The 106,995-nt window shown below is 48.1% G+C and overlaps 4 protein-coding genes across 8 annotated transcripts; 2 read left to right on the plus strand and 2 right to left on the minus strand.

Annotated features, from left to right (window-relative positions):
- Nucleotides 1-7,112: 7,112 nt before the first annotated feature.
- Nucleotides 7,113-39,376, minus strand: LOC140117164 (ecto-ADP-ribosyltransferase 5-like). Of its 3 annotated transcripts, none has more exons than XM_072133649.1 (5): nucleotides 39,319-39,376; nucleotides 18,727-18,791; nucleotides 15,018-15,723; nucleotides 14,102-14,134; nucleotides 7,113-8,775 (listed from the first exon to the last, which is right to left on the minus strand). In XM_072133649.1, exons 2-5 carry the CDS (start codon nucleotides 18,775-18,777, stop codon nucleotides 8,678-8,680), a joined length of 888 nt encoding a protein of 295 aa, XP_071989750.1. In that variant the 5' UTR covers nucleotides 18,778-18,791; nucleotides 39,319-39,376; the 3' UTR covers nucleotides 7,113-8,677. The 3 variants fall into 3 exon arrangements, with proteins under 3 accessions (XP_071989750.1, XP_071989749.1, XP_071989751.1); XM_072133648.1 differs by lacking the exon at nucleotides 39,319-39,376 and adding an exon at nucleotides 23,010-23,149; XM_072133650.1 differs by lacking the exon at nucleotides 39,319-39,376 and adding an exon at nucleotides 18,457-18,603 and having other exon boundaries at nucleotides 18,727-18,793.
- On the plus strand, nucleotides 25,418-35,083 carry LOC140116398 (uncharacterized). The gene is made up of 3 exons (XM_072132926.1): nucleotides 25,418-25,494; nucleotides 30,201-31,265; nucleotides 34,110-35,083. The coding sequence occupies exons 2-3, from the start codon at nucleotides 30,372-30,374 to the stop codon at nucleotides 34,701-34,703; spliced, it is 1,488 nt and encodes a 495-aa protein (XP_071989027.1). The 5' UTR covers nucleotides 25,418-25,494; nucleotides 30,201-30,371; the 3' UTR covers nucleotides 34,704-35,083.
- Nucleotides 39,377-39,442: 66 nt separating the features above from the next.
- LOC140117163 (ligand-dependent nuclear receptor-interacting factor 1-like) lies at nucleotides 39,443-46,986 on the plus strand. The gene is made up of 4 exons (XM_072133646.1): nucleotides 39,443-39,706; nucleotides 41,820-43,131; nucleotides 43,816-44,013; nucleotides 44,131-46,986. The coding sequence occupies exons 1-4, from the start codon at nucleotides 39,648-39,650 to the stop codon at nucleotides 44,572-44,574; spliced, it is 2,013 nt and encodes a 670-aa protein (XP_071989747.1). The 5' UTR covers nucleotides 39,443-39,647; the 3' UTR covers nucleotides 44,575-46,986.
- A 1,150-nt stretch (nucleotides 46,987-48,136) lies between these two features.
- On the minus strand, nucleotides 48,137-77,186 carry LOC140117162 (short transient receptor potential channel 2-like). 3 transcript variants are annotated; one of them, XR_011852994.1, is made up of 14 exons: nucleotides 76,994-77,186; nucleotides 57,492-58,184; nucleotides 56,345-56,548; nucleotides 55,837-56,001; nucleotides 55,082-55,256; nucleotides 54,754-54,954; nucleotides 54,382-54,544; nucleotides 52,908-53,000; nucleotides 52,555-52,747; nucleotides 52,325-52,452; nucleotides 51,975-52,047; nucleotides 51,745-51,874; nucleotides 50,414-51,529; nucleotides 48,137-49,316 (listed from the first exon to the last, which is right to left on the minus strand). XR_011852994.1 is itself a non-coding variant. In XM_072133645.1 (13 exons), the coding sequence occupies exons 1-13, from the start codon at nucleotides 77,006-77,008 to the stop codon at nucleotides 51,192-51,194; spliced, it is 2,571 nt and encodes an 856-aa protein (XP_071989746.1). In that variant the 5' UTR covers nucleotides 77,009-77,186; the 3' UTR covers nucleotides 49,914-51,191. The 3 variants fall into 3 exon arrangements, 1 of the variants encoding a protein (XP_071989746.1); XR_011852995.1 differs by lacking the exon at nucleotides 76,994-77,186 and adding an exon at nucleotides 76,806-76,851; XM_072133645.1 differs by lacking the exon at nucleotides 48,137-49,316 and having other exon boundaries at nucleotides 49,914-51,529.
- Nucleotides 77,187-106,995: the final 29,809 nt, after the last annotated feature.

The following is a 106,995-nucleotide window of genomic DNA, read 5'->3' on the forward strand; positions in this document are numbered from 1 at the left end:
GAGAGTTATCGGGGGTCATATACTTAGGTTCCGAATCACGTTTTTACGGCGGGTTACTCAAATTTTTCCGTTATGCGACGATTTTCCCTGAATTGCCCCGGGATTTTGGCGCACGCGATTGGATAGTGGCGCATCGGCGCCGGCATGCACGCAACGGAAATCGGGGGTGTGGCCTACGAAAACCTGACGGATTCGGAGATGCCGCCGCATTTTAAAAAAAAAGTGTCTCTTGACACGTGCTTACCTGCACCCGGCCCGGATTGGTGAAGTTCAGTGCACTCCGACGAACTTCAGCGCAGCAGCAACACCTGGTGGACGTCGGAGGAACTGGCTTAGTGAATCGCCGGAAGACCCAAATCCTCCACACAGAACGCACCGCTGGATCGCGACAGGACTGGGTAAGTAAATCTGCCCCATCCTCTTTACTGTGATGAATGAGAATAGCCACGGCAAAGGCTCACCACTGACCCCCCTCCTCTGCTAGTGGCAGCACCTAGGACTAGGGATGGATGGACACGATTAGGTTGGGTACAGTTTCTGCCCAGAAAATACAACCAGCCGAACAGCCAATCCGGCAAATTCATGCCAGGACCAGAATAGATCAGGACTGCCGGGAGTACCTAATATAATATACTGCTGTCAGGTGGGAGGTCCCGGGCTGATGGTGAAAGCAGGAAGATGCTACTGTAGTCTGGTGGATGGTGGATGGAGGAAGATGCTACTCTAGACTGGTGGATAGTGCATGGAGGAAGATGCTACTGTAGACTGGAGGATGGAAGATGGAGGAAGATGCTACTATAGACTGCTGGATGGAGGATGGAGGAAGATGCTACTGTAGACTGGTGGATGGAGGAAGATGCTACTGTAGACTGGTGGATGGAGGAAGATGCTACTGTACTCTGGTGGATGGAGGATGGAGGAAGATGCTACTGTAGACTGGAGGATGGAGGATGGAGGAAGATGCTACTGTTGACTGGTGGATGGAGGATGGAGGAAGATGCTACTGTAGACTGGTGGATGGAGGATGGCGGAAGATGCTACTGTAGTCTGGTGGATGGTGGATGGAGGAAGATGCTACTCTAGACTGGTGGATAGTGCATGGAGGAAGATGCTACTGTAGACTGGAGGATGGAAGATGGAGGAAGATGCTACTATAGACTGCTGGATGGAGGATGGAGGAAGATGCTACTGTAGACTTGTGGATGGAGAATGATGCTACTGTAGACTGGAGGATGGAGGAAGATGCTACTGTAGACTGGTGGATGGACGAAGATGCTACTGTAGACTGGAGGATAGAGGAAGATGTTACTGTAGACTGGAGGATGGAGGAAGATGCTACTGCAGACTGGTGGATGGAGGAAGATGCTCCTGTAGACTGGAGGATGGTGGATGGAGGAAGATGCTACTGTAGACTGGAGGATGGAGGAATATGCTACTCTAGACTGGTGGATGGAGGATGAAGGAAGATGCTACTGTAGACTATTGGATGGAGGATGGAGGAAGATGCTACTGTAGACTAGAGGATGGAGGAAGATGCTACTGTAGACTGGAGGATGGAGGATGGAGGAAGATGCTACTTTAGACTAGAGGATGGAGGAAGATGCTACTTTAGACTAGAGGATGGAGGAAGATGCTACTGTAGACTGGTGGATGGTAGAAGATGCTACTGTAGACTGATGGATGGAGGAAGATGCTACTGTAGACTGGAGGATGGAGGATGGAGGAAGATGCTACTGTAGACTGGAGGATGGTGTAAGATGCTACTGTAGACTGGAGGATGGAGGAAGATGCTACTGTAGACTGGTGGATGGAGGAAGATGCTACTGTAGACTGGTGGATGGAGGATGGAGGAAGATGATACTGTAGACTGGTGGATGGTGGATGGAGGAAGATGATACTGTAGACTGGTGGATGGAGGAAGATGCTACTGTAGACTGGAGGATGGAGATAGACATATAATGGAGTCTATTATTTGGGGTAAGGGACCGTCCCTTTATATTTTAATTGCCAAGTGGCATCCAAAACACGGATAGATTGTAAATACCCCTAATAATGTATGCACCAATTCGGCTCAAAACCTAATTACACGTAACCGATTGTGTTTCCAAGGGGAGATCGGGCCAAACTATACACGACTAAGTTGAATAACAAAAATGATAATCTTTATTAATCTTAGTTAAAAACATAGACAAAACATGTTTCAAAAGTTAATGGCAGCGGTGGATGGGATACACAGAAGAGGAACTATATCTGGAAAGTCACGACTTAAAATTACACATCTATATGAGTAAACAGGTCATGCCTATAACCTGAAGGAAGATGTCTTATTGAGATATATATGAAGTAAAGTGCTTACCCATGTGGATAATCTAAGCTTGCGTGACCCGGGTAGTTCCTGCCCCGACGCGCGTTTCGGCTTATCCAGCCTTCGCCTGGAGGATGGAGGAAGATGCTACTGTAGACTGGAGGATGAAGGAAGATGCTACTGCAGACTGGTGGATGGAGGACGATGCTACTGTAGACTGGAGGATGGTGGATGGAGGAAGATGCTACTGTAGACTGGAGGATGGAGGAAGATGCTACTGTAGACTGGTGGATGGAGGATGAAGGAAGATGCTATTGTAGACTAGAGGATGGAGGAAGATGCTACTGTAGACTAGAGGATGGAGGAAGATGCTAATGTAGACTGGTGGATGGTAGAAGATGCTACTGTAGACTGGTGGATGGAGGAAGATGCTACTGTAGACTGGAGGATGGAGGAAGATGCTACTGTAGACTGGAGGATGATGGATGGAGGAAGATGCTACTGTAGACCGGAGGATGATGGATGGAGGAAGATGCTACTGTAGACTGGTAGATGGAGGAAGATGCTACTGTAGACTGGTGGATGATGGATGGAGGAAGATGCTACTGTAGACTGGTAGATGGAGGAAGATGCTACCTTTTGACAATCCATGACTGTGTGGTATCAGATGATGTCCCTGGTGGGATGACCCCACTGGTGAGGTGAGTCCTGGCCTTCGGACATGTCAAGGGGTATAGATAGATACTTATTTGTATGACCCTCTATGGATGAAAGAAGGGGAGGGGTGGTCCTGAGGACACTACAGCCCATGTTTCTCCCCTTAGATACTTTTGTACTGTTATTGAGGACGTTATCCTCCATGATGGACATTGCTCTGGTTCAGTTGTGATACTCGCCCTGCATCAGGACGGCCTCTAGACACTACACCCGAAACTACATTTTCCAGTGTTCAATATTTTTCTCTGCGTTGATAAAATTTTTATATTGGAAAAGCAGAATGTTCTAGAACAAGACACTCCCACACCTGTATTCAGTTAAATTAAAGGGTTCACTTACTTTTCCTCCCCGCGCTGCGGATGATATAGGGTAACGCTGTCTCTATGATATTGTGTTTGGCTATAATTGTGACTTGGATAAGATTAGACCTCAGCTGGTATTTTGCAGATGTATGAAGCAATCAGAACCAGTAGAAGGTTCTATCCCGGAATTCTGAGCCTCACACCTCAATTACTTACCCCCAAGGGGGCACTTTCTATGTATCAATGAGTGAGGTTTTTAATTTCCCTTCCATTGCCTGGGGGCAGGATGTGACAGTGGTGATGGCTATCTGGTTATCTGCTACAGGCAGGAATTTCTAGTATTTTGAAGAAGAATTATGGGAGGTGGGGGATGGGGCATCATGGAGAGTTATCGGGGGTCATATACTTAGGTTCCGAATCACGTTTTTACGGCGGGTTACTCAAATTTTTCCGTTATGCGACGATTTTCCCTGAATTGCACCGGGATTTTGGCGCACGCGATTGGATAGTGGCGCATCGGCGCCGGCATGCACGCAACGGAAATCGGGGGTGTGGCCTACGAAAACCTGACGGATTCGGAGATGCCGCCGCATTTTAAAAAAAAAGTGTCTCTTGACACGTGCTTACCTGCACCGGCCCGGATTGGTGAAGTTCAGTGCACTCCGACGAACTTCAGCGCAGCAGCAACACCTGGTGGACGTCGGAGGAACTGGCTTAGTGAATCGCCGGAAGACCCAAATCCTCCACACAGAACGCACCGCTGGATCGCGACAGGACTGGGTAAGTAAATCTGCCCCATCCTCTTTACTGTGATGAATGAGAATAGCCACGGCAAAGGCTCACCACTGACCCCCCTCCTCTGCTAGTGGCAGCACCTAGGACTAGGGATGGATGGACACGATTAGGTTGGGTACAGTTTCTGCCCAGAAAATACAACCAGCCGAACAGCCAATCCGGCAAATTCATGCCAGGACCAGAATAGATCAGGACTGCCGGGAGTACCTAATATAATATACTGCTGTCAGGTGGGAGGTCCCGGGCTGATGGTGAAAGCTTGGCTCCACCCATCTGACAATACGGATTCAAACATAATGACATTCATTTCTCATGGATAGTAGAGGCTGTGATGCCCCCGACCCTGCGCTGACATTCGCAGCCATAGACCTACTCTATGGTCCCCGGTTTGGCTACAATTAGACGTCTGAGCTTTGCTCCAGGCAGGATTACAGTTTGTGAGGCGGAGTTCTGCAGAGACACTTCCCCCCCCCCAAGGGACCTGGTACCTCATTGGCCCATGTTAAAAGCAGATGTAACAATGTAAGAACCTAGGGTGGTCAAATCCTGCTGGTAGATTCCATCATGGTACGTGCCATATAGGAATGTATCCTGTGAAGTCATCGGAGGGTGACGCTCTATTCCTATTGAAGCCAGAGGTCTCTCTGAGACTCCCAGGACTGTCACGTAACAAAATCTGTAACACCTGTCCCCATCCCTTTAAGAGTATCAGGGTGCTCCAGGCTTCTCTGCTACATTTTAGACTGTAACTTCTCAACTGTCGTGACAGGTAATGATAGCTACCGGATGATCAAGTCGTTCCTAATCTCAGTGCCGTTTCCAAACCTAATTTGAGAGGATATGTAAGGAGGTGACCTCCACAGCAGGACTCATTTCTGCGATCTACAGACACATATACAAACAACCCCCCCCCCCCCCCCTCCAACGAGAGTATATGACCAAGTGGAAGACCTTCCTGGGCAGAAAACTGAGCCCATCGACATGGCCTACAATATGCGAGAGGACATCCGAAACTTTCCAATGCATCGAATACAAGGAAAATCAATCCAATCATTCCTGTACCGTATAGTACAGCTAGAGACCACAGCACAGATTATCTCACGATTTAAGAGAAAAAATGTAAAATTGTACAGGTCAGTTTCTTGTAATCACCTGTACTTTTACATTTTATGCAATGTTTGCCGACATCAAATAGTGAGACGCATTCAGGTGCCGGAGACATTAGGGAGCGAGACGCAGTCAGGTGCCCGAGACATTAGGGAGCGAGACGCAGTCAGGTGCCTGAGACATTAGGAAGAGAGACGCATTCAGGTGCCTGAGACATTAGGGAGAGAGACACATTCAACTTCCTGAGACATTAGGGAGCGAAACACAATCAGGTGCCCGAGACATTAGGGAGAGAAACCCATTCGGCTTCCTGAGACATTAGGGAGCGAGACGCATTCAGGTGCCCGAGACATTAGGGAGCGAGACGCATTCAGGTGCCCGAGACATTAGGGAGCGAGACGCATTCAGGTGCCCGAGACATTAGGGAGCGAGACGCATTCAGGTGCCCGAGACATTAGGGAGCGAGACGCATTCAGGTGCCCGAGACATTAGGGAGCGAGACGCAGTCAGGTGCCCGAGACATTAGGGAGCGAGACGCAGTCAGGTGCCCGAGACATTAGGGAGCGAGACGCATTCAGGTGCCCGAGACATTGGGGAGCGAGACGCAGTCGGGTGCCCGAGACATTAGGGAGCGAGACGCAGTCGGGTGCCCGGGACATTGGGGAGCGAGACGCAGTCAGGTGCCCGAGACATTAGGGAGCGAGACGCAGTCAGGTGCCCGAGACATTAGGGAGCGAGACGCAGTCAGGTGCCCGAGACATTAGGGAGAGAGACACATTCAGGTGCCTGAGACATTAGGGAGCGAGACACATTCAGGTGCACGAGACATTAGGGAGCGAGACGCATTCAGGTGCCGGAGACATTAGGGAGCGAGACACAATCAGGTGCCCGGGACATTAGGGAGAGAGACGCAGTCAGGTGCCCGAGACATTAGGGAGCGAGACGCAGTCAGGTGCCTGAGACATTAGGGAGAGAAACCCATTCGGCTTCCTGAGACATTGGGGAGCGAGACGCATTCAGGTGCCTGAGACATTAGGGAGCAAGACGCATTCAGGTGCCCGAGACATTAGGGAGCGAGACACATTCAGGTGCCCGAGACATTAGGGAGCGAGACGCATTCAGGTGCCCGAGACATTAGGGAGCGAGATGCAGTCAGGTGCCTGAGACATTAGGGAGCGAGACATTAGGGAGTGAGAAACATTCAGGTGCCTTAGACATAAGGGAGCAAGAAGCATTCAGGGTGCGTTCACACAAGGTGTTAACACCTGATTACATTGCTGTTAACATTGGGGCACATTTACTAAGGGCCTTGTGCCAGTTTTCTGAATTTGCTTGTTCAGATCATACATTTTGTGACTCGGTGATATCTAACCTGTATATGATTTTATTTGTTTATTTATACTTACATCAGTTATTTATTTCTATATCATTTTTTTTCTATTTTGCTATTTTTCAGGCCACTGGCACATTGTAACAGATCTTCTGAAAACATACAGGATCGGTCTTATAAAGACCAGACATTGTCATGACGATGACATCACAGAGAGCGATGACCTAAACCAATATGGCGGCTTTGTCAGTGGCAATCAGAAGTTTTACACCTGCGATCAATCCTAGCATCAATAGCAGGTAATACTAGCAGGTGTTTGTTGCAGTATGCAGCAAACACCCAGCCTGTATGGAGAGGACCCCCAACATACTCCCTTAACGGATGTTTGATGTATTAATAAGTCACATTGCTGAGTGAGACACAGAGGAATGATCCGTAAGATATATCAGTGTGTGTTTCACACGTTATGTCATGGCACAACAGCGAGTCGCCTCCTGATCTCGCAAATCCACAGTCAATACAAACAATTAGTACCACTGACTCAATACTTTATCTCTGCTTTCCACAGGTAAATACTTTAATTTTGTGGAATTTTTATCCATAAAACATTTTCATCTTGCGATCAGCAAATACATGTTAAAAAACTTTAGGGTACTCATCTTAATCCATACGTCCATAAACGTTAAAGAGCAATACCAGACACAATAGCAGGAACGAGACACATTCAGGTGCCTGAGACATTGGGAAATAGACACAGTCAGGTACCTGAGACAATGGGGATCAAGACACATTCAGGTACCTGAGACATTGGGGAACAAGACACAGTCAGGTGCCTGAGACATTAGGGAGAGAAACACAGTCAGGTATCTGAGACATTGGGATCGAAACACAGTCATTTGCCTGAGACATTGAAGAACGAGACATAGTCAGGTGCCTGAGACATTGGTAAAGAGACACAGTCAGGGACCTTAGACATTGGGAACAAGACACAGTCAGGTACCTGAGACATTGGGAACAAGACACAGTCAGGTACCTGAGACATTGGGAACAAGACACAGTCAGGTACCTGAGACATTCGGAACAAGACACAGTCAGGTACCTGAGACATTGGGAACAAGACACAGTCAGGTACCTGAGACATTCGGAACAAGACACAGTCAGGTACCTGAGACATTGGGAACAAGACACAAACAGGTAGCTGACATATAGGGGAATGAGACACAGTCAGGTACCTGAGACATTGAAGAACAAGACACAGTCAGGTGTCTGAAACATTGGGGAACTAGACACAGTCAGGTACCTTAGACATTGGGAACAAGACACAGAGAGGTAGCTGTGACATAGGGGAACGAAACACATTCAGGTACCTAAAACATTGGGAATGAGACACAGTCAGGTACCTGAGACATTGGGAACAAGACACAGTCAGGTACCTGAGACATTGGGAACGAGACACAGCCATGTATCTGAGACTTTGGGAACAAGACACAGTCAGGTACCTGAGACATTGGGAACAAGACACAGTCAGGTACCTGAGACATTGGGAACAAGACACAGTCAGGTACCTGAGACATAGGTAAGAGACACAGTCAGGTGCCTGAGACATTGGGAATGAGACACAGACAGGTAGCTGAGACGCTGGGAATGAGACACAGTCAGGTGCCTGAGACATTGGGATCGAAACACAGTCAGGTGCCTGAGACATTGAAGAACAAGACACAGTCAGGTGTCTGAAATATTGGGGAACGAGACACATTCAGTTTCCTGAGACGTTGGGAATGAGACACAGTCAGGTGCCTGAGACATTGGGATCGAAACATAGTCAGGTGCCTGAGACATGGGGATCGAAACACAGTCAGGTGCCTGAGACATTGAAGAACAAGACACAGTCAGGTGTCTGAAATATTGGGGAACTAGACGTAAGGTGCCTGAGACATTAAAAAATGTCTCAGAGACCCTTTCAGGGACTGGAGACATCAGAGAACTAAATATACAAAAAGTAAAGAGACATAAAGTACAATAACATTCATGTGCCAACATTGTCAAATCTTTGTATACTGAATGTCCAGGTGGGAATACTTCTTCCACTTCGGATCTCACATCTTCCTTCTGATTGAGGCTTCAGCTTATCACAAACCTCATAGCTTGAAGGACTGCGAGACTCGTAGCGACCAGTAGGGGCACAAGCACGGATTCTCCCATCTTCACAATTGGTGGAGCTGTAAGGTACAGTATGAAGAACATGATTTACATATCCTGAACATTTCTGTTAGCCTTGTCCTAAACATATTCTGTTAAACACTCTATTGTACAGGATAACACTGTATGCTATGGAATAAACACTCTATGGTACGGGGATAACACTTTATGGTACGGGGATAACACTCTATGGTACGGGGATAACACTGTATGGTACGGGGATAACACTCTATGGTACGGGGATAACACTCTATGGTACGGGGATAACACTCTATGGTACGGGGATAACACTCCATGGTACGGGGATAACACTCCATGGCACGGGGATAACACTGTATGCTATGGAATAAACACTCTATGGTACGGGGATAACACTTTATGGTACGGGGATAACACTCTATGGTACGGGGATAACACTGTATGGTACGGGGATAACACTCTATGGTACGGGGATAACACTCTATGGTACGGGGATAACACTGTATGGTACGGGGATAACACTCTATGGTACGGGGATAACACTCTATGGTACGGGGATAACACTCTATGGTACGGGGATAACACTGTATGGTACGGGGATAACACTCCATGGTACGGGGATAACACTCTATGGTACGGGGATAACACTCTATGGTACGGGGATAACACTCTATGGTACGGGGATAACACTCTATGGTACGGGGATAACACTGTATGGTACGGGGATAACACTCTATGGTACGGGGATAACACTCTATGGTACGGGGATAACACTCCATGGTACGGGGATAACACTCCATGGCACGGGGATAACACTGTATGGTACGGGATAACACTCTATGGTACGGGGATAACACTCTATGGTACGGGGATAACACTGTATGGTACGGGGATAACACTCTATGGTACGGGGATAACACTCTATGGTACGGGGATAACACTCTATGGTACGGGGATAACACTCCATGGTACGGGGATAACACTCCATGGCACGGGGATAACACTGTATGGTACGGGGATAACACTCTATGGTACGGGGATAACACTCTATGGTACGGAGATAACACTCTATGGTACGGAGATAACACTCTATGGTACGGAGATAACACTCTATGGTACGGGGATAACACTCCATGGTACGGGGATAACACTCCATGGCACGGGGATAACACTGTATGGTATGGGATAACACTCTATGGTACGGGGATAACACTCTATGGTACGGGGATAACACTGTATGGTACGGGGATAACACTCTATGGTACGGGGATAACACTGTATGGTACGGGGATAACACTCTATGGTACGGGGATAACACTCTATGGTACGGGGATAACACTCCATGGTACGGGGATAACACTCTATGGTACGGAGATAACACTCTATGGTACGGAGATAACACTCTATGGTACGGGGATAACACTCCATGGTACGGGATAACACTCTATGGCACGGGGATAACACTCTATGGTACGGGGATAACACTCCATGGTACGGGATAACACTCTATGGCACTGGGATAACACTCTATGGTACGGGGATAACACTCTATGGTACGGAGATAACACTCTATGGTACGGGGATAACACTCTATGGTACGGGGATAACACTCTATGGTACGGGGATAACACTCTATGGTACGGGGATAACACTCTATGGTATGGAATAACATTTTGTGGTACGGGGATAACTCTCTATTGTACAAAGATAACACTCTACGGTATGGGGATAACAGATAGCAGACCCGATGGTTGGGATCGGCATTTGAGTATGATTATCCGGATATATTGGCAAATTGTCTGCTGAACAGCCAATCCATCGAATAAATGCCCCTAGCAACTAGTCCTGGCTATGATTGGCCAGGGGCACCAACTTCTACACCACTAAACTACCTGCCCGCCTCATATAGGGTATGAATTATCCCTTCTAGCATCCCCTCTTTTATGTTAAAAGCCATTTATCTGCAAAAATATAAATCAAATGAGCTGAGAAGAATGATTTTTTCCTCAGCATTCTGGTAAGGACGGGAAGTGGCTGAAGAGATTTGAAGAGATATTGAGGTGTAATTCAGCCTGGAAAAATCATGTGCAACCAGGAACTCAGGATCGATAACGGCAGCAGGCTCAGGAGCGGAGGCACCCTCTAGGGGTAACAGCACGGGTGTCTGCTGTAGAGATGGCAGCCTCTCGGGCACGATCTCGCTGGTGATGAAACAAGCACACAGAACTGAGGCACAGTCACAAGGGCAACAAAACTGGGGGTTGGTGAACAAAGAGGACTGGATGCTGAAGGCCAAGATTGTGTTACTGGTAGGATGGTTGTTCCACAGCCACACATGATCCCCAAGGTCAAGAGGCTCTGCACAGGCATTTCGGTTAAAGTCCTGCTATTCTTAGGTCCACGATCTCCCTGGTGTCTGCCAGGCATTTCTGGTGTTCTTGGAGCCAGTCAGCCTGTGAGTCAGGGGCTTCCAAGCAGATGACCATGTCTCCAGAACATTACGTAGCAGGGGGTGTATCCCGTGAAGCAGTGAGTGGTGTTGTTGTACAGGTACACCACTCAGGGAGGAGTTTCGGCAAATCAGCCATTTTGGCAGGAGTCCTCAGCATGTTGATGAGGGTTTGGTTCATTTTCTTACAGAGCCCGTTTCCCTGTGGGTGATATGCTGTGGTCATTAGCTTCTTACAGCCGTAAAGAGTACACAATTTTTGGAACACTTGAGACACGAACGCTGTCCCTTGGTCCGTGAGAATCGTATCCGGACAGCCGTAAGGGAGGATGAAGCTTTTCCACAGGGCAGCCACAGTGGTTCTGGCAGTCATATTCTTGACTGGCACTGCCACCACAAACTTGGTGTAGTTGACAATAATGGTCATAGCGTACACATGGCAGGACCTACTGGACTCCAGCTTCATGTGGTCTAGGGCACAATCTCCAGGGGGTGGTGGCTCACGATGGGGTGTAAGGAAGCTCTTTGACTATGTCATTTTCCACGAGCGATGGCACAGGACGGGAGCTCCCGACACCAGGCTTCTATGTCTGGTTTCATGTTCAGTCTTCTGAGTGCCAAAGTGTCTGATACAGTTGGTCATAGGTAATAGGATCCAGAGTTCTTCTTTTCAATAGGTCCTGATGCATGCTTAGAGTCTTCCCCTGGCGCCACAGTTGAGACAAATCTCCATTAGCCCAGCATCAACAGATCCATTCCAGGTCTCAACCACTGGAAAGGTAGCTCATTACTTCCCTGATTGCTCGGCTTTTGGCCTGGAGACTATACCAGAGGTCAAGGAGAACACTCTCTGGGAATTTTGCCATACAAAACAGGCATAAAAGGCAGGCATCTCAACGTCTTCGCACTGGACCTCTTCCCTGGTCAGGGAGAGGGGAAAAGACATCCACATTGTCATTTATCCTGCCGGCCCGGTACTTGATAATAAAGTTAAAATTGGCCAGTCTGGAGGTCCACCGTTGCTTCAGTGCCCATGGCCAGGCGGTATTCAGATGCGCCAAGGGGTTGTTGTCAGTGAAGACAGTGAAGAGGGAAGCAGCCAAATAGCCTTTGAACTTTTCGTCACTACCCAAACTAACACCAAGAACTCGAACTTGAACAAGCTTTAATTTTGGTCGTTCTGTTCTGGCTCTCTTAGGATAAAGTAGTAGCTGGCAAATCCTAAGAAGCTGTTGACATCCCAGATGGTAGATGGGGTTGGCCATTCATGGACAGCTGTCATCTTCTCAGGGTCTGGCTCAATTCCATCAGCACTCACCAAGGGTATTTCACACTAGGCTGTAGCCTAGTTGTTGGAGGTGATTCTTATAGGTTTTGGAGTAGATGATGATGTCGTCCAGGTATAGTAGAACGGTCTCAAAGTTCTTGTGTCCCAAACATCTCTCTATTAACCGCTGAAAACTGCCCAGTGCTTTGCACAAGCCAGAGGGAAAGTTGTTGAATTCGGATAAGTCCAGGCTGCGAGGGATTCCTTGATTCAAGGCAGCGGATAGGCATCCTTGTGGATGATATTGTTTAGTTTTCTATAATCAACGCAGAGGCAAAGGGTTCCATCCTTCTTATTCACAAGGACCAGAGGGGCAGCACATGGACTGTGGCTCTCTCGGATGACATTGGCTGTCTTCATCTCTTGCACCAGCTTCTTCACCTCTTCGTAGAGAGCAGGAGGAATCGGCCGGTATCTCTCCTTGATAGGTGGGTGAGAGCCAGTGGGGATAGTATGCTGAATCAAGGTTGGTCTTCCCAAATTCCAACGGGTGTTTGCTGAAAGCCTGGTGATGTGCATGACAACTTCCAGGACACCTTCCATCTGGTCCGCAGGGGTGATATCATCACCCCCAATATTGAGCTCAAGCCACCAGGATTGCACAACAGGCTCGCCTTCAGCACCTTGGTTGACTTTCAGTTGTTGTGAGGCGGACAGAGAGGTTTCCACCAAGTCTTCGGGGTGAAATTATTCACAACAACTACCTACCCTATGCATCGGCAGGGTTGTTGCACATAACTCTTATTTTCAGAAGTTGACTCATTTGCATGTCATAAAACGCCTGTAATTTAGGTACATTTCCTCAGTGGCAGAGGGGGAAGACTTTTACCTTTTATCTCCGGGTATTTCAGGTGAGAGCTGTAAAATTCTGGTTTTCTTGAAATTAAATCTACCATCACAATCCATCGTGATAAACCAGAGCACTTACTCATAAATCCAGGGACTTTGACGGTGATACTTCTTCTTTAATTTTTTATACATATGCAGGAGCACTTCCCCCTTCCCACGGTGTGAGATCACATCAGGCAGAGGGAGGGGGAGGGCTGGGGGAGCAGAGGGGAGACAGTGTAACAGCCTGTGAAGAACGCAGAACAAAGGGGCTCTAGTAACACCCCCCAGAGCCCTTTAGGCTCTTTAGAATAATTTTAAAAGTAGATTTTAGAAGGAAGGAGGCCAGGCATAATAAATAGAAGAAGATACCACAGTCCTGGTGGCTGAATCTATAAGTAATGTCATAATTTTAAAATCGGATGGGTGGAGTTTGCTCCAGTGCAGGACCTCCCATCTAACAGTATAGAGCCTATGGTAAGAACTATGCTAATGAGGCTTTTGGTATTTATTGATGACTTGGGGGACTGATCGCCTTCATGTCCAGTTTAGGGTCAATGACAGAGTTTAATGCTGACCCTTAGTATGGGGATACGACTACAATGTGTGACAGCGCCATCCAGAGGTGAAAGGTCCAGGCGACTTATATAATTACATGGTGATACATAGGACACGTAGGGATAAGCTGCAAAAGCCCCAAATCCTGGACAAGACTAACATTCTATTCTATAGGATATACAATGTACATAAACCGTCTCCTCACCTGAGTTATAGACACAGCTTTGTCTTTTATCACCTGAAATCAGAAACACAATCAATTCAGAGAAGAAGACGCCATGTGACAGGTGTGAATAACGCCATGTGACAGGCCGGGGAATAACTGACACTAAACATGAAAGTGAAGATGGAAATTAGTAGAATAATAATGGACTTTACTGATTGACAGGACTCAGAGCAAATCCTCATACCCCTCTGCTGTCCCTAGGGCATCACGGAGCCCGGCCACTCATTGTGGTCCCATTCAGCCATGGCATATAAGGGGTTAACATATGCCGTCGGCCCTGGCATAGGCTGCAGATATCACCGTCTACGGTACAATTTTGTGTGATTGTGCCCAGTCATTTTTATATTACACACCTCTCAATTTTTTAGTAAATGGCTGACAGAAGCAGAAGAACGGAGGAGCAGGGAGCCGCCCGGGGCTCCACCATTCTGATAAAATTTTGGGGCAACACATCCCACAAGCTTGCCTGAAGCCGCGGAGACCAGGAGAGTCCACAGACCTGGACCAGTTGTTAAAATATGTTTTAGGAACCAGTGAGGAGCAGGATGAAGACCTACATGCTCCTTCTCTACTCCTTGGCCGGATATGGTGCGCTCCAGGCCCACTCACTTCCGTTTCCTAATGCTCTTGCTCCTTTCCTCTACCACTCACACTAAAGTAAGTAGAAGTAAAATGAGTGAAGGAGGAAGATGAGGAGAGTGTTGTGTTGTGTCCTAGCATTCAGATGCCTCCAAAATGCCAAAACTCCCCTTGTCCCTCCCGTGAAAGCAGATAGAGTTGAGTTGGGACATCCCACCCAAGACCGTGGGCAGAACCCACGCAGAAGTCGGAGATTGTGACGTGAGTATTCATTTCGACCATCAGGTCCCTTAGGTCACACATGTTGGCTACTTACCCCCCAGGTAGGCACAATTATAAAAGCTGCATCTCCTACTGGTGGTTCCCAGGACGAGTTGGTTCCCCTCCTCGATGTACTTGGTGACATAAAACACTTCATCCACGGGTATGAGCACCTCCTTCTGGGCAGGGTAGTGTGAGAACCTCTCAATGTCGGCCCCGTAGCAGGTGGAGATATTGAAGAATGAAGTGTTGCCAAATTTCTGCGCCTGCGCGATGTCCATAGAGGTGGAGGTAAACTGGCTCAGTCTAATGGGGTCCTGGGGGTCGGAGGGCGGCTCAAAGTGCACCTTACTGGTCCCTCTGTATGTGGACCAAGGCTTCCCGTCACATCTGGATCGGAGCAGACTCAGAGCCCTGGTCAGGTAGAAGTGCCATGAATGGAAGCGGAAGGAGTCGGGATGTTGCCCGTATTCCCTCACGGCCCAGTTTAACTCTTTGTAGAGGGGCGAGTCCATATAGGTATATAATAATAACGCGATGCCGTATTCATCCCGAAATCCATCAGGGAGACGGCCCAGTGAGGGCTTTGTCTGGTTCCATGTGACAGATGAATTATTCCAAGCCTTGTCCAGCTCCGGACTCTGCTCCCGCTCCTTCTTCAGTAATTCCGGAGCCACTGACTCCATCGTGTCCAGACATCCCATGTACTGATCATCAAATGCGTCCTCGTACATTCCCAGCTGGACCTGCAGACAAGACACCTGAGAGGAGAACATTACCGGGTCATCGGGGTCACCTCCATACATAGAGCTAGAGGGGGTCACACCTGCACAGGGGTAGATTAAGAAGGCCTTGGGCCATGGAACAAGAATCGAGCGACTTGGGAAAGGAGGGGGGGGTCTATTCTGTCCTTTAGTTCTGCAGCTTTTAAAGAGCCTTCAATGGTCCCAGTAGGACCATGCATATGTGTTGAGAGCTTGAGGATTTCATGGCTAGAAGTCCTCCTCTGTATTATCTCTACAGGGCAGTATCAATCTTGGTGATTGGCTAAGGAGGCCCCTAGAAGTCTTGGCCCCCGGATGGCCACCCACACCGTCTATCTTATAACCCGCTACTGCCCAGGAGTCTCAACAATCTCTGGAGATAGTTGTGGTTACTACATCAAAAGGAACTGTCACCAGTATTGACAATTAGAGATAAGTGGACCTGATGTACATTTTCGGGGTTTGGGTTCAGCCGTGCCAATCCGGCAAATTGACTCCCCTTACTACTAGCAATGGCCACCGTGCTGAACCTAAACCCTCTGCTCATCTCCATTGACAATACACAATGCAGACACATATTAGCACTGGGGAGATTTGTAATTAGACCGTTGTGTTTAGTGTTAGTAGCAGCAGGACTGTGAAATATGGATCTGTATTCCAGGATTGTAGTTTCTCCAAATGTACTGGCATGGTGTCCTCACACTGCTGTGCTCTGTGTGTGGTATTGTCCCTGTCCCTGATTACGAGGGGGTGGATGATCTCCTAGGAGCATATATTACACCTTACTACTTCTCCGCCTCTTGATACAATGAGATCTTTCACTATAAAACAATAGGGAAAGGTCACTGGACTCTAATACTGGCCCGAACAAAGGCCTCAGTGTGATGGCGCCGGGATCTTGTGATGGATGTGAAGCTGCTGAGTGTAATACTAAGCAATGTATAGAGAGCAGTCACATACAGAAGAGGGGGAGGAGAGGGATCAGTCCTACCCCAACTCTGGGCATCAGAGGGGTCAACATAGGAGAAACCAGAAAGAAAGCATGTGTATATATATATATATATTATATTTACAGCTGATCATTGCAGTCTGGGACTAAAGTACAGCATCCAGAGAGGTCACCAGAGGTCAAAGTGGGCAGAGGGGTCCGTCTGTAACTAGGGGTCGTCTGTAAGTCGGGTGTCCTTAAGTAGGGGACTGCCTGTATATATATTATATGTGTGTATATGTGTATATATTTTTATGTGTGTATATATGTGTATATACCTGTATGTATGTCTATATGTGTATGTTTCTTATGTACAAATGTGTGTATATGTCTTTGTCTGTACATACATCTATGAGTGCGTATGTGTGTATCTGTATGTATATATATGTGAATATGTATGAATTTGTGTACATGTGAATGTACATACTGTATGTGTATATATATATATATACAGGTTTTGACCACCTGGTGTCCACTCAGAGCAGGTAAGGGGCATTTCTGCCTCCTCCCTCCTCCAAATTATAAAGGATTCAGCAGCCTCTGCAAGACGTCTTCCCGATCTGTGCCACAGGAGCCTCAATGGGGGTCATTTACTACTGGGCCCGATTCACGTTTTCAAGACGTGTTACGCGAGTATTTCCGATTTGCGCCGATTTTCCCTATATTGCCCCGGGTTTTGGCGCACGCGATCGGATTGTGGCGGATCGGCGCTGGCATGCATGCAACGGAAATCGGGGGCGTGGCCGAACGAAAACCCAACGGATTCGGAAAAACCGCCGCATTTTTTAAAACCTGGTGGTCGTCGGAGGAACTGCCTTAGTGAATCGCCGGAAGACCCGAATCCACAGCAGAGAACGCGCCGCAGTATCGCGAATGGACCAGGTAAGTAAATCTGCCACAATGTGTCATCACAGGAGGAGCTCAGAAAAGGAGCCGGAGCGGTTATACATACAAAGTGCCCATGGTGTGTACTCATTATGGGGGCGCCGTAGTTATTTATTTAATCATATGGGATAGTATATATGTGTATGTAGGGAGCCTGTTCTAGAGCTGTATACATAGCTTGGTTTTGGTGCTGTATTTCCATACGGAGCTTAATTGTTGTGCTGTATTTCTGTACTGAGATTGTTTCTGGTGCTGTATTTCTGTATAGAGAGTAGTTATGGTACTGAGCTTGGTTCAGGTACTTTATGTTTTTTTGTACTGAGCTTGGTTCTTGTGCTCCATTTCCATATGTAGTTCAGTTGTGTTGCTTTATGTTTGTACTGAGATTGGTTCTGATACTGTATTTCTATATGGAGCTTAGTTGTGGAGCTTTATTTTTGTACTGAATTTGGTTCTGCTACTGTATTTCTGAATGGGGCTCAGTTATGGTACTGTTTTGTTTTGACCTTGGTTCTGTTGCTGTATTTCTTTATGGAGCTTGGTTTTGGTGCTGTATTTTTGTCCAGAACTGAGGTGTGTTGATGTATTTCTGTACGGAGCTTGGTTCTGGTGCTGTATTTCTGTGCATAGCTGATGTGTGTTGCTGTATTTCTGTACGGAGCATGGTTCTGGTGCTCTATTTCTGTCAAGAGCTGAGGTGTGTTGATGTATTTCTGTACGGAGCTTGGTTCTGGTGCTGTATTTTTGTGCAGAGCTGATGTGTGTTGCTGTATTTCTGTACTGAGCTTGGTTCTAGTGCTGTGTGTAGACACACGGATTGGTTTAGGTGATGTACTAAGCTATAATCAAGAACTCACCATGGAGCCACGGCCCTTTAAACCCTTACAACCCAATATATTATATCAAGAGATCATATGTGTTTACTATTTAGTATTCGGCAGAGGAGATAATGAGGCCCCAGGTGTCTGGCGCTGGGATCCTGGAGAAGCTGAACATGGTGTCACCTAACAACGGGGAGACAAAGGGGACAAGAGAATCACACAGGGGAGTCTGGGGACGGGGACCCTAATAGACCAGACAGTCACATGTAAGAAATCCTACAGGTTATAGGGTTATCGTCATTGTACCTGTCCAGTCATCAGGAAGATCAACCAGAGGAAGAAGCTGAGGGGAGACATCGCCGGAGGAGACCCTACAAGATGAAAAAGGGGGTCACCAAATATAATCAGGAGAGGGATAGAGAGACTGACAGGAGGGGAGAATGAGGGACAGACATGGGGACAGACTGACAGGAGGGGAGAGTGAGGGACAGTGAGAGACAGACATGGGGACAGACTGACAGGAGGGGAGAGTGAGGGACAGTGAGAGACAGACATGGGGACAGACTGACAGGAGGGGAGAGTGAGGGACAGTGAGAGACAGACATGGGGACAGACTGACAGGAGGGGAGAGTGAGGGACAGTGAGAGACAGACATGGGGACAGACTGACAGGAGGGGAGAATGAGGTACAGTGAGAGACAGACATGGGGACAGATTGCAGGAGGGGAGAGTGAGGGACAGTGAGAGACAGACATGGGGACAGACTGACAGGAGGGGAGAATGAGGGACAGTGAGAGACAGACATGGGGACAGACTGACAGGAGGGGAGAATGAGGGACAGTAAGAGACAGACATGGGGACAGACTGACAGGAGGGGAGAATGAGGGACAGACATGGGGACAGACTGACAGGAGGTGAGAGTGAGGGACAGTGAGAGACAGACATGGGGACAGACTGACAGGAGGGGAGAGTGAGTGACAGTGAGAGACAGACATGGGGACAGACTGACAGGAGGTGAGAGTGAGGGACAGTGAGAGACAGACATGTGGACAGACTGACAGGAGGGGAGAGTGAGGGACAGTGAGAGACAGACATGGGGACAGACTGACAGGAGGGGAGAGTGAGGGACAGTGAGAGACAGACATGGGGACAGACTGACAGGAGGGGAGAGTGAGGGACAGTGAGAGACAGACATGGGGACAGACTGACAGGAGGGGAGAGTGAGGGACAGTGAGAGACAGACATGGGGACAGACTGACAGGAGGGGAGAGTGAGGGACAGTGAGAGACAGACATGGGGACAGACTGACAGGAGGGGAGAATGAGGTACAGTGAGAGACAGACATGGGGACAGATTGCAGGAGGGGAGAGTGAGGGACAGTGAGAGACAGACATGGGGAAAGACTGACAGGAGGGGAGAATGAGGGACAGTGAGAGACAGACATGGGGACAGACTGACAGGAGGGGAGAATGAGGGACAGTAAGAGACAGACATGGGGACAGACTGACAGGAGGGGAGAATGAGGGACAGAGAGACAGACATGGGGACAGACTGACAGGAGGGGAGAATGAGGGACAGTGAGAGACAGACATGGGGACAGACTGACAGGAGGGGAGAATGAGGGACATTGAGAGACAGACATGGGGACAGATTGCAGGAGGGGAGAATAAGGGACATTGAGAGACAGACATGGGGACAGACTGACAGGAGGGGAGAATGAGGGACAGTGAGAGACAGACATGGGGACAGACTGACAGGAGGGGAGAATGAGGGACAGTGAGAGACAGACATGGCGACAGACTGACAGGAGGGGAGAATGAGGGACAGTGTGAGACAGACATGGGGAGAGACTGACAGGAGGGGAGAGTGAGGGACAGTGAGAGACAGACATGGGGACAGACTGACAGGAGGGGAGAATGAGGGACAGTGTGAGACAGACATGGGGACAGACTGACAGGAGGGGAGAATGAGGGACAGTGTGAGACAGACATGGGGCCAGACTGACAGGAGGGGAGAATGAGGGACAGTGTGAGACAGACATGGGGACAGACTGACAGGAGGGGAGAATGAGGGACAGTGAGAGACAGACATGGGGACAGACTGACAGGAGGGGAGAATGAGCGACAGAGAGAGACAGACATGGGAACAGACTGACAGGATGGGAGAATGAGGGACGGTAAGAGACAGACATGGGGACAGACTGACAGGAGGGGAGAATGAGGGACAGTAAGAGACAGACATGGGGACAGACTGACAGGAGGGGAGAATGAGGGACAGTGAGAGACAGACATGGGGAGAGACTGACAGGAGGGGAGAATGAGGGACCGTGTGAGACAGACATGGGGACAGACTGACAGGAGGGGGGAATGAGGGACAGAGAAAGACAGACATGGGGACAGACTGACAGGATGGGAGAATGAGGGACAGTAAGAGACAGACATGGGGACAGACTGACAGGAGGGGAGAATGAGGGACAGTGTGAGACAGACATGGGGACAGACTGACAGGAGGGGGGAATGAGGGACAGAGAAAGACAGACATGGGGACAGACTGAATGGAGGGCAGAATGAGGGAAAGAGAAAGACAGACATGGGGACAGACTGACAGGAGGGGAGAATGAGGGACAGTGAGAGACAGACATGGGGACAGACTGACAAGAGGGGAGACAGTAAGAGACAGACATGGGGATAGACTGGCAGGAGGGGAGAATGAGGGACAGTAAGAGACAGACATGGGGACAGACTGACAGGAGGGGAGAATGAGGGACAGTGAGAGACAGACATGGGGACAGACTGACAGGAGGGGAGAGTGAGGGACAGTGAGAGACAGACATGGGGACAGAGTGACAGGAGGGGAGAATGAGGGACAGTAAGAGACAGACATGGGGACAGACTGACAGGAGGGGAGAATGAGGGACAGTGAGAGACAGACATGGGGACAGACTGACAGGAGGGAAGAATGAGGAACAGTAAGAGACAGACATGGGGACAGACTGACAGGAGGGGAGAATGAGGGACAGAGAGAGACAGACATGGGGACGGACTGACAGGTGGGGAGAATGAGGGACAGTGAGAGACAGACATGGGGACAGAGTGACAGGAGGGGAGAATGAGGGACAGTAAGAGACAGACATGGGGACAGACTGACAGGAGGGGAGAATGAGGGACAGAGAGACAGACATGGGGACAGACTGACAGGAGGGGAGAATGAGGGACAGAGAGAGACAGACATGGGGACAGACTGACAGGAGGGGAGAATGAGGAACAGTAAGAGACAGACATGGGGACAGACTGACAGGAGGGGAGAATGAGGGACAGAGAGAAACAGACATGGGGACGGACTGACAGGTGGGGAGAATGAGGGACAGTAAGAGACAGACATGGGGACAGACTGACAGGAGGGGAGAATGAGGGACAGACATGGGGACAGACTGACAGGAGGTGAGAGTGAGGGACAGTGAGAGACAGACATGGGGACAGACTGACAGGAGGGGAGAGTGAGTGACAGAGAGACAGACATGGGGACAGACTGACAGGAGGGGAGAATGAGGGACATTGAGAGACAGACATGGGGACAGATTGCAGGAGGGGAGAATAAGGGACAGTGAGAGACAGACATGGGGACAGACTGACAGGAGGGGAGAATGAGGGACAGTGAGAGACAGACATGGGGACAGACTGACAGGAGGGGAGAATGAGGGACAGTGAGAGACAGACATGGCGACAGACTGACAGGAGGGGAGAATGAGAGACAGTGTGAGACAGACATGGGGAGAGACTGACAGGAGGGGAGAGTGAGGGACAGTGAGAGACAGACATGGGGACAGACTGACAGGAGGGGAGAATGAGGGACAGTGTGAGACAGACATGGGGACAGACTGACAGGAGGGGAGAATGAGGGACAGTGTGAGACAGACATGGGGACAGACTGACAGGAGGGGAGAATGAGGGACAGTGTGAGACAGACATGGGGACAGACTGACAGGAGGGGAGAATGAGGGACAGTGAGAGACAGACATGGGGACAGACTGACAGGAGGGGAGAATGAGCGACAGAGAGAGACAGACATGGGGACAGACTGACAGGATGGGAGAATGAGGGACGGTAAGAGACAGACATGGGGACAGACTGACAGGAGGGGAGAATGAGGGACAGTGAGAGACAGACATGGGGAGAGACTGACAGGAGGGGAGAATGAGGGACCGTGTGAGACAGACATGGGGACAGACTGACAGGAGGGGGGAATGAGGGACAGAGAAAGACAGACATGGGGACAGACTGACAGGATGGGAGAATGAGGGACAGTTAGAGACAGACATGGGGACAGACTGACAGGAGGGGAGAATGAGGGACAGAGAGAGACAGACATGAGGACGGACTGACAGGTGGGGAGAATGAGGGACAGTGAGAGACAGACATGGGGTTGGGTCGGTAGGAGAGAAACAGGAGGAGATTTAGAGAACAAACAGATACAGGGAAAGTCATGCGGACAGCAGAGAGAGATTGAGAGAAACACCCCAGAGGTAAGTGACAGTCATGACAGTTGATAGGAAGAGACAGAGGAGGTGTCTGCGGGTAGGTTGCCACTTACCCCTGACCTCGGGTCCTCAATGTCTCTTCTTCCTTTTGATTACTAGTTTTCTGGTGACAGTGACTCTATATTTAGCCTGTATGTGACAGGCGGTGTTGTTACAATGTGTCAGTGTGAGGTTACATGGTGACATCCGGGACCCTTTTCCTACTACACAGAAGAATCTCCAAACAGAAACAGGAACTGGAGGAGTGAAAAGTCACAGAATATAATAACCAGACATGAGGGTCCGGGGTGGTGGCCGGAGCTGGGGGTCCGCACCATGTCACTAGGGGTCAGCGCCATGTCACTAGGGGTCAGCACCATGTCACTAGGGGTCAGCACCATGTAACTAGGGGTCAGCACCATGTAACTAGGGGTCAGCACCATGTAACTAGGGGTCAGCACCATGTAACTAGGCCTTTGTCCCCTCTAGAAGAAGTGTTACCTCTAGACCCGGCGCTTGGGTTTATCCTCTAGAAACCTCTGGTTCATCAAGTTCAAACTATAATCCTACAGTCTCCGGGGAAAGACACCGGGATCTTCGTCGTGTGTGAACAGCCTTCTATTATTCAAGAAGGACTGAGCCACTTCAGTTCTTCTTTTGGCTTCTGAGATTTTTATTTATGTTGTGATTCTGTAATAGATTGTATCCCCCCCTGTACAGTCTCCTCTCCCCGGGGTGTAATGGCTGATAACAGAGAGTAATAGATTGTATCCCCCCTGTACAGTCTCCTCTCCCCGGGATGTAATGGCTGATAACAGAGAGTAATAGATTGTATCCCCCCTGTACAGTCTCCTCTCCCCGGGGTGTAATGGCTGATAACAGAGAGTAATAGATTGTATCCCCCCTGTACAGTCTCCTCACCCTGGGGTGTAATGGCTGATAACAGAGAGTAATAGATTGTATCCCCCCTGTACAGTCTCCTCTCCCCGGGGTGTAATAGCTGATAACAGAGAGTAATAGATTGTATCCCCCCTGTACAGTCTCCTCTCCCCGGGGTGTAATGGCTGATAACAGAGAGTAATAGATTGTATCCCCCCCTGTACAGTCTCCTCTCCCCGGGGTGTAATGGCTGATAACAGAGAGTAATAGATTGTATCCCCCTGTACAGTCTCCTCTCCCCGGGGTGTAATGGCTGATAACAGAGAGTAATAGATTGTATCCCCCCTGTACAGTCTCCTCTCCCCGGGGTGTAATGGCTGATAACAGAGAGTAATAGATTGTATCCCCCTGTACAGTCTCCTCTCCCTGGGGTGTAATGGCTGATATCAGAGAGTAATAGATTGTATCCCCCCTGTGCAGTCTCCTCTCCCCGGGGTGTAATGGCTGATAACAGAGAGTAATAGATTGTATCCCCCCTGTACAGTCTCCTCTCCCCGGGGTGTAATGGCTGATAACAGAGAGTAATAGATTGTATCCCCCCTGTACAGTCTCCTCCCCCCGGGGTGTAATGGCTGATAACAGAGAGTAATAGATTGTATCCCCCCTGTACAGTCTCCTCTCCCCGGGGTGTAATGGCTGATAACAGAGAGTAATAGATTGTATCCCCCTGTACAGTCTCCTCTCCCCGGGATGTAATGGCTGATAACAGAGAGTAATAGATTGTATCCCCCCTGTACAGTCTCCTCTCCCCGGGATGTAATGGCTGATAACAGAGAGTAATAGATTGTATCCCCCCCCTGTACAGTCTCCTCTCCCCGGGATGTAATGGCTGATAACAGAGAGTAATAGATTGTATCCCCCCCTGTACAGTCTCCTCTCCCTGGGGTGTAATGGCTGATATCAGAGAGTAATAGATTGTATCCCCCCTGTACAGTCTCCTCTCCCCGGGATGTAATGGCTGATAACAGAGAGTAATAGATTGTATCCCCCCTGTGCAGTCTCCTCTCCCCGGGGTGTAATGGCTGATAACAGAGAGTAATAGATTGTATCCCCCCTGTACAGTCTCCTCTCCCCGGGGTGTAATGGCTGATAACAGAGAGTAATAGATTGTATCCCCCTGTACAGTCTCCTCTCCCCGGGGTGTAATGGCTGATAACAGAGAGTAATAGATTGTATCTGCCTGTACAGTCTCCTCTCCCCGGGATGTAATGGCTGATAACAGAGAGTAATAGATTGTATCTGCCTGTACAGTCTCCTCTCCCCGGGGTGTAATGGCTGATAACAGAGAGTAATAGATTGTATCCCCCCTGTACAGTCTCCTCTCCCCGGGATGTAATGGCTGATAACAGAGAGTAATAGATTGTATCCCCCCCTGTACAGTCTCCTCTCCCCGGGATGTAATGGCTGATAACAGAGAGTAATAGCTCTGTGTGGCTGATACCAGGGAGCAGTAGATACGTGGGGCGTTGCTGGGCTGCGGTTGCCTGGTTCGGTATCAGGGGAGCTCGGTGTCGGGGGAAGCAGCTGTTTTCCTGGCTGTGGTTGCGGTTATACTGGTTTCCTGCAGCGCTGGGGGTGTGATCAGTCCGGGAGATATGGCGGAGGACAGAGGACTGTACTGTAAGTACTTACCTCACACTTTGATGGCAGGAGCTTGTGGGGACATTACAGTCATTTAAAGGGATCTATCAGTTGGTGACCGAACACACAGCAGTCAGTGTTATGTATTGTACCCGGGGAGATGTGTAATCAGATCCGAGAATGAGGACAGAGGAGCCTGGAGGGAGGAGGACAGAGGAGCCTGGAGGGAGGACGACAGAGGAGCCTGGAGGGAGGAGGACAGAGGAGCCTGGAGGGAGGAGGACAGAGGAGCCTGGAGGGAGGAGGACAGAGGAGCCTGGAGGGAGGAGGACAGAGGAGCCTGGAGGGAGGAGGACAGAGGAGCCTGGAGGGAGGAGGACAGAGGAGTCTGGAGGAGGAGGAGGGAGGACAGAGGAGATTGGGGGAGGAGGGAGGACAGAGGAGCCTGGAGGGAGGAGGAGGACAGAGGAGTCCGGAGGGAGGAGGACAGAGGAGTCTGGAGGAGGAGGACAGAGGAGTCCGGAGGGAGGAGGAGGACAGAGGAGTCTGGAGGGAGGATGACAGAGAAGCCTGGAGGGAGGAGGACAGAGAAGCCTGGAGGAGGAGGAGGACAGAGGAGTCTGGAGGGAGGAGGACAGAGAAGCCTGGAGGGAGGAGGACAGAGGAGTCTGGAGGGAGGAGGACAAAGAAGCCTGGAGGAGGAGGACAGACGAGTCTGGAGGAGGAGGACAGAGGAGCCTGGATGAAGGAAGACAGAGGAGTCTGGAGGAGGAGGAGGACAGTGGAGCCTGGAGAGAGGAGGACAGAGGAGCCTGGAGGGAGGAGGACAGAGGAGCCTGGAGGGAGGAGGACAGAGGAGCCTGGAAGGAGGAGGACAGAGGAGCCTGGAGGGAGGAGGACAGAGAAGCCTGGAGGAGGGGGACAGGGGAGCCTTGGAGAATGGGGACAGAAGAGACCGGAGGAGGAGGACAGAGGAGTCTGGAGGGAGGAGGACAGAGGAGCCTGGAGGGAGGAGGACAGAGGAGCCTGGAGGGAGAAGGACAGAGAAGCCTGGAGGGAGGAGGACAGAGAAGCCTGGAGGAGGGGGGCAGGGGATCCTGGAGAAGGGGACAGAGGAGTCTGGAGGAGGAGGACAGAGGAGCCTGGAGGGAGGAAGACAGAGGAGCCTGGAGGAGGGGGACAGGCGAGCCTGGAGAAGGGGGACAGAGGAGTCTGGAGAGAGGGCAGAGGAGTCTGGAGGGAGGAGGACAGAGGAGTCTGGAGGGAGGAGGACAGAGGAGTCTGGAGAGAGGAGGACAGAGGAGTCTGGAGAGAGGAGGACAGAGGAGTCTGGAGGGAGGAGGACAGAGGGGTCTGGGGGTGGAGGAGGAGAAAGGAGTCTGGAAGAGAAGGAGGACAAAGGAGTCTGGAGGAGGAGGACAAAGGAGTCTGGAGGAGGAGGATAGAGGAGTCTGGAGTAGGAGGACAGAGGAGTCTGGAGGAGGACAGAGAAGGAGGAGAAGGACAGAGGAGTCTGGAGTAGGAGGACAGAGGAGTCTGGAGGAGGAGGACAGAGGAGACTAGAGGAGGACAGAGGAGACTAGAGGAGGACAGAGGAGTCTAGGGGAGAGAGGAGTCGAGAGGAGAGAGGAGTCTGGAGGAGAGAGGAGTCTGAAGGAGGAGGACAGGGGGGTCTGGAGGAGGAGAAGAGCGGGGTCTGGAAGAGGAGAACAGAGAGATATGGAGGGGTGAACATAGGAGTCTGGAGGAGGAGGACAGAGGAGTCTGGAGGAGGACGGAGGATTTTGGAGTAGAGAGGACAGAGGAGTCTGAAGAAGGGGGAGGACAGAGGATTCTGGAGGAGAACGAGGACAAAGGAGTCTGGAGGAGGAGGACAAAGGAGTCTGGAGGAGGAGGGCAGAGGAGTCTAGAGTAGGAGGACAGAGGAGTCTGGAGGAGGACAGAGGAGTCTGGAGGAGGAGGACAGAGGAGTCTGGAGGAGGAGGACAGAGAAGTCTGGAGGAGGAGGACAGAGGAGTCTGGAGGAGGACAGAGGAGTCTGGAGGAGGAGGAGGACAGAGGAGTCTGGAGGGAGGATGACAGAGAAGCCTGGAGGGAGGAGGACAGAGAAGCCTGGAGGAGGAGGAGGACAGAGGAGTCTGGAGGGAGGAGGACAGAGAAGCCTGGAGGGAGGAGGACAGATGAGTCTGGAGGGAGGAGGACAAAGAAGCCTGGAGGAGGAGGACAGACGAGTCTGGAGGCGGAGGACAGAGGAGCCTGGATGAAGGAAGACAGAGGAGTCTGGAGGAGGAGGAGGACAGTGGAGCCTGGAGAGAGGAGGACAGAGGAGCCTGGAGGGAGGAGGACAGAGGAGCCTGGAGGGAGGAGGACAGAGGAGCCTGGAAGGAGGAGGACAGAGGAGCCTGGAGGGAGGAGGACAGAGAAGCCTGGAGGAGGGGGACAGGGGAACCTTGGAGAATGGGGACAGAAGAGACCGGAGGAGGAGGACAGAGGAGTCTGGAGGGAGGAGGACAGAGGAGCCTGGAGGGAGGAGGACAGAGGAGCCTGGAGGGAGGAGGACAGAGGAGTCTGGAGGAGGAGGACAGAGGAGTCTGGAGGAGGAGGACAGAGGAGTCTGGAGGAGGAGGACAGAGAAGTCTGGAGGAGGAGGACAGAGAAGTCTGGAGGAGGAGGACAGAGGAGTCTGGAGGAGGACAGAGGAGTCTGGAGGAGGAGGACAGAGGAGACTAGAGGAGGAGGAGGACAGAGGAATCTGGAGGAGAGAGGAATCTGGAGGAGAGAGGAGTCGGGAGGAGAGAGGAGTCTGGAGGAGAGGGGAGTCGGGAGGAGGAGATCAGAGGAGTCTGGAGAAAAGGGGAGACTGGAGGAGGAGGACAGGGGGGTCTGGAGGAGGAGAACAGAGAGATATGGAGGGGTGAACATAGGAGTCTGGAGGAGGAGGACAGAGGATTTTGGAGTAGAGAGGATAGAGGAGTCTGAAGAAGGGGGAGGACAGAGGATTCTGGAGGAGAAAGGACAGAGGAGTCTGGAGAAGGAGGAGGAGGACAGAGGCGTCTGGAGGAGGAGGACAGAGGAGTCTGGAGGAGGATAGAGGAATCTGGAGGAGGATAGAGGAGTCTGGAGGAGAGAGGAGTCTGGAGGAGAAAGGAGTCTGGAGGAGGACAGATGAGTCTGGAGGAGAGAGGAGTCTGAAAGAGGAGAGAGGAGGAGTCTTGAGGAGAGAGGAGACTGGAGGAGGAGGACAGAAAGACCAGGAGGGGTGGACAAAGGAGTCTGGTGGAGGAGGACAGTGAAGTCTGGAGGAGGAGGACAGAGGGGCCTGAAGGAGGAGGAGAGAGTAGTCTGGAGGAGGAGAGAGGAGTCTGGTAGAGAACAGAGTAGTCTGGAGGAGGAGAAGAGAGAGGTCTGGAAGAGGAGGACACAGGAGTCTGGAGGAGGGCAGACGAGTCTGGAGAAGGAGTACAAAGGGGTCAAGAGGAGGGAGGACAGAGGAGTCTGGAGGAGGAGGAGGACAGAGGAGTCTGGAGGAGGACAGAGGAGTCTGGAGGAGGAGGAGGATAGAGGAGTCTGGAGGAGGAGGACTCTGGAGTCTGGAGGAGGAGGGCACTGGAGTCTGGAGGAGGAGGACAGACAAGTCTGGAGGAGGAGAACAGAGGAGTCTGGAGGAGGAGGAGGACAGAGGAGTCTAGAGGAGGAGGAGGACAGAGGAGTCTAGAGGAGGAGGAGGACAGAGGAGTCTAAAGGAGGAGGACAGAGGCGTCTGGAGGAGGAGGACAGAGGAGTCTGGAGGAGGAGAGAGGAGTCTGGGGGAAAGAGGAGTTTGAAGGAGGAGATCAGAAGAGTCTGAAGGAGGAGATCAGAGGAGGAGGAGGAGAGAAGGGTCTGGAGGAGGAGGAGAGAGGGGTCTGTAGGAGGAGAACAGAGAGATCTGAAAGGGGTGGACAGAGGCGTCTGGATGAGGAGAACAGAGGGGTCTGGAGGAGCTGGAGGAGTAGGACAAAGGAGTCTAAAGGAGGAGGACAGAGGGATCTGAAGGAGGATGAGAGAGGAGTCTGGAGGAGGAGGAGAAGAGAGGAGTCTGAAGGAGGAGTACAAAGGGGTCAAGAGGAGGGAGAACATCTGAGTCTGAAGGTGGATGATAAAAGAGTTAGGAGGAGGAGGACAGAGGAGTCTGAAAGAGGAGAAGAGACATATGAGTCTGGTTGAGGAGAAAAGAAATGTCTGGAGGACTGAGGAGTTTGGAGGATGAGAACAGTGGTGTCCGGAAGGAGGACAGAGGAGTCGAGAGGAGGAGGACAGAGGGCTCTGGAGGAGTATAGAGAGAGCTAATTATGGGCAAATAACATAGTAATGTACGGAAGATCCTGCGGAGATGGAGGGGGTCTGGAATCTAAAGGGGACAGAGGAGTTTGAGTAAAACCAAAGAGTCTGGAGGACTCACGGGAATCCAAGTCTGAAGAAAGAAGAGTAGTCATGAAATGAGTCTAAAGAAGTAGTAGAGTCTGGAGAAGTCAAAGAAGTTTGAGGTCTCTTTAAAGTCCTCTACAGGTCATTAAACTTCAGAACTGAAAGCCAACAAAGGTTACCCCTCCTTCCTTTCCAAGTAACTTGGTTCTGTCAGGGTCAATGTCAGTATAGGAGGAGTTCACATCCAGTTCATCTGGGAGGTTTGAGATTTGTAGCTCGTAGACCCACCACATTGTACACGTTGTGATGCCATTCCTTGCATTTTCTCAATGTTTCAGGTGTAGTAATGGCCGGTCCTGTGTAGATCTAACCATCGATGACAGGACCATTGTTGGATCCTAGAAACCCAATACTGGTTGTTTGTTTGAATATCGGAGAACGCCTACCTAGTGCTGCCATGTGACGTCTCAAAAAGATCTGATCTGACCGGAATTTTAGCACAGAACCAAATGGACCCCTACATGAATATGGCAGACACATTGCACACAACAGGTCCTGAGGAGCCTGACATTTTTGGTTATTACTTTCAGATACCAGAAAAGGCAGAAGTGAAAAGAGTCCCAATCTCCATGTTGTCCTCTTTAGCTCAACAGAGAATAACAAGACTTGGAGATTCCACTGACTTCATCGAGACTCCCAATGTCATCGTTGTATCACCAATCACTATTCAAAAGTTACCAAATAGCCACAAAGCAAGGACCACTGTGTCTGAACCTTCTAAGGTGACACTTACGGACACATCTCAATCATCTGATGGAAGATCATCCGAAAGAAGAACAGAAAAATGGTCAAGAGAAGACCATGGGACATACTTGGTTCCTGTGAAGTGCCCCAAGAACATTGCATTGACCATATTACAATTGTCCCGAAAGAGCGATGCAGAGAAGACATTACTTGAGAGTGAACTCCAAACCATAAGTGACTCTCTCATCCTTAGCCTAGAGGTGATGAAGATGAAAGCCACCGCTCTGTGCATGTATAAAAATATCATGTATTTACTGCCCGAGAGCAACAAAACAAACATAAGCAATGACTACGGTGAAGCCCTGGAAAGACTCGAGAACTTCTGTGAACCCCAACCAGAGGAGGCTCAAAACTGCAGAGCTGGAAAAAGTAAACAAGAAATTGTCCCCATAAATTCACCGTCAACGATAAAAGAACTGAGGACAAGTAGTGAACGGAGGCACAATAGCTTTGGATGTGTGACACGTCTGCCCCAGGAATGTGTCAGACTAGAGGTTTGTCCAGGAGGGGTGGATGGAGACATACAAGATCTACCAGCAAAAGGAAAGTCTGATAATAGAAGCTCATCTTCAAAACCTTCTACTGAGAACAACCTACAGGTAAGTTACCACATTAGGCTACTCTTATCTTTTTTTTTCTCTTCTCATTACCCAAATTGTCACAGAGTTAACGGACGTAAGAGACCTTGAACTCCTCCTTTTGAGGTTTTGGGTGTGAGGACCTGCTTGGCCAGTCTTACAAGGCAGTGGTGGTTCTGGATAAGTTTTTATTGGGGTCATGTTTATGATGAATACTGCCCTGCAACCCAGTTTCTGAACTGAGGGAATCATGTTTTGCTTCAGCATGTGCAATATTACCCCACTGGGGCCTGACCACAGTGCGGGGCAGCTGGATTCCCAGGGACTGGAGTGGCTGGCTGTAATGGGCTCTAGCACCAGAATGTGTCATGTTGGCTTAGTCTACAGGTACAGACCCGTCCACACCCATCAGGGCCAGCAGTAGATACAAGAAGAGGGGGAGGCTGCAATGTAGTGGAAGCATCTCCCTGGCGTACTCCCAGTGTGTGAGGTAACAGATCCCAAGGCAGATGGTGAAGGTGAGGCCTATGGTGTTAGCAGCAGCCAGGGATTACACTATACAACGGGAATCTTGAAATAACTCTCAGTTTCTATAGTGGCAGACATGGTCCAAACAACAACAGGCAAGAAGCTGTAAAGGATCCTTCCTGCAGGCACACTCAAGGCAGTGGATTGGATGGCTGCGGCAATGATTCCATTGTGGAGTAAAAATGTAAAATTACCTCAGCCCTAGTCCAGTGGGTCTCCTGGTGACAGGGGAAGAAAGTTTAAAGCTGGTATTAGAGAGCTGGCCATACCCTCTCCAGCTGACTAGGAAACTGGAGTTAAATTTAGTGATGACCCATCCAGCGGGACATTACATGTCACAGAACATATTGGCAAAACACACTTATAGCCTTAAGGGATTGGGGGAAAAAAAGAGGGAAAAAACCCATACAAACAATCCGCTTAAAAATTGCACAAATATTGCAACACTAAATAGACAAATCTACATGGAATGTGCATGAAAAATGCACATAAAAACTGTGTGTATGGGATGCGGATCTTCTACGTGAAAATCGGCAACATGAGCAAATAGCCTTAGTCTGAGGGGTTTCTGCATTAAAACCTCCTTGTTGATCCAGATTTGATGCAGTTTTTTACTCTTCCATAAACTTAAAATGCAAAAAATGCATGGAAAAATCTGTGGGAAAGCACAAGAAAAGTCACATGATCTTTATTTTATTTATCACGTCAAACAATTTCTGCGCAGAAAATAAATGCATCGACTTTTTCCAAATCCCATTCACTACTAAAATCTGCACAGAATCCACAACGTGTGCGGATAGCCTAAAGGGATGGTAAAAAAGAGGAAAAATCAGAATAAAAAACGCAAAGACGCAAAACAAAATAGACAGTTTCACATGAAATCCGCATGAAAACCGCGTCTAAAAACCGCTTGTTTTGGAGTTCAGATTTTCATGCAGGTCACAAGACACCATGGCGGAGGTGGGGGAGCTAATTGGGCACAATTTGATGTCACATTTGTAGTCAGTTGTGTCGTCATTAGAGGGGTTTTCCCATGAAGACGAGATTCTTATGCAACATAAAAACATGACATAAAAGTGATGCAGGGTGTGAATGAGCATCGGTACGCCCACTTATGTGCACAGTATTGTGGCGCGGCATGTGTAGTACATAGTACGGCTGCGGAAATGCATCATAAATACATGTACGACAGATCAGTAAATCTGGGCCAAGGTCCTTATCCGGGAGGGAGACATATAGCATAGCTCTGTGTGTTTTATGGGTGAGATAGCAGAGCTCTGTGTGTTATGGGTAAGTTAGCAGAGCTGGAGTGTCATTATGTGTAATATCCATCTCACGGCTCTCTCATATGTCTCATCTCTCTCTTTCTATGTGTCAGATACTAGTAAAATGTTCAGAAGCTAAATAAAAGTGTAGATAAACCCTGCACCCTGATAATCTAAGCACATTGTCACCACACAGCATCTCACAGCACAGAGGGATCATGAAGCGTCTGCTTAGTATCTTAAACCGACCATCACTGAGTGATAGGAGCTAAAACATCAATGAAACTGAGTAACATTGTAAAGTAAGGTGTTAAAATGGTCTTTACTATGTAAACATCACTAGTGGGTTGAAATTTGAGAACTCTCTTTCATGGGCAAACCCCTTTGAATAAATAAAAAAGTAAGGGGGCGCTAAGCAAATATAGTTAGGGTGCACAGTAGGTCCACACGCCCAATTGTCCATCACACAGTCCTTCCTGCTGCTCCTTTCATACCTCTCGGCTCTTCCACTACTCTGTATTCTTGATGTCTGTTGGCTTTGGCTGTTGCCCAAAAATAAATATGTCAACAGGTTTGGTCAGCATCCCAAAAAATCACTAACTCTAGTGGTCGAGTAAAAAAAGTCAACAGTCCAGTTATAATCATAATGAGGCACATTTACTAAGAACAGTGTAATGTGCAATGTCCTGCGTAGTGTGCAGGGGGCGCCAGATTCAGGATTTCTGGCACACATTCTGCATGAATCTGGTGCCCCCTGAACTGCCCCAACAGAGGGCACCACTTTTTTTGGTGCACCTTTAACATGGGGCGTGCAACACATTTCTGTTGTATGATATATCTGGCGCACGGCCCAACTGAGAACCGGAGCGCCCCCATCAGTGCAGAAACTTGTGTCGCATGAAGAATAGTGCAGCTGCGACACAAAAGGGTCACGTGTGACACAGATGTGGCGCTTCCTCCTGTGAAAGCAGTGCAAGAACGTGCAAAGCCTGACAGAAAACTGACGCGCAGCCCTTAGTGAATGCCCCCCAATTCATGATTTTTGTACACTTGATGTCTACTGTCTCTCCAGATCTCTTTTTGGGAACACTCAAGAAGAAGAAGAAGCAAAAGAAAACTTTCTTCTTTGGGCAGGAATGAAAATTTCTTGAAAAAAATTCATTTGAGTGGTGGTGACACAAAGCAAAACTCAACGGACGTAAAAGTGGTGGTCAACCGATCTCCTCGGGAACACGACCGATCTACATCTTCACCACATCCTCAAGAAACATCCCCCTCAGACCCTTCAGCAGATCCATCGAGAGGACACAGTGCAGATCTTGAAGGAACCTTTTCTCCTCCTTCTTCCAGTCTTCGGTCTCCATGTGCGGCTCCGATATTTCCAGAACCCGACCAATCTTTAGAAGATAAAATGAGTCCTCATCTTCTCGGAGTCCAGCCTTGTCCATTGTGGTCAGATATCAGTTGGGAGACCAGTAATGGTCCAGAATCTTCTCGTGAAGTCTCTCCGATATTTCACACTTTCAGGTCGGAGCACGATATGTTCTGCGATATAGATGAAACGACCAGAGATGAGAAAACTCAAAGACTTCTCGCCCGTGTGAGGGAGTGTGACCAGATAGTGGAGGACATGCGTCGAAGGGAGAAGATGAGCTCGAGCCCATGACTAAGGTCAACATATCACCATAGAGACCTTGAACTGCTCATCCCTGGAAATAAACATAGAAGCTTTCTATACAATGACAGCAAGCAGAGATCTAGAAAACCGTGAGGAATTGATACAAAGTATATTGGAAAATTGTAGAAATTTTTCTTACACAAACCAGATCAATTATTTTAGATTAAGGTTTCACTGCGACCTCTAGTGGCCAAAGCCGAAGAACAAAAAAATACTGATTGCTGTGAAACAGGAACAAACTAAGGCTACATTCACACAGCGGTATGCCTGCCGTGCGGACATACCGCCGTGTGCTGGAGAGGAGGAGGAGGTGACCCCTCCTCCATCCATGGAGAATAGCGGCGCACGGCCGCACACACGCCGAAAGATAGAGCATGCTATTGCCGTCTATAGGGATGTACATGCGGCCGCAAATTTGAGCCCGCATGGACGTCCCCGCAGACGGCCATGTGAATGTGCCCTAAGGCTACATTCCCACTGCCGTATGGGGGACGTATATACGGCCGACGTATATACAGCCGATATACGTCCCCATAGACGGCAATGGGCGCACGGCACCGTACCCCTCCGTACCCGGGAAACAGATAGGACATGTCCTATCTTTTCCCGTAATATGGCGCCGTGCGCCATATCTTCCTATGGAGGGGCGGGGTGATCTGCGCTCACCTCCTCCTCCTCTCCCCGTGCACTGCCGTTGCCCGCTATGGTACGGTACGGGCGGGCAACGGCAGTGTGAATGTAGCCTAAAGGTGGTTTTTAAGCAGTCCTTCAAAAATAAGGCTGCTTTTTTGACCGTTTTGCCGATTTGTCTTGATTAAAACGGACAAAAGCGTTTTTTAAAGGACTGAAAATGCATGACTAAAAACGGACTAAAAACGTGATCAAAACGCCACGTGTGACATCACACTAAAGCACGCGTTTTCAGTCCGTTTTGAATGATTACCATGGGTTTGGCCGGTTTTAATCTGTTTCACAGCCGCCAACATTTCTAGAAAAAAAGATAAACAGGTTCAAAACAACCAAAAGCATAGAGAACATACAAAAAACACATGCCATTTTAGTCCATTTAAAAACGGTCCAGGCGTTTTTATCCCGTTTGTATTGCATTTTGAAATACAGCCCAAAGGCTGAGAGGGCGGGGCTTGCCCGATCACAGATGTGTTTCTAGTGAAACGCTTGCGACTGGGAACAAGATCCACTTGTAGCTGCATATTTCAACTGCGCCCACGTGTTCCACCTGGATGGTGTTTCAAAAGGTAAATGCATTGTTAACTTATGCGTTAACATCGCGTTTACACTGCAAATGTTAACAGTAATGTAATAAGGCAAATCACCTCTCCTCAGCAATTGTAATGCGTTTCAAAATGCAATAAAAACGCAACCAAAACGCACCGTGTGACCGCGCCCTATGTGTTTCAACAGAATTGCATTTTATCGGTGATGAGTGCCCGATGTTTACATGCAAAACACTGGCCGCTCATTACCCATCCTGTGAGTTTCGGTTCCATTAGACTGGTCTCTGCATGTATATGTTCACACAATGGGGCAGATTTACTTACCTGATTCACTAAGCTCGTGCGTTCAAGTTCCTGCAGGTGTCGCTTCTGCGCCGAGGTCCGCCGGAGTTCACCTGCTTCTTTCCGGTGCATGTGAGTGCTGATCGTGCGACACATTTCCTTTTTTAAATTCCGCGGTTTGACCGAATCTGTGGGGTTGTCCGATGGCCACCCCCCCCATTTCTGTCGCATGCAAGCCGGCGCCGATGCGCCACAATCCGATCGCGTGCGCCAAAAACCCGGGGCAATTCAGGGCAAAAGATAAATATTTGGGAAACCCGACGAAAGTGCGGCGTTCGGACCCTTAGTAAATGAGCCCCAATGTGCTGCGTCACGTTTTTTGATGCAGTTTTTTAATGCGTTTTTTACGCATTCCAAAGGCTTCAGCCTTGATCACGCGCTGAGGTTACATTGTGTTTAAGTAGATGCAGTGGAAACACAATGTAACACTAGAATGATATCCGGGCTGAAGCCTTTGGACGATTTCCCACGTGGCGTTTTTAAACGCATCCAAAACAAAATTGGGAGGGGAGTCTGCCTGAAACGCATGTGTTTCATTGCAAAGATATGCATTTTGGCCAAACCCCCTCCCACTTTCGTTTTGGATGTGTTTAAAAACGCGACATTACATGTCTGAGCTGTGATGAACTGGAGGAGCTGCAGCGGGATATTACATGTCTGAGCTGTGATGAACTGGAGGAGCTGCAGCGGGAGATTACATGTCTGAGCTCTGATGAACAGGAGGAGCTGCAGCGGGAGATTACATGTCTGAGCTCTGATTAACTGGAGGAGCTGCAGCGGGAGATTACATGTCTGAGCTCTGATGAACAGGAGGAGCTGCAGCAGGAGATTACATGTCTGAGCTCTGATGAACAGGAGGAGCTGCAGCGGGAGATTACATGTCTGAGCTCTGATTAACTGGAGGAGCTGTGGCGGGAGATTACATGTCTGAGCTCTGATGAACTGGAGGAGCTGCGGCGGGAGATTACATGTCTGAGCTCTGATGAACTGGAGGAGCTGCGGCGGGAGATTACATGTCTGAGCTCTGATTAACTGGAGGAGCTGCAGCGGGAGATTACATGTCTGAGCTCTGATGAACAGGAGGAGCTGCAGCGGGAGATTACATGCCTGAGCTCTGATGAATTGGAGGAGCTGCAGCGGGAGATTACATGTCTGAGCTCTGATGAACAGGAGGAGCTGCAGCGAGAGATTACATGTCTGAGCTCTGATGAACTGGAGGAGCTGCAGCGGGAGATTACATGTCTGAGCTCTGATGAACAGAAGGAGCTGCAGCAGATTACATGTCTGAGCTCTGATGAACAGGAGGAGCTGCAGCGGGAGATTACATGCCTGAGCTCTGATGAATTGGAGGAGCTGCAGCGGGAGATTACATGTCTGAGCTCTGATGAACAGGAGGAGCTGCAGCGAGAGATTACATGTCTGAGCTCTGATGAACTGGAGGAGCTGCAGCGGGAGATTACATGTCTGAGCTCTGATGAACAGAAGGAGCTGCAGCAGATTACATGTCTGAGCTCTGATGAACTGGAGGAGCTGCAGCGAGAGATTACATGTCTGAGCTCTGATGAACTGGAGGAGCTGCAGCAGGAGATTACATGTCTGAGCTGTGATGAACTGGAGGAGCTGCAGCAGGAGATTACATGTCTGTGCTCTGATGAACTGGAGGAGCTGCAGCGAGAGATTACATGTCTGAGCTCTGATAAACTGGAGGAGCTGCAGCGGGAGATTACATGCCTGAGCTCTGATGAATTGGAGGAGCTGCAGCGGGAGATTACATGTCTGAGCTCTGATGAACTGGAGCAGCTGCAGCGGAAGATTACATGTCTGAGCTCTGATAAACTGGAGGAGCTGCAGCGGGATATTACATGTCTGAGCTCTGATGAACAGGAGGAGCTGCAGCGGGAGATTACATGTCTGAGCTCTGATGAACAGGTGGAGCTGCAGCGGGAGATTACATGCCTGAGCTCTGATGAATTGGAGGAGCTGCAGCGGGAGATTACATGTCTGAGCTCTGATGAACAGGAGGAGCTGCAGCGAGAGATTACATGTCTGAGCTCTGATGAACTGGAGGAGCTGCAGCGGGAGATTACATGTCTGAGCTCTGATGAACAGAAGGAGCTGCAGCAGATTACATGTCTGAGCTCTGATGAACTGGAGGAGCTGCAGCGAGAGATTACATGTCTGAGCTCTGATGAACTGGAGGAGCTGCAGCAGGAGATTACATGTCTGAGCTGTGATGAACTGGAGGAGCTGCAGCAGGAGATTACATGTCTGTGCTCTGATGAACTGGAGGAGCTGCAGCGAGAGATTACATGTCTGAGCTCTGATAAACTGGAGGAGCTGCAGCGGGAGATTACATGTCTGAGCTCTGATGGACTGGAGGAGCTGCAGCCGGAGATTACATGCCTGAGCTCTGATGAATTGGAGGAGCTGCAGCGGGAGATTACATGTCTGAGCTCTGATGAACTGGAGCAGCTGCAGCGGAAGATTACATGTCTGAGCTCTGATAAACTGGAGGAGCTGCAGCGGGAGATTACTTGTCTGAGCTCTGATGAACTGGAGGAGCTGCAGCGGGATATTACATGTCTGAGCTGTGATGAACTGGAGGAGCTGCAGCGGGAGATTACATGCCTGTGCTCTGATGAACTGGAGGAGCTGCAGCAGGAGATTACATGTCTGTGCTCTGATGAACTGGAGGAGCTGCAGCAGGAGATTACATGTCTGAGCTCTGATGAACTGGAGGAGCTGCAGCAGGAGATTACATGTCTGTGCTCTGATGAACTGGAGGAGCTGCAGCGGGAGATTACATGTCTGTGCTCTGATGAACTGGAGGAGCTGCAGCGGGAGGATCCCCCCCCAACCCTTTCCTACACACATTCACTACTTCCAAATTTCTAAAGCTGATCACAGAAAAAAAGGTGCCAGCGTTGGGCAGACTCCTAGGACAGTCCGGCTCCATAACTTCTGTAATGTTGGTCACTATACATACATTAGGTGATCTGTTAATCATAGAGATAACGTATAATAACCTGTAGTTACACAGCTCCACCACACACAATACACTGCGCTGTAGCTTCAAAATACTGACAACCGGAAGCGGCGTTTGGCCACGCCCATGTCAATGGAATTGACCGGAAGTCCGCCCTAACGGAAGACGATTCCTATTGGTAGACGAAGGCTCGTCACCGGAGGAGCAGCTAATGAGGCGCCAGTAGGCGGGGCTGTACGCTGTGAGCGCTCCCGGTTGGCGGTTCTGTCAGGACTGAGCGGCCGCCGTGTTGCTGTGAAGGGGCCGCGGTCACGCGCAGGAGGCGGCGGGGGCGCGCGCGGTGTGTGTGAGGAGAAGAGAGGCCGCTCCATGTCTCACCCCCAGAGGCCGCCACATACCCCGGTGCAGGCGGCGCCCGCCAATCAGTGGTGAGTGCCCACAGCAGCACAGAGGAAGTTATGTCCCCTCCTCCAGCCATTCACTGTAGTGTCATCAGCAGCAGCACCTCCCCCCACCCCATGCTGCCCCCTCTGTCCGTAGCGGCGTTGTCTGCGCTGCCCCCTCTGTCCGTAGCGGCGTTGTCTGCGCTGCCCCCTCTGTCCGTAGCGGCGTTGTCTGCGCTGCCCCCTCTGTCCGTAGCGGCGTTGTCTGCGCTGCCCCCTCTGTCCGTAGCGGCGTTGTCTGCGCTGCCCCCTCTGTCCGTAGCGGCGTTGTCTGCGCTGCCCCCTCTGTCCGTAGTGGCGTGTCTGCGCTGCCCCCTCTGTCCGTAGCGGCGTTGTCTGCGCTGCCCCCTCTGTCTGTAGCACCGTTGTCTGCGCTGCCCCCTCTGTCCGTAGCGGCGTTGTCTGCGCTGCCCCCTCTGTCCGTAGCGGCGTTGTCTGCGCTGCCCCCTCTGTCCGTAGCGCCGTTGTCTGCGCTGCCCCCTCTGTCCGTAGTGGCGTGTCTGCGCTGCCCCCTCTGTCCGTAGCGGCGTTGTCTGCGCTGCCCCCTCTGTCTGTAGCGCCGTTGTCTGCGCTGCCCCCTCTGTCCGTAGCGGGGTGTCTGCGCTGCCCCCTCTGTCCGTAGCGGGGTGTCTGCGCTGCCCCCTCTGTCCGTAGCGGCGTTGTCTGCGCTGCCCCCTCTGTCCGTAGCGGCGTTGTCTGCGCTGCCCCCTCTGTCCGTAGCGGCGTTGTCTGCGCTGCCCCCTCTGTCCGTAGCGGCGTTGTCTGCGCTGCCCCCTCTGTCCGTAGCGGCGTTGTCTGCGCTGCCCCCTCTGTCCGTAGCGGCGTTGTCTGCGCTGCCCCCTCTGTCCGTAGCGGCGTTGTCTGCGCTGCCCCCTCTGTCCGTAGCGGCGTTGTCTGCGCTGCCCCCTCTGTCCGTAGCGGCGTTGTCTGCGCTGCCCCCTCTGTCCGTAGCGGCGTTGTCTGCGCTGCCCCCTCTGTCCGTAGCGGCGTTGTCTGCGCTGCCCCCTCTGTCCGTAGCGACGTTGTCTGCGCTGCCCCCTCTGTCCGTAGCGCCGTTGTCTGCGCTGCCCCCTCTGTCCGTAGCGCCGTTGTCTGCGCTGCCCCCTCTGTCCGTAGCGCCGTTGTCTGCGCTGCCCCCTCTGTCCGTAGCGCCGTTGTCTGCGCTGCCCCCTCTGTCCGTAGCGCCGTTGTCTGCGCTGCCCCCTCTGTCCGTAGCGCCGTTGTCTGCGCTGCCCCCTCTGTCCGTAGCGCCGTTGTCTGCGCTGCCCCCTCTGTCCGTAGCGGCGTTGTCTGCGCTGCCCCCTTTGTCCGTAGCGGCGTTGTCTGCGCTGCCCCCTCTGTCCGTAGCGGGGTTGTCTGCGCTGCCCCCTCTGTCCGTAGCGGGGTTGTCTGCGCTGCCCCCTCTGTCCGTAGCGGGGTTGTCTGCGCTGCCCCCTCTGTCCGTAGCGGGGTTGTCTGCGCTGCCCCCTCTGTCCGTAGCGGCGTGTCTGCGCTGCCCCCTCTGTCCGTAGCGCCGTTGTCTGCGCTGCCCCCTCTGTCCGTAGCGGGGTGTCTGCGCTGCCCCCTCTGTCCGTAGGGACGATGTCTGCGCTGCCCCCTCTGTCCGTAGCGGCGTTTTCGGCATCCCTCACACACTGTATGTAGCGGAGTCTTCATCAGCGCTTCCCCCTCCTTTCATTCAGCCGCTGATGACACGACCCCCGGTATGTGATGATGCCGGTGCGCGCTCAGTAATGTGATCATGTGACATATAACACAGACAGTTAATACTTGATGATACAATCCCCAATACACATGATTGCTCCGTGATGCCTTGATCCCCGGCTGAGTACCTGATGATGCATTGCTCGTCACGTGCGCGCGTTACATGGAGAATGCGAAACTCTCCAAATCCCCCCGGTGCACCCCCCCCCACCCGTCACGTCTGCGCTCAGTACGTGGAGGATGCAACCCCCGTAACCATCCCTCCCCCATTCACCTGTGCACTCAGCATTTGTAGGAGGTGAACCCCTCGTCACGTGTGCTCTCAGTAATGACGCTTCCCCTGATGCTCTATGCTGCTCTATTTCCTAATCCTCCTCCTTCGCTTGTCTTCCAGTCTTACCGGCTGCTTCTATCAAGTTATCCAGGGCACTGGGCTGCCAGGATCCAATGTGCTGAAACTTCTGCCGATCCTAAAACCGAAGGCCAATCACCTTCTTACAGCCCCTCCCCCAGTAACCCCCAGCGCGGCGACGCTCAATGTACCTCCAGCAGTTATATCCTCACCACCACCACCAGTCTCCATCATATCTAAACCTAGTCCTGTGAGCGTGCCTCTGGTGCAGACCCCCGCCCTAGGGAACTACATCATCACAACACAGAATCATCTCCCCAGCGCCCTCCATGCCGAAAATCCATTTCAGGAAGCCACTTTATTTTTGGATAATAGTCCGTTGTCTCTTCCGGCAAATTCTGTCCCGGGAAATCCAACAATCTTCATGATGAATACAAAAACGAGCAGCAACGTAAAACCGATGCCCATGTTACCCTCGGGACACTCCCTGCAAATACCGGCCCATGCCGAAGTCATCTCCCTTCCAGTTTCTTCCCTGCCGGTCTCCATCCAGCAGAAGATACTGCCCCAGGCTCGCGGCACAGACCTCGGCAAGGTGCCCTCGGTTATCTACGTGTCACCGGTAAATACAATTAAATCCAATAACAACCAGAGCGCCCTGCAGTGTCCCAGTCCCACCACCCCGACCATAACTCCTGTAACATCTCCACAACAAAAACCAAACCCCACCGGGAGCGACGCCCTGAAAGGACCCATGAAATGGGTGGTCCAGGAGAGCCAGGAATCTGCTGCTTGTCTGGTTCCCGTCAAGTCCTCCAATGACACCGCTTCCAAAATCTTACAGATGATGTCAAAAACAAAGATGGAAGAAGTCAACCTGACCAGCGCCGATCACTCCAAGGTTGTGCAAATCAAGGACAACGCCCTGGTCATGTGTAACAACAAAATTTTCTTTTTGACCAAAAAAGGGACCGAGCTCATCGACGCGGGGAGTAAAGATCTAGAACCGTCGGAATTTTCCTCGGCAGAAAAAACGGCCGCAAAGGTCGAACCGATCAAAGACCTGTCCAATAAAGTGGTACAAGTGGTACTTTCCAAAAACAAGGCACCGCCGCCAGTCGCTCAACAGACGGTTCAGTCCAACGTGGTCAGCACTGCAAAACCCAAAAGAAAAAGCTCCACCCCTCGCCCTGCTAGGAGTGACCCCAGTGTCATCTACATCCCTGATGATGATGAGGAGGAGGGATGCAGTAATGTCTCTGCTAAGCCTCGGGACACACTGCCTAGTCTGTCCAATCTTTCCAGCACCTCCGGGGCGAAAACCGCCCCCCAAGTAGTGATGAAAAAAGAGCAGGTGGGTGCAGGATTGCGTCTGATTTTACCCCCTTAAAGGGGAGTTCCCATTATAATATATTATATAATGCAAACAATAGCATTAATTTTCTGGAATGTGAACACCCCTTTAAGTCTTTATACTGGTGGTAGTTAAATTACAGCACCCATAGTTGGAAAGAACTTCTTGAACCGTTGGAGGGTGAATCCCTCAGATGCCTTGGTCAGTAGGATTTGGGTGGTCCCAGCCTCCTTGTGTAGGACACCGGTGAATCGTTCAAGACAGAAGATCTTGCGCCTGCACTAGAATATCAGACAGGTGATGTCACCGGCTGTCTGGCCACGGAGGGGCATAAGAGCGGGGAATAACAGTGAGGCCGGGGGCGTGCATAAATTAGGTCTCAGAGGAACCAGGAGGCGCTCGTCGGACGGGATCTTGAGCGCCTCCAGCTTATTTGAATATCTTTAAAAGTCTCTTTTCTCGATGTAACGGAGGACCCGAAGGAAGCAAAAAGTGGATCCATTGTGCCCTACAGGTAACGAGGGTGCGTTATGGGACAGTCTACCACCGAGAAAATGGGGTTCACTCTCAATCATGGTAAAAGTTCTCTCCAACTATGGGTGTTGAGTCTGCTATAAAAAAAAAAATTAATTGTACCGCTATTTTATAAATGTAATTCTTCATTGCCGTTCTACTTTCTCGCAGACGCTTCTCAAGTCCCACGACAGAGATAATAAGATGCCAATAAAGGCTCCGGAGGAGACGGGAATGGATGACAGAAGCTGGAGGAAGACGTTTGGTTTGGTGAAGAGAGAAAAGATCATCCTGAAGAGGATCCCTGTGATCCCGGAGCCGGTCACATCGCAGTCTGACCCCGGGTCTCCTGTCCGGAACTATGTGACGGTAAGTGGTGGCTCACCCGGGTGTAGAACCCACTCTCCCAATCAGACATGTGGTTACTGGCAGTGACTTTGCTATTTAAGGCGGTAGGATTCACATGTGTCTTTCTTATCCCATTAGGGTCCTGAAGAGGAAGAAGAGACTCATCAACTAAAGCGAAAGTCATCCAGCAAACAGACTGTGAAAGCCTCAAAGAGGCAGAAGAACGCAGAGGACGAGGATCTGAACCCTCCCCCTGCAAATTCCCCTTTGCCTGTATCTAGGAGCGATCCTGTGTCCGGGGGAAGGAGTCCTTCTCTAGAGACCACAGAGAGGTCCAGCTCCACCTGGTCTCCCTCCTACCAGGAGGATGAGGTCTCGTATTCACTAGACGCTGTGGATTTCCAGGGCACTCGGGATGTGGCAGGACACTTCAGTGACGTTACACTGCCAAGTCCCAGGTTTCACATTGACTCCATGTATCCTGATGAAACCACCAAAGACGAGAAGATCCAGAGACTGAAGGAGGTGTTAAAGGAGCGGGAGAAGGCGCTGGAAGCTCTGCGGCGCCAGAAAAAGGCTTAGCCGTAATTAGCATTCAGTAGAGCGCTGACAATTCACATCGGGTTATATCTACGTCACATGAGACCTTCAGTTACATGTTTTCTAGGAGTTATACTATTACTGTACCATCGTGTGACTCTGAGGAAGCCGTGAGATGAGAAACCCCATCAGCCGAGCGCTCGATGGTTTATCGTTGGTTCATACATGGTCTCTAATGGTCTCCACCAAGGACCTTCCAAGCGAGTGCTCCGCAACTTTGTTATACTGTATTTTAAGTCATTTTACTCTAAAAATACCTCCGCTTGCTGTCATAAAAGGAGTAGTCGTATAACAGACACTTATCCCATGTATAGGAAATCAGAGTATGATCATTGGGGGTTCAACCACTGGGACCTACCCCTAAAGAGCCCCATTATGAATACAGCACACGTGTGCAAATTCACGACCTTATGTATGTACGGGAATGTTACTTGACGTCCCATGGAAGCAATTAGAGTGCAGGTCGCTCGTGTGCACTTACAGTCTATCCCATATTTGGTACCTGAAGGTGCCCTCAGTCCCCCTGTCTCCAAATTCAACTACCTGTGATCACCTATCCTGTGTCTATTACAGGAACATAGTTGCTTCAGTACCGAGGCCTAGCCGCTATACAGGGAACTTGGGTCCTAGCCTTGGCTGTGTCTGATGTATAGTGGTAGAGCCCGACCTTGTCCCCCGGCCAATCGGCATCAGACGTAGCCTCCAGCCCAAACTAAACCCTTGGTTCTATGTACGAGGTTACATGCAGGCTTGTCATGGACATTGCACTTGTGTCCTGAGGGTATAGGGGGAGCCATAACTCAATAGTCCAGACCTAATACAATGGTAAGAGAACCTCAGCGTCACCCGGACGTGCACAAGTGGAGACCTGGGGAAGTTCTGAATTCTAACCGATTCATCTAAAAATCGGAAAAGTTGCATTGTTGGAATTTTTTGTTACATGTTACTGTGTTCATCTCCTTCCGTTATCATTGTAGATCTGGGTTGTATTTATTTTGCTAACCGCTAGTTTTTAGTTACTGTTACTGTGAAAGTTAGACATTATTTGCACTGGGGGCTTGTCTTCACACTGCTGTGTTCTGTGCAGGCCTCTATTTTTGAAACAAATGCTTTTTACCTTCTCATAGTGACAAAAGCACAGCAGTGTAGGGGATATGTCCCGGGTGCCAACCTGGCACATTTCACCAGAGGGACAATATCAATGTTGCTAGTAGCAGCAGGACGGTGGAATTATATTCCAGGATGGCTGGGTCTCCAAGTGCACTGGGGGCGGGACCTCACACTGTTGTGCTCTTGGCACCCTGCACTGAACATCCCACTCAGAGCAGGGGAAATAACCCAGCAGTGGAGCCCGGAGAAGCTACAAACCTCCGGATCTCACAGTCCTGTTGCAACTTGCGACATCCACAACGATCTGATGACCCATCTCTAGGTACATCTCTGTATGGTCACACCACCTGACCGATCCCTTTACTCTAGGGGGACACCACAGTAAGTGCTTGATGCTTATAACGTGTTTTTTCATGTTGATCTACGAGGGTCCATGTCTCTATACTGTACTTTTATGTGATGGAGCTTGTACATTACACTCTTCCCCCGGTCTCTCCAACTTTTTGAGGTTATCCTTCGTTATAGGGATTCTTCAGCATTTTAAAAACTTCAAGCGGGAGAAACCTCTGTAATCGCCAAATCCCGACCTCAGATGTGGTTGGAGCGTTGTCACTGCAGAGGCCGGTGATTGGCTGTGGGGGGTCTCCACAGATAACGGGGGACGGCAGGGGAGTTGGGGGCGTTACCTGGATTTATATCATATTTTAATAGGCCTCGTCTTCATGGCCGTTTTTATGTTGGAAAACTTTTAGGAGTAGTTGGCGCCTCCTCCTCGTGTTTTACTTTCTCCAGGTTTTTATTCTCTTGTAAATAATTTCCAGGTTTGTGGCTTTAAAAGATTAAAAAGCCGAGTGACTTTAGGTTTTTTTTTTTTTCAAATTCGGCAAGTAGTCGGGCAGACACGGACGTTATCTTTTGTTAGGGGACGTTTGGCTTCATTGAAGGTTTCTTCATGGTTACACATAGGAGACCCATGGGTCTATTTGGGACTAGATATGGGCCTACCCCGTTGTGGCGCTGCTTCGGAGTGGATCCTTCTCGATCGGTTACGAGCTTCTATTAGAAAGTAGGGTAGAAATGTAAAGATATAATGGTGTCCAATAAGTATTTCGGGGACAATCCCTGATTGGCACCAGTCTCTTTCCTTTATAATCTCTAGTCCTGATACTTCAGTATTTGATCCATGTGATCCTGTGACCATACACTGTACAGAATTGTGTGTCTCCTGCGTTGTATCCTGGCACAGACACCCACATTTACTCATTAAACCTGTTTACTTCACGACCCACTCGCAGGTGCATGTCTCTGTATAGACGCCCCCGGCACGTCGCCCCTGGAGTATCTGTCTGTCTGCCACCAATCAAGACCCGGCTAGACAAAACCCCAACGTCTCATACAGCTGGACCGTTGTAATACATCCGTTTCTATCGTAGATACATTTATGTGTGGGCACGTCACAGAACAAGACCACCCAAGTATAAATATATATGGGGTACACTACTCAAAAAAGATAGGGATATTTGGTTTTCGCGTGAAATTTATGGGAGAAGTTATAAAATTACTTTTCTTTTTTAATTTAATTTCAAGCAATGGTGAATTCCTCTGCCCTTTGTTGAAACATAAGCCAAAACCGGTCGTGGGTGCACCCCCAGACGTGTTACCATCTCCATAAGTAGCACTGGGTACCCCCTACCCTACAAATCAGTGTCTCAACATGGCCTACAGCATCAATTACAGCTGACAATGATGTCAACTCATGAGGCATTCGTTGGCCTTGAAGAGAGACTCTCAGATTATTGAGGTTCTGGGGTTCAGAGTTATGAATCTCTGCACGTCGACTCGTTCCGGCCCCTCTGTGGGGTTCCCCAGTCTCTAACAGCCATTTCCTAATTATGAGAATTCGATGAGATGGAGCATTGACCTCCATATGAGGTCCCCAGTCTGCTGTATTTTCCTTCGTTAGGCCATTATTGTTCCTGCAGCCGCACAATGACTTGATAATGATGTTATATAAGTAGAATGGGCTGTCATTGTACCATTCACAAAGTGTAGGGAAGTTCTGCATGGACACCTTCCAATTTACCACCAAAGGCTCGGCTGATGAACACCACCCTCCTTTATGTCTTCAACATTATTGGTAGCCATAATTTCTGCTCAGCGTAAATTGAGCACTGTGGCCATGCTTCCTGACCGATGGAAGATGCCCAACTCGCACCCACCTGCTCATCAGTTATCTTGGTCTTGTGATGTCAAAATATGAACAGCATGATGAGGAGGACTGTTTAAATACCAAATTCTAATCAAACCAGGAAATTAATTGGGCGATTCTTGGATCAAAAACCCCGATGTGAATTTTTTAAGCTGCTTCTTAAAAAACAAAAAGTTGTACAAAAAGTAATGACACTTTTTTTTTTTTTTTTTAGTGCATCTTTATTTTTCCACCAAAAAAAAAGGAAAAAAAAACATAAATACATAAAAGATCCTTTACACTTCATGTCTTCTAGTGGTTTACCAGAGTTTACATATTTTGTAACCATTTTTTATACTATCTAGACAAAAAGCATCCTCACTTTCTCTATCATTTCCACACATTAACAGGTGACAACTATTTCTATCTAACCCGTTTATTTTGTACAGTAAGGCCTGCCATTGAGTGGGGGTCGGAGGGTGAGATTTTATCCGATTTCTTGCAGTCAATACTTTAGCCACGAGCGACAATCTACAAATAATTGACTTTTTGTATTTTTTCGATAACCCAGTCATCTGCACCATCTGTAGGTCATTTAAGATTAACGTCTCAATAGAAAAGCCGATTTTTAAACCCCAAACGGGCCTCGATTTTTTTTTTCGTGTACTTCTTGCCAGAAGGTTTTAATTCTCGGACGCGCCCAGCAGAGCGGGGACATCTTGATTCCTCATATATGCTCATTTTCTGGTGTATAATATAACCTATGGGTGAAGTTGAATTGTATCATCCTGTGTCTCGGTAGACCCCATTCCATTGACTTTTTGGGAGGTGAATATCATCTAAAACCCATTGCCAAACATCCTAAAAAAACTATTTCCTGTGTGTATTCTCTAAACAGAAATGTACATATCCTTGAAATTGTCATTTTCCGAGTCCAGTTAAAGGAAAACTGGTCTATCGACGTCTTTCTGTGATCTAGTGTCTCATTAAATGCATCTCTTAATTGTAAATAGTGAAAGTAAATGTTTCTCCCCACCCCGAAAATAGTTTCCATATCCCTATAAGATATAATACGCCATCTTTAAAAATTTGACTAACTTTAGTCATACCCAATGCCGGACATATTTTAACATAAACATTTCCCAGAATTCCTTCAACCTCCAGTGCACCCATCCCTACCCCAATCCTCCTGAGGAATTTCCAACTCTTGTGGATTAATCTACATATCGGAAAGTGTTTTGCCATATTCCCTGCCAGTTGACCTGATTCACAGACCTGAAAAAAAGGACATAATGGGGCACATTTACTTCCCCGGTCACAGGAGTTCCCGAGTGTCCGACGATCATGCACTCCGGCGCGATTCACAAAGATCATGCGTCCGATATCCTGCATGTGTCGCTTCCCCGCTCATTTCCCCGGAGTTCACCTTCTTCTTCCTGGTGCATGTAAGTGCATTGTCCATGTATAATGCGCTGTGCGGGGAGTCACTAAGATCCTGCGCCCGATACCCTGCATGTGTCGCTTCCCCGCTCAGGTCCCCAGAGTTCACCTTCTTCTTCCTGGTGCATGTAAGTGCATTGTCCGTGTATAAAGCGCTGTGCGGGGAGTCACTAAGATTGTGCCCCGATATCCTGCATGTGTCACTTCCCCGCTCAGGTCCCCGGAGTTCACCTTCTTCCTGGTGCATGTAAGTGCATTGTCCATGTATAATGCGCTGTGCGGGGAGTCACTAAGATCCTGCACCCGATATCCTGCATGTGTCCCTTCCCCGCTCAGGTCCCCGGAGTTCACCTTCTTCTTCCTGGTGCATGTAAGTGCATTGTCCGTGTATAATGCGCTGTGCGGGGAGTCACTAAGATCCTGCACCCGATATCCTGCATGTGTCCCTTCCCCGCTCAGGTCCCCGGAGTTCACCTTCTTCTTCCTGGTGGATGTAAGTGCATTGTCCATGTATAATGCGCTGTGCGGGGAGTCACTAAGATCCTGCGCCCGATACCCTGCATGTGTCGCTTCCCCGCTCAGGTCCCCAGAGTTCACCTTCTTCTTCCTGGTGCATGTAAGTGCATTGTCCGTGTATAATGCGCTGTGCGGGGAGTCACTAAGATTGTGCCCCGATATCCTGCATGTGTCACTTCCCCGCTCAGGTCCCCGGAGTTCACCTTCTTCCTGTTGCATGTAAGTGCATTGTCCATGTATAATGCGCTGTGCGGGGAGTCACTAAGATCCTGCGCCCGATACCCTGCATGTGTCGCTTCCCCGCTCAGGTCCCCAGAGTTCACCTTCCTCTTCCTGGTGCATGTAAGTGCATTGCCGTGTATAATGCGCTGTGCGGGGAGTCACTAAGATCGTGCGCCCGATATCCTGCATGTGTCACTTCCCCGCTCAGGTCCCTGGAGTTCACCTTCTTCTTCCTGGTACATGCAAGTGCATTGTCCGTGTATAATGCGCTGTGCGAGGAGTCACTAAGATTGTGCCCCGATATCCTGCATGTGTCACTTCCCCGCTCAGGTCCCCGGAGTTCACCATCTTCCTCTCGGTGTATGTAAGTGCTTGGCTTGCGACACAATTTTTAAGTTAAATCCCGCGGTTTGTCCGAATCCGTTGTATCGTCCGATGGCTTGCCCCCCAATTTGTGTCACATGAGCGCCAGTGCGCCAAATTCCGATCGAGTGCGACACAATCCCCTTTTAAATGCATGTCCCGGCGGCTCGATCTCCGAAAAGGTGGTAAACCCGGCCGTGGGACCCTTTGTAAATAAGACCCTTAGCCTTTGGTTTTGTGCTGCGCCTGGGCAAAGACTTCCGAGTTACGCAATTTTGACAAAAAACACACTTTGGCTGCCAGAAAGTATAGCTTAAAATTGGGGATCGCTTAACCTCCTTCGCTGTGGCCCTATAGAAATAATTTTAATTCGCACATGCTGTCAATGAAACATTGAACAGTTGGACATTCAGAAAAAGGTTTAGGACATTTAGGTTCATCCTGAAATTTTATCCATAAGCCAAATATCCCTAACTTTTTGCTAGTAGTTTATATGGATACAACTGACCACAAAGCTCGTATATCTATATTCCAGGACACAGGACAGTGTGATCTTTTGCTTCCTGTTATCAGCCATTTCATCTTGGGGAGAGGCTGTAGGAGAAGTAGTTTCAATCTATTGCTCCCTGGTGTCACCACATGAGGGAATGACTTGGAGAACATTTAACTATATTGAGATTACTTTTGTAGTATTTTTTGGTATAGTCTATATTTTTGGTACAGTTTTATCTACGACACATGACACAGATTATCTCCTCAGTCACATGTCCACTCCGACCTCGGAATTATCCCCAGTTTGGTCTAGGTCATCAGCGAGAGACCCGTCTGGGTAGGGGGGGCAGTCATCCTCCGGGAGAATGTTCTTAAAGCTATCTTGGTGCACAGTGACTTCAGAGGAATCCTTCCCGGAGCTGAGCGACTCCTGGTCATAGTTTTGGAAGCTGTTCTTGACCTTCATTATATAGCGGCTCAGTACATTCTCATTCTCCTTTGGGACAATGGGTGCGCCAGTGTCTGCCAGCGAACGCCTAAAGTGCTTTACGTCAGACTGGAGGCGGATGACGTTCTTGTTAAGCTCTGTGATGCGGTTCCCAAGATCTGCAGAGACAAGAAACACTGCCGTTATTGGATGGGTCCACAATTATGGAACCTTCCTCACAGTTGCCTGAGATGGGAGAACATCAAAGGTCAAGTGCCCAGCCAAATTTGCTTTAAAAAGAAGGGTCTTTTATGGGGCTGGTACCTCCGGACATAACTAGAGGTAAACCATGGGGCTACATCACCACGTGATGACTGATGTAATATCTAGTTACCTTTACGTTTGGCCTCTTCAAATTCCCTCCTAGCCGTATCTATGTATCTCTGGACCAGAGCCTTGATCACCTGAAGACGGTACGAGGTACGACTCTCACCGAAAGAATCTCCGCCAACGCCCCTGTTGGACTGGGCCAAGGTAGAGACAATGAAACAGATGAAATGTGGGTTACAGGAGGTAAATGTAAAAGTCAATGACCATGAGATGAAGGAGGACTCCAACACTTACGATGGTAGCGATAGGAGGATAGTCCTGCTTTTGCTTCTTGGGTTTATAGCAGCAGATGAGTCGGAAAACCCCCCTGTAAGTATAACCAGTTTTATGGATTTTGTTTTATTCATCTTCATTTTTAATTATTTGGTAAATGTAGACTGACTGCTGTCCTAAAACGATTTTTTGGAAAAGTGGGACTGCAATGGGCACCCGTTTTACCCCATATACCATCAGATAAGAATACAACAAAATAGCCAAGGATTTCCAATAAAAGACTGATGCAAACTGATATTTAAGAATAATTAACCACACTTGACAATGAAGTGATATGAAGTGAAGTGATATCATTGCGGTGGAGTTCTTACCTGACTACATAGAAGAGAGCTTTAGGGGTAGGGATGATATTAAATGGAACTGGCAGGGTCAGACCCTCTCGGAAATAGGACAGATACAGCTTTGAGCGAGCAAACTTCCATTCAACGTCAGCGTCATCCTGTAAATACAACCAACCTATGTGTCATATGAAGAAGGCACAGTCCCGCCCCCTGTTGGTGACATCAATAATATAATATTATAAGACGAAGAAATATCTCACCTCGATCTTCTGGAATGAGTTAGTGATCATAGCTATAAGCATGTTAAGCAAGACAATGACCATGACGATGGTAAAGAGACCATACAAGGCCCGACCCACAAACTCTGCCACCACATAGTGATTCATGTCCACCGATGTCCTCTCCACCATCTGAAACATGGTCCAGAACAGAAACTGGAAGGTCTCATTGAAGCTGCAAGAGCATAAACGAGAACGAATATTGCTATGTCAACTAACATTGAACTCCATGTGTCCCCTCCATGACTGATCAATGTCAGACCAATGTCAGGTCTCTCTGAAGACTCAGCTGAGAGTACAAAGTACAATCACTAGCATTGTGGTCGGATACATACTTCCCCAGTTTGTCTGCGTCGCTGTAGTTGACATAGATGTTGTTGAGACCACAGAGGAAGGCAGTGAGGATGATCATCAGGATGAACATGAACCTGACCACAAGAGACAGAGGCATATCAGTAATTGTAGAAGTATACAACTATGCACTATAGCCATATACATGTCATAAGATGACGTTAGTGGGTCTGCAGGACCATAATGGTACAAGGAAACTTCCATGGCTCAGATCCCTTCTTGGATTTCATGGTCCACCAGATACAATTATTCTGCCCAACCTTCACTGACCTCTAGGAAAGAAACCCTAGTAGTCTTCAAATTGGACTTGGGTTAGACTCCTGGACAACACTATTTGTATAGAGTTTGGGCCCATTGAAGGATTCACTGATATTGTAGTGGGATAGTCCAACATATGTTTTATTGTTGGCCAATTATGTCTGATAATCGTACATTATTCATAATGACATTGGAATAGAGAAGAAATTGCACCCCAGATATCTTCTGATGAACTTCTGGACTAGCCCTGTCATGATGATGGCGGAAGACTATCCATGTGATAATAGTGGAAGACTATTCATGTGATAATAGTGGAAGACTATTCATGTGATAATAGTGGAAGACTATCCATGTGATAATAGTGTAAGACTATTCATGTGATGATGGTGGAAGACTATCCACGTCATGATGGCGCAAGACTATCCACGTCGTGATGGCGCAAGACTATCCACGTCGTGATGGCGCAAGACTGTCCACGTCGTGATGGCGCAAGACTGTCCACGTCGTGATGGCGCAAGACTGTCCACGTCGTGATGGCGCAAGACTGTCCACGTCGTGATGGCGCAAGACTGTCCACGTCGTGATGGCGCAAGACTGTCCACGTCGTGATGGCGCAAGACTGTCCACGTCGTGATGGCGCAAGACTGTCCACGTCGTGATGGCGCAAGACTGTCCACGTCGTGATGGCGCAAGACTGTCCACGTCGTGATGGCGCAAGACTGTCCACGTCGTGATGGCGCAAGACTGTCCACGTCGTGATGGCGCAAGACTGTCCACGTCGTGATGGCGCAAGACTGTCCAAATCGTGATGGCGCAAGACTGTCCACGTCGTGATGGCGCAAGACTGTCCACGTCGTGATGGCGCAAGACTATCCACGTCGTGATGGCGCAAGACTATCCATGTGTTGATGGAGAGAGACTTTTCATGTCATTGGACTAGAAGGGTAATTGCGACCCAAATTACTTTCACAATTACCCACAGATTTCCATGTATTTCTTCACTAAACCAGCCAGCAATCTCAGAAGAGATCATTTAATAAACTTCCCTGGGAGGTTCCCAAAAAACAAAATAAGGCCAAGACTGTCTACAGGATTAAATTGGAGGGAGATCAAATGTCAACTCAATGCAAAGGTTTAATATAAAAGAAGCGTCTTCTGGTGACCCAATGTCTTAGACTTCAGTTGAGTGAAGCTCCTCACCGTATCATGTCGTCAATCATTTTGCCTATAGATATCTGTAGGGTCCCAAGGGTCTCATGGGCAGGAAGGATATAAGCCAGTCTGGTGAAGCTAAGCATACTGGTCACAGCAAACAAGACCTCAGCAATGAACTGTGGGTCCTCCGTGTTCCAGTCCGGTCGTTCTAAAAAATAGTCCAAGCATTTTAGTTATTACCAATTCTAGAAACTTCATGAGATTCTTTAGTCAAAGGTAAGTCCTTAAGTACAAACAGCATGACACCAATAACCACAATAGGGTTCAAGGGAGTAAAGGAGGAGGGAACATTGACTGAAGTTTTGAGTTGTCTTTAACCAACTCGAGATCCCATTCATTGATAATATGACGTCTCACCTGCTTTTGTGAAATAGAAGCACATATCTGACGTTGGATCATCGCTACAGGTGAGGTAACCTTTCACATACACCAGGATCCTCAGAGAGAACGACGCCAAGTACATACTGATAGTGACTATGTCCAGGAAGTTCCACCAGTCAAGGAAATAACTTCTCAGACCCTCGATCCAGACCTCCTTACACTCGTGCCATAAGAAACCTGCATAGTAAAGTTATAAGAATGTATATAGGGGGCTGTATTATAGTAGTTACATTCTTGTACATAGGGGGCAGTATAAGGGATAGTGAAGGAACCACAGAATATTGGAGTTTCAATGTAGACTAACCTGCCACCCAGATCATATGTAGAGAGTTCTGCCATATGGCCTGGTCTCTACCTTCATATATATCGTGTCTTCTCTCCATGATCAGAGACTCCACCAGAAGAAATACCAAGAACCACAAGTAGGAAGCTGAGTGTAGAAGGAATTTTATGACCGGGATCTTAAGGATTTTTCCAACCTGAATGACAAAATATTTTTGTGACTAGGCTTTGAGGTTTAAAAGGCGATTTAAAGTGTGTCTATATAATGTAACTAGCAATTCCCTTTAGGCCTCATTGATCTCTCTCTCTCAGGTGTCCTAGACTGTATCCCACCACCGAGGTGTCCTAGACTGTATCCCACCACCGAGGTGTCCTAGACTGTATCCCACCACCGAGGTGTCCTAGACTGTATACCACCACGAGGTGTCCTAGACTGTATCCCACCACCGAGGTGTCCTAGACTGTATCCCACCACCGAGGTATCCTAGACTGTATCCCACCACTGAGATGTCCTAGACTGTATCCCACCACTGAGGTGTCCTAGACTGTATCCCACCACTGAGGTGTCCTAGACTGTATCCACCGCTGAGGTGTCCTAGACTGTATCCCACCACTGAGATGTCCTAGACTGTATCCCACCACTGAGGTGTCCTACACTGTATCCCACCACCGAGGTGTCCTAGACTGTATCCCACCACTGAGGCGTCCTACACTGTATCCCACCACTGAGGTGTCCTACACTGTATCCCACTACTTATACATAAGTTCTTCTACTACCTTGGACTTCGGGGCCAGCCAGTAGATGAGGCACAGCAGAGGCATAGACAGGAAGATGGCGCAAGCGATGAAGAGCTTCCAAATGGTGTTACTCCCCCTCCAGCCTGACAACTTCCCGCTCCAGATAGAGGACAGGACTTGCTGGCAAATAGGATGAGCCACAAACTGGTGAAGAAGCATAAAGAAGACCACAATCAATCCTACTCAACCCCCCGATGCCTGATGTGTTCAGGTTTGAGTTAATAGATTTTATGAGGTGACCACAAGAGGGCAGAATGGAGCCTGGAGGTAGATTCTTAAACGTTTGGATCGGTCTTGGGAAAGTAAAGATGACTAATAGGACCACCTTATATACTACATACGCTATAGTACCACAATGCACAGCAGCAGAGTAAGGTCATCTCAAGGTTAAGGAAGAAGAGCAGCTTTGGATGTGACTGGAGTATAACTAGTGAGTAATAAACATATACTAGTAAGGGTTGTTATTAGAATATTAGATATAACTTACCCGCTTCTGGTTGTGGTGCACAGCGAGCCGCAGGCGGGCCAGGTTGGGGATACCCTCCTCGAAGGCCTGGTTGTCCATCTCTTCTTCGTCACTGTCATCTCCACAGTCGTTGAGCACGGCGGTGACTTCACTCTGGTTACGGCACATTCCTAGTAGCTCCACTGCAAACTCCTGGCAGAGGTCCTCCAAGCTCAGGTACTCGGGCTGCGGAGATCATACAGCAGAGAGGTCACTGGAAGCCACTTGGCACGATGAGTTTGACAGGAAACCACTGGACCAGAAGGATTGGGATATTAAACCACTGGGCACGAGTGGCTAAGACAGTAAAACACTGGACATCAGGGACTGGGACACTAAAACACTGGACACCTGAGACTGGAACAGTAAACCACTGGAGAAGAGGGACTGGACAGTAAACCATTGGACACCAGAGACTCGGATAGTAAGCCAATGGACACCAGGGACAAGGATGGTAAGCCAATGGACACCAGGGACTGGGATACTAAACCACTAGACACCAGGGACTCGGATGATAAGCCAATGGACACCAGTAATTGGGATACTAAACCAATGGACACCAGGGACTGGGATAGTAAGCCAATGGACACCAGGGACTGGGATAGTAAGCCAATGGACACCAGGGACTGGGATAGTAAGCCACTGGACACCAATGACTGGGATAGTAAGCCACTGGACACCAGGGACCAGGATAGTTATCCAATGGACACCAGAGACTGGAACAATCAATCACAGGACACCAGAGATTGGGACACTAAAACACTGGACAAGAGGGACTGGGGCACAAAACCACTGGACACATGGGACTGGAACATTAAACCACTGGACACCAGGGAAACAAAACCACATGGATACCAGGGACTGGGCCCCGCAATCCCTGGACACTAGGGAATGGAACACAAAACCATTGGACACCAGGGACTAGGGGCATGAAATTACTGGACACCACGGACTAGGGGAACTAAACCACCGGACACTAGGGACAGGGACAGTAAACCACTGGAAACCAGGGACTAGGATGCAAATTCACTGAAACTAGAAAGTGAAAGAACACTTTACTTGTAACCAAATTCCATAACAATACACGGATGAGGACTTCAAAGTGGTGTGCATTAAAGAAATTACTAACCTTAAACTCGGGCTCTTTCCTTGAGAGTCTCTTGAGTTCCCGGCTCAGCTTGAAGGCCCTCAGCATGGCGTCCTCGCTGGCGATGGACAGGTAGGCCCTGCTGGCGATGCCTTTGTAGGTGTTGATTCGTGACAGTGAGAACTTAAGGAGGTCATACTTGCGGCCATTGCTGCACTCCAGACACGCGCAGGAGATCTTGTGTGGGGTGGTGATCACGTGGCCTTTTTTCATGAGCATCTCTACAATTTCATAGAGGTCCTTCTCACAGGCCAAGGTGAGTGGAGTCACTCCAGGGGCAAAGCGGGAGTTGTCAATAGAGTTGTCGAAGAAAGCCAGTGAGAATGACTTGATGTCCATCTTCAGTCCCTTCTCCTGGTCCAGGCGATCCAGTAACATCTTCACCACATGAGGTTGGTTGGTGTCCACAGCCACGAGGAGAGCTTCATGTATCTGCCGGAAGTCAAACTTCACACAGTGCAGCAAGGTCTTCATGATCTCCTCATTTCCTGTACGGATGGCCAGATTGAGGGCTTCCCGCCAGGATCGGTCTTCACTATCGTCCAGCTGCCGCAGGATCCCATCACTGACCTGTAGGAGCTGCTGCACCTGGGGAAGGTTCCCATCGTGTATGGCGTTTATAAGACTCACTGGAAACTTCAGCTTCTTATTTACAATTTCTCTCCAATTAGCTTGCTACAGAAAGATACAGAACATGAAACTATAATACTGCCCCCTATGTACAATAATATAACTACTATGATACTGCCCCCTATGTACAATAATATAACTACTATGATACTGCCCCCTATGTACAAGAATATAACTACTATAATACTGCCCCTATGTACAGGAATATAACTACTATAATACTGCCCCCTATGTACAGGAATATAACTACTATAATACTGCCCCCTAAGTATAAGAATATAACTACTATAATACCGCCCCCTATGTACAGGGATATAACTACTATAATACCGCTCCCTATGTACAGGAATATAACTACTATAATACCGCCCCCTATGTACAGGAATATAACTACTATAATACTGCCCCCTATGTACAAGAATATACCTACTATAATACTGCCCCCTATGTACAAGAATATAACTCCTGCAATACTGCCCCCTATGTACAAGAATATAACTACTATAATACTGCCCCCTATGTACAAGAATATAACTACTATAATACTGCCCCCTATGTACAAGAATATAACTACTATAATACTGCTCCCTATGTACAAGAATATAACTACTATAATACTGCCTCCTATGTACAAGAATATAACTACTATAATACTGCCCCCTATGTACAAGAATATAACTACTATAATACTGCCCCCTATGTACAAGAATATAACTACTATAATACTGCCCCCTATGTACAAGAATATAACTACTATAATACTGCTCCCTATGTACAGGAATATAACTACTATAATACTGCCCCCTAAGTACAGGAATATAAATAACTACTATAATACTGCCCCTATGTACAAGAATATAACTACTATAATACTGCCCCCTATGTACAGGAATATAACTACTATAATACTGCCCCCTATGTACAAGAATATAACTACTATAATACTGCACCCTATGTACAAGAATATAACTACTATAATAGTGCCCCCTATGTACAAGAATATAACTACTATAATACTGCCCCCTATGTACAGGAATATAACTACTATAATACTGCCCCCTATGTACAAGAATATAACTACTATAATACTGCTTCCTATGTACAAGAATATAACTACTATAATACTGCCCCCTATGTACAAGAATATAACTACTATAATACTGCCCCCTATGTACAAGAATATAACTACTATAATACTGCCCCCTATGTACAAGAATATAACTACTATAATACTGCTCCCTATGTACAGGAATATAACTACTATAATACTGCCCCCTAAGTACAGGAATATAAATAACTACTATAATACTGCCCCTATGTACAAGAATATAACTACTATAATACTGCCCCCTATGTACAGGAATATAACTACTATAATACTGCCCCCTATGTACAAGAATATAACTACTATAATACTGCACCCTATGTACAAGAATATAACTACTATAATAGTGCCCCCTATGTACAAGAATATAACTACTATAATACTGCCCCCTATGTACAGGAATATAACTACTATAATACTGCCCCCTATGTACAAGAATATAACTACTATAATACTGCTTCCTATGTACAAGAATATAACTACTATAATACTGCCCCCTATGTACAGGAATATAACTACTATAATACTGCCCCCTATGTACAAGAATATAACTACTATAATACTGCCCCCTATGTACAAGAATATAACTACTATAATACTTCCCCCTATGTACAGGAATATTACTACTATAATACTGCCCCTATGTACAGGAATATAACTACTATAATACTGCCCCCTATGTACAAGAATATAACTACTATAATACTGCCCCCTATGTACAAGAATATAACTACTATAATACTGCCCCCTATGTACAAGAATATAACTACTATAATACTGCTCCCTATGTACAGGAATATAACTACTATAATACTGCACCCTAAGTACAGGAATATAAATAACTACTATAATACTGCCCCTATGTACAAGTATATAACTACTATAATACTGCCCCCTATGTACAGGAATATAACTACTATAATACTGCCCCCTATGTACAAGAATATAACTACTATAATACTGCCCCCTATGTACAAGAATATAACTACTATAATACTGCCCCCTATGTACAAGAATATAACTACTATAATACTGCCCCCTATGTACAAGAATATAACTACTATAATACTGCCCCCTATGTAAAGGAATATTACTACTATAATACTGCCCCTATGTACAGGAATATAACTACTATAATACTGCCCCCTATGTACAGGAATATAACTACTATAATACTGCCCCCTATGTACAAGAATATAACTACTATAATACTGCCCCCTATGTACAGGAATATAACTACTATAATACTGCCCCCTATGTACAAGAATATAACTACTATAATACTGCCCCCTATGTACAGGAATATAACTACTATAATACTGCCCCCCTATGTACAAGAATATAACTACTATAATACTGCTCCCTATGTACAAGAATATAACTACTATAACACTGCCCCTATGTACAGGAATATAACTACTATAATACTGCCCCCTATGTACAGGAATATAACTACTATAATACTGCCCCCTATGTACAAGAATATAACTACTATAATATTGCCCCCTATGTACAGGAATATAACTACTATAATACTGCCCCCTATGTACAGGAATATAACTACTATAATACTGCCCCCATGTACAGGAATATAACTACTATAATACTGCCCCCTATGTACAGGAATATAACTACTATAATACTGCCCCCTATGTACAGGAATATAACTACTATAATACTGCCCCCTATGTACAAGAATATAACTACTATAATACTGCCCCCTATGTACAGGAATATAACTACTATAATACTGCCTCCTATGTACAAGAATATAACTACTATAATACTGCCCCCTATGTACAAGAATATAACTACTATAATACTGCCCCCTATGTACAAGAATATAACTACTATAATACTGCCCCCTATGTACAGGAATATAACTACTATAATACTTCCCCCTATGTACAGGAATATAACTACTATAATACTGCCCCCTATGTACAGGAATATAACTACTATAATACTGCCCCCTATGTACAGGAATATAACTACTATAATACTGCCCCCTATGTACAGGAATATAACTACTATAATACTGCCCCCTATGTACAGGAATATAACTACTATAATACTGCCCCCTATGTACAAGAATATAACTACTATAATACTGCCCCCTATGTACAAGAATATAACTACTATAATACTGCCCCCTATGTACAGGAATATAACTACTATAATACTGCCCCCTATGTACAAGAATATAACTACTATAATCCTGCCTCCTAGAGGTGAGGTTGTGTGCTAGTTGAGCTCCTGATCTCTCTGGATGTCTGGAGATAGCCCAGGGCGGGGCCACCCTGGGTGGGGAAGCTCCCCATGCAAGGCCCAGGCTCCAAGGCCTAATCTGGGAAACAATACCCAGAAAACTACAGCAAGGGATGAAAATTCCATTGTTTCTAAGAATGAAACCAGTGACTGCAGTAATGTCCAGAAAGTTGGCATCTATAAAGAAGCAGTGAAAAGCAGAAACCTGGAGAAACCTGCCTGTGCGAGTGTTGTATCATCTGTGAGCAAAAGTAAAGTGATGGAAAGTTCTAAGGCAAGTTACACCCAGAGTGAGAAGCAAACTCCATTGCAAGCCTCAGGTGGACAATCCACCTCCACCCCGGGCAGGCAGAGGAGGACATCGCTGGAGAGACAGACAATCCACCTCCACCACGGGCAGGCAGAGGAGGACATCACTGGAGAGACAGACCATCCACCTCCACCCCGGGCAGGCAGAGGAGGACATCACTGGAGAGACAGACCATCCAGGAGAACCTGCAGCAGAGTGTTGTGTTACCTTCTGAGCGCACCAGGTCTGGGGGCCTGCAGGCTGTGAAGGAGACCAAAAGCAGCCAAGAAGGAAAAACCAAAGGTGCTACCACTGTTGTGTCTGCAAGACCTCCGGACCCTAAGTTTCAGGACTCTGCACCAAAATCTCAGGGTCCGGTCCCAGGAAAGATCATTCATGGTGTGCCTACAGGACCCAGGCCTGCAAGCAAGCAACAGTCCAGCAGCAAACTGCAGCCCCCATCACCGGAGCTCCAGCCCCCATCACCGGAGCTCCAGCCCCCATCACCTGAGCTCCAGTCCCCATCACCTGAGCTCCAGCCCCCATCACCGGAGCTCCAGCCCCCATCACCTGAGCTCCAGCCCCCATCACCTGAGCTCCAGCCCCCATCACCTGAGCTCCAGCCCCCATCACCGGAGCTCCAGCCCCCATCACCTGAGCTCCAGTCCCCATCACCTGAGCTCCAGCCCCCATCACCGGAACTCCAGCCCCCATCACCTGAGCTCCAGCCCCCATCACCGGAGCTCCAGCCCCCCATCACCGGAGCTCCAGCCCCCATCACCTGAGCTCCAGCCCCCATCACCGGAGCTCCAGCCCCCATCACATGAGCTCCAGCCCCCATCACCTGAGCTCCAGCCCCCATCACCGGAGCTCCAGCCCCCATCACCGGAGCTCCAGCCCCCATCACCGGAGCTCCAGCCCCCATCACCTGAGCTCCAGCCCCCATCACCGGAGCTCCAGCCCCCATCACCTGAGCTCCAGCCCCCATCACCGGAGCTCCAGCTGGCCGCTCAGATCCCAGCACTGGTGAGGAAAATGGAGACACTCAAAAAGCAAAAACTTCTCCTGCAAAAACAAATTGAATCCACTAACAAACTGAAGGCAGCGAACCCGGGGAAGCAGAACCTGCTGGATAACAAGCTGGACTCCCTGGCCAAACAACTATCTGACATTGTGAGGGAGATGGAGTCTGTTATTGACCAAATGGGACCAGTTGGAGAGACCTACAGGAACCAGCAGAGGTTTGACAAGATATCTGCGTCAACATCCAGGTTTGAGACCCAGCAGTCCCATGTAAGGCCAGTACTGCAGCCGGCAACTCCTCTTTTTGAGGAGGGAGATGTATACAAAAGAAGACAACATCAACACGGTGAGGTACTACAGGTCCCAGCAACCCTTGGTGAGGTACCACAAGTCCCAGCAACCCTTGGTGAGGCACCACAAGTCCCAGCAGTAAGCGGACCCGATGACAGCAGTGAAGTTGTGCAAACACCACAAGGCAAACTGCAGGAGGACTCAGGACTCGCACCTGAAGGTAACACCATGGCACCTCAGGGTGTTTCTCCACAGGACTTTGCTGTGCAGGATGTTTCTGGGGAGGACATTCAGGACTGTGATCTGCAAGGGGTTAATGCTGATGCTAATTATGCTGCTGATGTGTCTTTTTTTTATTTTATTTTTTTATATTAAATTTTTTTTATTAATGATTCAGCACAACATAACAATAAATGTACAATTCGTCCTCTGTCAAATACAAAACTTTATACATTTCCAATATACACTTATTGTAGAGATCCTTAACAGCTTAATTATGAATATACATTAGTGATCTTTCACAGATAAATATAAATATACATTTTTTTATTATATTCCCTTTACAACTCCCCGCCCACCCCCCCCCCCCCACCCCCCAACGACTGGTGAATCCTAGCTAACCAATGTCTATACTCTCTTTTCCTAATTCCACTACTCCCATAAACAATTCATCTTACTCCTCAAGAGCTTCATCAGCATCCATTATTCTCATATGGTCCATTCTAGTTCGCCACACTTGAAACCTAGGTGGATCTTTGTTTTTCCAATTATACAATATCATTTTACGTGCCATTAACAGACCTTCCATAGCCTCTCGTTTACCTTTTCTTGTACCAATTAGCCCAATTTCTGTTCCCAAGATACAGTTTTTAGCACTATATGGGACATTACAACCACTGAGCACTCTGATGCCCTCTATTATGGCTTCCCAATATCGCACTAATTTTGGGCACCTCCATATCATATGTATTAAATCCGCATCTACAAGCTCGCACCTCGGGCACTTCTCTTTTCCCGATTGACCGAATTTATTTAACATTTTTGGTGTGTAGTGCACCCTATGCACCAAAAATATTTGAGATATCCTATATGATAGGTTCTTAGTGGAGCGCTGCTGATGTGTCTAATATTGTTTTTTCTGATATGTCTGATGTCTCTGTGTGTGATAATGTCCCAGCTGAGGAGTCATCCCAGGGACAATGTATGGCAGCTGGTGACACAGATAGCGCTGATGTTGTTGTGGAGGGTGCGGGACAGTCAACAGCTGAGGAGTTCCCCCCACTAGTCACACCACAGGCAGCAGTGCCCCATGGTCCGGGTGGTCAGCAGCCCCATGGTCAGGGTGGTCAGCAGCCCCATGGTCAGGGTGGTCAGCAGCCCCATGGTCAGGGTGGTCAGCAGCCCCATGGTCAGGGTGGTCAGCAGCCCCATGGTCAGGGTGGTCAGCAGCCCCATGGTCCGGGTGGTCAGCAGCCCCATGGTCAGGGTGGTCAGCAGCCCCATGGTCCGGGTGGTCAGCAGGGCCCTAGTACAGACAGTGCACAGCCCACACATCCCCCACAGCAGGACAGGGGTCAGTCATCAGGCAATGCTTGGAGTCGCGGTTCCCCATTTTTCTCCTCTAATACCAGCTATACTGGTCAGGCCTTCAAGAGGAGGAATGTTGTCAGGTTTAGGCATAGAGGGGCTAAAGAGGATCTACCTGACAGGAGGCATGTGGTCAGGGACATGTTGTGCGCCCAGATGGGTTTCCAGCCAGCCGACATCCTGGCCGTAATAAATCTGCCTGACAGACAGGGGTATGACATTAGCTTCAAGCTGATGTCTAATCTGGACCGGTTCTGGGCTCAATGTCCCCGATACAGAGATACTGAGGGGTGGAACAAGTTTAGCTTTATTCCCATCTCCAAGCCAGATACAGCGATTGTCACCATCATGTTCTGGAACGAGTCTGTCCCCCCTCAGGATATCATTACCTGGCTTAGGAGACATTGCACCCTCATGTCAGACATGACCAAGACCAGGGATAAGGATGGGATCTGGACCGGGGGGTGGAGGGTCCTGGTTAAATTACATCAACACCAGAACATCACCCATCACCTCCCCAACTCCTTCTTTATCGGCAGAGAGAAGGGTGTGTGCTTTTATGTCGGTCAGCCCAGGCTATGCTTTAGGTGTGGGAGATCAGGTCACGTGGCGAGTAACTGCACCACAGTGAAGTGCACCCTGTGCGGGGACCTCGGCCATGTGAGCGCCAACTGCAAGACCATCAGATGCAACCTTTGTGGTCAGATCGGTCACCCCCACAGGGACTGTCCTGATGCCTGGCACAACATCTGTAGGGACCTCCCCGATGAAGACCTGATGGAAGGGGCAGATTTACCAGAGGAGGAGCAGGAGGAGGAGGCCCTATTGTCAGGGTCAGTGTGTACTGTGCAAGAAACTCCTGATATAAGGGGTGCTGCCCCGGACCATCCAGGGACAGGTCACACAGAGGGGGACATGGAGGTAGTGGAGCAGCCTGTAGTGCCGCCAGCGCCCGTCTCTTCCCCTGACTTGACACCCACCAGTGGGGGAAATCATAGTGTTAAAAAGAGGAAAAAGGATAAGAGCACCAGAAAACCTGAGACTGCGTGGACCACTGTCCAAAAACCCCAAAAATGAAAGTGCAGAGTCAGGCTGATGTTACCGTAACCACTAATAGGTACAGCGTACTGTCCGAGTCAGATGGAGAAGAGGAGATAGATCGAGAGCTGAAACGTATGATGGAGGAGTATGATAACGACCCAGGGGGAGATCCTCCCACAAAAAGGAAACCCCTTAATGCCGAATCTCAGTCTGTATGGGATATGGAAGCCGGTAGTCAGGAAGACAACTCTGACTCTGACTTATGATGATGGGGATGGTCTTTCTATTTCTTCTCATGATGGCAGACTTCCATCTTACTATGGTCACCAGTAACGTGAATAGCATTAGAGCTAGAAGGACCAGACATGTTGTGTACGAACATCTAAGATATCTCAATGCTGATGTATATTTCTTACAGGAGACAAGATTAAACACCTTGGGTCTCCTACGAGAGGCGGAGAGAGATTGGCAGTCTGGTCCGTCCTTTTGGTCGCTGGCTGTGGAGCCTTATGCCGGAATCTCCATCTTGTTCAACACCCACAATGTCACCGTCCACAGACTCATCGAGGTATCGATGGGACGGTGCCTGCTGCTAGAGGTCACCATCAGAGGCAGAAGACTCCGGCTCATTAACATCTATGGCCCACAGACAGTGACCGAAAGAACTCAGCTTTTTAATGATGTGAAGCCATATCTATTCACGTCTATTCCTGTCATGGCTGGGGACTTTAATGCCACCAATACCACCAGGGACAGGAACAGTAGGCCCCTTACCAGGGACTGTAAGGTCCTTAACAGTATAATTCAGCAGTCTGAATGTCCGATGTTTTTTGTACAGGGTGGTAGGAGTCCTAAGTTCACCTACACATGTGCAGGACGCAGCAGTAGGATAGATCTCGCTCTGGTGAGTCCTACTGAAGCCATCGGAGAAAGAAGGGAAAGAACTGTCCCATACTCTGATCACTCGGCCTTATACTTTTTATTTGGGTGCCTCTAAGTATCCTGATGTTGGTAGAGGGCTATGGAGACTAAATTCTAGCCTACTAGATGACAATTGTGTACAGGAATACGTTCACTCTTTTTTCCAGAACCAACTTGACAGAGTGGATTTTTACAACAACATGGCCGACTGGTGGGAGGACGTCAAGGAGGAGATCCGATCCCTCTTACAGAGACTGTCAATTAAGAAGGGGAGAAGTAAGTACAGCCAGTATCTGAGACTGCGGAAAGAATTGGAGTCACTCTATTCGGCGGGTGGGGATGACCAACAAAGGATTGACCGGCTGAAATCTGAGATAAGGCAGTATCAGTACAGTAGGTACACCTCCCTGGTAGTGGAAAGGGACTATGGCACCCGAGGGGCACCGGATCCATTTGAGAATTGCCGGGAGCGTGTGGAGAAGAAACTGATCGCAGGTCTCACTGACTCCCAGGGTGTTTTACAAGAGTCTCGGGAGGGAATCCTGGGGGTGGTGAGATCTTACTATACTGACTTGTTTCAGAAGAAAGCTTTGGATAAGGAAAAAGTGACCCAATTCTTGGAGGCAACTCCAGGCCCTGATACTAGAGAATTGGACTTTTCTCCTTTGACAGCAGAAATAACGATGGAGGAGATAAAAGAGGCAATTGATAAGTTAAATCTGAAGAAGGCACCAGGTCCTGATGGTATTACAGCAGAATTTTATAAGAAGTTCAGGGACCTCTTGGCTCCAGTCCTCATGGATGTTTACAGAAATTGTCTAGAAAATCACCTGATGCCTCCATCCATGAGGGTCTCATCGCTAATTCTACTGTCCAAAGGGAAAGAGCCTAGTGACATCAAGAACTGGACTAGGTTAGTCTGTTTGTCCCCGGCACTGTTGGCAGGCTCTCAGTACGGCACAGTAAGAGGGCGGAACATCTCGGGAGCAGTCCTCTCGATAAGAGAGATGTTTGAGAGATGTAAAGCTCTGAGGTGTGGGAGATATGTTGTAGGTCTGGACCAGGCTAAAGCCTTTGACAGGGTTGATCACGATTATCTATGGGCAACTTTGTCAAAGTACGGTATTCCGGGACAATTTATAGATTGGCTCAGGACTTTGTATAGAGAGGCTGAGAGCTTTCCTCTGATCAATGGTTGGCAGGGGGGCACTTTCAGGGTAGAGGCTGGGGTGCGACAAGGTTGTCCCCTGAGTCCACTGCTGTATGTGTTTGCCATAGACTTGTTTCTGCGATCACTGCAGAGGTGCGATTTTCAGGGGGTGCCGGTCCCCCGTTGCTTGCCTTTGAAGGTAGTCGCCTACGCGGATGATGTGACTGTGGTGATATCTGAACCTCGTGAGGTGGAGATGTTGTCTGCAGCCATCAGAAGTTACTCAGAGGCCTCCGGGTCTCTGGTCAACCTTGAGAAGAGTCAAGCTTTCTGGACATTGGATACTGCTCCTGGCTTTGATCTACCACAATTCGCCAAGGCCTCCACCCATATTAAGATCCTTGGGGTTAAATTCGGGAGAGAAGACAATTCCACACTAAATTGGGAGGAGAAGTTGGAAACCGGAAATGCAAAGGTTCAGCGATGGAAGAACTGGAGGCTGACCTATAGAGAAAGGGTTACTCTGATGAAGACTTACCTGGTCCCTGTCTTCCTCTACGTCTCTGTCGTCTTTCCTTTGCCAGAATCTTTCTCCGCTAGGCTCTTTAGCCTGTTCTTCCAGCTTTTATGGAGGAACAGGTTGAACCCAGTAAAAAGAGGGATCACCTACCTGCAGAGGAGAGAGGGTGGGCTGGATATGTTAAATCCAAGGGTTTTCTTTGATTCCATGTTTCTGAAAGTAAATTTTGGAAGCTTGGACTCAAATAATGGTCTCCTGTGGGTAAGTAGTGTCAGGGACTGGATATTGCCTTTTGCAGAGTGTTGGGTGCGAGGCGGCAGTCTCAAGAGGGGCCGGTGGACTCCTGGCTTCCTCCCCCAGTATCTGGAGTATGGGATACGGTGTTTAAGGAAATGGGAGATAGACAAGGGTTTTATTGAGAGTAAGACCAGGAAAGATCTGTACTCCAGAGTCTGTAGGACCTTCTACTCTCTACAGCTGGCGATTCCAGACTGTCCAACCACCACCCTAAAGGACAGTCTGAGGTTCTTGAATGGTCGGAGGCTGCCCCATAAGTTCAGTGACATTGCCTGGCTCTCATTACAGGGGAAGCTCTTTGTCAGGGGAAATCTTAAGTTCCTGAGTGTGGCAGATCGTATGTGTCCCCTCGGGTGTCAGCAGGAGGAGACTATGGTCCATTTTATCTCTCAGTGCTGGGGTGGACAGAACGTCTGGCGTGAAATATCTACCAAGCTAAGAATCCCATCACTGCAGTCCCTCAGGTACCCAGAGATCCTGTATGGCGTGACACCTAATGTACATAACATTAACCAGGAGACCATGTACATAGTGATCCAGGTCATCAAGTACTACCACTGGCACATGAGAACCAGAGTGTCCATACATAGCGAGGACTTCCACCATAATAAAGCCATAAGCCTCATCATGTCCGAGCTCAGGTGGATCCGGTCATTAGAGGTCAGGAAAAAGGGGGAGAATATAAGTCTCTGGAGGAACATCCATCTAGGCTGAAATCTGTCTGATTATATAATGTGGATGCATTTGTTTTCTTATGTTTTCTTTGTTTCCCTTTTACCCAAAATGGTCTCTTAAGTTTCATTTAATATAAATTTTATTTTTTATGAACATCTATGATTTATACTGATGGAAAAAGTATTTCTGTATTTATGTTTGTTTTATACTAATAAAAATTGCCCCCTATGTACAAGAATATAACTACTATAATACTGCCCCCTATGTACAAGAATATAACTACTATAATACTGCCCCCTATGTACAAGAATATAACTACTATAATACTGCCCCCTATGTACAAGAATATAACTACTATAATACTGCCCCCTATGTACAGGAATATAACTACTATAATACTGCCCCCTATGTACAAGAATATAACTACTATAATACTGCCCCCTATGTACAAGAATATAACTACTATAATACTGCCCCCTATGTACAAGAATATAACTACTATAATACTGCCCCCTATGTACAAGAATATAACTACTATAATACTGCCCCCTATGTACAAGAATATAACTACTATAATACTGCCCCCTATGTACAGGAATATAACTACTATAATACTGCCCCCTATGTACAAGAATATAACTACTATAATACTGCCCCCTATGTACAAGAATATAACTACTATAATACTGCCCCCTATGTACAAGAATATAACTACTATAATACTGCCCCCTATGTACAAGAATATAACTACTATAATACTGCCCCCTATGTACAAGAATATAACTACTATAATACTGCCCCCTATGTACAAGAATATAACTACTGTAATACTATCCCCTATGTACAAGAATATAACTACTATAATACTGCCCCCTATGTACAGGAATATAACTACTATAATACTGCCCCCTATGTACAAGAATATAACTACTATAATACTGCCCCCTATGTACAAGAATATAACTACTATAATACTGCCCCCTATGTACAAGAATATAACTACTGTAATACTATCCCCTATGTACAAGAATATAACTACTATAATACTGCCCCTATGTACAAGAATATAACTACTATAATACCTCCCCCTATGTACAAGAATATAACTACTATAATACTGCCCCCTATGTACAAGAATATAACTACTATAATACTGCCCCCTATGTACAGGAATATAACTACTATAATACTGCCCCCTATGTACAGGAATATAACTACTATAATACTGCCCCCTATGTACAAGAATATAACTACTATAATACTGCCCCCTATGTACAGGAATATAACTACAATAATACTGCTCCCTATGTAAAGGAATATAACTACTATAATACTGCCCCCTATGTACAGGAATATAACTACAATAATACTGCTCCCTATGTACAGGAATATAACTACTATAATACTGCCCCCTATGTACAGGAATATAACTACTATAATACTGCCCCCTATGTACAAGAATATAACTACTATAATACTGCCCCCTATGTACAGGAATATAACTACTATATTACTGCCCCCTATGTACAAGAATATAACTACTATAATACTGCCCCCTATGTACCGGGATATAACTACCATAATACTGCCCCCTATGTACAGGGATATAACTACTATAATACTGCCCCCTATGTACAGGAATATAACTACTATAATACTGCCCCCTATGTACAGGAATATAACTACTATAATACTGCCCCCTATGTACAGGAATATAACTACTATAATACTGCCCCCTGTGTACAGGAATATAACTACTATAATACTGCCCCCTATGTACAGGAATATAACTACTATAATACTGCCCCCTATGTACAGGAATATAACTACTATAATACTGCCCCCTATGTACAAGAATATAACTACTATAATACTGCCCCCTAAGTACAGGAATATAACTACTATAATACTGCCCCCTATGTACAAGAATATAACTACTATAATACTGCCCCTATGTACAAGAATATAACTACTATAATACTGCCCCCTATGTACAAGAATATAACTACTATAATACTGCCCCCTATGTACAAGAATATAACTACTATAATACTATCCCCTATGTACAAGAATATAACTACTATAATACTGCCCCCTATGTACAGGAATATAACTACTATAATACTGCCCCTATGTACAAGAATATAACTACTATAATACCTCCCCCTATGTACAAGAATATAACTACTATAATACTGCCCCCTATGTACAAGAATATAACTACTATAATACTGCCCCCTATGTACAGGAATATAACTACTATAATACTGCCCCCTATGTACAGGAATATAACTACTATAATACTGCCCCCTATGTACAAGAATATAACTACTATAATACTGCCCCCTATGTACAGGAATATAACTACAATAATACTGCTCCCTATGTAAAGGAATATAACTACTATAATACTGCCCCCTATGTACAGGAATATAACTACAATAATACTGCTCCCTATGTACAGGAATATAACTACTATAATACTGCCCCCTATGTACAGGAATATAACTACTATAATACTGCCCCCTATGTACAAGAATATAACTACTATAATACTGCCCCCTATGTACAGGAATATAACTACTATATTACTGCCCCCTATGTACAAGAATATAACTACTATAATACTGCCCCCTATGTACAGGAATATAACTACTATAATACTGCCCCCTGTGTACAGGAATATAACTACTATAATACTGCCCCCTATGTACAGGAATATAACTACTATAATACTGCCCCCTATGTACAGGAATATAACTACTATAATACTGCCCCCTATGTACAAGAATATAACTACTATAATACTGGCCCCTATGTACAAGAATATAACTACTATAATACTGCCCCCTAAGTACAGGAATATAACTACTATAATACTGCCCCCTATGTACAAGAATATAACTACTATAATACTGCCCCTATGTACAAGAATATAACTACTATAATACTGCCCCCTATGTACAGGAATATAACTACTATAATACTGACCCCTGTGTACAGGAATATAACTACTATAATACTGTCCCCTATGTACAGGGATATAGCTACTATAATACTGCCCCCTATGTACAAGAATATAACTACTATAATACTGCTCCCTATGTACAGGAATATAACTACTATAATACTGTCCCCTATGTACAGGAATATAACTACTATAATACTGCCCCCTATGTACAGGAATATAACTACTATAATACTGCCCCCTATGTACAGGAATATATCTACTATAATACTGCCCCCTATGTACAGGAATATAACTACTATAATACTGCCCCCTATGTACAAGAATATAACTACTATAATACTGCCCCCTATGTACAGGAATATAACTACTATAATACTGCCCCCTAAGTACAGGAATATAAATAACTACTATAATACTGCCCCCTATGTACAGGAATATAACTACTATAATACTGCCCCTATGTACAGGAATATAACTACTATAATACTGCCCCCTATGTACAGGAATATAACTACTATAATACTGCCCCCTATGTACAGGAATATAACTACTATAATACTGCCCCCTATGTACAGGAATATATCTACTATAATACTGCCCCCTATGTACAAGAATATAACTACTATAATACTGCCCCCTAAGTACAGGAATATAAATAACTACTATAATACTGCCCCTATGTACAGGAATATAACTACTATAATACTGCCCCCTATGTACAAGAATATAACTACTTTAATACTGCCCCTATGTACAAGAATATAACTACTATAATATTGCCCCCTATGTACAGGAATATAACTACTATAATACTGCCCCTATGTACAGGAATATAACTACTATAATACTGCCCCCTATGTACAGGAATATAACTACTATAATACTGCCCCCTATGTACAGGAATATAACTACTATAATACTGCCCCCTATGTACAGGAATATAACTACTATAATACTGCCCCCTATGTACAAGAATATAACTACTATAATACTGCCCCCTATGTACAGGAATATAACTACTATAATACTGCCCCCTATGTACAAGAATATAACTACTATAATACTGCCCCCTATGTACAGGAATATAACTACTATAATACTGCTCCCTATGTACAGGGATATAACTACTATAATACTGATCAACTCCCTTTTAGGGTAATACAGTCATTGTAAGGTAATTAGCATTGGTAGACCCTGCCTGTACAGCAAGGGTTAACATAGTATGTGTTTTGATTTACTGTTATCCAATTGTATTTCAGCCTGTAAACTGGAGTGTGATTGGAGAGTGAGCACCACCTGACTATGGAATAATAAAACCCCTGGACAGGAAGGGGGCAAGGCCTCTTGGAACCTAGGTCTCTTACCAGAGAGACCTTAGAGCACATGCTCTCACTACAGGCCTCAGCTCTCAATATAGAGCTCACACACTGAGTAACCAGAGAGACAGTGTGACGCACACCATCAGTGCTACACACAGAACACCAAGGACAAAGCTGCAGCTTCCATATCTGGACACAGCTACATCTCAGCCTGCACCTACTACAAGGCTGGTGGATCTACTCCTGAGGATCACTCTCCATGACCACTCCAGTAATCCGGAATCCCAACAATCCGGCATCTGTAACCAGTTTGTTTGGCCCGTTGCCTGAAGTTGTTCGAATAAAGAACCGTTGTTTTGCACAACGTTGCCTCCGTCTGATCCCTGGATATGGCTGTAACACCACGGGCTCCCCATCCATTACCCAGGGACTCATACTATGGACATTAAAGGGGTTGCCCCGGGGAGATGCAGTACTTCAGCCTCCATATTTGCTGGAGAGCTGCCAGGCTGCAGGACAGTCTTTCGGTCCCCATACCAAGCACCGTGACCACAGCATACCCTCCGGTATTCTGGGCCCCGGTTGCCTCTAGGCCCTAAGAAAAGGCTAGGCCCCGGTGGGGGGTGTTGCATTAAGTTTAGTGATTAAGCTAAAGGTCGGGCTCCAAGCCAAGAGTGGACTTATGTGATGTCTATTAGATGCCTTCACTAATGGAAAATCTACCATTGCCTTGACCTAAACTTGACTAATGGACAATCTACCACTGGGACGTGACCTCAACCAGCACTTTAGATGTTTTCTACTTATAATTACGTTGTTTATATGATTAATAATATAACAATTTGTCTTCTTAGAACTGCAAAAATCTCCTGTTCATTTGTTTTCTACACTGAAATATTTGCCCTCCCTTAAGTATCATCTTCCGAGAGTTGCAGAGGATGGAGGGGGGGGGAGTCGACAGTGTCCATGTCCCAGCTGCTGGAGGTTGCCTTCTATCATTCAGGTTTTTAGATGCAATTTTTGATGTTCAGGAGGGGAAAAATGAGTAGGAGCAGCCCCTCTGATGAGATCTTCTCACCATTATGATCCACACCAGGTTTGTGCTTCAAATTGCATCACAAGACCTGAACGTGGGGACATAGCCTGAGGGTACAGATTGTGAAACTGCTCAACCACCAGACAGTGGCCATCTACTGGCTCCAGCCTCTAACTAGAGGAATGATCCGGTAAGCTCAGACCTGTTGTGCTCCATGGGCTATTCTCCATCTCCAGCCTAGGTCCTTCACCCGTTCAATCACCCAGCAGCTCGGCCACCTGAACTTTCTGATGCCTGATGCGAGCTATAGAATTGTGTGTTGTATCCTGGGAAGGATGGGCTCTAGACCCAGAGACCCTGGAGCACAATCCAGGTCTGATACACCCCAATGTGGGACAGAGACTGGAGACATTGCATGAGAACCGGTGGACATCATGATGTACCCTGAGGGGTTGAGGATCGGTGGACATAATGATGTACCCTGAGGGGTCGAGGACCGCTGGACATAATGATGTACCCTGAGGGGTCGAGGATCGGTGGACATCATAATGTACCCTGAGGGGTCGAGGATCGGTGGACATCATAATGTACCCTGAGGGGTTGAAGACAGGTGGACATCATGATGTACCCTGAGGGGACGAGGACCGCTGGACATCATGATGTACCCTGAGGGGTCGAGGATCGGTGGACATCATGATTTACCCCGAGAGGTCGAGGACCGGTGGACATCATAATGCACCCTGAAGGGACAAGGACAGATGGAAATCATGATGTACCCTGAGGGGATGAGGATCGGTGGACATCATGATGTACCCTGAGGGGACGAGGACCGGTGGACATCATGATGTACCCTGAGAGGTCGAGGATCGGTGGACATCATGATGTACCCTGAGGGGTCAAGGATCGGTGGACATCATGATTTACCCTGAGAGGTCGAGGACCGGTGGACATCATAATGCACCCTGAAGGGACAAGGACAGGTGGAAATCATGATGTACCCTGAGGGGATGAGGATCGGTGGACATCATGATGTACCCTGAGGGGACGAGGACCGGTGGACATCATAATGGACCCTGAAGGGACAAGGACAGGTGGAAAACATGATGCACCCTGAGGGGACGAGGATCGGTGGACATCATGATGCACCCTGAGGGGACGAGGATCGGTGGACATCATGATGCACCCTGAGGGGACGAGGATCGGTGGACATCATGATGCACCCTGAGGGGACGAGGATCGGTGGACATCATGATGCACCCTGAGGGGACGAGGATCGGTGGACATCATGATGCACCCTGAGGGGACGAGGATCGGTGGACATCATGATGCACCCTGAGGGGAGGAGGATCGGTGGACATCATGATGCACCCTGAGGGGACGAGGATCGGTGGACATCATGATGCACCCTGAGGGGACGAGGACCGCTGGACATCATGATGCACCCTGAGGGGACGAGGATCGGTGGACATCATGATGCACCCTGAGGGGACGAGGATCGGTGGACATCATGATGTACCCTGACAAACAGTCCAATTGTGGAGCAGCACAGCGAATATAATGGATCAATTCCAAAGGTGGGCGCACGCCTCCAACAAACCCATGATATCAGGTGTATATACAGTTATGGGGGTGTATATACAGTTATGGGAGTGTATATACAGTTATGGGGGTGTATATACAGTTATGGGAGTGTATATACAGTTATGGGGGTGTATATACAGTTATGGGAGTGTATATACAGTTATGGGGTGTACATACAGTTACAGGGGTGTATATACAGTTATAGGGGGTATATACAGTTATGGGGGTGTACATACAGTTATGGGGGTGTATACACAGTTATGGGGGGTGTATATACAGTTACAGAGGTGTATATACAGTTATGGGGGTGTATATACAGTTATGGGGGTGTACATACAGTTACGGGGGTGTATATACAGTTACGGGGGTGTACATACAGTTATGGGGGTGTACATACAGTTATGGGGGTGTATATACAGTTATGGGGGTGTACATACAGTTATGGGGGTGTATACACAGTTATGGGGGGTGTATATACAGTTACAGGGGTGTATATACAGTTACAGGAGTGTATATACAGTTACAGGGGTGTATATACAGTTACGGGGGTGTATATACAGTTACGGGGGTGTATATACAGTGTAGCACTCACCGTCAGGTTCTCCATGCTCGGGCTCGTCTCTCATGTCCTCCTCTCGCCCTCCTCAGTTACGGGGGTGTATATACAGTTACAGGGGTGTACATACAGTTACAGGGGTGTATATACTGTTCTGGGGGTGTATATACAGTTTATGGGGTGTATATATAGTTTATGGGGTGTATATACAGTGTAGCACTCACCGTCAGGTTCTCCATGCTCGGGCTCGTCTCTCATGTCCTCCTCTCGCTCCGGTTCTCGCTCTTGTGTCTCTCACCTGCGCCTCGCGCCTCGCGCTGCGTCTCTCTGGGGCCATTATGGAAAGAATCAGCCTGTGATGTGGCTCCGGGGCCCCCGGGGGACGCTCCGACCAGAAAGCTACAGATGTTTCTCTTGTTGCTGTTTTTCACTTTGTAGTTAACCCCTGCAGCACCAGCACTGCAGCCTCCGCCCCCGATACTCTCTACGTGCCGAGTCATGCAGGGCAGGAAAGGGTTAAAGCCATTTATATGTTCTGTGAGATATATAGGAAATGTAGGTCACATGACAACTTACCTGCTGCAGAGGGGTCACACTATGGGGTCTATACTGTAAGAGGGGTCACACAATGGGGTCTGTATTGTAAGAGGGGTCACACTATGGGGTCTGTACTGTAAGAGGGGTCACACTATGGGGTCTATACTGTAAGAGGGGGTCACACTATGGGGTCTATACTGTAAGAGGGGTCACACTATGGGGTCTATACTGTAAGAGGGGTCACACTATGGGGTCTATACTGTAAGAGCGGTCACACTATGGAGTCTGTACTGTAAGAGGGGGTCACACTATGGGGTCTACACTGCAAGAGGGGTCACACTATGGAGTCTATACTGTAAGAGGGGTCACACTATGGGGTCTATACTGTAAGAGGGGTCACACTATGGGGTCTGTACTGTAAGAGGGGTCACACTATGGGGTCTGTACTGTAAGAGGGGTCACACTATGGGGTCTGTACTGTAAGAGGGGGTCACACTATGGAGTCTGTACTGTAAGAGGGGACACACTATGGGGTCTATACTGTAAGAGGGGTCACACTATGGGGTCTATACTGTAAGAGGGGTCACACTATGGGGTCTATACTGTAAGAAGGGTCACACTATGGAGTCTATACTGTAAGAGGGGTCACACTATGGGGTCTATACTGTAAGAGGGGTCACACTATGGAGTCTATACTGTAAGAGAGGTCACACTATGGGGTCTACACTGTAAGAGGGGTCACACTATGGGGTCTATACTGTAAGAGGGGTTCACACTATGGGGTCTATACTGTAAGAGGGGGTCACACTATGGGGTCTGTACTGTAAGATATGTCACACTATGGAGTCTATACTGTAAGAGGGGTCACACTATGGGGTCTGTACTGTAAGAGGGGTCACACTATGGGGTCTATACTGTAAGAGGGGTCACACTATGGGGTCTGTACTGCATACCTCCCAACATTTGGGAAAAGGAAAGAGGGACAAAATGGCGGCACGCGTAGCGTGCCGCGGCGAACCCCCTAAGCCACACCCCCAATCACTCCCTGGCCACGCCCCAAATTTTAGCCATATTAAAAATAATAAAAATCATAATTTAAAAAAAAAAAAAAAACATTATCCTCATTGGGATTTGAACCCAGAACCTGCAGTGTCCATGTACAATAATAACACAGCGCCTCAACCCACTGAGCTATAACCTCTGTGATTAACAAGGTGGAGAATTTTGGTAACTAAGAACTATATACTGCCTTGGTATATAGGGAGGGATCTTCTCAGATTATTGTAATTATTGAGACTATTATTATTATTATTATTATTATTATTATTATTATTATTGAGATGATTATTATTATTTTTACCATTATTAATAATCATCTCCATAATAATAAAATTTATAATAATAATAATAATAATAATAGTCTCAATAATTACAATAATAATAATCTCTGAGAAGATCCCTCTCTATATATCAGGGCATTAGTCTGTGTCACAGTGTAAATGGCAGATAACATGTCTTACTTACCAGAGATCCTCAGCTCTCTATCACTGGGCTTATAGCTCAGTTAGTTAGGCTCCTGTCTATGGTGCAGAGGGTCCCAGGTTCGAATCTCAGCCTGGCCAAAACTTTATTTAATTTAATTATATAAAGAGCTTGTGTCTGGGGAAGCCCTGGAGACCATATATGGACAGATAGAGATCTGAGCTGATGACGTGGTCCCTGCTCTCTCCACTAAGCCGACACTTCTCTGAAAAGGATTCCCTGCCCGATGTCTGCTCTGGGGAACCCTAGGAGATGCAGTGACCATATATGGACAGATCTGAAGCTGATGACGTGGTCCCTGCTCTGCGCTAAGCCCGACACTTCTCTGAAAAGGATTCCCTCCCGATGTCTGTAGAAGCCATTCTGTACTGTGAGTTCAGACTTTCAAAGTATTTACTATGCGGACACAGCAGCGGGACACAGCGGGACCTGGGGGGAGAATCCGTGACAATATCATAGCTGCCCGTGACGCGGGGCAGGGGTACGAAAAAGGGAAAGTCCCGTCAAAATCGGGACGGTTGGGAGCTATGTGTACTGTAAGAGGGGTCACACTATGGAGTCTATACTGTAAGAGGGGTCACACCATGGAGTCTATACTGTAAGAGAGGTCACACTATGGGGTCTATCCTGTAAGAGAGGTCACACTATGGAGTCTATACTGTAAGAGGGGGTCACACTATGGGGTCTATACTGTAATAGAGGTCACACTATGGGGTCTATACTGTAAGAGAGGTCACACTATGGGGTCTATCCTGTAAGAGGGGTCACACTATGGAGTCTATACTGTAAGAGGGGTCACACTATGGGGTCTATACTGTAAGAGGGGTCCCACTATGGGGTCTATACTGTAAGAGAGGTCACACTATGGGGTCTATACTGTAAGAGAGGTCACACTATGGGTTCTATACTGTAAGAGAGGTCACACTATGGGGTCTATACTGTAAGAGGGGTCACACTATGGGGTCTATACTGTAAGAGAGGTCACACTATGGGTTCTATACTGTAAGAGAGGTCACACTATGGGGTCTATACTGTAAGAGGGGTCACACTATGGGGTCTATACTGTAAGAGGGGCCACACTATGGGGTCTATACTGTAAGAGGGGGTCACACTATGGGGTCTATACTGTAATAGAGGTCACACTATGGGGTCTATACTGTAAGAGGGGTCACACTATGGGGTCTATCCTGTAAGAGGGGCCACACTATGGGGTCTATACTGTAAGAGGGGCCACACTATGGGGTCTGTACTGTAAGAGGGGTCACACTATGGGGTCTATACTGTAAGAGGGGTCACACTATGGAGTCTATACTGTAAGAGGGGTCACACTATGGAGTCTATACTGTAAGAGGGGTCACACTATGGGGTCTATACTGTAAGAGGGGCCACACTATGGGGTCTATACTGTAAGAGGGGTCACACTATGGGGACTATACTGTAAGAGGGGTCACACTATGGGGTCTATACTGTAAGAGGGGTTACACTATGGGGTCTATACTGTAAGAGGGGTCACACTATGGAGTCTATACTGTAAGAGGGGTCACACTATGGGGTCTATACTGTAAGAGGGGTCACACTATGGGGTCTATACTGTAAGAGGGGTCACACTATGGGGTCTATACTGTAAGAGGGGTCACACTATGGGGTCTATACTGTAAGAGGGGTCACACTATGGGGTCTACACTGTAAGAGGGGTCACACTATGGGGTCTATACTGTAAGAGGGGTCACACTATGGGGTCTATACTGTAAGAGGGGTCACACTATGGGGTCTATACTGTAAGAGGGGTCACACTATGGGATCTATACTGTAAGAGGGGTCACACTATGGAGACTATACTGTAAGAGGGGTCACACTATGGAGTCTATACTGTAAGAGGGGTCACACTATGGGGTCTATACTGTAAGAGGGATCACACTATGGAGTCTATACTGTAAGAGGGGTCACACTATGGAGTCTATACTGTAAGAGGGGTCACACTATGGGGTCTATACTGTAAGAGGGATCACACTATGGGGTCTATACTGTAAGAGGGGTCACACTATGGGGTCTATACTGTAAGAGGGGTCACACTATGGGATCTATACTGTAAGAGGGGTCACACTATGGGGTCTATACTGTAAGAGGGATCACACTATGGAGTCTATACTGTAAGAGGGGTCACACTATGGGGTCTATACTGTAAGAGGGGTCACACTATGGAGTCTATACTGTAAGAGGGGTCACACTATGGGGTCTATACTGTAAGAGGGGTCACACTATGGAGTCTATACTGTAAGAGGGGTCACACTATGGAGTCTATACTGTAAGAGAGGTCACACTATGGGGTCTATACTGTAAGAGGGTCACACTATGGAGTCTATACTGTAAGAGGGGTCACACTATGGAGTCTGTACTGTAAGAGGGGGTCACACTATGGGGTCTATACTGTAAGAGGGGTCACACTATGGAGTCTATACTGTAAGAGGGGTCACACTATGGGGTCTATACTGTAAGAGGGGTCACACTATGGAGTCTATACTGTAAGAGGGGTCACACTATGGGGTCTATACTGTAAGAGGGGTCACACTATGGGGTCTATACTGTAAGAGGGGTCACACTATGGGGTCTATACTGTAAGAGGGGTCACACTATGGAGTCTATACTGTAAGAGGGGTCACACTATGGGGTCTATACTGTAAGAGGGGTCACACTATGGGGTCTATACTGTAAGAGGGGTCACACTATGGGGTCTATACTGTAAGAGGGGTCACACTATGGAGTCTGTACTGTAAGAGGGGGCACACTATGGGGTCTATACTGTAAGAGGGGTCACACTATGGAGTCTATACTGTAAGAGGGGTCACACTATGGAGTCTGTACTGTAAGAGGGGTCACACTAAGGTGTCTGTACTGTAAGAGGGGTCACACTATGGAGTCTATACTGTAAGAGGGGTCACACTATGGAGTCTATACTGTAAGAGGGGTCACACTATGGGGTCTATACTGTAAGAGGGGTCACACTATGGAGTCTATACTGTAAGAGGGGTCACACTATGGAGTCTGTACTGTAAGAGGGGTCACACTAAGGTGTCTGTACTGTAAGAGGGGTCACACTATGGAGTCTATACTGTAAGAGGGGTCACACTATGGAGTCTATACTGTAAGAGGGGTCACACTATGGAGTCTATACTGTAAGAGGGGTCACACTATGGGGTCTATACTGTAAGAGGGATCACACTATGGGGTCTATACTGTAAGAGGGGTCACACTATGGGGTCTATACTGTAAGAGGGGTCACACTATGGGATCTATACTGTAAGAGGGGTCACACTATGGGGTCTATACTGTAAGAGGGATCACACTATGGAGTCTATACTGTAAGAGGGGGTCACACTATGGGGTCTATACTGTAAGAGGGGTCACACTATGGAGTCTATACTGTAAGAGGGGTCACACTATGGGGTCTATACTGTAAGAGGGGTCACACTATGGAGTCTATACTGTAAGAGGGGTCACACTATGGGGTCTATACTGTAAGAGGGGTCACACTATGGGGTCTATACTGTAAGAGGGGTCACACTATGGGGTCTATACTGTAAGAGGGGTCACACTATGGAGTCTATACTGTAAGAGGGGTCACACTATGGGGTCTATACTGTAAGAGGGGTCACACTATGGGGTCTATACTGTAAGAGGGGTCACACTATGGGGTCTATACTGTAAGAGGGGTCACACTATGGAGTCTGTACTGTAAGAGGGGGCACACTATGGGGTCTATACTGTAAGAGGGGTCACACTATGGAGTCTATACTGTAAGAGGGGTCACACTATGGAGTCTGTACTGTAAGAGGGGTCACACTATGGAGTCTATACTGTAAGAGGGATCACACTATGGGGTCTATCCTGTAAGAGGGGTCACACTATGGGGTCTATACTGTAAGAGAGGTCACACTAAGGTGTCTGTACTGTAAGAGGGGTCACACTATGGAGTCTATACTGTAAGAGGGGTCACACTATGGAGTCTATACTGTAAGAGGGGTCACACTATGGGGTCTATACTGTAAGAGGGGTCACACTATGGAGTCTATACTGTAAGAGGGGTCACACTATGGGGTCTGTACTGTAAGAGGGGTCACACTATGGGGTCTATACTGTAAGAGGGGTCACACTATGGGGTCTATACTGTAAGAGGGGTTACACTATGGGGTCTATACTGTAAGAGGGGTCACACTATGGGGTCTGTACTGTAAGAGGGGTCACACTATGGGGTCTGTACTGTAAGAGGGGTCACACTATGGAGTATATACTGTAAGAGGGGGTCACACTATGGGGTCTATACTGTAAGAGGGGTCACACTATGGGGTCTGTACTGTAAGAGGGGTCACACTATGGAGTCTATACTGTAAGAGGGATCACACTATGGAGTCTATACTGTAAGAGGGGTCACACTATGGTGTCTATACTGTAAGAGGGGTCACACTATGGGGTCTATACTGTAAGAGGGGTCACACTATGGGGTCTGTACTGTAAGAGGGGTCACACTATGGAGTCTATACTGTAAGAGGGATCACACTATGGAGTCTATACTGTAAGAGGGGTCACACTATGGAGTCTATACTGTAAGAGGGGGCACACTATGGGGTCTATACTGTAAGAGGGGTCACACTATGGGGTATATACTGTAAGAGGGGGTCACACTATGGAGTCTATACTGTAAGAGGGGGTCACACTATGGTATCTATACTGTAAGAGAGGTCACACTATGGGGTCTATACTGTAAGAGGGGTCACACTATGGGGTCTATACTGTAAGAGGGGTCACACTATGGAGTCTATACTGTAAGAGGGATCACACTATGGGGTCTATACTGTAAGAGGGGTCACACTATGGGGTCTATACTGTAAGAGGGGTCACACTATGGGGTCTATACTGTAAGAGGGGGTCACACTATGGAGTATATACTGTAAGAGGGGGTCACACTATGGGGTCTATACTGTAAGAGGGGTCACACTATGGGGTCTATACTGTAAGAGGGGTCACACTATGGAGTCTATACTGTAAGAGGGATCACACTATGGGGTCTATACTGTAAGAGGGGTCACACTATGGGGTCTATACTGTAAGAGGGGTCACACTATGGAGTATATACTGTAAGAGGGGGTCACACTATGGGGTCTATACTGTAAGAGGGGTCACACTATGGGGTCTATACTGTAAGAGGGGTCACACTATGGGGTCTATACTGTAAGAGGGGTCACACTATGGGGTCTGTACTGTAAGAGGGGGTCACACTATGGGGTCTATACTGTAAGAGGGGTCACACTATGGGGTCTATACTGTAAGAGGGGTCACACTATGGGGTCTATACTGTAAGAGGGGTCACACTATGGGGTCTGTACTGTAAGAGGGGTCACACTATGGGGTCTATACTGTAAGAGGGGTCACACTATGGAGACTATACTGTAAGAGGGGTCACACTATGGGGTCTGTACTGTAAGAGGGGTCACACTATGGTATCTATACTGTAAGAGGGGTCACACTATGGGGTCTACACTGTAAGAGGGGTCACACTATGGAGTCTATACTGTAAGAAGGGTCACACTATGGAGACTATACTGTAAGAGGGGTCACACTATGGGGTCTATACTGTAAGAGGGGTCACACTATGGGGTCTATACTGTCAGAGGGGTCACACTATGGAGTATATACTGTAAGAGGGGGTCACACTATGGGGTCTATACTGTAAGAGGGGGTCACACTATGGGGTCTATACTGTAAGAGGGGTCACACTATGGAGTCTATACTGTAAGAGGGGTCACACTATGGAGTCTATACTGTAAGAGGGGTCACACTATGGGGTCTATACTGTAAGAGGGGTCACACTATGGGGTCTATACTGTAAGAGAGGTCACACTATGGGGTCTATACTGTAAGAGGGGTCACACTATGGAGTCTATACTGTAAGAGGGGTCACACTATGGAGTCTATACTGTAAGAGGGGTCACACTATGGGGTCTATACTGTAAGAGGGGTCACACTATGGAGTCTATACTGTAAGAGGGGTCACACTATGGAGTCTATACTGTAAGAGGGGTCACACTATGGGGTCTATACTGTAAGAGGGGTCACACTATGGTGTCTATACTGTAAGAGGGGTCACACTATGGAGTCTATACTGTAAGAGGGGGTCACACTATGGGGTCTATACTGTAAGAGGGGTCACACTATGGAGACTATACTGTAAGAGGGGTCACACTATGGGGTCTATACTGTAAGAGGGGTCACACTATGGGGTCTATACTGTAAGAGGGGTCACACTATGGGGTCTATACTGTAAGAGGGGTTACACTATGGGGTCTATACTGTAAGAGGGGTCACACTATGGGGTCTGTACTGTAAGAGGGGTCACACTATGGGGTCTGTACTGTAAGAGGGGTCACACTAAGGTGTCTATACTGTAAGAGGGGTCACACTATGGAGTCTATACTGTAAGAGGGGTCACACTAAGGTGTCTATACTGTAAGAGGGGTCACACTATGGGGTCTATACTGTAAGAGGGGTCACACTATGGTGTCTATACTGTAAGAGGGGTCACACTATGGGGTCTATACTGTAAGAGGGGGTCACACTATGGGGTCTATACTGTAAGAGGGGTCACCCTATGGGGTCTATACTGTAAGAGGGGGTCACACTATGGGGTATATACTGTAAGAGGGGGTCACACTATGGGGTCTATACTGTAAGAGGGTTCACACTATGGGGTCTATACTGTAAGAGGGGTCACACTATGGGGTCTATACTGTAAGAGGGGTCACACTATGGGGTCTGTACTGTAGGAGGGGGTCACACTATGGGATCTATACTGTAAGAGGGGTCACACTATGGTGTCTATACTGTAAGAGGGGTCACACTATGGGGTCTATACTGTAAGAGAGGTCACACTATGGGGTCTATACTGTAAGAGGGGTCACACTATGGAGTCTATACTGTAAGAGGGGTCATACTAAGGTGTCTATACTGTAAGAGGGGTCACACTATGGGGTCTATACTGTAAGAGGGGGTCACACTATGGGGTCTATACTGTAAGAGGGGTCACACTATGGAGTCTATACTGTAAGAGGGGTCACACTATGGAGTCTATACTGTAAGAGGGGTCACACTATGGGGTCTATACTGTAAGAGGGGTCACACTATGGTGTCTATACTGTAAGAGGGGTCACACTATGGGGTCTATACTGTAAGAGGGGGTCACACTATGGGGTCTATACTGTAAGAGGGGTCACCCTATGGGGTCTATACTGTAAGAGGGGGTCACACTATGGGGTCTATACTGTAAGAGGGGGTCACACTATGGGGTCTATACTGTAAGAGGGTTCACACTATGGGGTCTATACTGTAAGAGGGGTCACACTATGGGGTCTATACTGTAAGAGGGGTCACACTATGGGGTCTGTACTGTAGGAGGGGGTCACACTATGGGGTCTATACTGTAAGAGGGGTCACACTATGGGATCTATACTGTAAGAGGGGGTCACACTATGGGGTCTATACTGTAAGAGGGGTCACACTATGGTATCTATACTGTAAGAGGGGTCACACTATGGGGTCTACACTGTAAGAGGGGTCACACTATGGGGTCTATACTGTAAGAGGGGGTCACACTATGGGGTCTATACTGTAAGAGGGGGTCACACTATGGAGTCTATACTGTAAGAAGGGTCACACTATGGAGACTATACTGTAAGAGGGGGTCACACTATGGGGTCTATACTGTAAGAGGGGTCACACTATAGGGTCTATACTGTAAGAGGGGTCACACTATGGGGTCTATACTGTAAGAGGGGTCACACTATGGAGTATATACTGTAAGAGGGGTCACACTATGGAGTCTATACTGTAAGAGGGGTCACACTATGGGGTCTATACTGTAAGAGAGGTCACACTATGGGGTCTATACTGTAAGAGGGGTCACACTATGGGGTCTATACTGTAAGAGGGGTCACACTATGGGGTCTATACTGTAAAAGGGGGTGACACTATGGGGTCTATACTGTAAGAGGTTTCACACTATGGGGTCTATACTGTAAGAGGGGTCACACTATGGAGTCTATACTGTAAGAGGGGTCACACTATGGAGTCTATACTGTAAGAGGGGTCACACTATGGAGTCTATACTGTAAGAGGGGTCACACTATGGAGTCTATACTGTAAGAGGGGTCACACTATGGAGTCTATACTGTAAGAGGGGTCACACTATGGGGTCTATACTGTAAGAGGGGGTCACACTATGGTGTCTATACTGTAAGAGAGGTCACACTTTGGGGTCTATACTGTAAGAGGGGTCACATTATGGGGTCTATACTGTAAGATGGGTCACACTATGGAGTCTATACTGTAAGAGGGGTCACACTATGGGGTCTATACTGTAAGATGGGTCACACTATGGGGTCTATACTGTAAGAGGGGTCACACTATGGGGTCTATACTGTAAGAGGGGGTCACACTATGGGGTCTATACTGTAAGAGGGGGTCACACTATGGTATCTATACTGTAAGAGAGGTCACACTATGGGGTCTATACTGTAAGAGGGGTCACTATGGAGTCTATACTGTAAGATGGGTCACACTATGGAGTCTATACTGTAAGAGGGGTCACACTATGGAGTCTATACTGTAAGAGGGGTCACACTATGGGGTCTATACTGTAAGAGGGGTCACACTATGGGGTCTATACTGTAAGAGGGGTCATACTATGGGGTCTATACTGTAAGAGGGGTCACACTATGGGGTCTATACTGTAAGAGGGGTCACACTATGGAGTCTATACTGTAAGAGGGGTCACACTATGGGGTCTATACTGTAAGAGGGGTCACACTATGGGGTCTATACTGTAAGAGGGGTTACACTATGGGGTCTATACTGTAAGAGGGGTCACACTATGGGGTCTATACTGTAAGAGGGGTCACACTATGGGGTCTATACTGTAAGAGGGGTTACACTATGGGGTCTATACTGTAAGAGGGGTCACACAATGGGGTCTATACTGTAAGAGGGGGTCACACTATGGAGTCTATACTGTAAGAGGGGTCACACTATGGAGTCTATACTGTAAGAGGGGGTCACACTATGGAGTCTATACTGTAAGAGGGGTCACACTATGGAGTCTATACTGTAAGAGGGGGTCACACTATGGAGTCTATACTGTAAGATGGGTCACACTATGGAGTCTATACTGTAAGAGGGGTCACACTATGGAGTCTATACTGTAAGAGGGGGTCACACTATGGAGTCTATACTGTAAGAGGGGTCACACTATGGAGTATATACTGTAAGAGGGGTCACACTATGGAGTCTATACTGTAAGAGAGGTCACACTATGGGGTCTATACTGTAAGAGGGGGTCACACTATGGAGTCTATACTGTAAGAGGGGTCACACTATGGAGTATATACTGTAAGAGGGGTCACACTATGGAGTCTATACTGTAAGAGAGGTCACACTATGGAGTCTATACTGTAAGAGGGGTCACACTATGGAGTCTATACTGTAAGAGGGGGTCACACTATGGGGTCTATAATGTAAGGTGGGGTCACACTATGGGGTCTATACTGTAAGAGGGGTCACACTATGGAGTCTATACTGTAAGAGGGGTCACACTATGGAGTATATACTGTAAGAGGGGTCACACTATGGTGTCTATACTGTAAGAGGGGTCACACTATGGAGTCTATACTGTAAGAGGGGTCACACTATGGGGTCTATACTGTAATATTATGTTATATTATTATTAGTCGATGTCTCTTTCATGTCGCCTCCTGCTGAGACTTGTCCTTCCTGGTCTCGGGGGAGCAGCTGTGCTGTGTCTGTCACGCTCTCTCCTCGCTGTTATGATCCCGCTCTCTCCTCGCTGTTATGATCCTGCTCTCTCTCAGTGGTTAGCATTACAACTTTGCAGCGCGGTGGCTCAGTGATTAGCACTACAGCCTTGCAGCGCTGTGGACCTGGGTTCAAGTCCTAGGGTCCTGCAAAGAGTTTGTATGTTCTCTCTGTGTTTGTGTGGGTTTCCTCTGGGTCCTCCGGTTTCCTACCACACTCCAAAACATACTGGTAGGATGATTAGATTGTGAGCCCCATTGGGGACAAGGACTGATGTGCAGCGCTGCATCATCTGTGTGCGCTATATAAAGAAAGGAGTATATATACAGGCAGTCCCCGAGTTACATACAAGATAGGGTCCAGAGGTTTGTTCTTAAGTTGAATTTGTATGTAAGTCGAAACTGTATATTTTATAATTTTACATCCAGACAATAATTTTAGCCCCAGTGACAATTGGAGTTTAAACATTTTTTGCTGTAATGGGACCAAGGATTATCCATAAATCTTCATTACAGACTCCTTACAGCTGATCATTGCAGTCTGGGACTATAGTAACATCCAGAGAGGTCACCAGAGGTCACAGGGGTGTGTCTGTAACTAGGGGTTGTCTGTAAGTCAGGACCGCCTGTATACACACAGCCCATGATCTGTAAAGTGCTGTGGAATGTGACAGCTCTATATACAGTGTTATTATCGCACCCCTGTGTTGTATATTTCGAGCGCAGCGTCACTCGTTTGGGAAGAGCTTCACATACATTACATTAAGACGAGAACAAATGGAAGTACAAGACACAGAGAACCGGAACTAGAGGACGGAGGATGCCAATGTCACACACACAGCGGCCTCCTCCGCTACCCCAGCATCGACCACTCCATCCCGGCACCTCAGGAGCTGCCCCGCCCACACCACAGCCTCGTCACATGACCATGACATCAGCAAAGGTCCTTTACCCAACAGGAAATAACAGCTACAATATGAATAGCGAGCAGGAGCCCCGCCTCTCAATGACATCACACTCCCCGGTCACATGACTAGTTGATAGTGAACAGTGGCCCCGCCCCCCCAGTGACAGCACAATCCCAGGGTCACATGACTAGTGTGTGAGGTAGAGAGTGTCCTGCACTGAGGAGAGAAGAGGTAAGTGCCCAGAGGAGGGACTACAACTCCCAGCATGCTCCAGGAGCACACACACATTATATGGAGGGACTACAACTCCCAGCATGCTCCAGGAGCACACACACTACATGGAGGGACTACCACTCCCAGCATGCTGCAGGAGCACACACACTATATGGAGGGACTACAAATCCCAGCATGCTGCATGAGCACACACACTATATGGAGGGACTACAACTCCCAGCATGCTGCAGGAGCACACACACTATATGGGGGGACTACAACTCCCAACATGCTCCAGGAGCACACATACTATATGGAGGGACTACAACTCCCAGCATGCTGCAGGAGCACACACACTATATGGGGGGACTACAACTCCCAGCATTCTCCAGGAGCACACACACTATATGGAGGGACTACAACTCCCAGCATGCTCCAGGAACACACACACTTTATGCAGGGACTACAACTCCCAGCATGCACCAGGAGTACACACACTATATGGAGGGACTACAACTCCCAGCATGCTCCAGGAGCGCACACACTATATGGAGGGACTACAACTCCCAGTATGCTCCAGGCGGACACACACTATATGGAGGGACTACAACTCCCAGCATGCTCCAGGAGCACACACACATTATATGGAGGGACTACAACTCCCAGCATGCTCCAGGAGCACACACACTACATGGAGGGACTACCACTCCCAGCATGCTGCAGGAGCACACACACTATATGGAGGGACTACAAATCCCAGCATGCTGCATGAGCACACACACTATATGGAGGACTACAACTCCCAGCATGCTGCAGGAGCACACACACTATATGGGGGGACTACAACTCCCAACATGCTCCAGGAGCACACATACTATATGGAGGGACTACAACTCCCAGCATGCTGCAGGAGCACACACACTATATGGGGGGACTACAACTCCCAGCATTCTCCAGGAGCACACACACTATATGGAGGGACTACAACTCCCAGCATGCTCCAGGAACACACACACTTTATGGAGGGACTACAACTCCCAGCATGCACCAGGAGTACACACACTATATGGAGGGACTACAACTCCCAGCATGCTCCAGGAGCGCACACACTATATGGAGGGACTACAACTCCCAGTATGCTCCAGGCGGACACACACTATATGGAGGGACTACAACTCCCAGCATGCTCCAGGAGCACACACACTATATGGAGGGACTACAACTCCCAGCATGCTCCAGGAGCACACACACTATATGGAGGGACTACAACTCCCAGCATTCTCCAGGAGCACACACACTATATGGAGGGACTACAACTCCCAGCATGCTCCAGGAGCACACACACTATATGGAGGGACTACAACTCCCAGCATGCTCCAGGAGCGCACACACACTATATGGAGGACTACAACTCCCAGCATGCTCCAGGAGCACACACACTATATGGAGGGACTACAACTCCCAGCATGCTCCAGGAGCGCACACACACTATATGGAGGACTACAACTCCCAGCATGCTCCAGGAGCACACACACTATATGGAGGGACTACAACTCCCAGCATGCTCCAGGAGCACACACACTATATGGAGGGACTACAACTCCCAGCATTCTCCAGGAGCACACACACTATATGGAGGGACTACAACTCCCAGCATGCTCCAGGAGCACACACACTATATGGAGGGACTACAACTCCCAGCATGCTCCAGGAGCGCACACACACTATATGGAGGACTACAACTCCCAGCATGCTCCAGGAGCACACACACTATATGGAGGGACTACAACTCCCAGCATGCTCCAGGAGCGCACACACACTATATGGAGGGACTACAACTCCCAGCATGCTCCAGGAGCTCGCACACTATATGGAGGGACTACAACTCCCAGCAGAGACATCTCATTAAAGGGAACCTACCATCACAGATGTACCTATAAAGGTAGATGGGGCGGTAGGTGGATCTGTAGGACGTGGTGGTAGCGCTTCTAATCCTCACGTCCCTGCAATTTTTAAATAACTTTTATTTGCCTAATATGCAGATTTTCTATAGAGGCTACAGGGGCGTGGAGTAGGCGGAGCTCTGCATACTCCACGCCCCAGTAGCTTCTTTGATGCTCCTACCACCATAACTTTGACCCATCGTCATGCTGGGAGACCCGGCCACGAGCCATCGTCATGCTGGGAGGAGACCCGGCCACGAGCCATCGTCATGCTGGGAGGAGACCCGGCCACGAGCCATCGTCATGCTGGGAGGAGACCCGGCCATGAGCCATTGTCATGCTGGGAGGAGACCCGGCCACGACCCATTGTCATGCTGGGAGGAGACCCGGCCACGAGCCATCGTCATGCTGGGAGGAGACCCGGCCACGACCCATTGTCATGCTGGGAGGAGACCCGGCCACGACCCATTGTCATGCTGGGAGGAGACCCGGCCACGACCCATTGTCATGCTGGGAGGAGACCCGGCCACGACCCATTGTCATGCTGGGAGGAGACCCGGCCACGACCCATTGTCATGCTGGGAGGAGACCCGGCCACGAGCCATTGTCATGCTGGGAGGAGACCCGGCCACGAGCCATTGTCATGCTGGGAGGAGACCCGGCCACGAGCCATTGTCATGCTGGGAGGAGACCCGGCCACGAGCCATTGTCATGCTGGGAGGAGACCCGGCCACGACCCATTGTCATGCTGGGAGGAGACCCGGCCACGACCCATTGTCATGCTGGGAGGAGACCCGGCCACGACCCATTGTCATGCTGGGAGGAGACCCGGCCACGAGCCATCGTCATGCTGGGAGGAGACCCGGCCACGACCCATCGTCATGCTGGGAGGAGACCCGGCCACAGGTATCCTCTGGGTCATCCAGATGGTCATTGGTGAACTTCAAATGGTCTTGGACATGTTGTGGAGTGAGCATGGGGACCTTGTGTGCCATGAAGGTGCAACATCCCCCACCGGAGCCTAGCCTTTTCTTGGGGCCTGGAGACAGCCGAGGCCCGGAATACCAGAGTGGCTGCTGGTTGCGGCCTAGGGCACCCTAGTGTCACGGTGCTTGGTATGGGGACCGGAGGACTGTCCTACAGCCTGGCAGATCTCCAGCAGGTGGTGTGTGCAAGAAATGATGTAGAGGGAGAGGCTGATGTACTGGATCTCCCTGGGGCAGCCCTTGGAGTCTGTAGTGTGTGTCCCTGGTAGATGGATGGGGCGCCCTTGATGGTGATACAGCCGTAGCAGGGACCAGACGGAGGCAATGTTGTGCATAGAAGTAACTTACATTTCTTTATTCGAACCAATGGTAACAACACGCCAAACGATTTTGTACAAGTGCAGTACTGGAGTGATCTTGGAGAGGAACCTCAGGAATTGTGCCACCAGCCTGGATGCAGGGGCAGGCTGGGATGTAGCTGTGTCCAATCCTGGAAGCTGCAGCTTTGTCCTGTTTGTCCTGTGTCACTCTTTCTGAAGTTGCTGAGGCCTAAGAGCTTCTCCTGTGGTGAGAGCTGGGCCTGAGAGATCTGCTCTCTCCGAAGTTTCTGGAACTCTCTCTCTGCTCTGACTAAACTAACTCCTCCCCTGACTAAGGGTTTAGTTACTCCCTTGTTAGGTGGTCTCCTCCTTCAATCACACTCCAGTTACAAACAGTGGAACATCATTGGATGATGACATAACATTGCTTTAACCCTTGCCTATCCAGGCAGAATCTACCGCTGCACAATAACCTCTGTATGTATTGCATAGAGAAAGGGCTTATTCGCAACTACTCATCTGCCATGCGCATTGGATGGATGGAATAGGTTACACATTCGAGGAAGTGCTGGCTATGTGCAGTGTAAGGGACAAACCACCCATGGTCCTGGAGACAGGCACCTGGGTTGGTGTTGGACTAAGTACATAAATACAAATATATGTGACAGTTGGTAGCTAACGCCCTTAAACCAACTGTCTAGTAGGGAAAGGTGTGATGTCTTGTCCTGTAATCCACTCCTTGCACCAAGGCCTGACTATTTGTTCGAAAACTCTTCTTCCTTGGCGACAAATAGTAATAGTATACATACAGTACAATTTACCTGCCGTCTGACGGTCTTACCCAGTGTGTATGACATCTAGGTGATTCTGGATAAACACCCCCGGTCCCCTAAGGACCCACAGTTTACAGAGGCCACACAATGACTGAGCTCAGATTCTAGGCGTAAGCTTGCGGTCAGGATTTACATATAAAACACAGTCCAACAAAGTCATACTAAGTGCAAACTTACTGGCAATAAATGACAGTTGTGCAAACATTAAATAACACACATTGGCTTTAGCAGCCAAATGGGTACATTGCTTGAACGTTACAAACGTTACATGAGAAAGGCTACTCAGGGTAGCAATAGCAAAGTGCCACAATGTCCATTTTCCTGTGGAGAAAAAGGCATAAATGCAAACAGAATGTCCCATTCCTGCAAATGAAGAGCATACAGTGCAACACAAAAGTCACCAGCAACTTTTCCTTATAGTGGATGGCTAAAAGTCTCTCAGAAGGCTTTTGAAGAAAAGTACATCTTCTGGGCACAGCCCTTGAGGTGGGGAAAAGTGCAGTAAACAAAGGGTCTCCTCTGGATATAAAGGGACAGAATCCTTTGGTAGTTATCTCTGCTTATGCTAATGTAGCACATAATACTAGTGAGCAGTTCAAGGATAGTCTCTTGACTGAGATAAATAAATAGGGGAAAACGTCCCAGGAAAGTCTCTGGCTCTTTAAAGGACACCTGTCATCAGGTCTCTGCCACTAGTCCTGTCACCACTACCTGTTGGAGCTGTTGGATCCCATCACAGCCTTTATCTAGTTATTTCATACATTATTCATTGTAAAATCATCTTTTCTTTATCATGTAAATGAGGCTGGTCACATGGTCAGAGGCAGTGATGTCACCCCTGTTACCCCTCCCCTCTCCTCCCCCTGCTCATGTCTGTGTGTAATGTATAGTAAAGCATGGCTAGTGTGTGCTGCATCCTCCTAATATACAGGTGAGAGACACAGACATCAGCTACACATGTACCTGACATGTTCTGCTATAACATGGCTGCCTGGAGCTGTTGTATCTCTCCTATACACACACACATGTACACACAGGCTGCAGGGGGCGTGGCCACCAGCACCAGGAAGCACATCATTATACAGCCTCACATCATTACACAGGCTGTCAGTCAAGCACTGGGGGTGTGGCTAGAGTGGACAGCTTGAATATGCTAATTCTTCATTGGACATTTCACAGGTCATTTGCATACAGCTTTAGGACCTCATTGCTTAGGTTTGCAGGCATGTAGAGGTACAATGAAGGGATAGAGGCAATGCTCTCTAATGGCAGTTTATGAAAATATATTTAGTTTAGGGGGGTTATTTTGCATGACGGGTTCTCTTCAAGGTATATTGGCGCTCAGCCCAACTGGGAATAGCAGATAAAGTAATATGTACAATATATTTACAATAGATAAAGTACCTGGTAAGGGCTACAGCCCATGAGGGATTACTCAGTATCTGAATTGCAGTCAGTAGGAGTGAGTACCTCCGGATCGGAAAAGGAGACGGCCTTCGGCTTCGGACCTTTTTGTTGGGACAGCTGGTACTCCTGCAGATACGCAGGAGGTTTCCCCTTTGTCTCTCGCTGAGATCTCCTGAGTTCCTGTTGAGAGAAAATAACCATTTCTTCGTCATCGTCTCTGGAATCAGGCACTGGAGTAGGGATCGCAGGCTCCTTAGAGACGACAGGGGCAACAGGTTCTGGGACAGGGTCATCCTCCACAGGCAACAGACTGCGGCGGGGATGAAGACCTCTCTAGAGTAACTTTCGCTGGAATAGAGACAATGACACAAAGTTGAGGCACAGTCACAAGTTCAAGGAAACTGGGGGTAGATGAACACAATGGGGCTCTTGGACTGGAAGTTGGGGTCATAGGACTTGACACAGGGGTGAAGGATCGTAGACATCTCTTCAGCCGGTTCCTGTGTACCCGGATTGATGGACGGTCTCCTCTTGAAATCTCGTAGACTTCAGGGGAGAGATTGTCCCTAACTAGGTATGGCTCACACTCCCATCGCCCATCTAACTTACTGGTAGGATGGTTGTTTTTCAGCCACACTCGTTCCCCGGGGGCAAGGGGCTCAGCACAGGCATTGCGGTCAAAGTCTCTCTTTTGTTTGTCTCGGGCTTCTTCCACCCGAAGATCCACAATTTCTCTGGCATCCGCCAGGCGCCTCTGATGCTCCTGTACCTAAGCAGTCTGAGGGAGTAGAGATTGGGAATCTGGGTTTTCCATGTCCACGGCCATATCTACAGAGAGATGCCCATGTCTCCCGAACATCAAGTAGTAGGGAGTGTATCCTGTGGATCAATGAGTAGTATTATTGTACAGGTATACTAGCTCCGGTAGTAACTTCGGCCAGTCAGCCCTTTTTGAAGGGGTCAGGGTTCTCAGCATGTTGATGAGAGTCTGGTTCATTTTCTCACAGAGCCCATTGCCGTGATGGATGATAGGCTGTGGTCCTCAGCTTCTTGCAGCCGTAAAGGGTACACAACTCCTGGAACACTTGCGACTCAAATGCAGTTCCCTTGTCCGTAAGGATTTTATCTGGACACCCATAAGGGAGAATGAAGCTCTTCCACAGGGCCGCTGCGGTGGTCCTGGTGGACAAGTCTCTGACTGGTACTGCGACCACAAACTTGGTGTAATGGTCGATTATTGTCAGGGCATAAGTGTGACCGGATCTGCTGGGCTCCAACTTCACGTGGTCCAGAGCCAGAATCTCCAAAGGTTGTTGGCTCACAATGGGATGTAGGGAGGCACTTTGATTGTGTCGCTCTCCTCGAGCGATGGCACAGGCTGGGCATTCCCGGCAGCAGGTCTCAATGTCGGGCTTCATGTTCATCCAGGGTAGCTTCAGTCTTCTGAGTGCCGAAGTGTCCAGACTGGTCGTGGTACATATCCAGCACTATCTTGGCATCCCTCCGGGGAATCACAATCTGATACAGTCAGTCATAGGTGATAGGGTCCAGAGTCCTCCTTTTCAGCAGGCCCTGATGCATACTCAGAGTCTTCCTCTGGCGCCACAATTGGGATAATTCCCCATTGGCCCTCCTCCGACAAATCTGTTCAGGCACTCGCCCACTAGAGAGTCCATAAGTTCTCATATGACGCAACTATCAGCCTGCAGACTCATCCAGGGGTATTTTTCTGCCGGCGGCACAGACTCTTCTGGTGGGGTAGCTGGTACTGCTTCTAAGGGTAAGGAGTAGACTCTCTGGGCTTCTTGGCGCACAAACCGGGCATAGAACTCTGGCACCTCCACATCTTCCCACTGAGCATCCGTGGAGGGTCCCTCCCACTGATCAGCGAGACGGGACAGAGCATCAGCATTGTCGTTAGTCTTGCCAGCTTGGTACTTGATAGTGAAGTTAAAGTTAGATAACCTGGAAGCCCTTCGTTGCCCCAGGGCTCCAAGCTGGGCAGTGTTCAGATGGTTGTTCAGGGGTTGTTGTCGGTGAGGACAGTGAAGAAGGAAGCAGCTAGGTAATCTTTGAACTTTTCAGTCACAGCCCAGACTAACGCCAGAAACTCCAATTTGAATGAGCTGTAATTCTGGTTGTTCTGTTCTGGTTCTCGGAGAGAAAGGCTGGCGTAGGCTATGGCCCTTTCAGTTCCATTCTGAAGCTGGGATAGTACAGCTCCTAATCCCTGCTTGCTGGCATCGGTGTAGAGTATAAAAGGCAGATTGTAATCTGGGTATCCCAACACCGGTGGCTCAGTTAGTCTTTGCTTCAGCATTTGGAAGGCTGCCTCTCGTTCTGCTGTCCACTCAATGGCTGCTCGGGATTGTTGGCCCTCTTTCGGCAGTCCCCTTAAGAGTTTTTGCAAAGGGGCTGCTAACTGGGCAAACTTCGGGATAAATCGCCTGTAGTAGCTGGCAAATCCCAAGAAGCTCTCGATGTTCCGGATAGCAGATGGGGTAGGCCAGTTATGGACAGCTGCAATCTTATCTGGGTCTGGCTCGATTCCATCAGCACTACCCACACGTCCTAGGTACTTTATGCTAGGCTGCAATAGGTAGCACTTGGACAGCTTTACCTTCAACCCATGCTGGATTATGAACACTTCAGCCAGATGTTGGAGATGCTCTTTGTAGGTCTTTGAGTAGATGATGATATCATCCAAGTACAGGAGAACAGTCTCAAAGTTCCGATGACCCAAACATCTCTCCATTAATTGCTGGAAACGTGCCTGGGGCGTTGCATAGGCCGAAAGGCATGTTGTTGAACTCGAACAAGCCCATTGGGGTGGTGAAAGCTGTCTTCTGCCTATCTTCAGGCGCCATGGCCACTTGCCAGTAGCCACTGGTCAGATCCAAGGTCGAGAAGTAAGCAGCTGACCCTAGGGCTGCGAGGGATTCCTCGATTCGAGGCAGCGGATAGGCATCCTTGTGGGTGATATTGTTGATCTTTCTATAGTCAACACAGAATTGAAGGGTTCCATCCTTCTTTTTCACAAGGACCAACGGACAAGCCCATGGACTGTGACTCTCCCGGATAACTTTGGCTGTCTTCATCTCTTGCACCAGCTTCTTCACCTCTTGGTAGCGGGCTGGAGGTATCGGGCGTTATCTCTCTTTGATAGGAGTATGAGAGCCAGCAGGGATGGTATGTTGGATCAGAGTAGTCTGCCCAAATTCCAGTGGGAGTTTGCTGAAGGCCCGGTGGTGCTTCATGACGACATCCAGGACACCTTGTACTTGGTCTGCAGGAGTAATATCGTCATCTCCAATATTGAGCTCAAGCCACCAGGATTGCTTGGCAGGCTCACCCTCAGCACTTTGCTTCACTTCCAACTGTTGGGAGGCAGACAGAGAGGATTCCACTAAGTCTTCAGGATGGATGCTGAAGAGAGTGGCTACGGTATCTCCTCTGATCCACTTGGGAGTCTCCTACATTTATTAGTCTGATGGGTACTTGTCCTCTGGATTCAGCTGGTAGAGGTTCTACTATCGCCTGGTAGACTTGACCTTGGACGCCCGTGCAGGCTCGACACCATACTAACGTCCCAGCAAACTTCTGTTGTGCCGCTAGGACCTGCATAGTCTTCTGAATGGCCATCCGAGAACCATTGGGCACTGTTGGTAGGGAGTTGTGGAGAGCCTTCAGCACTTCAGGGTAGCAGTTGCGGAGGACATTGGTACCCAGTACTAGGGAGAAGTTACCGTCTTCAGGCACTTGTGTCACCACGATGCCCTGTCTGGTTAACTCAGTGTCTCCAATGGTTAGTGTGGGCTCCCAATAGCCGCGAATGGGTATGGTTTTCCCATTGGTAGCAATAATGTTCAAGTAAGCCTTGGGAGGTTGTGTTAAGGATGCTCCTCTTCGGCATCTCTCGAAGGTAGCACTTCGAAGGGTGGTCACTTGAGAGCTGGTATCGATTAAGGCAGGTAGGGTTACTTCGTTGATGGTCACATGAACCATGGGGCGAGTCCCCACGAACCTAGGCATCCAGTTGGCATCTCGGGGACTTAGAGGTTCTTCCCTTGGGGGTCGTCCCTTAGCTCCAAGGGTTTGTGGTTTAACTGACTCTTCATGCCCGTATTTACGGCAGTAGCTGCACCGCTGGCGGGGTTCCTTCTGACTCCAGGTTTTTAAAGACTTTGCTTCCCTTGGGCGCGGTTTTGCCGGGGAGTCACGAGGAGTGACTGACCGTACAGAGGTGATGTCGGTTGCGTTGAATGACAAGATAGAGCAGTATCCCCCATTTCCACAGATTTAGAATCTTTCTGTGGTCCAGTGTGCAGTCGGTCCCCTAATATGTCAATGGCAATTTCCTTGAACTGAAGAAAGGAGGCCTGGGCATGTTGAGAAGAAATTATCTTTAGTTGACATCTTTGATTTCTATCAACAAGTCCATTAATGAATTGTTCTCTCAGGGTTTGATCAGAGTTTTCCGCCTCTTTGGGATCAAGGCGAGTTATGGCCTTCCAGGTCTCCTGTAGGGAGAGGGCAAAGTCTCTGAGAAACTCTTGAGGCTTCTGACTTTTTCCGAAGAACTTCTGCTTCAGCTCTGCGGCAGCGCATTTGTCAGGTGTTGTGCAGCCTATTGAGAATTTGGACCACATTCTGGCGCTGTTCTCAGGGCCAAGACTTGACTTCCCGGAGAGCGGGTCCCTTTAACTGCCTGGTTAGAATGCCCACTCTCTGTTCCTCTGTGAGTGGATACAGGGCGAAGGTAGCTAACAACTTTGCTTTGAATTCAGAGAGAGTGTGTAATTCTCCTTCGTAGTGGGGTAACCAGGGGGCCCCCAGATAGTAGGGCATAGTCAGAGGCATAATGGTGGGAGTCCCGGGGACACTGAAGGTAGCAGGGCTGAAGAGACTCTCTGGCGGGTTTAACATGCTCCGGTACTCTGAGGAATTACCCAGGGGACGGGAACTGCTCTGGTCCTGTATCTTCGTCTTGGGCTGACATGATTGAGCTAGCCTAATGAGGTCTAAGGGGTACACATTGTCCTGCGCCGAAATCCAAGATGGCCGATTGTCCCTATTCGTTGCTGTCCGCATCCGCCCCGGCGCGTCCTCGGTACTTCGCGCCACTCGCGAAGGGGTTGGAGCTTGACAATGCCTCTGGGTTTCCCGCCAGTGAAGGTTTTGGCAGGCTGGAATTATTTGCTGCGTCACAGCCTCCTGAGGTAAACGCTTCAGGCGCAGCCGCGCCGGATGTAGCAGAGCTGGCAGAGTTCTGTGACAGGGATTAACCTCTGGAGTGCCTGAGCGGAGCTCGACAGCACGTGGCAATGGTTTTTAACACAGTCAATGTGGAAAAGCACAAAGTCACTTGGGCCTAAACCCGAATGGCAGCAGGGTTCGGCAGCACAGTAGTTTTTCAATAAAGTACAGTCTATAGTGCCCGAATAAGGCACAGAAGTAGAAATCCTGTTCGTGACGCCACGTGCAACATCCCCCACCGGGGCCTAGCCTTTTCTTGGGGCCTGGAAACAGCAAGGGCCCAGAATACCGGAGTGGCTGGTGGTTGCGGCCTAGGCACGCTAGTGTCACGGTGCTTGGTCTGGGGACCGGAGGGCTGTCCTACAGCCTGGCAGGTCTCCAGCAGGTGGTGTTGGCAAGAAATGTGTAGAGGGAGAGGCTGTGGTACTGGTTCTCCCTGGGGAAAAGAGTCTGTAGCATGTGTCCATGGTAGATAGATGGGGCGCCCTTGATGGTGATGTTGTGCATAAAAGTAACTTACATTTCTTTATTCAAACAAACGGAAACAACATGCCAAACGATTTTGTACAAGTGCAGTACTGGAGTGATTTTGGAGAGGAACCTCAGGAGTTGTGTCACCAGCCTGGATGCAGGAGTAGGCTGGGATGTAGCTGTGTCCAATGCTGGAAGCTGCAGCTTTGTCCTGTTTGTCCTGTGTCACTCTTTCTGAAGTTGCTGAGGCCTAAGAGCTTCTCCTGTGGTGAGAGCTGCGCCTGAGAGATCTGCTCTCTCGGAAGTTTCTAGAACTCTCTCTGCTCTGACTAAACTAACTCCTCCCCTGACTAAGGGTTTAGTTACTCCCTTGTCAGGTGGTCTCCTCCTCCAATCACACTCCAGTTACAAACAGTGGAACATCATTGGATAATGACATAACATTGCTTTAACCCTTGCCTATCCAGGCAGAATCTACCGCTGCACAATTACCTCTGTATGTATTGCATAGAGAAAGGGCTTATTCGCAATTCCTCTGCCATGCGCATTGGCAGGGACGTTGCAAAGGATTATACTCCCTGACCTTGTAGTGTGTTACTAATCTTTGAGACCGTGGACTCAGCTCTCTTCATTTCATTGACCAGGTCCTCTTCTGTAGTTCTGGGTCAATTACTTACCTTTCTCAGAATTATCCTTACCCCGTATGGTGAGATTTTGTATGCGACTGACACAATCTCAATAATTATTGTTTCTATAGATACAAAACAATTGCGTCAAAATTATCTTTGCAAGAAAGTGTTCCTTTCCATCAATGTCCCTCCAAGGATGGAGAAGGGCAGAGAGCAGATGGAGGCCAGGATCCTGGAGCTCACCCTGGAGATGATCTCCTTGATAACCGGAGAGGTGAGAGTCTCCCAGGACACGGCTCTTATCTCTAGGAATAACAGCGGGAAATGACTGGAGAGGTGAAGGATTCTTAGGATCTATGTAGTGATCAGTGTCTCCCCATACACAGGATTACACAGTAGTGAAGAAGTCGTCTGGTGAGTGTGTGACCCCCCGTGTGTCAGGAGGATGGACCCAGAGCCCCATCACCGAGCCTCCACCTCATTCACTGATACATGAGCAGAAGATCCTAGAACTTACCTCCAGGATCACTGAGCTGCTGAGCGGAGAGGTGAGCGCTGCTGGGAATGCTGGGACATTGTACACTAGTGTAGATTTGTACGGTGTTAGCCATGGAGAGCAGAAGAAGAGTGAAGAAACCAGGCAATACCTTTTTGAGGCTAACTGAGTATAGAGCTTTGTAGAATACTAGTTCTCTTCGTCAGACATGATGTTATGCATGAGACAGAAAATTCACAGTATTTTATACACCGGGCAGTGATCATCAAAGGATATTAAATTTTTTTTTAACACAACAGATTGATAAATATAGGGACTCACGATGACACACTTATTTACTACACGATGGCAATAAACACACTAAAAACCTGTGAGGAGTAACAAGAGAGCTCTGGCTCTTATCTGTTAGTGGCCTCCAGGTCAGAGATAGGGGGTCATGAAGCTGGGGACATTGTACAGTAACACAAGGGAGGGGTCTGGGTGATGACTGTGTCATTGTGTGTGTCAGGTTCCTATAAGGCATCAGGACGTCACTGTCTATTTCTCCATGGAGGAGTGGGAGTATATAGAAGGACACAAGGATCTGTGCAAACATATCTTATTGGTGAATGGCCTACGAGGGATGGAGAAGGACAGAGAGCAGATGGCGACCAGGATCCTGGATCTCACCCTGGAGATGATCTCCTTGATAACCGGAGAGGTGAGAGTCTCCCAGGACACGGCTCTTATCTCTAGGAATAACAGCGGGAAATGACTGGAGAGGTGAAGGATTCTTAGGATCTATGTAGTGATCAGTGTCTCCCCATACACAGGATTACACAGTAGTGAAGAAGTCGTCTGGTGAGTGTGTGACCCCCCGTGTGTCAGGAGGATGGACCCAGAGCCCCATACATGAGCAGAAGATCCTAGAACTTACCTCCAGGATCACTGAGCTGCTGAGCGGAGAGGTGAGCGCTGACGGGAATGCTGGGACATTGTACAATAACACAAGGGAGGGGTCTGGGTGATGACTGTGTCATTGTGGGTGTCAGGTTCCTATAAGGTGTCAGGACGTCACTGTCTATTTCTCCATGGAGGAGTGGGAGTATATAGAAGGACACAAGGACCAGTACAAGGACATCATGATGGAGGACCACCAGCCCCTCACATCACCAGGTAAGAGTAGACCTTCCTGATTATAGAGGACAGAGCAGGTGTGAGGTCACCTCCTCCATCATCTCATCATCACATATAGACAATGTATCAGTCACTGTGTATATTTCCTATAGATGGATCCAGTCAGAGAAATCCACCAGAGAGATGTCCTAGTCCTGGAGATTCCCGAGATATTAAAGAGGAACCAGAGAGATGTCCCAGTCCTGAAGATACCGGAGATTGTCGGAAGAAACCAGAAGAGAACATCCGACTAAATCATCAGGTAGATGGAGCTGAGATTCCTGTAAAACCTCTATAGATGTATGAAACTTCTACTGACCTTCTCCAGTAGCAGTGGGGTAGAGGATCTGTGGGATGATATTGCTGGATGCTGGAGTGGGTAATGGGTTGTGTCTTTTTTGACACCAACTTGGCAATTGCTGTTCAGTATGGATAAACGTTTAGTTTTGCGCTCTAGAAACCACAGAAAAAATAATATCACCAACAGCCATTGTTAAAGCTTGAAGTAAGAGATACTTGGACTCATTCTCCTTGTTTCTTAATGTCCTTTATTTGGAATCTTTTTCAGGAAAGTTCAGAAAGTCAACTTGAAAGGTCATTGCCTCCGACTGTGAATGGTAAGATTTATATATTAATTTTGTGTATGTATCTTGTATCTCACATCTTTTATGTTGCAGACCAAGTTTAATCAAGTAAATTTTCTTGTGCATTTGTGACATATCCAAAATATGCGTCCTACCTCTGGGACCCCGATATTGTTAGATTTCTGGAGTTTTGGCCCGTCAACGTCTCCGCTCAAGAAAGCGATACGGAATTCTGTTATAGTTGTTACTTTATTTGGTACCTTAAACGAATTCTAACAATTTGAAAAGCACATTGCAAACCAAGCACACATTCACATTTAGCACGGTTATGCAGAAATCAACTTTTTAATTTATAAAAATTAGAGACTTAGTTGTTCCCAAGAGACAATGATGTCACATGGCTCTCTGGAACGCTCATGCATGTATGGTCGGCTCTCTCACTGTCCTTCCTCCCACAGTTCTAGCTCAGATGTGCGCTCGTGCTCCCTCGTGGGAGGGAATGTATTGATGACGCAAGCACGCATGCGGGGCCAGTCCTTCAAAGCGCAGCCGGCTGCTCTTCAGTGTGGAGATGCCGGTTGTTGGAGGAAATGGAGAGAGCCGAGCATTCCCGAGAGCTTGGTGACGTCACTGGCTCTCAGGAACAGCTGAATCAGAGGAAAGGGGAAATAATGAATAAATTATTGGAAGAAGAGCGCCAAGTGCCCAGCTAGATGTAGGAATTATCTAAGTGGTAGATTTCCTAGGAAGAAGAGTTTATCCTTTCATGGTTTGCTGTCCAGCCCTTGACAAATGTTTGTTGCTCTTTTAGGTGAAGACGTGATGAGCGGCTTTGGTGGACATCTCCTTTATTCACCCTACTATGACTTAGAAGAGAATCAACCACCGATTGTCTTGAAAAGCCCTGAACATAGATCAGCGAAACCCTTTGCGTGTTCTCAATGCGGGAAACAATTCAATAAGAAATTCAGCCTGACCATACACGAGAGGACTCACCGAGATGAAAGGCCATTCTCCTGTGCAGAATGTGGCAAGTCCTTCAAACACAAATCGGTTCTTGTCGAACATCAAAAAATTCACACAGGAGAGAAGCCGTTTCAATGTCCGGAATGTGAGAAATGTTTTATTCATAAAGCAAATTTTGTCAATCATCTAAGAATCCACACCAAAGAGAAGCCCTTTCCATGTTCAGAATGTGCTAAATGTTTTACCTCGAAATCAAGTCTCGCCAGACACCTGAAAAGTCACACAGAGGCCGAACTCTACCCGTGCGAAGGATGTGGAAAAACCTTTATAACTAAAAGTTATCTGGAGAGACACCAGGTTATTCACACGGGAGAGAAGCCGTATTCATGTGAGGAGTGTGGAAATAGCTTCATGAATAAAAGTTATTTAGAGACTCATAGAAGAATTCACACGGGGGAGAAGCCATTTTCATGTCCGGAGTGTGGGAAATCCTTCAACCATAAATCAGTCCTTGCCGAACATCTCAAAATTCACACAGGGGAGAAGCCGTTTTCATGTCCCGAATGTGACAAACGTTTCATCCATAAAACAAATTTCTTGAATCATCTACGAATTCACACAAAGGAAAAGCCCTTTTCCTGTTCACCTTGCGGGAAAAGTTTCACCTCTAAATCGGTTCTTCTCAAACACCAGAGAGGTCACTCAGGGGAGAAGCCGTACTCCTGTGTTGATAACGAAAAAAGCTTCGCGGATAAATGCTATTTTGAGAGACATCAGATAATCCACACGGACGAGAAGCAATATTCATGTGGGGATTGCGGGAAAAGCTTTATGAATAAAAGTTATCTGGAGACGCATCAGAGAATTCACACAGGGGAGAAGCCATTTTCATGCCCCGAATGTGAGAAATCTTTCATCCATAAATCAGCTCTTGTTGAACATCTAAAAATTCACACGGGGGAGAAGCCGTTTTCTTGTCCTGAGTGTGAAAAGTGTTTTACCAATAAGACAAATTTTGTGAACCATCTAAAAACTCACACCAAGGAGATGACGTATTCATGTTCAACGTGTGGGAAATGTTTTTTGCTTAAAGGTTCTCTGGAGATACATCAGAGAATTCACACAGGGGAGAAGCTATTTTCCTGTTCAGAATGTGAGAAAAGTTTTAGCCAAAAATCACATCTCGTGGAACATCAGAGAGCTCACACAGGGGAGAAGCCATTTATCTGCTCGGAATGTGGAAAGTGCTTTAGTCATAAATCGGCTCTAGTTTACCATCTGAAAACCCACACAGGGAAGAAGCCATTCTCGTGTAGCGAATGCGGGATTTGCTTTATCCAAAAGTCCAATTTTGTGGAACATCAGAGAACCCACACAGGGGAAAAGCCTTTTTCATGCTCCGAATGTGGGAAACGTTTTGCGTATAAGAAAAACCTTGTCCAACATTTAAGAATTCACACGGGGGAGAAGCCTTTCTCATGTAGTCATTGTGGGAAATGTTTTACCCATAAATCAAATTATGCTCGACATGAAAGAAGTCACACAGGGGAGAAGCCATTTTCATGCACAGAGTGTGGCAAATGCTTTACTCTTAAATCAAATTTTGTGAGGCATCAGAGATTGCACACAGAGGAGAAGCCGTGTTAATATTAAGACTGTAGGGAGCATGGCCGGTGTAGAGCTTCAATGAAGGACTTGCACTGAAATTCTTGGCTAAGTTGCGGAAAATCTCTCCCTATGGGGTCCCTGTGGGTCTACCGTCCTCTAGGGCCTCTTCACTTTAAGTTAACTTCTTAAGATTTGGTCGAAGTATCAGACCAATTTAGCGACCAAGCCCCACTTAACCTAAAGTGAAACTCAGAGGGGCAGATTTACTGTTTACAGTTCCTGCATCTGTCGCTTCTGCGCTGAGGTCCGCCGGAGTTCACCATCTTCTTACCGGTGCTTGTAATTCAAAATGTTAAATCCTGCGTGTTGTCCGAATCCGTCGGGTTGTCAGACCCCCGAGTTCTGACGCAAGCCGCCCCCAAATCGCCAAAATCCAATCGCATGCACCAAAATCCCGGGGCAATCCTCCGCGGAAATTTCCGAGAAACCCGACAAAAATGTGTCCGATGGACCCT

Source organism: Engystomops pustulosus, chromosome 2, assembly GCF_040894005.1.
Source record: "Engystomops pustulosus chromosome 2, aEngPut4.maternal, whole genome shotgun sequence".
In the NCBI taxonomy this organism is placed as follows: Eukaryota; Metazoa; Chordata; class Amphibia; order Anura; family Leptodactylidae; genus Engystomops; species Engystomops pustulosus.

What these genes read in the sequence shown, in the direction of transcription:
- LOC140117164 (XM_072133649.1), bottom strand. Translation starts at nt 18,777, where the DNA reads ATGTCTCCCCTCAGCTTCTTCCTCTGGTTGATCTTCCTGATGACTGGA. An exon ending in TCTTCCTGATGACTGGACAG is followed by an intron (nt 15,724 to 18,726) that starts GTACAATGACGA and finishes TTCTCCTCTCAG; the next exon opens with GTGTCTTGTCTGCAGGTCCA. An exon ending in TAATTGTGCCTACCTGGGGG is followed by an intron (nt 14,135 to 15,017) that starts GTAAGTAGCCAA and finishes TTCTGATTTCAG; the next exon opens with GTGATAAAAGACAAAGCTGT.
- LOC140116398 (XM_072132926.1), top strand. Translation starts at nt 30,372, where the DNA reads ATGGACCCCTACATGAATATGGCAGACACATTGCACACAACAGGTCCT. An exon ending in CTACTGAGAACAACCTACAG is followed by an intron (nt 31,266 to 34,109) that starts GTAAGTTACCAC and finishes CTGTCTCTCCAG; the next exon opens with ATCTCTTTTTGGGAACACTC.
- LOC140117163 (XM_072133646.1), top strand. Translation starts at nt 39,648, where the DNA reads ATGTCTCACCCCCAGAGGCCGCCACATACCCCGGTGCAGGCGGCGCCC. An exon ending in TAGTGATGAAAAAAGAGCAG is followed by an intron (nt 43,132 to 43,815) that starts GTGGGTGCAGGA and finishes ACTTTCTCGCAG; the next exon opens with ACGCTTCTCAAGTCCCACGA. An exon ending in CTGTCCGGAACTATGTGACG is followed by an intron (nt 44,014 to 44,130) that starts GTAAGTGGTGGC and finishes TTATCCCATTAG; the next exon opens with GGTCCTGAAGAGGAAGAAGA.
- LOC140117162 (XM_072133645.1), bottom strand. An exon ending in CTTCTATTTCACAAAAGCAG is followed by an intron (nt 54,545 to 54,753) that starts GTGAGACGTCAT and finishes ACTATTTTTTAG; the next exon opens with AACGACCGGACTGGAACACG. An exon ending in ATGATTGACGACATGATACG is followed by an intron (nt 53,001 to 54,381) that starts GTGAGGAGCTTC and finishes TCTTGTGGTCAG; the next exon opens with GTTCATGTTCATCCTGATGA.